The sequence below is a fragment of the Dromaius novaehollandiae genome, chromosome 7 (genome assembly GCF_036370855.1).
Source record: "Dromaius novaehollandiae isolate bDroNov1 chromosome 7, bDroNov1.hap1, whole genome shotgun sequence".
Lineage (NCBI taxonomy): Eukaryota > Metazoa > Chordata > Aves > Casuariiformes > Dromaiidae > Dromaius > Dromaius novaehollandiae.
Genome location: NC_088104.1, coordinates 16,436,769 through 16,580,947, shown reverse-complemented (window position 1 = coordinate 16,580,947; position 144,179 = coordinate 16,436,769). Strand labels below are relative to the sequence as shown.

Here is a 144,179-nt window from a genome sequence, read left to right as displayed (position 1 = left end):
GCATAGCTCCATTGAAACAAATGAGTCTCTGGAGTACAATCAGTGGTCATTATGTGCCTGGATAAGTACAGTGACACTTCTGAGAATGTCAGATAGAAATACTGGTCCTTATACGACCTGCAGAACAGACAGACATACTGAGATTCTGCATTTCTGGTGGTTAAAATCCACTAGGTTCAAACATATTTCCAATTCCCCTCACCTTTAGGACTTTTCTTTATTTTTAGCCTTTGCAAAATCACAAAACTGATTGAAACTTAAAACACCTCATGGTGAGAAGACAGATATGATTACAAATGAGAACATACCACCCCCAAGGAAACCCGAGTTTCCCCTTTCATCATGATTAAAGAATGCTACATATGAGAATATTTATGGTGGAGTTTATGTCTTCGTAAATTGCTTATGATTATGTAGTATATACTTACATTCTCTGGAGAAATACACTCTCCTCTTTGCTTCTTCTCTCCTCTTTGCTTCTTCTCTTTCTGTTCTATTATATCTTCTGTAATATGTTAGTACAAGGTGACTCTTAAGGTTTGCTTTGAACCAAGAATATCTGGGAGGTAGGGCTAACATCACTTTGGGAAAATAAACTTGCCTTTGACTTTTAAAAAGCTGAGAGGGAAAGTAATAGCAAGACTAATTAGTTCTAATTGATGTTTTTTGTTTATTGTGGGTTCATCTATCCTTCTTGGAAAGAGTACTCTGTGAGTTGGAGGCGGTACAGCTTACACGGTATTACTTTACAGATTTTGTTTTCTTACTTGAATACCATTTTGTGTGTGCTGTAATCATTCTTATTTCTGGTTATTTGTGTTGGAGGCAGAGCTGGAATCTGCAGAGACAATGTAGAACTTGCAGCATGTTTCCTTCCTGGGCTGATGAATATGTGCTAGAGAGGGATGGAAAAGTGTGATAGTTCCTATGGTTCCCAGGCCATATGTGTGCTTAGGGTGGGTATCAGACTAATGTTTGCCTTCAAGAGAGTCACAAGTGATTTAGACTGCATGGGCTGCAGGACAGCCAGACACTTACTCATAAGGCAGTCAACAGACAGAAGTTGGTGTCACTTCTCAGGGACCTAGAAGGATCTGAATATGGCACTGAACAGGAGCTGAGCAGCAACCTTAGTGAAGGGAAACCTGACTCGCTCATCACTTCCACTAAAGCAAGTGCCTTAGTGTCTTTTAGATGCTGTAATAGGTGGTAATGTGGTGTGAATAGGGCCCTTGTTCCAGGAAGCTGCTACTTCTGCTCAGTGTTTCTCCCAGCCTTGATCAAACGGGCAGCAGATGCTGTATCCAGTGCTTCCATAAAGCAGACAGAATCACCTCAACATGCCACCACTGATTTTGGTGCACCACTATGACATTTTGTGCAATGAGCAAGAAAATGATATTGAAGGACTCATTTGGATTTCTTGACAGTGACCACTTGCCATAAGCCAAGGTTAAAAATATCTTTTCATAGGTAATATATACTGACTCCTCTTTTTGGCAGTCATGGTAACTTTTATGCGTTGAGCTCTGCCCATTTTCCACCTTGCTGATTTACCCAGTTCCCAGCGAAACCCCTGGTTTGCTGAGTGTGACAGCTTTTGCAATTTGCCTGTGCAGTTTGGAGGCCAGCAGGAGAAAGGAGTGATCCTTGACAACACCTCAAGGTCCTCTGTTTCCAAGGCATAAATGCAAAGCAATCTCAGTCCAGCCCTTTCTCAGGAAGGTGCATGAACTGCAAATAAGCTCAGTCCAGTCTATTTCCAATTGCCCTTCTGAGAATACCCAGCTTTTACATTGCTCGTGTTTGAGTTAGATGTGATTGGAATAAAGGAAACAACTCTGTAATACCTATAGATTTATATTGCAGCATGTGACAGCAGCCAGGCAGGTGCACTCTGAGAGGAATATTTTATTCCACTTCCTTCTGACTGCTGGGATACCCTGACTGGGACATGGCTGAATTGTTTAAATGCAAAAGCCCAAGTTTTGTTTTTAAAAAAGTTTAGTAAAGCCTAAAGTGAATTAGTGGCCTATTTGTCATCCTGGCATGGAATGCATTTTCCATCTCTCCTCCTGAAGCTATTCCACTTAGTATAAATAATGGAATATTCAGTGAGCCACAGAAAGAGACTGGATTTATAGCCTGGGGGGCTCCACTGGGTGTGAGACAGCCCAGGTGAGTAGCTTTATCACAGGGGTATTGGCTATTCTGAGTATGGTCTGAGAAAATTGCCATAAAGCATTTTGGCTTTGATCCAGTTGGCCTTTTTCAACAGAAAAAGAAATATCATGGAAAATTTTTCATCAGCTCTATTATAGGCATGCAACACATGTGACATTTTGTAAGGAAATGGGAATTAGAAGAAACAGCATTGTGATTGCTACTGTGTTGTATAACATGCCTCTCACTGAGCTGGGCATTTCTAGAGCAAAAAGAACAAGGCTTTAGCCTGAATTGTAACAGACTCAAATCTTTGTGAATTGGAAAGGGGTCCAGGACACTCCCAAGCCTGGGAGTTGTTTATACCAGAGCAGCTTACACCAATAAGAACCAGAAAGTGAAACTAAGTAATAACAGAAACTGAGATGGACCAGTTTGATTCTACTCTTCTGAGCCACAGGACGTACAAAATAGAAGCCAACAGAGGTGATGGGAACTCTTTATTTAAAATACACATTGTATATCTAACGATTATTCATATCTAAACATCATTTTTTTAACAGATAATCAAACTTTTTTGAGAGAACAGAGTATCTACAAAATAAATAAGAGTCCTAAAACTGCATAAATCACACAAGCATCGCTGCCTGCAGAGGTGCGAGGCAGACCAATAGATATATCTTCAATTGTAATAAATATTAAATAAAAGGGATTGAGAATTCCAGAGTAAAAGAGAGGAAGGTGAATAATTTTCTGTCAGTCTGGGTTTAATATGAAATTCATCATATCTCCAAAGTTAAGGCATATGTACTTTCCTTGCAATTATCATTACAGCTAATTAACAGCAAATGCTAACATACACCAGTTGTATTTAAGAGGTGATAATGCCAAGGAGGCATGGGGAGGAAGAGAGATGTAATTTTTTAATACCCTCTTTGCCTTAAGTCCACATGGGAACCATGAATAATTGATAGTAATGATGGTTAACCCTGAGCCCATCAAAAGGGATCTTTACATGTTATCCGTTCCCCAGCGCTTCCAGGCCTCCCCCATAACAGCTTTTCCTGATATAGAAGGTGGCTTTTTGAGGCACCAGGCTGTGATGAGATTTGTTACCACCAATTAAGGATGTAGATTGACAGCTTCTCTCTAAACAGAGGCTTTTGGAAAACATTATGGCTCCCACCTCATCTCCAGCTGCTGATCATGGTGGCTGGAGGCTACTGTCCCCTCAGATTTGCCCACCTGAGCTGCTCAGGGGAACGCTGTAACCTGATGCAATCACAGCCCACCACTTTAATTAGTTTCAGTAGCAAGTTGTTGCTGACCCAGTTCATTGTAACCAAAGTGGATTAGAGCTTGGTGGCACAGGCTGCTCAGCTGGCTGATCTCAGCAGCTGGTGACCTTCTTCACAGGGATGGTGACCAGGAGATGGCTGAGGCCAGGCATTTCTTCCAATTGGACAAATACATGTGAAGGAAGACATTGTCCAGAGTCTAGTGAAACCAGCTGGATTCAAAGGCTGCATTTATACAAAAAAAAAAAAAAAAAAAAAAAAAAAAAAAAAAAAGAGAGAGAGAGAGAGAGAACAGACCTATTCTTTAGCCCTAGGGGCAAAATGCCATTGCATCATGGTCCAACCTTCTACTCTCTCCTCCTCCCCCCAAAAATAGTCTTGTTCACAGTACTTACTGGGAACAGTTTCTGGCCCCTGTTGTTTCCTGAGCTGCAGCAAGAGCTTGCTGGCATGTGCCAAAACTCTGACAGAGAACATGGTAAAAATGAAAAAGAATGGGCAATCATGAGTCCTGTTCAATCTGCTAGTATTGGCATAGTCACAGTAGAACCAGCGCTTGTTAACACCTTTCTGACAGGAGTTGTCCTGTTCATCTGTAGACTCTGTCAGAGGGGAAATGACAAGGGCTGAACTCCAGTCATGTAGCTCCATGTTTTCTGAACATCATGGGGTGTCCTGTAATTGCAAGGGAGCTCCCAGAATTTGAGATCAGAGCTAGGAGAGATTTGCTTCCTCCTCTTCCACTCACATAAATTGCTGAGCGGTGGGCCTGTGATGACCTTGCAGTCAAGGAAAGAGGAAGGCTGGAATATTGACTCTTTTGAATTGCTTTCTTAACTGGAAGTGAGGACTGCATGCTCTGTATGGTTCAAATGACTCAAGAACATGCTTGTTTTCAATGCCAGCTTGCTTTTAATAGAGGTATTAAAGATAATCTACTAAAAAGGCTCTATCCTGGTCCTGAAATTCCATAAAACTGTTTGACTATCTCCTGCTCCTAATACTCTTCAGCAACAAAAACTTGAGATCTGGATGAATCTCTCTCTCCACCTACAAAGCAATTCTTCTCTGAGGGGCTTGATATATCAGTCTGCCTCCTACACAACTGTGTGGAGAGGTGGAGAATCCTAGAGTCCACCTTTAACTGGTTTGGTTAAGTCTGTGGAGCTGGCATCTAGTGCAGTTTTCTAAAAGCTTGTGTACTAAATTATCCCATGCAGGCAAAGTACAAATTCAGGAGGTACTGAACACACATGGAACTGACTGGCTCTCTACTGCAGGCTGGTAGAAACTCGAGGTCGGACTCCACATGGCCAGCAAGGTGCCTCACCTCCTAGTCACTGTGCACAGTGAAAGGAAGGGTGGCATGTGTCCCTAGGGCAGGCCAGGAGCTGGGAGCATGCTGTCCTTTTTAGCCCAGGTACAGCCAATGCACGTTTGATTCACTCTTCTGGATAAACACTGAATTGTTCCTGTGTTTGTGCTGTATTTCAGCTGCTTGTGATTTGGGACTGATTAGGACCCTCTAGTGAAACATTTTCCCCTGAAACATTTAGTCCAGCCTGGCTTTATAGAGCAGTTTTTCTTGTCACCACAGACGAGCTGCAGGCTTATGCAACATCAATCAGCTGGATGTGGTGCCAATGAAATGGTGAGGCAGAGATTTACCCCATGGGGCTGATGAAGCATCTCTCTTCTTTACCTGCTTTTGGGGACAATAAGCACCGAAAAATGGTAGGTAAACTGCACTGCCACATTTGCTATTCTCTTTGGGAAGATGGGGAAAAGAGATATGACTCTCACTACCAGTGTTTGCTCCCAGGAAATTCTGATACATGGGTGTCTCTTGGATCAGCTAACCCCACTCAATTTTAATCCTGTCCTGGCCTTTGAAAGCTCCTAGAAGGGAGGGTTTATGCCCCAGCTCTTCATCCATGAACCTTTTGCCCTCTGAAAAACTGTCAGAGTTTGCAGTCACTGACTTGTATTCTGAAATCAATGGAAGCTGCAGCCCAGCACTCTGCAAAAGTTCAGAGCTTTTGAACTGAAGATGTGAAGGGACAGGCCTGAGCTGAAGCAGTCCATGGGATAAATCTCCTTCCTGCATCCCCCAAAGAAGTTAAGCAGCATCCCAGGGAGGTGAGCAGGCAAAGCGGGACAGACAATGACAAACTGAATTAAATCACCCACTGGTTCTGTACTCCAGCACCGAGCTGTCCTGTACAAACAGTTAATCTTTTCTTTCTGCTGCCTGGAGTTGGGAAGGGTTTTCTCAGCATGTTGCTGAGATAGTGCACAATAATCATTTCATTTTTTTTTTTTTTTAGTGTGTGTTTTTTTCCCTGCAGGGCTTTTTGCCAAGCTGCAGAAACCTATATACATATATAATACAGCAAGCCAGGAAAAAGGATGTGGAATCAAGAGTATTTGTTCAGCCCTAAATCCTGGATGCCGAAGTTCAAGTCTTCAAGGCTAATCAGGATGAAACACATTTCTTTTGCGTGAGAGCCCCTTGTCTGGATCCCCTTGTTGGGATGGCGCCGTTTCAAATCCTTCCCTACATGACAGCACTGCTCATGGCGGGGACCTGCCCCGGACGGACTGACAGTGGTGTGGGGCACAGCAGGTGGGGTGGGTGTGGGGTCTCTCTGGTGGCTCCGGGGCGCTGATTTACTTCCTTTTGTGTTTTGTGAAAAATAACCCAGCCTCCCAGAAGGAAGGCACGGGGTTGCAGAAGGGCCAGCAGGAAGGAGCAGCTCAGGAGAAACCAGCCGCTAGGCCCACACCGCCTACTAGTTTTTGTCTCATTTAATCAATTTTGCCCTGCTTTGAGTCTGTGCCTGCATCAGTGCAGCTGTCGGGGAGAGTTCAGCCAGCGGGGGAAGCGATTCCTGCCAAACGTTTTTGGGAAAGGAGGATTTACTGCATGGGAAGATAGGTGAGGCCTCTGGTGGAGATGCAGCCTCCTCACAGCATGCAGCCCCCGGCTTGGCATAGGGGCCGGAAAAGCGAGGGCCCTCCCGCCTCTTCTGGAGGCTCTGCGGTGCTGGGGGCTGCGTGAGGTCCGGCGAGGCAGGCAGAGATTCACGAGGGGCAGCAAGAGGAAGGTTTCCCCTTCTGCCCCACGCACCCGCACGGTTGTGCGGCAGGTTCATGCTGGCATGGGCCCAAATGGGGGCTTTGGCCTTGCTGTCCGTGCTGCAGCTGCACTGGAGTCTGAGAGAGATCTCCGTGTCTGGAGATGTTTCCTGGTAGACAAAACATCAAGTGGGAGAGAACAAGAGAGGCCGAAGGAAACTAATCCAGCGTTCTCCGCAGCTCGGTGACGATTAACCTTTCTTTTGCTTAGTCTCAGAGCCGCTGTGGTTGGTGGTTGCTTCCGAAGTGGCTGTTTTTTTCATTTCCCCCATGCGCCAGGAGATATGCCAGCAGTGCCCTGCTCTGGGCTTCGTCAGGTCGGGCTGGTCAGGCCCTGGGGCACGACGGGGTGAGGTGAGTTGGGGACGGGAGAGGAGAAGGCAGCAGTTGCTTTCTGCTGCCAAGCCTGGCGTGAATCCCTCCGTGTGGTTAGAAGCTTCCTCTCCCGCAGGTCACCGCTGCGGTGCTCTCCCCACTACGTCCCGCAGAGACTCGTGTGGCTGACGGCCATGGCTGCACAGCTGGGGACAGGGAAAGGCCAGCCAGGACAGGCAATGGCCCCCCGCCGTGGGGCAGACAGCAAAACACAAAACCTGACTTTATATTGTTGTCTTCTGCCTGGCCGGACGCCTCCATGGCCAGGCCACAGCTTCCACCAGGGGTGACCTGGTGCAGAGAGAGGCTTTGCAGAGGGCAGAAACGGCATCTTACAGCATATATATGTATACATATCATGTTGCCTTTCCTTTTCTTCTCTCTCTCTGCCATGCAGTCGTGCGCTGCTTATCTGCCTCAGACCCTTGAGACTTATTATATTCCTGAGAAATTCAGGTCAAGGGAACTCAGCTGAGAATATGCCACCCAAGGTTAACTTCTAGTCCAGACAAATGTGACATTCTCACATACTGCAAAAAATGATGCTGGAGAGACAGAAAAAGGGTAAAGCTTGGGGACAAGGACACAGAGATGGGGCCCAAAGAGGGTCCTTCAGCATCCCGCAAACCTTTTGGAGGCATGTCCAGAAAAGAACAAAATATTCCTAGCTTGCATGAAGGCAGTAGGGACCTATGTACTTTGATGGGGTTAGGGTGGATGTTAAACCATAAGGTCTATCTGCTGCTGGGCTGGGACCTGGATGGTCCCTGCTTTAACAGCAGAAGAGAAGAAATGGACACTGCTCCCTCCTAACAGAGTCCCAAGAGACCTTACCTTCTCCTTCTGCTAAGTCCTCCACTTAATTAGTAATGCCCTGACAAGATTGGTGTCCATGTATGCCTCGGTGTTTTTTTCATTTTTCATTTCAGCTACAGAAAATATAACTGACCTGATAAAGGGAGATCATATCAAGTTGTTAGGGTGACAGAGTGAGAGTGTGGCAAATAGCCAGAGACAGCTGCCAATCAGAAAGAGAAAGATTTGGACCAGTTGGAAGGAGGATTTACTTTGGACTGACCTGCTGACCTGGAGTTAGAGGTTGGCATATATATATGGTATATATGGATATACGCAGTGCTTGCAGTAATTTCTGCCACTACTGGTACAAATATATGCAGGAAAATAACCTCAGGGGAAGAATTAGATTTACCTAGAAATGGCCAATGACTTCAAGGGTTATCTTTTCTTAGTGGTCATGGCCATTAGAGTCAGGCTTCAAGAACTCATCAGAGGCCTTTATCAAGAAACCTAGCAGCCCTACTACCACTGCTCAAGCATCTTGGACTGAAGTTGGATGTTTTCTACCTGTCATCTCCATCTCTCTGGTAGAAGTAGCTGGCAGAAGTGGGGTTGACACTGTTCCCTTTGCAGAAAAGTCTTTGCTGGATGTTGTCTTATTTAATGGAAAGTTAACTCCATCTCTAGTGTATCTGGAACCATATGGAGAATACAGGCTGCAACTTATGGTGAGATGCCTGAGTTAGCTTTAAACTAACTTGATTGGGTGCTGCAAAAAGCTCATACTAATTATAAACTCTAGGCCTTTATCAGGCCTTTTTTCATTATCCTCTCTTCAGTGGATTAAACTACGCTAGCAGAAAGAGAGCAGACATGGAATAAGTATTAAACCCACACTGCGTCTGAATGTATTTGTCAAGTTATTATACATACAGCAATAAGAGGCAGCAGGATTCCAGTAACAGTCAGCTTAATGTGCTGTTAGTTTCAAGTGATTGTACAGCTTTTCTCTGCAGAAGAATTGTTTGTTACACAAGCACATTACATTTAAGAATAAATAAAAAACCCACTGTAAATCATAGCATTAGTGTGGTCTCATTTTCTGTCTCCTGGGACAACAGAGCTCCAGCGAATTGATTCTGGATGAATTCTGTTTCACTGGGACACTGGATGCAGTCCATGAGCATCTGTAAACCTATCCTAATGCATTAAACATAGTTAATAAAGACATATGTCCATGGTACTGTAGGTAATACTTTTTCTCCTGAAGGATGGTGAATTTCTTTCTAACTTTCCACTTCAAAACTACATTTTCTGTTTCCTGTTTCATGGCATACACTTAAATCACAGTGATCTCCTGTCTAACGGAAGTAGCTCATGTTGAGCAGAGGACCACTTGCCAAAACCTGAACTGATTTGTGTTTGTCATTTTTGAGATATGAATCCTAGGAATAAAATGAAGATGAAAGCTTTTTTTTAAAAAAAGAGGGTATTAATGTCTCTGAGCAGTTTTGGAATGCCTTGCTCACCTTCATGTTCGATCTCCAAAGTAAAATGCCCCAGAAGCTCCAAGTAAAGTTCATCATAAGATGCACTAGGTTCACTAGGAAGTGAATAGACTTTGCAAATCAGTATATGGTTTTTACTGTCCTAGCAGGGAAAAGAGCATTTGACAAGTTGTTCTCCAGTGATCTGGGTCCCCTAAGGGATGCATCATGGAGTACAGGAGATGTGTAAATGTCTCAAATAACAACCTAAAGTCTTCTTTTTATTTAAAAATAATACATTTCTAGCCCTTTTGCTTATGGCAGTTGCCTTTAAAATGTTACCGTATTGCTGGAACTGACAAAGCTGTGAGTTTTTAAAATAAATAGGTAAAATCACAGCTTGCCTGCAATCACCAGCTGTGCTGCTGCCTGACGTCTCCCTAGCTATCACAAAAGAGCTCCCAAGTCAGGTATGCTCCTGGCAGAGCTGTGTGTGCCTCCACTGGGAGCTGCCACACTTTGGGAAGTTTCTTTTTTTTTGGGGGGGGGAGGTTGCGTATTAACCTTCATGCTGAATTTCCTTTGGGTCTGATGGATGTTTTTAAAAATAACCACATGTTCTCCTTAATGATATTATTTGTAATGAAGGAAGGAAAAGGTCTACGAACTTTCTCAACTTGAACTGAGTTCTCTACCCAGGTTTGGACATTTACTTGTGTGTCTTCTTGCCTCTCCTTAGACCCATAGGCTGAAGTTGGCAGCTTCCTGAATGTTTATACACCTACTTTTCTACTATGAAATTATGTATGTTCATTATGAGAAGACACAAGGAAAGGGCTGGACATCAGTGAGTGAATAACAATGACCTTTATTAAATAGAAATAAATCTGAAATACTACATCTTTCTACTTCTGGCATTATTTAGCAGATATCGTTTTGTCTTTAAACCAGTGAGTTCCCACTAAATTGTTGACATCTGTGTTAAATATCTCAGCAAATATATATTTACCATTAAAAAAGGAAAACACAACCCTTGTCTTATTTTACAATCATGTTTCACTCTGTTTAATCATTTAGTTCCACTGATTTAGACACTTTCTTTGTTTTTCATGATTAGCCCTGCAGATGAGGAGCATGACAATTTGTGCAAAGGCTTGTTAATTATTGGTAATAATTATCAGCAGCAGAATCACAGATGCATTTAACCAAACTGTGTGGAGGTTAGGAGGAGGGAAGGGTTGGCTGATATGAATATATTGCTCTTTCCTTTTATTTCTCCCCCCACCCCCGCCCCAGTTAATTTTCTACTGGTCTTTGCTAGCTTTCTTGTGTAAAATCTCTCTCGTTCCTAAAGGTTGTTGGATCACATCTTGATTACCTTTGCATCAAAATGCCTATGACTGAATTTTGTTGCACCTGCTGATATTGTGGAAAATACCCTACCTTTCCCTGCACAGCCATGTTAGCATAATTCCTGAAAGGTAATACTCTTCTGGGTTCACTGTAAAATAATTGAAACAAAGCAATCTATAAGCCTTTTCATTTTCATAATTCTGCTTAGAACCATGTAGTAAATAATTGTTTGGTGCCCTATGATAATTCAAACTAAATGAATAATAGTTTCAGTTCAAGCAGAAAGAAGAACATTTTGGAAATTTTCAGTGTTTGGAAATTTAAAAGGCAAAAAACCCCTAAACAACTCTGATCTGGGCTAAAGAGAATGTTTTCTCTGGCCCCTCCAAAAATGGGGTTTGTTTTGTTGAAATATTGTTTATATTTTGGGCTGATTACATGCCTTTAATGAACAAGATGTAACACCTCACATCAGCTGTTGAAAAAGTTTCATTTAGAAAATATTGTGATTATTTTTCTGATTTTTTTTTAATGATTATTATTTTCTGATGCATTTTCAAGCTTTTAACAATTCAACATGTATTCCTGAAGCACTTCCATCAGCTCAGATCTGCTTCTCCTTGGGATAAACAAAAAATAATAAAACAAACCTCCCTACCATTTGCCTAGAACATCTGACTCTCTTTGCCATCTTGGCCTCTTGTAATTTAATTCATTTCTCTACTGATTATCCTGTTTTTCTTTATTAACTACAAATCCCATCATTGTCCTTTGTCTTGGCTTAGGCTTTCTGCAAATGTAATTTTCCACTGTACTTAAGAAATCTTGCTCTTCTGACCATACGTTTCATTACACTACATAGGTATTAACAACCATAGATTCTGAGTCTGTTCCTAGCCTGGCCTAAGCCTGCTACATGACATATGCACATGTCCATACCCAAATAACTTTGCATTAACTCCCTTGCAGGTGGAAATGTTCCTGGTGCCAGGACAAGCACGGACAAGCGATATCAGGGCTTACACTTTCATTCACAGTAGATTTCATCTGCTTCTCTGGTTCTTTTGTACTATTTGTTCTTGCTTGCTATTTCTCTGTATTAATATTAAGCATAGCTCAATATGGTAATTTCTAGCTTACATTACTGTTCTTCCCTTGCTCTTTCATTTTGACCTCTCCTTTTTTTTAGGTTCCACTTCTCAGTTTGATTTTTCCCTTCTTTTCCATATTTATTTGATTCAGCAGTCTTCTTGATGACATGGGCAATTCCAGTTCCTTAGACTTGGAAAGGTGGCTGGGAGGTGAAAGAGCTAATGGGAAACAGATAGTTTTCTCTCTTTGGCTATTAAAAAGAATTGCCTATGACCTGCCATATCTCAAGATCTCAAAGCCACCACTGACTTTTTGGCCAGCACTGTGGGTAGGGTGACAGCTTAGTTGAGCTGCTTTTGCTTGCCCTTGCTTTGTTGTGTGCCTGAGACATGCAGCCCAGATTTCCTATGAAATGTTAACGGCAGTGTGGCTGTGCTGGGTAAACTGAACCCAGACAGAAGGGTGACATTGCTGATTTGCATTCTCCCTCCCTGTGGCTCTCCGTGTTTTGTGGCACATGCCATGTTGCCCCTAGCCATTTGATGGCTTGCTGTAGGGGGTTTGTAGAGTCAGGAGTCTGGGCTGCTCTGCTGTGGACCTTGAAGAAATTCACCCCAAGGTGGGACTTCTCTGAACCTTAAGGACGAAATTTAACGCTTTCATTTAAATAGAAAGTGGAACTACCTTGAATTGTTTCCACAGCTATTGCTTTATCCTGATGATATCTGCAGCTGTAGCTTTTTGCCACCTGCCTTGCCCTAAAAGGCAGTCCCCTTTCCTAATTAAGTTGGAGCGCACAGTATTACTGCAAAGCTAACAAACTGTTATCTGTGCAGAGAGCAGAGCAGGAAGGTGCCAGCAGGGCAGGCAGCTCTGTTAATTGCAAACTACCAGATCTCCTAATGGCAAGACAAGCTGATCCCTTGCTCCAGAGCACTTCTATTTTCTCTCTCTCCCTTTCACAATCTGATTTATTCTGTCATCTGAGATGTTTATTGACAACTTGGTTGTTTTCACCAGAACCCTTAGCATGCTCTCCTTTAGTTTAATCTCCCACTAATCTTTAGCCAGCTGCAATCTGATACCTCCTCCTGGTATCCTAGTACTTTGCTTCCTTTCTGAGATCTTCATTTTCTCATGGCAATTTGGCCCCTCCACAAGCCTTGTTGTTCTCTCAGACTCCGTTTTTACTATTCCCTTTCCATCATGCAGAGGGCTAAAATCTTATTGTTGCCTTTTCTGAGACCAAGAACTCCAGCAAGAGACGTTTGTTTTAGTGGTAGGACAAATAGAGTCACTGATAGACCTCTCAAACAAGGGAGCAGGAGGTCAGAGGAGCCTGTACTGTCCATATAGGGAGTCATTGGGGAAGAGCTGATGTGTTCACCTGGAGAGACAGGAGGCCTGTTAAGGCTGCAGGAAGCTCTGACTCTGATCCTAATTCGTCTCCTTCATTCTCTGCTCCACACAGTTTAAGCCTCAGTGGGGTGTACAGAGTCACAGGGTAAGAAACAAGCTGTTGGCCCATCTTCTGGGCAAGATATGCCCTGTAGGTAAGCTAAGCATCTCACCTCAAATACAACATTTTTGACCCAAATTTCTTCTTGAAATAAACCTGCATTCATATTTCTGCTTAACTTTCAGTCACTTCCTCACCTATGTTAGGAATCCTCCTGGGCTTGGAGGAGTCTCTTCATGTCCATTTTATCAAAAACAATGCAAAGGGGGCAGGGAGGAGCCTTATAGCACATGTAATATAGCCCTCAGAAGTAAAGCGAATGTTCATTTCACAAGAAACACAGAACTTCATGCTTGCAGAGAAAGAAAAAAGTACTTCAGACTCCGTTTGAGATAAATGCAGTCACAGATAACATATGCTAAGAACTGAGGTAAAGAACAGCCAGAGGAAGCTGTTTGTCATGCAGAACAATGATGCCCTATTTTAATTGGTCTCACAAAACCTAGTAAGAAGGCCACATATTCTTGACAACCATCTACTGACACCTTCTTAATCAGTCAGTTATTTGCATATGTGCAGATATCTTTCTTGAACAATGGGAACTCTAAGGCCTTTTTAGAAGGTGTACCAGTAGGTGTTTTCAAGAGGGAGAAGCCACTTTCCTTTGGTGTAAAGGAGTTGCTAGAAAGGTGCCAGCTCTTTAACACAAACAGAGGCTAATTTTACAGAGAACAGTGGCAGTGAAATTAGGGACCTTGTTTAGTGTGAGGACAGGAGTGCAAGGATGGGAAAGGAAAATAATTCATATTTGTTGAAGTAATGGCTACATTTATTCTTCCATTTCCAGCCCCTCACACACATACGCACTAACATACACACATTTTCTCCTGAAAAGCTGTGATTCAGCCTTTACACAAGCGAATTCTTGTTGGTGGTGTGGTTTGTGAACTGAGGTGACACACTTTAGCCTGGGGCTACTGGAACACTTGCCACCATGTTTCTACAGCCGTGTCTCTACAGGCTTTTTATGTGTTACTCTCTTTCTGACTACTGAGAAGTTTGGGTGACATTTTTTCTCAAGGGGTTGCCATTATTTTGATTCTTGAGAGGTTCTTATTCATCGAGTTTTCCTTTCCTCTAAACATTTGGGTACAAAATGTAGCCTTAGGCTGTTATATCCCAGGAATAATGCCAAAGATCATCTCTGTATTAATTTCTTCTTAGAAAGCTTTGCTGAGAAAATAGAGTACATAAAATATCAACAGCCTTTTGACATCCCTTTAGAGGTTCATCCAGAAATAACTGTTAGTACTTACGTCTGATCACTGAAATCTACAACTATGCTGCCACGTTAGCTCCCACTGGCTATTGAAGTGAGACACTGAGGCTGAAGCAGACTGGGGAATGAGAAAGGAGGAACAGTAGCAATGGAAGTGAAGTGTTTGGAAGATGCCTGAGAAAATGCTCTATGAGCACATGGCTAGAAAGCTCTCCTGACTAGCAGTACATGGAATAAGAGTTGGGAAAGAGGATAAGAGGATGCAATGTTGACTAATCTCCTATTTAAAGAAGCTATTACAGTATGTGCCTCATTTTAAGTGTATAAATAGATCCCACAGAGATTTGAGACTGAGGTGTTCAAAGGGCAACCAGGAATTTTGGCTTTCAAAATTACAGAGATCCACTTGGTCATTTGAGGAGTAGATTTTTGAAAATATGTCTATTGGCCTCAGTAGATTAAGTCCCGCTCTTGAAGTCATATATATGCTTAATTACCTCGAAAAATCAGGGTCTCAAAATGAAATGCAGTGATAGGAATGGAAAGGACCACTGATGTTACTGTGCCCAGCTCCCCGGTACTGTAGGCAACTATTTCATATAATTTCTTTCATACACTGAGTTGTTTTTCCTCTTAACTCCAGTTAGGAATTTAGCCTTCCCTATGGCAGGCTGTTCTTTCCAGCTTCACTGCTCTGACAGACAGGAAAGATTTTCAGTTTTTCAGCCTAAATTTTTTCCTGGAGAGGCCACAACTTATACATGTTACTAAGGTCAGATTCAGAGGCTTGAAATTGCCAAGATCACTTTTTATTTCTCCTCTTAACCCTGTTTCCTCAATACAGGTATTACATTTGCTATTCTCCAAGCATATAGTCCCATTCATAAAAACTTGACAGATTTATTGAAAATCCTTGTACCAGCAATTTCAAAATGGTGGGGTGAAGACAGCCTGATTTCCTCAGCTCTGGCTCTCTCAGCTCTGAATTTTCCTTCTGTCTCCAATGTGGTCATGCTTTTTCTGCTCTCTTGTCTCCATCCTGCCTTTGTCCCCATATCTGACATCACTGCCATTACTGAAAACTGAGACAAAGTATGCAGGGCTATGCTGAGACCATCTTTCATTTCTACTCTGTCCTCCCTACTTAGTGGCCCAGTCTGTTGCCTCTCACCTGAAGGAATATCTGGGCCTTAGGATTATTGGTTGCATTTATTTTTCAGTATATGTCTGGGAGCTAGTCTACCTTAATGACACAGTTCTCACTAGTCTCTCTCTCTCTAATAACATTACAGAAATTGCTATTCATATCCAAAGCTGAACCTGGAGGGGGGAGGATCTATAACAAACTTCTAGCACTGCTCAATAGAATCTCTTATTATCCTTCCTGAAAGCAATTTTACACAGATGTAGTCTATTTTATCCATCCTACCCCTTCTTATTTCGCTCATCTTTACCTTTATTTCTGTTTCCAAAACCATTGTAACAACGGTCATTATTTCTATATGTTTCTGCTATCCCAGTGTTGTCCAATTTCACATGTGACATCAGTTGTTCCAGGTCCTATGCTTTGAGGCTTAGGTACCTTGGATGTTAATCCATGTTTAGTATATTTCAGGTGTGTCTTACTGGTCACCCTCAATTTCTTAACTAGACCAGGCACAGTCATTTTAATGTCTATATTACCATCCTGATGATGGGAAGCCTCACTATGTGCTTGTTGGGTAATAGGCCTTGGTGATTAAACACTGATGGAGTCAGTGTCTACCACTGGGCAGTGTGGACCTTTGGTTTATTCCAGTATGATCATTACAGTATGCTGATCTCAGCAATACTAGGCTTTCTTTGTCTTTACTGGCCATTTTCCTTTTCACTTCTGTTCTCTTCATTTCTATTTTCTTGTGTATTTAATTTTCCTTCTGCTCTGCAATAAATGCAGGGGTGGACACTACACACAACTCTTCTCATTATTTTTTTAAAGCTCATCTACTTGGTCTTGTCTGCCTTGACCCCATGATGCCTTGACAGAGGTCAGTAAAGTCTTGACTTGGATGGAGAATAGGAATAAAGAAATATTACATACATTTTACATGATACAGGAAATGAGGAGGCAGCTCATGAAATTGTGAGGCAGCAGATGGAAAGCAAATCCAAAGAAATGCTTTATTCCCCGCATAGTGCACAATTAAACTGTTGAACTCAGGATATATTCAAGCAGATGAGTTCAAGAAGAGATTCAACAAATTCTAGGAAGAAAAAACTGCAAATGTATTTTATGCACAAAGAGACAACCTTAGGGTCAGGAATAGTTTCTGAGCCTTGGACTGCAGGGAGCACTACCCTAGGAATATGTTGCCCTGTCCCTTTAATCCACGTTTAATCTTTGAATCATGATCACTAGCAGAGATAGGACCCTGGACTAGGTGGCATTCAGGTCATCCAGATACTCTTGTGCCAGAACCCTGGAGCATATAGAAAGCATTAATTCTACTGTGTGGCCCCAGTTTGTTGGCATTTTCCTGATTATACTAGTTTAATTCAAGGTGAATGGAAAGCATTTGAAAGCTTCTAGGTGCTCTTATATTTGCAGGCCTATTAATGGTATGGCTACTTAATGGTTAATTACAGAACTCCTTTATAGTAGTACTTTCTAATATGCCTTGCAAGGGTCACATCAGCCCCAAGACGGTTGGCTGGTTTGGCACCAGCTTTTGCTCAGATCTCTTCCCTGCTTTACTGAGGACAGTCTTGTGGCTAGAGGTTGAGCCCTTGATGCTGGAAAGCGGAGTTACATTTGCAGCTGTACTGCAGGTGCCCTTTATGATACTTTGCAGTCACTCAAGCTCTCTGCTCAGCTTCCTGAGTGCAAAATGGTAAATTCTTCACCTCCAACAGGGGCTGTGAGAATAAACAGCTGAATTTCTGAAAAGTACGGTAACACTACTGAGACAAGGGCTGGTGAGGGAACTGGGCATTCAGTGATGATAACTTGGGTTTTGTTGATTTTTTTCTCCTCTTTTGATTTTTTTTTTTTTAAATGAGGTGAACTGAGTTGAAGAATCCCATCTTGCTCTTGCTGAACATGTTGACTCTGTATTCTGCCGCCAGATCCATAGTGCTGGCATTACACAACAATATAAAATGATTTTTGAGACAGAGAGAGGTTGCATTTCCCATCTGGCCACTTCCATTTGTTTGGCTAGTTTAATGCATTCTGCAAAGAAAGAGCGACTGCTTCTGCCCTCTGAAAAGCAGAAAGCATTATGAAAAATAATGAAATACAGTAGAGCCCTGATTATCCAGATGCCATGGGGAAAGCTGAATAAGCCTGGATGACAGAGGTTTCACACATTCAAAAGAATTGTCAGTGTAATTAATAGATATCGGGGGACATGGCCATGTTTTGGATAATGGCAAGTTTCAGACAATTGAGGGGCAGATAAATCAAGGTTATATTGTAATAATGAAGCTGCATTGTACCTTCTGTAGCTCTCATTTTAAAAGTCTTTCCTAATAAAATGTCTGGTAACCATCAGAAAATACACTCTGTTTGAAACAGAGAGAGAGAGAGAGGGAAAGAGAGAAAGAAAGAGAAAGAGAGAAGTCAGCATGAGCACTGCTTATAGAATAATAGTACCAAGAATCCTGAGGTTACTGAAGAGAACAATAACTAATGTTGTTTATATTTTTTCCCCAGAAGAGATTAATTTAACCAAAGTGAAATTGCACAGTCTACTAAAGGGAGAAACTCCTGCTTGGTTTAATTCCCTAGCACTTTCCCTGTTTTATGGCATCCGTTCATGCAGCGTACATTTATCAAGTTACAGAAGCTGACATTGCACATGCCATTTTACGTACCATCCACAGACTGTTGTAGGATAACAGCTGGCAGAAGCTGATATTTACATGGAAACATTTTAATGGCAATTAGAATAATTTATTCACATTCCATTTGCAGAGCTAAGCTACATTCTACTCTAAACATAAGGCCTACAAATAGACAAATGGATAGCTGTACACTGTCAAAACTAACACTGGTTGATCACAAGGCAAGATTACATTGCTACTGTAATCTCTACCTAGAGCTTCTGATTTGCAAATATTGCTTTTCCAGTTGTATCTGAAATATTTTTTTTGACATCCTCAGTGGAATTTTCCTTAGTCTGCAAGACAATATACATAAGGATAGCTCTATTTGCCACGCGTGGGATCCGAAAATCAACCTGGGCTGCTTTTAAACTTTGAAATGGAGACACTGAGATAAAGATTCTTTTATTGTGGTTGCCCATGAAGCTGAATAGAGACCACCTCTCTCCGACAGAACAAATGGCACATTTGAAAATCAACATCCAAGTGTTATTTGAAAATGTTTACCAATTACTATATACGGAAATATATGCTTATATCTGTAAATTCCACTTTTTAACAAAAAATCCCAATTTGGAGAATGAAAACTGGTTTCTTTTTCCTCTAAAAATATGCACTCAATCAAAATGCTATTTTGACAGAAAAATTTTGACCAGATCTTTTCCACTGTTATACTCTAAGGCTAAGTATTTAATCCACTAATGAGTAATGCTGGGTTTAATGTCCCAGTTTCAAAATTGCACCCACTGAAGAAAATAAAGACCCTTGTTTTGATCTGGACAATACTGCTGTACATCAACTTTGTCTCTTTTGAAGTGGTGTAGCTCCTCTTGTGCAAGGTAACTGCAGAGAGTATGGCCTCTTATTTCCACTCTTTGGCTAAATTAGCTTTTTTATTCTCACTCAGTCACAAGAGGAGAACTACTCTGTTTTCTCCCATCCTCATAAAATCACTTTTTAGCTTTTGCGTGTCTATTAATGGAATTCATGGGGAAGCAAGTGCAGGCTAAAATTAACGTTTTTGGGGGGTGGGAGGGACCAGCTGGGAGAAAGCTGCAGGGATACTTTTTTCTGGAGGTAAGACTGAGCTTCTGCTGGCATATAGTGCTGGTGGAACCACAGCATCAAATTCATCTAGTTTGTTATTCTGGCCCGTGAGCTCCTGCAGCCATACCACATTACAGATGTCAGCCCTTGGACTTCAGAGTGCTCGTGCAATGCTTCATTGCCATCTCTTGATTAATACAATGGGAATTATAATGGGGATGTGTAATGAGGGTATTAATACTTACTTTACTCCAAGGCATGCTCTGAAGATAATTGATATATATAATCTCCTTTGAAAATCCAAAATGCTGGTGAACTACTAAGTATTTTTGTTGAGATTGTTGTTAGGTGCTTCATCAGCAGTGATTCATTATCTCTATTATTAACAAATTAGGACAAAAGCATGGAAAATACAAAGTTAACACCTCGATAGGGATCATTTTGTACAAATGTAAGATTGAGTATGCTTTGCTTTCTGTGAGAAAGGTGCAGAAGGGATAAATTAGTAGAACTACTCATATCTGTTCTTGAAATTAAAATATGAAGAAAGTGTAAGGACATACAATGCAGAGTGGGATGTTGAACATCCAGGCTTCACAAGGCAGTCATTTCAGGACCCAGAGCATTTTATTTGCTATATTAATTTTTCAAGTGATTCATGGTGAATTTCAGTGGCGAGAACTCATATTTCTCTTTTAATTTAGCTCAGCAAAGAAATTAAAGTGTTCTTACAGTAAATCAACTCAGATGATGAACATGTTTAAGTCTTTTTTTTTTCAGTCATCAGTATAATGCTTACATCAACCAGTTTGTGACACATGAACCCATGAAACCATTTCCTGCACTGCATAAAATGAAAAATTATGGGGGAAAAGCCCTAAACTGACACCTCGTCACCTAATAGACTTAGTCTACTAGAACAACCTGAACAATGAGAGAAAGAAGCTGGCCTTAATTTGAGGGTTTTACCAGACCAGGAAATACTTGCAGTGTAAGGTTTGGTAAACACGTCTTCTTGAACCGGCAGATGGCTCTGTGTGATATCTGGAGTTAGGGCCGGCTGTGGGCTCTGCTAAGCAAACAGGGCAAAACCTGGAGCTGAAATTACTTAGTGGAAACTATGCATTACACTAGTGTTTTCTTAAGAGTGAGAAAATACAGGATGCAACAAAAAAAAAATGCAACAAAAATAAATGCATCCTAGGAATATCTCTTATTACATTACCAAAAAAAAAAAAAAAAAAAAAAAAAAAAGCGATTAACTGGCTTGCCAGCCAAGGAACAGTCATGATTAATTTTGGTTCAATAAGAAAAAATTCCCACTGATTAACTCACAGACAAAAACAGACCCCCCCCCCAAATCAGTAATTATGAAAGGAACATTTTGTTTCCTTGTCTACGAAATTCAAAACAGCTGAAATTAAAAATACCTGTTCTGCAAGCAGCCATTTAAAATTTATCAAGTTGACAGAATTTTTCTGCACGTATTTTAACTGTTAACTAATATGAATGCATGACATGATGACACAAATCTTCAGGTGCCTCAAATGACACAACTGTGCTAGGTCACCCTTTCCTCCTTCAAGCACACTTGTCACTAATACCACAGGTACACACAAAACTCAGTGCTTGAAGGACATGAATATTCAGTTGTATATTTGTTCTGGAGGTCATTATACATGTTGATACATATACTATTAATAAATATTCAGAGATCCAGAACTAGGAAGGGGTTTCGTTGTCTTCTATTCCTATTTTCTGGATAACCATAACTTCACACAAAAACTACAGCTCATCTGTCATGAATATATCCAGTATTGATTTAATAACAGCAAATAACAAAGAAGTCACTACATAATAATGTTCCGACAGTTAATTAACTTGATTATTTCGAAGTATCTCTTCATTTATGAATTAAGCTTTAGAACTGAACTTTGGCCCTGTCATGCCTTTTCTTCCCAGACTAGATTATTTTCACTAGCAGAAAACTCTTCTAGCAAGCAAGGGGTTACAGTGAAGAATCTCACTTCTTGGTATTCTTTTGACTGAAACAAACTGATTCCTTCTCTCTCCTCTCCTCTCCTCTCCTCTCCTCTCCTCTCCTCTCCTCTCCTCTCCTCTCCTCCTTCTCCTTCTCCTTCTCCTTCTCCTTCTCCTTCTCCTTCTCCTTTTTTTTTCCATTTTGTCTGTCTTTCTGTCTGTTTGTCTTTCTGTCTTTCTTTCTACACTAGGGTAAAACATATTTTGCAGATCTTGTCCAGACTCTCCCATCTTGAGACTTTTTTTTTTTGTGGTGAGGATGTCAGAGCTTGACGTGGTGATTTTGTATATTATAACCTCTATCGTCTTGCTTGGTTATACATGAAAGGATCATAATCACCTTCCTAATTCTTGCATCATGTGTTCAGTTGACATTATAGACCTAAGATGGTATTTGAGGACAAAAGTCCAGTCTAAACATGTGTGGGAGAAGGCTGGTACACAACAGCCAGCTAAGAATAGTCAGAGCGGAGCAAAATGTTGATGGAGTGGGCAGACAGGTCAGATGAAGGCTGAAACGGGAGAATGAATGGGTGTGGGAGGAGGTGACCACGAGATCAGCAAGGAGACTGAAAGGGCATGGTGAGTGAGCAGGGGAAGAAAGGTAATGAGATTTCAGGATCAGAGAGTTCAGTTAAAAACTAGCTAGGCAGGTAGGTGTGAGAGAAAGTTCAACAAGGTCAATGTGCTCTTGTTGGAGAAAGTGGTGATGCACAGCAGGGGAGAAGGAATTCTTCCAGGACTCCAGTAGCCAGAGAGGCTACTCTAAGGTGGCCTCAGAAACAGATACTAAGCGGGTGAGCTTAATTGCTGAACTATTTGAGCAAATTAATTGCATAAAATGTTGCATGTTCCTCATTTAACAAATGGAAAATTAAAGAGCCCTAAATTGCAAAGCAAACAGCAATTAAACCTGCTGCATCTGCACATATGTGTATGCACCTGGATATCAAATCACTGTTACCCAGGGCCGGGACAGTCTGTTTCAGTGATAGCATCTGGGGAGTAAAAAAGAGTGAGGATCTGACACACAGATGAGAAAACCAGTAAGTGCTGCAATGCTTTTAGAGGACACACTTTTAACTAAAATATGTGTATTTTTTATTAAGTTACTTTCCATACATCTTTCTGATGTAAATGTATGCAGCAGTACACAGGAAATCAGAAGTTAAATTCTGTGATACATAAACCTCTGTCATCTCTGTTTTGGGAAATAAATTTGATCTAGAAGTGACTTGTTAAGGCTCTGTACTTTTTAATTAAAACAAAAAGTCAGAAGACTGACTGCAATACACTATACAAAAGTGAACAGAAAAAGATCAGGCAGGGTATCAGCCTTGAAATTCAGATTAAGGCAATTATTCAAACCAAAGGCACAAACAAGAAAGCCAGATGTAGTGAACACTCAAACAAATACCCCCTTCAAAGGAGAGCAAGCATGGTGAAGAGCTGTCATTCACCCCAAGTGTGAATCCCTAAGGCTGAAATTTAACAGCTGGGGAACACATTGCAAAATTTTGACTGAAATGCAGATCAGCTCGATATTGTGCTTCTGTGCATTGCTTGTGGAAATGGGTGCAGCGCTTCCTGAGAGTGGAGATAAGGCAGGATCTTCTCTTGGCAGAGCTTTCTTCCGTGCCAGGGTGTTGTTTAGGCAGGGTCAAAATGCATCGATGCACAACTACATAAACACAAAGGAAACTCAACACATACATTGATTTTATGTCTTGTGACAAATTCCTTCTCACCTTGCCCTCCGCTAACCTCTCTCTGTTTCACAGATGCTAACTGCTTGTCTCTCTGTTTAAGCTCCTGTAAATTTTTCCCCCTTGTTAATAGCCTTTCAACTCCTCTTGGGTACCAACTTCCCTTTCCTCTAAAATGCCTAATTGATTAACATAATTAGGCTAACCTAAGGGCATTGTTTCTAACCTGTGACACAGTGTGACATTGCTGCTTCTTTGTTAGGGCTGATGAAAGAACTGCATGCCTAAAGGCGCACCTGCTTTTTCTCCCCCTAAGAGATGCTTCCTGTCCCTACAGATCATGCCTTGCTAAACGCAATGGCTGCATTTTTGGCCCAAAAGAGTAACCGGGAAGCTCACCAGCATTTTAACCAGACCATAGAGAAAGAGGAAAAAAATAAGAAGAATATGTCAGTTATATACTTTCCAACCTGCTTTGCATCCTCTGCGTGACAATTCCCTCCCTTTTGACGAAGGGATTTACCAAAGCCCACACAAATATCCACTCCAATCCAGAAATGAGAGTCAGAACCATCTGCAATTCTCCTGGGTAGCAGTGATAAAGCTTTGCCGGTTGCCTTTCTGTCAGCTTCCAGGCATGAACACAACTGCCTGTATCTCACAGTGCTGAGCAGCGGCTCCACAGACAGATCCACAGTGATACCCACGAGTCAGGCATTGCCCTCTTCATCCTCCTTGGAGAGCCTGGCCCAACTGGCATCTCTCTCATACTGGTCAAAACATGGATTGTCTCTGCAGCTGATCAGTGACTGAAACACTTAATGCAGGCAAATGCTTAGGTTTTACCTCTCTTACAGTATTGGAACCCACAGATTTAGATCTGTGCAATACAGTTTTGAAAACACATCCATGCCCTTTCTAGCCACAGACTTTCCTCATTACCCTTGTAAAATGAAGTAGGAACAGTTCAAAGACTGTGGGAGGCCACAAGCTGAGGGGCTATGCCCTGGTGTAACTGCCCACGTCAGAGGTGCACCAGGAGCAGATGGGTAACTGGTCCCCAAGAGAGATGGATGAACACCTTCATAGAACGGGTCTGAGCCTCAACTCTGGAAATGGAGTCCCCAGCTCATGGCAGGGAAGTTTCTCCAAATGCTTCCAAACCCAGCTTCTGGTTCAGATCTGGACCTTGCTGATTTGATCTGGGATCTCTACTTAAGTAGTTTAAAGAACACTGAGAATCTGTCTTCCTCCTCCCACTGATATGTTTTTAGACCTTAGCCTTAGGCACAAATGCTCATCTTTGTGAGCATTTCACCCCAGGGCCTTTCTGCTCCTCAGGACAGGAGTCATCTGAAAATGTAGCTGGGCATCTGTGGAAACTACTGGGACTGCTGTCCTGTTTCTTATTTGCTATATGGCCTTACACACCTCAGATTGCTTCTGACCAAGGGTTATATGAATCTGTGCCAGTGTTGTGAGGTACTGAGTGTTATCACAAGGATGCTGTAAGCCCTCAGTTCCAAAGGAATCCAGGATCCGTCCCCACAGTGTGCTCAGAAAATGACTTTCAGTCAAAACATTAGCAGTCACAGGTGATCTGCAGTTCTCTTAAATGTAAGGACCTTAAATGTATCCTCTTCCTTTTGTTGTCTCTCAGCCTCAGGGCTTTTTATTCCATATCTGCTGCAGTTCTTCCTTTTGTTTACTCAACTGTGTAATATACTCAAAGAGTTTCCTTTTCAGAACCACAGGCAGAAAAAGTCCCAGTGTGACTGCTCAAGTGAACAGCATTCTTGCTCTGCACGAAATCAAGGGAAAGTCAAATACTTTTTCTTAACCCAAATTTGAGCTTACATGGGGTTTGTAAAGACAGTAAAATCCCTACTTCTAACAAAACCTCAAAGCACTAAGTTGATTATGGCATTCATCACAAGGTGTCCCATGAATATGCATGCCTGTTTTCTTCCAGAAGGCTATATTGCTCTCTCTGTGAGAGAGACAGAGAGAGACAGAGAGGGCATGCTAACCCAGTTAATGCATAGCAATCTGATAAAAGAAATGCTAAGGTCAGTCTTTCACAATTCCTGCTTTTCCCAGTGTGGCTATCTGTCTGAGTGAGATCTGAAAATCTGGAAAGGACAGAAATGACCTGCTATTCCTGCCTGCTGCCATTTTACCATAAGAGTGAAAAATCAGCATCTTCCTCTTAATACTAGCTTCTGGAGAAGGCAGTGCCAGAATAGGAAATTGCAGCAGTCCCCTAGGCAAAAGTTCAAGCTAGGTTGTGCCTGCTGCTTTTTGTCTCTCATGTCTGATGAAGTCATATGATGTTCAAGGTTGGGAATCAGGAAAACTGGATTCCTCTCTGATGGGTCATCATGCCTCTGTTTCCCCATATATCTTCCTGAGGAAAAAAACTGAGCTGTCTAGAGAAGCAGCTGTCTCTCTGTCTCTCTAACACCTAGCACAGAGAGTGACTTCTCTCACCTGAGGGTGCTGCTATAACATAAACAGACCTCATAAATAGACCCAGCAGACTGAGGTCTGCTTTCCACAAATCACATGGTATAAACACAATTTTTTGCAGACCGCTTTAACATTTTGCCCCAAGTCTGAACTGACAACCATCTTGCTAGATTAGAGAGAGCAGTGCCATGTTAAGGCCCACATTCTAGGAAGGTTTTACCAAAATCAGAAACAGACTCCCTCACTTTGTCCCCACTTTTAACTTAGGAGGAGTTGTAATTCACCCTAGAGCTTTTGAAAGCAAGGTCAGGGAGTTCAAGCTATGGGAGGCATGCTGTAAATGGGAAGGAAACCAAGCCTGATGAGCGAGTGTAGGTGAGCCTGAATCAAAAAGTGTAGTTCAAAACACTTCTGGGGAAGTTCAAAAGGCCATTGTGAGGATATAGATCCAAATCTTTCAGGTTGCTTTTCTTTTTCTGATAAACCCAACCAAATCCCTAGATCTAAAGTTCTCACATCTTTCAAATTCCCTAAGATCTGAATTCTGTGGTGAGAGCTGGGATCCAGCCAAAGATATATGAATATTTTGCTTCTCTACAAGGACCACATTGACTGTGCTGCCTGAACTTGGGATTGTGTCCTGTGTAACCACCGGACATGCGTATGTGAAAAGGTGCACATCATTGCCCTATGAGCTCATCTAGTGGACCATGAGCTATAAGGTCAATTCCCCTTTAAGCTTTTGAACAAGCTGACACTAACATCACTGATTGAGGATGGTGGGGAGAACAGGCTGTGAAAAATGTGTTATTCTAGTCACAGAATACCCAAGCTTAGATCCAAACACGTATTTCTGACTTAGACTGTCAAACTTGGAGCAAAGGGCTCATCCACAGCCCAGGGGAGAAATTTCACAGGCACCAGTGGCTTTAAATCACAACTTTTGCCATAGAGCTATGCAGAGTTCAAGGTATGTAGATAAAAATGCCTTACCAGTGGACACTAGCAATCTTCATAGATTTGGAAAGAGCAATACAGGTTGCAGCAAGGAATAATTAAAAGGAGCTGCCAAACCAGTCAAGAAACCAGTCAAAACACAGAGTTCAAACATCAGCTGCTGTTGAAGCATCTCAGTTAACTACTTTCTTAACTGAGAGGCAGAGTATCCTCATACTGTCACTCAAAAAAGGATACTTGAGACAAAACTGTTTTATGAATTTCCATTTGTTAAAGGAAGGGCTTCCAGTGGAAACTGTTGATTAACTTAATTTTTGTTTTTAATTTGGATGTTCTCAGAAAAGGGCATTTTTTTTCTCAGAAAAAGTATCAGAAAAAGTTCTTACGTTTTCAGTTGTCTGGAAAAAAAAAAAAAAAAAAAAGAGAGAGATGTATTTTTGAGTGAAGCTGACACCTTCTGTGTCATCCCAACCTCTTTTTAACTTTTGATGAAAAATTATGGCTTGGCTGTCAAGTACAAGAGCAGCGAAAAATTACCAGCCTCAAGTGCAGGAAAAAAAAATTAAATGACAGCAGTATGTCCAGTGATTACCTGCAATCACTTTTCTTTCTGTCTCTCTGTCTTTCTCTCTAGTAGCCAGGCCATGCTTTATTAATTTAATTACAGCTCTCTAACCTCCTTAGGTGGCCTGCAACGTCTGAGTCTGAGACTGGTGAAAGGAACAGTGTGGCAGAGAGATTCCTCCAGCCCTTCATTTTAGTGATTCAAAGCATGTCACCTTATTAAATAACATCTTAATTGCCAGCGGCTCCAGTGCTTTTGCAGATCAGAGGTTAATTTTTATTTTCTCTTCCATGCAGCAGAACTGCTGTTCTTCAGTTAAGTGTCTCCCTTTGGACACCAAGAGGTGGTGAACCTGGCTGGAGGGAAGTTGTGTCTCAGAGGTTTGGGGAATGTGTCCTCTATTTTCAATTTCAGTGGCCTGGTAATTATAAAACTCTATGCCCACCCACATTGTTCATTTTCATTAAAACCAGATAAGTGTAATCAATCCTCAAGCTTGCGTTTGGGGACCTTTTACAAAATGCCCGGACCAAAGTGCTCCAAAATGCTGCAGCTTTTATTAATATCGGAGAAACTGAGGGCCCGACTGGAAAGGTACTGAGCCTTCCTGAGTCCTCAGCACTGTACAGGAATCAGCCTTTTAATAAGAAAAGTAAAAGGCTCCCTTTTCATTCTGTCTTCCTCAAACTAAACAACTGATGTCGTATCATCCATCAGGATGCTGGAAATTATATAAGCCCATCATTTACCATCAGTAAAAACAGATTGAGGCTGGCTATGCAGCCTGAATTTGGTTCAATAGTTAATGACTCATGCATTGCATTTTATTTCATCTGCAGCAGTTTTCTGCCTCCTTATTTATTACAATCATCTTTATCCCCAGTAGTAGCACCTTGCAGTCAGACTATTCCCCGCTGCTTCAGGGGGTTAAAGAAGCCAGCTACAGAGCTAAGAATAAAGGGACAGAGGAAATGAGAAGGTGAAGGAAAGACAAGATAGACAGAGAGCCAAGGAAGGGAAAAAGTTCTGTTTGCCTACCTTTTTGTCTTAGATAATGGATCAGAGGATTTTTCAAGGTCCTTTCCAGTCCTATTTACCATGGCTCTACTTCCCGTAGCAAACTAATGTATCCAGGTCTCATAATCTTCGTTACACTTTACCTGACTGCACCTGTGAGGTAAAGAAGGACTATTATCCCTGTTGTACAGATGGGGAGTTGTGGTACTGCTCCCCATCTAAGCTGGGCGCCTCAGCAAAGAGTTTAGCCCTCTTTGGCTTCTTTCACATCTAGCAGGGGAAATCTGATGCTTCTACTGAGTCAGTCAGACTTTAGTGGGGGCCAGAGCCATGGAGAGATGTAGATTTGCTAACAGTTTAGGTGCCTGCTCCAAAAGGCAGGTCCTCAAAATCTGATGTGTAACCCCCTGAGGCAAAGCCAGGGCTTTGAATATATCCTCCAAGGGAGCATGTTCAGGCATAAAGCCCTGCCAGGTGGTACAGAAACACGCCACATGCACAACTGGGCTGGCCAGCTTCTTCTGATAAATAAGGTCTGTATCTGGTGTGCGGGGGGAAGGTATAATGTAGGCAAGCCAAAGTCGGAAAACTGAAGGAGCTGGGGGATGTACTGTTCCAGAAACCAAAGAGAGAGAATGGCCAGTGGCCAGGCCAGGGTGAGAAAGATTTGAAAAGGTTGAGCCACAAGCATGGCCAGGGTTACAAACGCAAACATACCAGAGACAAAACCAAGGCAGGGAGATGGAGGAAAACAAATTCTTTAGGACATAGGAATTCTTCAGAAAGAAATACCTAGTGTGATCCTATAAAATGTTCTCAGCATAGTCTGTGGTTATCTTGAAACAGACTATTGTTCTCATCCACTGAAAAGGGTTAATTGTCTCAGCTTCTTCAATTACACCCTAATTGCTTTCCCCATTTCTTAAGGAACAACTTCCAAAGTAGGTTAATATTAATGTACCCATTAGATAATTGATTATATTTAAATCTCTCTGTCTTAGGGGTAGGATTGAGTTTAAAAAAATCCATCTGAAATTAGAATCTTTCCCTATCAGCCTTTTCCATCCTCTCTGGAAAACTTTATGTCTTATGTCAAATGTCACTGCTCTTTTCTTCCGTCTCTTCTCAAGCTCTTTAATTAAGAGAAGCCAGATGGGGTTATTAGTAGGCACGGACAAGATATAAATGTATCTGTGTTCACGTACATGCACATGTGTGTATGAAGAGAGGCAGGAGGAAAAGGTGAAGCTAGCAAGGATTTTACAATGTAAACCTTAAATGTGCAAGTTACATTTCTTTAGAGAAGGGAGTAAGGGGATCTGTTTATAGCATCTCAAGTGTGCCCTATTTTTGGTGTTGCAGCCATGTCCAGTGCACAGGTTTGTGAGAAGAGGTGCCCTTTCAATCCTTATGGTACACTGAAGGGCAGAAGCAGGAATAAGCTGAGATGTCAGGAAAAGAGGTACCAAAGACCACTGCTGAAGGCTCAGGAGCACCGATGAAAACCAAGGGCATGTGGGACAGTTACAGCATTGGTAAAAGACCCTGGAGATACCTATCTGCAGCTGGTGACCTTATCCTGTCCTTGGTTCCAGTGGGAAATGATTACGGCAAAACGCAGGCTTGACAGAGTCTGCTCAAAACCAGGTGCAGAGCTGTAAGCGAAGGTATAAAAGCCGAGCTGCACAGGAACAGGGTGGCAGGTGAGCAGGACACAGCTGCGGAAGTTCCTGGGGTGAGCGGGCAGATCTGGTGATGCTGTGGCAGTGAGGGTGACAGGACTATGTGCAGGGGGAATGTGCTTCCAGGATCTCCAGGTCTTGTGTTTTGCCTTGTGATTTTGCTAGTCATTCAGTGAAGGTCTTTGTTGGAAGATGGGGTGGGTGGCCCCAATCTGAGCTGGTAGGAAGCAGTGCTGCCCTGTTGGCTTCAGCAGAATTACCCTGGTCTTTGGCAGGGGACAATCCTTCCCTGAATCTATTGTACTGAAAATCGAGCTCTAATTTGGAGTCTGACCTGTCATATTGTATTTTACTGCAACATTAAATAGCCTACTAAAAGAGCACAATCAATGGTAATTACCAAATTGCTTTACACACTCTGGCATAGGGATACATTGCTAATCCAACATTATGTGCCCAGGTAATGCCAAAGGGGTTAGCATATTAACTTCTGTTATTGCATATTGCATATTGTCAAGGCTGTTTGTTTGTTTGCTTTTGTTTTTTGTTTTTTTTCCTGTTATACAGCTTCACTCATCATAGGAAAGCAGTATTGTCAGAGACATGGATTAGATCTTTTAAAGAAAAAACCCTACTGTGCTATTCAGCACCAGATTAAGTCCAAGGTACAACAGAAAAAAACCGTGTAGGAAAACAGTACCACTGGATGCTGCACCCAGCACTGAGGGGAACAAAGAGGGTGACAGTTTCAGGGTATAGTTGGCCTCGGATTACAAGGTGGCTTCAAGAAAGGGTTTAAATCTTCTGCCTCCTCATATTGCTAATTTGGATCCCAATTTATTCATTACTCCATGTTGTACTTATATCAGGGATGTGCAGAGCATGTGAGGGCAGGCAGGGAGGGGAAGTTAGCATCCGGAGTTGCCACGCGCTGCCTGTCTCAAACTATTGCTACACTCAGCTGTACCTTCCACAGGACAGAGGCATCCTTCAGAAGTGTTTGAAATATTTTTAGTTACTAAGGCAAAGTGCTAGTCAAATTTAGTTAGTGTCCAGGTCTTGCAGTTAACACATTAAACCATTTAGCCAGCTTTAAAAAAGGACTCCCTTCCGCCTCAGAATGGGAGATTGGGACTGGTCTCAGAGTCTGCTAGAGTGACTCTTGATGAGAGAGGCTCATGACAGAAATAAAGCCTTCCACAATCCTGTGCAAGGTTATCAATCAAAAGTGAGGCATGATAACCCCATCCAGAGCCTGAGCCTGCCCCATCCAGCTCTGGCTTCAGCCTGGTTGCTGCTGCCTCCCAGGAGGGGGAAGGGCTGTCACACTAGCCTGGTACATAAGGAGACACAGTGCAGCAGTGGAAGGGGCAGGATATTGTGAGATAGCCAAGCGAGTCATCTCCTGTGAGGATTGGCAAGAGATCAGGAACCAGTCCTTGGGGAGCATTTGGAAAGGCTTCCTGAAGGATATTGCAAGGACTTAGAAAGTTTGTTTCATGCTGATCCAAACTGTTTTTTTTCGGGGGGGGTGGGGTGGTGGTGGTGTAAAAACAGTCAAAACTTGCTGTGACATTGATGTGCTTGTCCATGTCACCAGGGATCTTGGTTAGGAACTACTGAGATAAACAAGACTGTAGAACAGTTTTTGCTGCATTTGGAAGCTCTGTTTTCATTCTGGTTTGTTTATCTCTGTGTATTACTTGTAGTTCATCAGTGTCATAGGTTTAGCCAAGGAAAGAAAACAGTGCTAGGTAACTTAGGTGACCTGTCCGAAAACCTGGGACAGAAGATTATCATGATCTGATGTGTTACCGTACATCAGCCAAGCTATGATCAACATGCAAAGGTAGGAGGAGGCTCACATCTTGGGAAAATTGTATTAACATAAGTCTTTAATTAAGACTGCTTTTACATGCTACCCTTCCCCAATGTAATCGCTGATTACCTCATCCTTCCCCTGTCCCAGGCACACATCTCTCCCTCCTGTTATTTCTGGCTCTCCTCTGGGCTATTGCTGAGCCATTTCAACCCATTAAGCCAGCGGGAAAACAATTAACTGCTTTCACTTTTTTTGCTGGATTAGCTTTCTGCTGGTTTAGCATGCAGCTAATTCGCCTTAGGCTGCTGCAGATCTGCTGCTGGAGGCTGCGGCACCATGGATATTTCCTCTGCAGAGCTAGCTGGGGTCCCTGTGTGCGAGTTCACCAGGGGGGCCCACACGGAAGCGGCGTGGGAAGAGGCTGCCCTGGGGCTGGAGGGAGTAGAGGAGATGCTGCTGGACCCAGCTCTGTTGCTGAGAGAAACCTCCTTGGAACAGGAGGACATCGTTTACCATACATTTGACATGAGATAGCAGAACTTACCTGATCATTTACTGTAGATTAGCTGATGTGCAGTAACTCGTTACGCCTGAAAAAATGCCATGTTTTCCTTGGACCACCCAATGATAAATGCTCAATAAAGCATGGTGGAAAACGAAATGAAGGCTTCCTGTCATTTGTCCAAGTCATCCTTCCTAGGTACATGTGTCGTCACTACAAGAAGAAAATATACTACAAAATGTTTAAACAGTGATTGTTTTTCGAAAATCTGTGATCTGCTCACTGTCTAGAGAGTGGAAAATACAGAGAAATCAAGCACAAGTGAATCCTTTTAAATTGGTCACATATGATAAAGAATTTGACCACTTCTATTGCTAAATGTGAGTAGCTATGAGCCATTGATTTTATCTCTGCTGCAGACTAGAGTGATCCTAACTTCAGTGTCATATCTTGCAGTCAGGCTTGCAGAATCCTCAGTGGGTAATAGGCTGTTTTATTCAGAGAAGTGTAGCAGATATCCGGTGTCTGCATGCTCCTGGTTCTCCTAGAGACTCTTACGGGGGTGTCCCTGTATGTGTGTGTGCACACGCACATTTGTGTGACGGAGGTGATTTTTCTTTTCTTTTGCTTTTTCTGATTGACTGCATTGCCAGAGGGAAGAAGAAACACTCTGGGAAAACATGCTTCTATAACGGAGGATTAATTAATGTTAGCAGGAAGGTTATATTATTTAGATCAAGACAATTTGTATAGTCCTTAAGGGATCAGAAAATAAATATGCTGCTTTCTAACTCCCCCTCCCCCCCAAAAAAAGACCCCAAATCCAACCATCTCCTCCATCAGAAGATGGAATATTTTACTTTATTAATTTTAAAAGACCCTGCTGAGTTTCAAAGACCAGTATTAAGGAAATTCGACCTTGGGCAGGTGTGATTAAAGTAATATCACCAAGGTTTATTTTCCCCAGTGAAAAGTGGTTTGTGTGTACAGGTCTACTTCAGAAAATGATTAAATAGCTTGAAAACTAGAGATTCAGATGATATCTGATATAAATGCTTTTCAACTAGCATTAATTAGGACATGACATTACAGGAACTGTATCAGTTTGTCCTAGATGAGGGTCTGGTTTAGGGACCATATTGTTGTGTATGATTCCTGTGCAAAAAGAGAAAAGGATGAGATCAAGCAGGGACTGACCTGCCATATGTCAACACCTGCTGTTACTATTTTACCCTCATGCTGTCTGAACCTGCTTGGGAACGCCTGTCCCAGTGTAAAAAGGGTCAGCACAGAACAGCCAGACAACATCTGTGTTACCAGTGGTGCTGCGCTACAGAAGAAGCAGTGTGACCACAAGTGTGAGGCAGACCTTGAAAGTCTCTTCATTACACCTTTAACCAGTGTAATTGCAACTGGTCATGGCTGCTGTCCTGAAAAAATCAGGGCAGCCTTTGGGTCCTCTGACTTGCTGAGGTCAGTGCTGTATAGCATCATGGCACAAAGCTCTAAGTCACCCAGAGGCACCTGCACTTTGTGGCAGCAGCATAAGCTGTAGCTTTGTATTTCACAGTGCTTTCATGAAACAAGCAAACAAAAAAACATGCGACAAGACTGATGTAAGGTAAAACTCAAAACCTAACAGATTGGTTAAGTGTTGTTATGTGACACACGTTAAGCCTTCTGAATTTTTCAAAAAGAACAAGTCTTTTAACACTAGCTCTGGAATATAGAAGAGATGAAATAAAAAACATTTATGTGATGTAGAAACAAATAACCTGATGTGACTGAATGACAGCTCAGTCACCAGGACTTCAAGGTCAAGAGAACTCTACAGATCTGGACTTTTGTCTTCAGTGAAGAGTTGGCCTGGTTAAGTTATAAATATGCAGAGAGACTGACTAGGTTGTTCCCTCTGGCAGCAACAAGAGGCAGATATAGTTCTCCATTTAATACCTTTTGAAAGCTATTGGCAGCCTCCAAACTGTAGTAGAGTTAGAATGTTCCTAAGCACCCAGTGAAGATAGGATGCAATAAAAAAGCTAAATGAATTATTTATCTTGGTGTTCATTCTGGAGGAAATCAGCAGGTTCCCAAACAGGGAGTGAATCTGGAAAAAAAGGTCTAAAATTGAAGTGTCAGTGGAAGAGAAAGTTATATATATTATAGCTCTCTGAAGAAGTCAAAACACATGTTGAAAAGGATGCCTTAGGCTGATAAAATGTGCTTAGATTTTCAGGAAGTTTCCTTAGTAAATGGGCTTAAAACTTAAGTCATTGTGAGATAAGATAGAAAATCTTCTCATAAATTAACACCTGATTATTAAAACAGATAAAAGGTGGCTTTATACAATGCAGAAGGGTGACCTGTAAAGTTGAAAAAACAAAAAACAAAACTCTCCTACCCATGGGACTTAAGCTGTTAAAGATATTCACGAATGATCTGGAAAAAGTAGGGAGTAGTGAAGTGACTGAGTTTGCAGTAACACAAACTTATCTAGATTTGACAGTCCTGAAGTTGATGGTGCAGATAAATAGTTGCAGATGGATGAAACACAGTGGCTGAGTAATAAAATGGCAAATGAAATTCAATGTTGCTAGGTGCAAAGTAAGACACAAGAGGAAAAATAACTCCAGCTATCAATGCAGTATAGGCTCTAAATTAATCATTACAGATTTCCCTGACAACATTGTCCCTATACTCAGCAAGGGTCAAAAATATCGGTCCAATGAGAGTAAAAAAACATCAGTCCAATCAGAGAATCAAAAATGTTCATAAGAAATTACGAGGAAGGTAATAAGAACAAGGTAGAAAACACCATTAATGCCATTAGGGCAGATAACAACATAAGTCTGGGCTGTGCCCATATCTCCAATAAGACGTGAACAGAGAGAGCACAGTTTTGGTATGTGGATAGGAATAGGATCAGCCTGCTTGAGTACTGGGCTGGAATAACTGAGGCCTGTAGGAGATGGGCTGAAAGATGATTTCAGAAAGGTCAGGAGAGAAAGATCAGCAAGGACTACCTCTCACAAGACTAGCTTGATCCCAAAGAGAGGACGGTGAATGTCAGAGGATGGTGATGATATCTCACCACTTGCTGCTCACCTCCTAAATGGGGCCAGCTCAGTGGGGATGTTTACATGTTTTACACGTTTTCATATTCTTAGCTGCATTACTTGCATAGTAGCTTTCTGCTATGTAGCTTTGGTGGATTCTTGACTTGTGGTATTCAGATTATCCAGCCAACTGCATTGTAGACCACTAGGCCAAAACTGCTTCTCACTTCCTGTAGTTCTGCTGTAATAAATATTCATAACTTCATTACAGGCTATGGTTTCCTGACCTATGTAATAAGGGATATTTTGGGGCTTTGCTTTAATGATGCACAAAAACTGTAATAGTCCTCTCAGAGCCTTATGCAACAATATGCTTTGCTTCTTCTAAAAGCTAAATAACTCTTGTTTTGAATGATATAGTAGCAAACTCACTTAGTCTCTCTGCTGTGGTTCAATGGTCTGCAAAATTTTCTTTTTAGAAATACAAACCCATTATGTAAATACCAAAGAGTATCTTCAGGAAAACTAACTTCAATTTGTTTTCGTCTTTTTTTGCTTTTGTTTTAAACTTTGCAGGCTTGAGATGACTCACCAGACTTTTTTTCTTCAAAGTATGTAAAACAAAATTGCTTTCTGACTAAAAGCACTAGTATAAGTTTTTGCCTAGAAGCAATGTTCCTACTGAGTTGCCTCCTGAAAATCAAGGGTTGTTGAAGAGGGACTTACAGAGTACATCATTGAGAAAGACTGTTCATGTGGTTAGGAACTCTGATTTCAAAACCTAGGCAACCTGTAGTCCCTCCATCTTCTTGCACCTGAGTTTCCCACATCCTGAATGGAGTTGAACTTCCTTGCTGCTCGTTTGTAGCATAGACTAGCAGAACTACTCCAAAGCACTACCAGCTCACAGCAGATAATGGTCTAAACCTTGAGCTGTCATTTGGACTATTTTTTGTTGAAGTTATGGAAATGGATTTTTCTACAGGTCCAGCTTCTTCCACACAGGGCTCCTGATTCTCGCTAAGGCATTTATATACTTCTGGAATATAGTTCTTGGGACACAAATTTTAATTCCAGAAAAAAATTCCTCATGAAAAATCTGGACAGTTTAAAGGCTATAGAAGCTAAAGGCAAATGAATTCTGATCCCTAACAACTTCTGTCATTAGGAGGACTCTGCTAAAAAGAAGATTTTGATCTTATAGACATGCGCAGGGGAGGTATCTTCTAGCATTTGCTAAGTCCAAGACTCATATTTCTGTAAAACACAGCCCTAAATGCCAACAAAACATTTTTTAAACAGTTGGTGTGAGACTGAAAAACTAACTGAACATATTTGTCACATGGGGTGTTCATTGAGCCATTAAGTCTATACGTTATGAAAGGCAGGTCATTAGCAAAGCAGGTGCCTTGCTGATAAAAAGAAAATGTGTGAGAGGTGGCAATAGCAGGGGAAGAAAGTCACATTTTGGCGTATTTTTCTTTTTTAAACAGCACGAAAATAAAGTGTTTAATTAATTGTTTGCTCTGTGTTTAGCAACTTTCCATTAGTTCATTTGCTTAAGTGCAGCAGCAATCAAGAACACATTAGCTAATGTCACAACTCAGCAAGGAAACAGGCTAGAGGCAGGTGCTGGGGGTCAGTGTGTGCAGAATCAGGGGACTGTCAGTCCCCTCCTGCTCTAATTTGTCTGCAGGAGGCTTCCCAGAGTCACAGCAGCACATACCTGCACAGTAGGAGTCACCAATCATTTCCAGCTGGAGCTTTGAGGGTCGCTATGAATAGCTCCAGCTGGCAAAGATCTGTAGGCAAAGGAGTGAATATTGAGGACTGGCACATTGCATCACCCTTCTGCAAGTCTCTATTACCTCTGCTGGGTGCTTCATGTCCAGCCAAGCAGCATGGCAAAGAGATGAGGGCACCAGCCAGGAGCCATGGAAAATGAGTTCAATTACTTTTCCTCCCTAGACTCCCTGAACAAATCATTCACAGCCAGATTTGAAAAAGAACATGAAAGTCTGTTGGAACACAGGTCTGTCAGCTGAACTGCAAACTAAGTTTACAAGGACTCACAAGAAGGAGCCTTTATTGAGTGACCAGAAAACTTTATTTGTGAAGGGATTTTCTCAGAGATTTTCTTTTGATTTATTTTGCTTCTATCAGAATAATGAAAAAGATTTTGGATATTTTGATTGCACCTATTCAAGATACATCCACCCCAGAGAGGCCAGCTAATGGAAGAAATGAGGTCTGTCCAAGGCTTTAACATGTTGTCTTCCAGTCCACAAGTTGTGGTAAAAATTCAAACTCCTGTGTAAAAGTGATGAGACAGGATGTACTGTCTCACTACCCATAAGCTGAACAGCAGTAACCAGCCACATATATACTTTTAGTTCATTGTAAATATGAGGTAAAGCGCCTTGGCTTAAAGCACTTCAGTGGGGATTTTCCTATTAAACATCACGTTTGCTGTGGACTGGAAGCAGGCAACCAGTCAGTGTAGTAACACTAGGATGAAGTTAGATCTCTATATTTTGGTTCTGCTCTTTCCTCTCTTTCATGGAGCTTTGTGTCGAATACCAACCATCTGACTTTTTATCACTTTCCATTTAGGGACTAATTCACCCTTGGTCTGGGTCAAAAGAATCCAAGGCTCTGATGGGGAACCAGTGGGAATGCAGGAAAATGGTCTCAGACTAAACTACTGAGACATGGGAGCAGAATGATTTAGTGATACTGCTTACTCTGTTTCAATACATAAAACAGATCTCATAGGCAGAAACTGTTGTTTTGTTTTTTTTGTTTTTTTTTGTTTTTTGTTTTAATTTCTCTCCCTTCTGGGTAAGTTGTTACATTTCTATAAAAGCATGTTTAATCTCGGCCAATTAAACTGGCTAACATTCAGCACTTAACAGTCTCTCTTTTAAAAAAAGAAAGCCACTTGTTGATTATAATAGCCTTTTCAACTGAAGAAGCTCTCTTTGAATTAAAAGGGATGATAGAAGGAATCATTAAAATGAATGTGAGTTTGATTTTTGATTTTCAGATATTTTAACCTTAATTGATTTTCTTTTATTCCCTAGTGAGTTTTAAATCAATTTGCAAAAGGTATCTGCTTTTTTCACCTGCTCACAGTGGCAAGCACAAGTCACTCTGCAAGAAAAGCGAACATGAAAGATAGCCGTTCACTGATGCAGGAGAAAATAATGGATATATAGCATCTTAAGAATGTCCCCCTTTAAGGGCACAATAAGAGCCCAGGAACGCTTACTGAATTCAAACCATGATGAAATGACTACTTGTTCCTACAGACTACAGCAGAGCTGGTGGGAGATGCTGTATTTGCAATCATCTATGCCGTTCCCTGACCCTGCAGCAGGAACGGCTATTCCTGAAAGCTTAGTAGCTCTTGCCAGTTTTGCAGGAGTGCTTTTGGGTAAATCTATTGCAGATTGCTGTATACTCAGGAGCTGTAGCACCAGCCCTTAGAGGAAGCCCATGGCAAATCTTGGAGCACCAGCTGGCTGCTGCTGCCGTCTCCGAGGAAGAAGGAAGAGCATCTGAAGATACAGTGGTGGCTCACCACCTCCACGCCACTCTTTGCACCTCTTGTCCCCACTCTTTCCCCCTTGTCCCCTTCCCCTTTCCACAGCAAGAGTGGCTCAGCCATAGTTGTCCACTGGGCTGAAAATATTCAGTTTTGCTCATATTTTGGAAAAGAGGCCTTGCCCAGGCTCCACAGCAAAGGGAAACATGGGCTTCCCTCCTACCTCTCTGCTCTTAGAAAAGAGCAGCAGCAAAGTCTCATTAGTGACAACGACCCCTCCGGGGTGCCTGACTGCCCCCTGCCTGGTCCAGCTCTCTCCACGGCAAAGCAGGCAGGGCACCTTGGCAGATTTCTAACTGCATACAAATCTACCTTTTGAAAAATCTATTTTGGGAGCTGGAACTCAAGATATAAGGCTTCTGCCCCATTATTTATTTAAAAAAGTCCTACTGAAATCTTTTAAAGTGTATAAACACCTGCCATTCTCAAATCAGCAGTTAAAAAAACCCCACAATTCTTTATTAACTATACCACTGAAGAGGTGAGATTTGCAAAAGTGTGTAGACTGGTCAGTTGTGAAATTCTCTTTGATTTAAAAGGGAGCAAAAGATTTATAGAGCTTCACTCTTTAGCTGTATTGCTGATATGCTACTGTGCCAGGAAGCCTTAATATTTTTTCTAGTTTCTCACAGAGAAACTGCACCTGCAGTTTCTGCATCAAATACGACTGGGAGAGGTAAGCTGGGGTGGGATCCTGTCTCCAGTGTTGCCAATGGCTGATGCCAAGATAGGATGCTATAACATACAATGACAGAGGATGTTCTCCCAACTGCCATGGCTGCTGTTTTCATATTTAGTACCCACAGTGGCTTCTTTTCCCATTTATTGTTCAAATTCCTTTCTAAACCCATGACAACTTTTAAAATCACCAGCTAGGAAAAAATACAAACCAAAACTGTGTGTAGCAGGGCTGCCTGGTGTCATTCTCTGAGCTTAAAGTTTCTTTATTTGTTAGTTTATGATAGGTCGACACGGTTGTAAGATGCAATGCAATAGAGCCATTTGAAAGCTGCTGGGAACCTGTTGGGAAGTGCACGTTCTTGTCTTTCCCTTCAGTGCTGCTGCTGGCAAAAAAAAGCAGCTTTCCCAAAGCGACGTTGGTAAAAACAGAGCCAATAAATGCAGTGCTTACCAGCCTGGAGGGAATCTCCTGCTCACTGGCCTAAAAAGTGCATTAAGCGCTTTAACACTTTATGTAAAGTTTAGTCCTGAAGTAAGATGCATGAGTTGGCTCTGTCTGGTTCAACCTTCTACATGAGAGTTGCTGGGTATGCAGAAGATAAGTAGCCAAGGAGGGTATATCTCTCCAAAAGGACTGTACAGCCCCATTCCTGATTCAGTTCAGTGTTTAAACTGCTTTGATTCCAGCTCAGGCACCCTACTCCAGCCTGGGACTAACCAGGGGTTCACCAGGTCATCAAAATTTACCTTACTTGTCTCCAGGCTGGCAAGAACCTATCTTTATAGCAACACTCAGGATAGCAAACTAACAAAGATGGCATTTTTACAATGAAATTTAGAGCCTCAGTCAAAAATGATGGCCTTAATGTGCCAAACTGCCCATTGGTTCAAATGGAGGGTTGGCAGTAAAGATGCTTTCCACTGTCCTGTGCACATCAGACCTACACACGAATAACCCCATAAAAAAGAAACATTTAATCCTGAACATTCATAAAGTAGCTGAATAAAGGCCTTAGCCAGCTCCCAGGGAGGTCAATGGGAAAAATCCACTTGATTCAGCTTTGGACCTTCAGCTGTGTCCTGTGTTATCACGAGGATGGCACACAGTATTTGATTCCACTGATGGATGCCATTTTTAGAAAGGGTAACAGCCTTTTCTCTATTGCCTCAAAGATGCCAGACCATAAAAATAAACAACTTACATCAAAGCTGTAACACTGTTTAAAATGAAAGGACTTCTGTGTTTGAATTATGAAAAGGTGGCAAATGGATGGGTTATATCCCGCTGGAAGAGGAGGGTGTGAAAAATGAGGACTGCCAGCTTCTTCCCCTAATTGCACCTCCGTGTCTTTACATGGCTCAGAGGAAGCCAGTTACGCTCTCTGCTCCAGGTCGCCCAATGTTTAATGTCATGCACCAGGGCTGGGACAGAGGGGGTAAACAAATGCCATGTTTTAATTCCGTCCTTCAGGAATCTCTGCTGAGAAATCCTATACCTGCTCCCTATGGGCAACTCCTTGTCTGGTTTTTATTCTGTCAAAGCCTGTGATGGAGAACTGACTCTTCTGCAGTTCTTAGTACTCTGTCTACTCTATGTTATAAACTGAATAATGATGGCACAGCTTCCAAAGCTTGAGCATTTATTCTCATTTTGCAAGGATTTCAGATGACTGCGAGTAACTGCGTCATGTCATGATAACAGCAGCTGTATTCTTAATTAATGCATAAGCGTCAGGGGCTTTGACGAAGCAGACACACAGTATAGTGCCTGAAATCTGTAGGTCTGTTACAGAATATTGCTGCTTTTAGTAGTGAATAAATTGCTTGATGCAGCAGGTCTCAACAAGTGCATCAGGAAATCCTTCCAGTGTAGCTGGTGAGGACAGCACTGTGCATCATGCATCTAAAATTTCACTCTTCAGCAAGAGCTGAACCTTTCATTTCATCCATCATCAGAAGACAGAAGCAAGTCACTTCACAGCAGTACAGCTTATTGCTCTCTAATGCAAACCTCTGCAAACTCCTGGGGACATGGATTGCCTTTAACGTACTGTTACTGCCTGTGACCTGAGTTAGCCTTAGATATCCAGATCTCCTGGGGGGCACGAGGGAGAAGAAAATCCACAATGGAGCCAATTCTTTTTGTAATGGAGTTTACAGAAGATGGCAACCTGTCCAGCCCATAATGAGGGGTTATCACTGCATCCATCCGGAATGGCAGCTGGATCCTCCGTGGTGCTTCTGAGCACTTTTGCAGTCTAAATCACTGATGAAAAGGGGATTTCCCAAAGGGAATGTTCCAGGCTGTGTATCAAAGCAGAGAGTTGATACAGCATAAATGGCCTTTGCCCACTTTGCTCACACTATGCTGCCTGCTTGGGTAATGGAGAAGTCTTGCTGGAGGTTTGACAGGTCATCTAGGTCACCTGCTAAAGACACTAGAAAACTCAGGATGCCCTCCACTCCCCATGGGGCAACTGCTGGCCCTACCAGAGGCAGTAAAAATGCTTTCCAGTGTCCTGTGTACATCAGACCTACACACCGCAGTATTGCTGCCCAAGCTGGTGGTGATTCTCATCTTGAAGATGGTCCTCAGAGGTCCCTCAGAGGACACAATAGATCAGTGCCAGTAAAGCAAAAGCACTGGTCCCCAGTCTCGCATCAGAGATTTGGGTTGGCCCAGTGACAATGACAGGATACTAATTATAGCCACCAAAATTGTTCTTCATCACTCATTCAGTGGTGCCTATAAGCTCTATTCAGTGTTTGCTGCCATTTTGTTGTGCAAGACAATTCCTTCTCTATGCCTCTTTAGGTCCAGAGGGTGTAAGCCTCACATGTAGTGCAAGCTTCTCTGATATTTGTGGTGTAATCTGAGGATGAATTGTACAAGCTAAGTGCAACATTATTTTTATTGTCGTAGGGAGAACATTGCTTGGATGACATAATGCTGGTAAAGATGGTTAGATCTGAGTCTCTCGATCCTGCAAAAGCCATTTCTTTTTTCTTTCTTTTCTTTTTTATTATTTGGCTTTGAAACACCCACATGAATTTTATTCAGTGTTTCACAGAAAACAGGAGCTCTCCAGGGAGGAAAACCCCAGCATGCTTGGTATATATTTCAGACACAGATGGCAGCTTTATAGCAGAGAGTTTGTGTGTAAAAATATTGAAGAGACAATCAAAATATCCCATGAACTCAAGCACAATTAAACAAAACTAGATGAAAATCAAAGCAACAATGTCTTGGGAACATGCAGGATACTAATGAATATTATAGATCAAAGAGCCAAGGGTATAGTCTCCCTGTGTTTGACAGAGTCTGCCTGCTTGACTTAGAGGCCTTATTCATGGCAGCTGATGGAGTATCCTGAAGAAATAGCAGCACAAGTTTCAAAGTTCCCAATACTGAGTTGTGTCCATATACTGTAATTATAGGGGCTAAATAGTGCTGCATTACTAAACTTTTCTGTTTCAGCTACATTTATCTAATCCTAATGCAGAGCAAATGATGAAGGCTAAAAATAGCTTGCAAAATTCAATAGAGTAACTCTTCTGCCTGCAGAGATGTGCATCATGGGGATGGCATGAGGTGCTACCTTAGTGCAATGATGGAGATGAAATCATGCTATGACACGCTGCACTAGATGAGAGGACAGAGGCATGACACAAAAGAATTATTATCCTCCACAAGCACCACAGTTGTAATTCAAAGCCATTTTTAATGGAAAGGGAGAAAATTGGCATTTGGGATTCTTTTTTTGTCAAGACCCCCCCCAAATTTATATTTAAGAAAAAAACCTATTTTCCTTCTGAAAGATTTTTGAACGGAACATTTTCCCTGTATTGGTTATGCTTCATCCGAGATAAGAGAACTAAAATTAGTCTCCCCTTTCCTGAACCCCTACTGCTTTGATTTATAGTAAAGCTCGAAGTCCAAGAGCCAAAGAGCTATGACCAGCTCCTTGTGTGTTCCTTCTGGACTTACCTACCTGGAGCTTAGATGCTATGAGGAAAAAGAGCCACCTCTTTAGAAAATACCAAGAAGGAGGAAGTAGTTTTTTGCAGGATAGGATGAGGTACAATAGTATAGGATAGTGGTATATTTTTCTCCCTTCTCGGGTAGAGTAGGAGGGTCTCTTCAGATAGGTATTTTAGGACAGGATGGGGAGAGGCCCTGTTGTATATCTCTGCTAGCTTTTACTTTGTTAAAACTTCACCCTCTCCTAACATCTCCATTTTTGTCTGTTTTGCTGGGAAGGATAATTAGCCTTCAAATGATAATAACCCCATTACAGAAACAGCAAGCCTACTTAAGGGAGGCAAGAACAGCTCAAGCCCTGCCAGGCAGGGAAGACTAAATTTGAAGGTTTCTTTCCAGATTTCCCCTCCCACCATGTGGCATCCTGCTGCTACCTCCAACTTTATCCTCTCTGCCTTTCCCTCAAGAGGTTCAATTGCTTTCATCTCTGCATTTACGGATCTTGCAATGACCTGTCACAACATGAGCTCCCAGCAGCAGTAGGAGAGACGCTGATTTAGGCTAGGGGTGTCTGAAAGCTCACTCCTTTTATTCATCATTCCATATGCTATTGAAAAGACAGAGTAAGAGTTTTCAGGGAGAGAGGTAAGACCTCCTGGGTCTTTCCAAAACCCAGCTGTTTGCAGGTGCCTACTGCAGAGCAGAACAGTTCATCTGTATTTTACCAAGCATCCCATGCGCACCAGTGCTTTATGCAGAATAAATGGAAGGAGTGCTGCTGTCCTTGGCCAAACTTTATGATCGAATATCAGAGAACTGTATTTAACTCCCTTGCAACTATGTATGGCTTCAAATACAGATGTCCCCAAGGTCTGCAGGTCTTAAAATGGGTTAGTTTGATATACGTGGCCTATGCTTTTTCTATCACTCATTATTCATTCAGACTCTTAGTAGCCCAATATTCAGAAAACCGCACAAAGATTAATAAATTTTTTTTTCACTGTGTGGTGAGGGGGATGGCTGCAAAAATCACCCCAGACTCTGTGGCCTTCTGTTTGTATTCACAGCCAGCATTAAACAAAAGCCCCTGCATAGCTACCTAGGCGAGGTATGGAAATCCCGTTTTTCTTGACTTATGCATACTGGAGTCTCAGTATGTGGGTTCCTAGTAGCGTTACACACCTCGCAAAGAAAGTGTGCCAGAAAGCCTGCCATGTAATGCCCATTGGACTGGGCTCAGAGCGCAGCAGCTGTTAAGTTTAGGGTTGCAAAATGCTTAGTGTGCTTTGTGCCTGATGCGTTGTCCATATTTAGAACAGAGTCCCCAGTGCTGCAGTGAGTACTTCATTCAAGAAAAGGGCAGGGATTGATTGCAGTATTCCTCTAAGCAACATCGATCTAGGATGTGTAAGAAGACTGCTTTGCTAAAGGATTTAAAAATGCAGCAGTCTGCACAGACACAAACAAAATAACAGAAGGTGTCAGTGATGAGCTGCTAAGATGAAGGGTGAAAAATCAGTTTTCCTAACCCCAGCAAACTGGGCAGGGCTCAGGGAGGAAGGGATAATCTTGTCTCATTTTCAGAGCACAAATCAAGAGGGAGAGGCAAAAATCTTTAAATGTATTCATAGCAATAATTATGACAATGAGAATTGGTGTGAGCAAAAAATGTAATTATGATCATTTCAAAGTAGTTGGTGGAGATTTCAATTTTATTTATTTTGCTAACATAAATTTGCAAATCAGGAATGACGGAGTGAAAAATATAATTTTTTTCACAACACATCAAAATAGGACGTTTAAGCATTTTTTTCATTTTTTTTTACCCCAAATGCTTTTCATATAAGAGATCCAACTAGATGGACAAATTCCTGCTAAAAGTTTTGTTTCCAAAGAAAATGGTATATTTTTTTTGAAAAGGAAAAATGCTTGGTTAATAGAATTTTCAGCTCTCTTTAAAACACCAAAAAGCTTAAGGAGATAAGTGTCACGGCAGTGTTGTTAGCGGTGAAATGCAAGAGGGGAGGCAATGTACATAAAAAGTGTTACCATGTCTGTTTTATCATGACTACTTGTGCTGAGTCCATAAAAGGTGCTATGAATTAATCTTTGCAAAAGTGTCAAAATGTCAGTAAAACCACACAGTACTGACAATTTTCTGAGTTCTTGGACTTCAGCTCCAGCTCTCTAGACTTTGTGGGACACGTTCATTTCCATCAAACCACTTCCAAATTCTACACAAATGTACCTTGAGTAATTTGGCATGAAGAAAAGTCTCTAAAGACCAATGTATACAATATGTCTATTTACTTCCTTCCTACTCCAAAGCCTGCTGAAACTAATGAGAGGTTTTCCATTGACTTCAGTGGTCTCTGGAACTGGCCTGTAGAGAAGTGGCATACTTACTAAGGGTGATGCTGGAAAGACTACAAGAAGAAAAACAACTTTTGCTAGAGGTATGCATGATCGGAGGTAATTTCACTGGATAACTGAGTTATGAGGCAGCGATAGAGAAGTCTTGCTGATTTATAAAATAGATAAGTGGAATTCCAACTGTAAATCTATGTACTTTGCTGTGGGGGCCCACTCTTCTGCTGCTTATTAGCTTACATATTTCAATTTGCAAATAGAGAGACAGACATGTAACTTATTTTGGGCATGCCCCTGTCCAATTTGCATAGCAAATAGAACCAGAGATGTGCATAAATAATTCCCTTGACAACTGTATGCAAGCTTTTTAAAACTTTGGTTCTGCCTTGAGACATACAGGTGACTGAGTGTTGTCTCGAGGAATGGAGGAGATTTACGGCATTCATTTTAGAAGTGTTTTCTCAGAAAATAACCTCCTAAGCTTGCTTTGGAGCCTGCAAATCACTTCCTCACCTTTGAGAATTTATGACCCAAAATGTGTATGAGTTCAGTGCATATTTTGGGGAGAAGCACTTCAAGTCCAAGACTGTAGAAATCATCTTTTTCATCTATCCACAGAGGCTATGCAAATCTTTGCTTGTACAAAATCATTTCTTCAGTGCCCCAGATCACTTTCTTCTGGCTTTACACATTTTAGATGACCAAGCTGGGTGAATAAATGCAATCTGGATGGAAGGGTATACTTCCATGGAGGTGCTGTCCTTTGCTTGAGGGGTTCATTCAGATTTGCCTTGGTTAGTTAGTGACAGTAGGAGTGACATTCCCTACATCCTTGCTAAAATGCCCTTATTACATTTTGTCTGTCTAAATCCTTCGAAATTGGATGGGAGTCTCAGTTTTCCAAGGTGTGGACCACACCTGAGGGAGAGGAACCCCCTTCTGGTAAACTCTGAGGTGGACCATCTTCCTTCCTACTGTCAATCAAGTACTGTCCCCATGGCAGCCTGTATGGCTGCTCAACTGGAAAAAAACTCTGGGAAAATATTTATTCTTTAGGTATATTAAAGCAAAATAAGCTTCCTGCATAACAAGTCAGGCTCTCAGAACTAAGCATCCTCTGAAAATCCCAGACCTCATTTTGATAACCAGTGCTGTCCATGATAATATGCTGCGATGTGTGGCAACTTTTTGGTAGAAAAACTTCCCGCCTTCAGGCACAGGAAGCCAAATGCTGTTCCTGGAACCAAACTGGGCATGGTAAAGAACCATGTTATTCCTAGTAAATATGTCTTGTCTGTATGTCAGAGAGACAGCACAAGCAAGACAGAAGGCAAGTGCAAGTATATCACATAGTGCAGATGAGAGGACTATAATGCCAGCAGTGGTTACAGAATTTGGGGGAAAAGAAACTTATTTCAGACCCCTGTGTCACCTCCTTTTCAGAATTAACCAGGACTATCCTCTTTATTCTTCAGGTGTGAAATGAAGTCCACTCTGCTTCCTTTTGGGCATTCTACTACTTAGTACAGTGTCACACTGTAAGCAAATTGTCATTAAGAAAGCTTAAATTTTCCTTTGCTCTGCTTGATCTTAATAGCCTGTTCTGCCAGTTCCCTCTCCAACAGTTAGAATGGTCTGCACTTCTCAGTTTTACTAATCCTTCCTTACAGAGGCTTATAATAATAATAATATTCTTCCACGCATATTATTTTTCCCTATTTTAGATATATTTACCATCTGGAAATCTTGTCTAGGCAGAGTCTGAGGATTTTTGACTAGAATTTCTAGCCATTCCAGGCATATGCACATATAAAAATGGTCCAACACAGCCTGTGTGTCACAGTACCCTCCTGGTTTGCCTATTTATGGCCTGGAAATCTTTGAAATTTGGGAGTCCCTTTTATCAGGCATCATCTCCAATGTTTAATCTGCCGCTGTGTTGAACCTCTTGCTTGGATAAGCAGTCTGGCTCAGGTTAAGCAGCATTTCCTAGCAGGGAGATGGACCTCAAATGTCATCAGTAAAGGTCCTTATGGCATGGCTCTAGAAAAAGCCATTGTCTTGGCAACATGGGGATGTGGCCCTTTGCAGGGAGGAAAAAGGGATGCAAGTGATGGAGTTCATTTGGAAGGGGGAAGTGTGAAGTATATTGTTTAGGAGAGGAAAGTTTATTGACATCAACCTTTACATCTCTGCTTTTGGTGAGTTCTCAGCGATATGATTTTTTACTAACACATCTCCCACAATTAATCAGTTCCAATTTTCCTTCTCTACTGATTTGATTCAAGCAAACAGCAGCATCTGAACTGTGTGTGGGGAAAATTCACAGCATCTGTCGTGACCTGCTTTTCTTTCTAAGCAATTTCTGTACCCTATCCAGGCTTTGGAGGTTCTCTGATGGATAACGTAAAATGACACTAACTGGGCTATTTATATCACTGCAAACTAACTACATGATGGGATAATTAGCAGCACTATATCTGCTGGAGTGAGTGATAACATTGTAACACGTTTTTGTATAAAGCAACACAAACAACAATGCCTGCAGGTTAAACAGTACCTGAGCAGCTGATAGGCCTTCTGCACCATTATTTGCAGAAGGCAGAATCTGCTGGCTTTAGTCATGCGTGAGGCAGAGTTGTAATGGTGGTTTTATTACCTCTGGCAGGTAAACGATTTTTGCAAGCAAGTTTGCTTTGGGCAAATAAGGGTATTCGAGATATTTTGCAAACAAGTTGTGTAGATTTGTAGATCTGCTGGCTAAAATAAGACCCTTAGATGAAGAAGTCCAAGTTCTTGGCCATTCAGTCTCACACTGTTACTCCTGGATGAAGCCCCAAAATTTGCATTGCATTTTGGCTTAGATGTCACTTCAGAAAACACATGCAGCTTTGACCTGAAGCCATGAAAGTGTGTCCTCCATTTGGCCCACATTTAGGTAGAGAGGAAAGATTCTAGCTTTGTGGATAAGAGCCTTGGCTTCTTTTATGTATTAGTACAGATACAGCTGTGGAGAACAAGAACCTGTTATGTTGTGTTTCAGTATATTTCAATGGTTTATCACACTCATTAAAAAATGTTTAATATGAATTTGCCCAATTTCAATTTCCATTAATTGCCTGTTATGCTTTTCTCTGCAAGATTAAAGGACCATTTTGTATTGCTATTTTCTCCCCGGGAAGGTTACTAATACACTAATTGTGGCTGTTTCAGTCTTCTTTGAGATAAGATCAAATTCTCTCCCTGTAAATATTTTTCTCCATCCCTTGAGCTATGTTTGTGTCTCCTCCCTGCACACCCTGTAGCTTTTCAACATCCTCTTTAAAATATCAACACCAGAACTGGACATGCCATTCCAGTATGCAGGAAGCATTCCAGGATCAGGTGAACAGTGCCAGATGGGGAACTAAAATCCTCTCTGTCCTTCTCTGCAGTGCTTGCCTGCTGGATTATCCAAGGACTGAGTTTGTTCAGTCATCATATCACTCTGGTGAAGTGTGCTGCGTTGTTCTTTTGCTGTGAATTATAAATATGACTCACTGGTTACCAGGGTTCAATTCCTCCCTTATTATCTTTATATCAGAAATATTGCATTTCACTTAGCTAAGACACATTTTTGTGTCTTAGGATGTTTGGATGGATCAAACTTTCAAAGCAAAACCTGTGACTGTTCTTACTGATTTCTGTTCTCTGTGCCACCATCTCTGATGAGGAAAAATTCTATATTTACCTCCAGCTCACTAGTGATAACCCATAGCAAGATGGGCTAGGTACTCTACAGTTTAGGCTTGTAATTCCCTGGTTCTAATGCAGAGCTGTTTCATGTTTCAAGAAAAGACAAGCAAAGTCTTATTTAACCTTGGTAAAGGATACCATTATGACTGCAAAAGGAAACAGGAGTGACATGTAGGTGAAACATCCTGATAATGTTCCATGTTGTCAGCTAGTGTGAAATATGCTACCTCCATGACTAGAATTTATCCTGTCTCCCAGCTTGCAGCTACTTTATGTTAGCAAAGATTCCTTCCACCAGTTTATCTGGGTTCCATAAGCAAGTCCTTCTAAGATAAGACAAACTTTGGGCTCAAGTCTGTGAAGTATCCATCAGGATATCACCTTGCAAATTAGTCCTAGTCCAGTCCAATGAGTTTTGACACAACAGTTCATTATCGATAGAAGAGAATAGGTTTTTCAAAAAGTGGAAGCCAAATATATATATTTTTAATATCAAGGCTACACATGAGGGCAGTACTGAAAATCCTCTAGTGGCCTGTAATAGCATGAAGATTAAAATGCTTTCTCTCACATGAAGCAGTGGATTGCGAAGTGTTATCTTCTTGAACAAAGCTGCTGCCACAAAGGTAATGTCTTGCTGACTGTATTATGCAGAGCATAGGTGTCAAGCTTTAAAAGAGTCATTTAACAGAAGTTTGAGAGAGCAAAGAAAAATATCTAAAGGATGCCATTTTCCAGCTAATTTACTCTCACTTTATTTGAAAGTGCTGCTGCAGTTTCCCTCCTATAGGACAGGTCATATTACTTTTGCTGCCTCAAGTAGCTGCTTAGGAAATGGACCGGGCTTCCAAGTGGCATTGGGACCACCAAGGAAGTTCATCACCTGTTCTAATACAAAGACTAGCAAACTATCCCAAGAAAACATCAGGTGCAGGTTCAGAGCTAAGAAAGGGAAGTATTGGTTTATTAAGTGTGCTGCTAAGCTGTGCATCTCCTTGCTTCAGGATGTCTTAGACATGAAAAGGTTTATATGAATGCAAAACATCCTATAAATTAATGAAAGAAAAATCCTTTACAATCTGAGAACTGCAAAGACCTTCCTCTGATATAGGAAATCCCTATACCATGTGGTTGGAAAATAATCCAGGAAAATTGCATTGTAAATTTGCTCTGCTCTTGCATTCTTCTCTTATGTATTGCAATTGGTAAGAACTGGAGGCAACGTACAAGATTACATGGGCCTTTTGCTGACCCAGTAAAGTTTTTATGCTATATTTACCTTCTTACAGAGCTACATTCATTCCCTAGGATACCAGAGCCAGTCTGTAATTGCATCTGCACAGTTTACTGGGGGACCAATATGAGGAAGGTGAAAGAGAGTTGTTGGCCTGAATCAACTAGAGACAAAATAAGGTCAAAGAAAAGCTCACTACACAGGAAACCAGACTTAGTATTGGCTGGTGGGAAGCAAGTGCTGCTAGCAAAGAAATAAGGGCCGGATGCAGTCAAGATTTTGGATAGCAGAGGGGCAGCAGGAGGGCAGGGCAGAGTGGTGCTGCATGGAAGTGGTCCTCATCCCTACGATATGACAGAGAGCACAAGCTGTGCTGGGTGTAGGTCCTGAGAGGTTAGATGTAGCTCATGTCTGAATGAGAGAGTGGTGCAATTCTGGAATGACTGAGAAGCACATGCCATACCAAGTAGAAGGTAGGGAGGGGGAAAAGTGGAAATTATATACATATATATGTATATAAATTATATATAAATAAAATTATATCACCCTAAGGATCCTGCTCCCCCAGAAAATCAGCCTTAGAATAGCCACATAGCATCATATAGAAAGATAGACCTCAGAATGTCCTATTCTTGGCAGAAAAGAGAATTTCTGTATTTTTTGGTGCCTTTCACTGAAGATTGTTGCATTTTCTTACTGCAATAACAAATGCCTATTTCCCCCCTTCAAAATTTCCTCCATCTATAGCTACAAATACATTCTGAGACAACAAGCAAAAAACCCACCCTATTTTACAACCCTCTAGGCAAAAGTGGGTTGACCAAAAAACTTCCTTCTGAAAGCTTCTCCTCAGCTGTGGCTATTTACTAAATAGGAGAGTATTTGCAACTTAAGAGGCCACCAGGCAGGAAGATTAGCTTCCTAGTGGAAGCCAGCACAGAGAGTTAACTACACCCAGTTGCTCTGTTTGATTGCAAACCCTAGGTAACTGGTAGGATTCATGCTTCCTGGATAATACCAGTATTCTTAGGAATGAAACCCAGGTGTGCAGAAATTGAGTCAGTGTTAAAAAGCAAGACATGTTAGGAGTTTAGAGTCCCTGATAAAAAGCTCCTGGTTATTGAATTCCAAAATAGCTTTGGTGGAATATAGGTTTAGGCTGAAATGAGTTTGTGGCACTCAATGCTGAAGTGCTATTGTGAGGCTTAGTAGCAATGCATAAATAAAGTCTTAGTTATTGACCTTATTAGGTAGTAAATATAGACTTTCTGGCATGCCTCAGATGCATAGGTCTGCCTCTTGAAGGCACCTCTGTTCAGTTTTTTTGCTAGGTCTAAAGGATCTGACTGTGTAACTCTATTTCTTGCTATGAAGTAGTTACTGATAGGAAGACTGCTTTTGAAGATAGGGTTCAATTCTGTCTTTAAAAACCCTAATCAATCCAGGGGTCTTCAGGCTGATTCTGTTCTCAGTTATCTCTGTGGAAATTGAGTAGCTTTATCAAAACCAGCTGATAGTAGAAGTGGAATTGTAGGCAGTGTATGCTCTGTGTAACTTTGTCTTCTAAATAACCTTTCTTGTGCTGCTATTAAATCACAATATTCCTTTTCAAAGAGTATCTGAAATCACTTTCCTGCAGAACCAAAGGAGTAGCCTAATTTAGAGTACTCTTTTTCTGATTTCTATTTTATTCAGTCTTGCAAATAAGTAAAAAATGGGAAAAACAACCTAAACATTCAAAAAGAAGGAAAACTAATTTTTTCAACATCAAACCTTCTCTCACCAATTCACAGGCTGAAGGGGTGGAAGAAGAAAGTTGTTCAGACTCTTAGTTTATGTTTTAGATTTAAAAGTCATGCCTTTACTCTGCAAAGAACTTGGGTTACGGATGATGGTAGAACAAATTCTGTTTTCTATTTCTAGTCTTCTTGTCTGTGACTAACTTCACATTTTACCCTCCTTACCTGCCTGCCATAATTTCTGGCTGCCACATGAACAGGATTACAGATTCTAAACATTAAAGATCCAGCAGGATCTACTTCCTAGATATTTGGGAATTCTGAGCCAGTGAACTATTTTACATGTGGCCTTTTAACATTAAAGAAGCAAGTTTAATTTTGAGGCTTTTTAATAGTGTTTGTTTTTTGATATCAATTACTTTTCAGGAGTTTGGATTCAGAGTGAGTAGAATTCTGAAGTCTGTATTTTTCTTCGCTGTTGTTCAGGTTTCCTGCCATTGCTTTAAGCTGTTGCTGTCTGCAGAAAATGTGAGTAGAACTGCACAGCGCACCTTCTTAAGAGAGGCTTCCTAGCTCAAACCCCTGTGCTAGGTCTTGGGGCCTCTGTTGTGCAGGAGATAAGAATCAATTAGAAGTTACTACTTTAGTCCTTTAAGACATTATGTGTTTGTGATGTAGAACTTACAAATTTTTGTCCTTGATCTGAATACTCCTGTGAATTAACTAACTTTGGACAGGCTGTTAATAGTAAAACATTGTCAGTAAGTCTTCCATTTCAAATGGGCAGAAAAACTTGTCCAGAGTACCTCCTATCTTGGAAAGCATTTTCCCCTTCATAAACCCTGAAGCACTACAGCAATGCTGGAGCTGTCTGCATACAGAAGCTTTCCTGTCACTTATGTAAAACTCAGATTTCATATATCAAGGGCTTGTGTGAAAATTGCTTTGAGTGTTAATTGCCCAAATGATTCAGCTTTGTAAGAGCCTCTCTTATGTACTCAAGTATGTCTCATAGCTCTCTGCTTGCCAAGCTCCAATACAGAGCCAGCTGTGCTCTGGTCCCAGATGTTTGAAGAAGATAATTCTTGCCTATCATTTCAGTCCCCCTCCCAAAATCCTGAGAAATTTGTTTAATGAAGTCATTAACACACAATAGCAGATTTCTTCATTTTTTCTGCTAAAAAAATACTCTCCTTAGAATGCCTGCAAGTTTGCCTTGGCTCATAATTACAGTAGCACATTGTCAGATTAACTGTGCTGAGGAGATAAAACAAAAGCCATCAGTTCTGCAAAATTAAGACTCTGCCAATATAATTTAGAAAGGATCAACTCCCTCTGCTTTCAAAGATGCTGTTTGTTTGCTGTGTTTGAGGTCAATTTAATCCTCCAATTTACCTATTGCAACATGAATTGCCGTTGGAAACATAACTAAAATCATACCCAGCCATAAGTCTTGGATCCAGCTTTTTCAGAACTATCTCTTATCTGGAGCTAAATTTGCAACCAGTTCATGGATCAGATCCTTGACTGATATACATTACTCAGTTCTTTTAAAGTTGAAGTAGCTACACTGAATTCAAGGGATCTGTTAACTTATATCACCTGCCTGTGGGCTGAGCTAAAACCCTGGATCCAAACAACAAGAAACCATAGTCTTTTGCAGGGAGATCCGGCCTGGACTTGGCCTGTCAATGTGTGAGTATACACAATTTCAAGGAGAGATTTTCTTTGCTATACAGTGACAAAATATTTCTGAGCTCCACAGCTTGATCTTCATAGTGAGTGACTACAGTCAATTCCTACTCCCATCTGACTCAGCTGTCAGAATAGATTCCTCTCAGACTATGTCATAATTGAGTTTGAACAGCCACAAATAGGTGCTGGGTTAATTAAGCCTGTCTTTGTGGCTAAGCTGCTCTTGAATCAGAAATATATAGCTGTATTTTCATAGTGCAGGTGCTAGGATTTATGGGCTCACTTTCCAAAGTTCCCAAGGTACTGTGGAAGAGCTTATCTGCCTTCCTGGAGCTGCATGTTTGTGTGTTAGCCCACCAACACAGCATTTCCACCCCACAGCGTGCTCCAGTCTTACAGCATCTGATCCAGATGCTGTTCCAAGTTACGGATTTTGCTCAGCATCTGTAGCCTCTTTCAGATGCTGTTAAAGTTATTGAAAAGTCCATTTTCACTGGTGCAATCAGAGGTTATAAGACCCTCTGGAAAGTATTTTGTCTGTAGCTGATGGCCCTCACAAGCTGGTGGCAGATGTTGATGCGAAGATTATTGAGGTTGCATGCAGATCAGAGAGACCTGTGATAACAGAGCTGCTTGTAATAACCATGGAATGAAGCAGCTGTTCTGAAACAGAGCCACAGTCACAGAAATGACTTACAGCCATGTAAGTCTGAGGTGACCAGAGTGACTTGAGATGCTTTTCCTCTTTTATGAAGCTAAGCAAAGCATTTGCTTGCATCTCTGTCAAATGATCCTTCCAAAATTAGGACATACACATCTGGGGATACAAATCATTCCCTGATCTTGTTCCCAGTTGGGCTAATAGGTACAGTGGGGGGAAGTGTAACATTCATTGTACAGGTATAGCAAAAGACATTAAGAAATAGGATTTGTATTGGTATCTTGTCCTGTTAGCTGGAAGATGAAATTCTACAGTCTGCAAGGTTGTTTCAGTCAAGTGATATGCAGTCAGAGTATGTTGTTTTCAGTAAACATGTGAAATGTATTGCTGTTTTCCTGAGCATCAATAGGAACCTAGAAAAGAGGCAGAAATACAGAGGCAGAAAGACTGGCCCTCTCCCAAGATATCGAGTTCTTTTTATTTCTGCTTTTTTGCATGCAGGTCTTGCCTGTATGTAGAAAATTGTGTTGTTTGGTCTAAACTAGTTTAGTAAATTGGTCCAGCCACAGCAACCATGACATGACAATTCAATAGGCATGTAAATGCTATGCACCCAAACAGCTGCATATACCCTTCTGGATAAGAGGGTGTCACGAACACCGCTCGTGGCCATTTCCCATAATGTTATGTCTTGGATACCTTTAGGTCCAAGAGTGACATTACAAAGGTGCATTTTCTCTAATTCTGGTGGGAGTGGGATTGTATAATTGTAACATAAACAAGCCTGGCGATAAGCTGTTACTAAAGATTCAGTCCGCCATACGAAAGGTAGCAAATCATCAAAATTGGTACAATTTATTACCTTTTGACAGTGCCATAGGGGGGAATGAGGTACATCATTCTCTATAATATGTGTCTAAAGGATCCCAGGGGTGGTGTCCCTGTTGCTCTTTTAGTCCTGCCCAAAAATACAGTGACCAGACACAAGAGGCACTAACATTATATTTATATTTTTAGGTCATCCCGGGCCATGGACAGTGATTACCTGGTAATCGGGGAAATTGAAAACACCAAGTCATATTTTGTCGAATGGTATAAGGGTGATTTATGGGATTTCCCCAGTTGCTGCTGGGCCACCAATTTAAAACATCACACGGGAAAGGTGTATCCCGAGTTGAATTACCTAAATATATCCTTTCACCCTCAAAGTCCATACTCAGGTGCATGATGTCAGTCTTATTACATACTAGCCCCTTAGTGAAATTGATTATTGAAAAGGTATGGGTAACAAGTCTGGTAGTGTTAACTCCACAACAATGTTTAGCTGGACACCTAAAGCTGTCATTATATTCCCATGTTACCTTTGTCTGATTTACTGTCAAGTTAAATGTTTCATATAAACGTTTGAAATTCACATCAAATGCCCCAAATGGAAGGCCAGTTCCAGCACTATCTGGTATTTCCAGACAAATTCCTCCACCAGACATGTTAAATAGGCGATAAAATCCCTTAATCATTTCAAAGGCGAGATTTTCCTGGGGAAGATCCCGAGTGTCCCCCCTATGCTGTTCCTGTACAGATACTAACTTAGCGCTCATTATCCCAAATCCTGTCAACACTATTACAACCATACGAGAATCCATAATGATGATGCACGAATCACACGACAAAAATTAAAAGAATAAATGCTAAACTATTACAACTTAGGTTGCCAAACACACAGCCAAATCAAAAACAACATTACGCAACACACAAAAAGTAAAAGGCCATTCAGCATACGCTAATCCAAGGTTCCAGGTACAGTTGGTCATCCTGTAAGAGGGAGAAAGAAGGTTTGCTCGGTGGGCTTTTAGACCTACACCGGCTGTGGATTAAAAAGAAGGAAAAATCCATCGGGTACTGATTCGGTGAGTTTTTCCTGAATAATCTTTGGCCTCCCAAGCATACATATTCTTGGGAGAGGCTAATACCATGGGAACATTGCCTGCTTGGGGCAGCTTCACTAGTATGGGTTGTCCCAGATGGTAAGGGACAGGATACTGGCCTGGGGAAATTGATAATTTTGGTTCAATTGTGTCTGTTGATGCAATAAAAGCTTTAATTTTTGGACTTCCCCCGTTTGACCAATGGTTATTTACCAAATACACAACAGCAGATATTTGGAGGGACCAGTTTGACTGAGTTACCTTTGCATATTTCTTTATCAATCCATTGGTCCTTTCAACCATCCCATTGGCTTGGGTATAGTATGGAATATGAAATGTCCAGTGAATACCTTCTTCTTTTGCCCAGTCTTGGACTAGGCTGGCAGAAAAGCGCGAGCCATTATCGCTTTGAATTTCTTCCGGATTTGGAAGAGTACTAAACCAATTTTTAAGGCACCGTACAGTGTTACTTCCAGTAGCAGCATTAACTGCTGTGGCCATAGTTATGCCTGACACTACTTCCACCCCGACCAATATATAGCGTTTCCCTTCTGATGGGTGCAAGGGTCCCACATAATCTATCTGCCATGTATGCCATAAGGTCTTACGATCTCAAATGTGTAGTGGCGGGGCTTTGGCTGGGTGATTAGTATTCAGTCATAACCGGCATTGTGCACAAGCAGTCACAGCTTGCTCACACAAACGTTTTGTGATTGGCCAACCACGGGAAATCCCTTCCCGATATAGGTCTGCTACACCAGAGTGATCTCTTTTAACGTGTAGCCATTCAAGGAGACGTTCCCATTCAGAATCAAAAGTATTCACACTCAGAGGTGCTAGGCGAGTAAGTTCGTCCACTTGTTTATTATAGTGGGCTTGTCGGGTTTCAGAAGGATCGTGCCCCTTTACCCATCCTATGTACAGTGCTCGCTGCGTTCCTATCTGTAAGAGTTGCTTCCAGCTGTCTGTTTGCCAGACTGGAGTCCTATTTACCTGCCAATCATTTTCTGCCCAGTGACTTATCCATTCAGTGGCCCCTTTAAACACAGCATATGAGTCTGTATAGATAAAGACAGCCCCTTTCTGAGCTGCTAACACGACAGCTCGGAGTTCTCCTACTTGAGCACTACCTTCTCCTATTTCACTGACTATCTGATTAGTTTTAACTTCTAATGCCACTGCCTTATATTTCCACACTTTGTTTTCCCTATGTGAAGATGCATCTGTAAACCACACATTGCTTAAATCTGAGCCATCAGTAAGGGGAGGAGCCTCTCTTATGGGTGATGGCTTGCTGGGCTGTGCATGGTAGACCGTGGCTGAAACTATAGGTTTCTGTAACTTAGATACTTTAATAGCTCCTTCTTTTACAGGTATCATTTCCGCGATCCCCCCTAAATAAGCATACCACTTTCTTACAGTTGGCTTCTGTGCAATTCCTTCCGGTGGTGGAGTCCCAGTTTTCACTATATCTAACCCTGAAGGGCCCTCTGAGTATTATATCTTGTTCAGTGCGGAGTCATTCTGCCTGTTTAAGAGCTCTAACTACTGATAATAGTCCCTTCTCTAGATCAGAATATCGAGACTCACTGTCATTAAAGGCTTGTGAGCTGAAATCCAAAGGTCGATTGGGCCCATTAGGCCCTCTCTGCCATAAGTTACAGTGAGATCCGTGTTCGCTAAAGCCCCATTCCACATGTATAGGGTCTTGTGGATATACTGGTCCCAACTGTTGAAACAAGCGTAATTCAGACACCAAGGCTTGCAGCGCTTGCTCATGTGAGCTGCACCATTCCCACTTAGTTCCTTTCCGCGAAAGGTTATATAAGGGCCGAGCAATGATGGAAAACCCCGGAACATGTTTTCGCCAGTATCCTAATGTTCCCAGGATTTCTTGTAGCTCTTTAGGGGAGTTAGGGGCTTTGCCATTTTCAATCTTCTGCAGGGTGTCTGGTGGCATGGAGGCAGCTCCTCTAATCCACCAGACCCCCAGGAATTTTATTTCTTGTCCAGGCCCCTGCCATTTAGCAATTGGAATTTCTAAACCTGCAGAGGTGAGTTTTTGGATAATGCTCTCCATTCCCTGTTTCACAGTTTGTTGATCATCCCCTGCGATAAGGATGTCATCTATATACTGGTATACAGCTAGGCTATCCGGAAGGTTTATTTCCATTATCATTTTGGCTAATACATTGTGAGCAATAGTAGGGGAGTGTTTATATCCTTGGGGCAGCCTGTTAAAGGTATATTGCGTGCCTTTCCAGGTAAAAGCAAACTGGGCTTTATCTTCTTCTCTTAAGGGTATCATAAAGAACATATCTTTGATGTCTATTGCTGCCATCCACTGATGGTTGCGACTCTGTATTTGGGTGACTACTTCAGCGATATTTGGCACTGCTGCTGCTAGTGGTGCAGAATTGGTGTTTAGTCGCCTATAATTGACTGTAGTCTCCGATCACCGTTGGGTTTCCTTACTGGCCAGACTGGGGAATTGTAAGGAGAATGAGTGCGAACAACGATGCCTCGAGATTCTAGATCTCGCATAACATCATCCAAGCCTTGTAATGCCACTGCGGGCAAGGGATATTGTTTGACATTTGTCACCTTTGAAAGGGGTAGGGAAGGTGATGTTTCTAATAGGGCAACCTGGACTTCAGAGAGAGATTCGTTAGTTTTACCAGTGAAACTCCATACTGTCCCGTCTGGGAGACGCCAGGTTCTTCAGTTTAATAAGTCAAAACCCAGGATATTTAGATTGCCAGCGCCCACCAATACTCGGGTCCTCAGAGGACGCTTTTCTCCTGGGAGGCATATCATAATGATTACGGTGGGACAGATTTTTACTATTCCTGTAATTCCTGATACCTTAACCTTGGGTCGCCCTGGTATAACCCCTAACAATTTAGCAGTTTCAATGGTTATTGTTGACATTTGCGCCCCTGTGTCTATTAAAAACTCTATACATGTCTTCTGTGGTCCAACGGGAAGGATTATGATGGGGGAGGGGTATGAGCACCACTGTAGTGATGACACCCGGGCAGGAGACTGGCTCAGTTTCCTCCCTGGGGAGTTCCATTTTTTGGCCTCAGTTCATCAAAGCTGATAAGGTCCTTACTATTCTTGGGTGGAGATACTGGAGCAGATGGAGCAGCCCAATAGTCTGCCTGAGTTGATTTGATCAATTGCTCCTTAGCTACTAATTGTACTAGCTTCCGTAAATCGGAGGTGAAGTACGATGGAGCACTTGTTTGGGAATGCCCAATTCTATGGCTTTTTGCCATAATCTATTTCGTTCAGGATCGAACATCGGCCCCCCTCCCTTATAGTTGGGTGTAAGATTATCCCGGGGTTTTAGTGATGTTTCAGTAGTATGAGGTTGCAGGAATCGGACCTTTTGGACTGTCTCACTTAGGGGTTCGTAAGGATGCTGATGTCTATCAGCCCACCCCATGCGGCGGCCGTAGTTAATGATATCCTGTATTAACTCGTTCCAAGTGGGGATAGGTTGTAGTGGTCGGCCTGGTCGGGCAAAATCTCTTGTGTTTATTGCGGCCCTAATACGGTCTTGAATACTAGCTACATATATTTTTAGGCTGTCTGGGAAGCCTCTAAGAAGAGGGGTAAGCCTGTCTGGATCAACCGGTGCTAACATAGGGGATTCAGCAATCAGGCCTCATTCATACATGGCCTGTATGCAAGCAGCTTTCTGTACGGATTCAGTTAAATCTGGGAATCCTGCTGTTCGAATGACCAGGGGGTCCCCTCTATCCATAGGGTCTAAACCCCCTGCCCAATAAGCGGCACGGGCGGTTAATGAATGATCCCCTTGTCCAGGAAATGAATTAAGGAAAACTCCGGGTCCCCAGAATCCTCCAGCCTCCATATCACTAAGCATGATTCGGTCTCCCCCAGACAAAGAGATTCTCCAAACATACTCCGCCTCTGACTCCTGGGGCCTCCGCGAGTATTTCTCTTGTAATTTAGCTAATTCGGCCGGAGACCAGGGTATCGTCCGGGTCGTAGTAGTTACTGCCCTGGAGTGGTCATCCTCTGCATCCTCTGTTACTACTTCTGTTTTAACAATTGGTCATAACGTAGCTTCCGAAAGACTACCCTCTTTACTATCAGAGTCCCATATGTCCCCATCCCATATTTCAGGGTCAACACAGGCAATTAGCCTTTGGATTTTTGCTGTATTATGTGTGAGGGGAACCTGGGACACTAATAAATCTAGTTTTGCCTGTAGTCGTCGCTCTCAGGCTTCAGCCTCAGTGAGAGCAGTTTTATATTCCTCCTTTTCCCTTTGTAAAGCACTATTAGTAGCTTCTAAACCTATCACATATCTCCTCTGGTTATATGCTTCCTGTTGATAATCTTTACATTGCCTTTTTGCTTGGTTAAGTTCCTCAGTAATGAGGGATAACTTTTTTTGTGTCAGTTCTGCATTTATATCTTTATACACTGATTCAAAAGGTGGGTCGGGTTGTTGATCATGTTCCTTTTGTGCACATGTTAAGCATGCGCCCAAAACAGAGCAAATAATTGCTTTCCCTTTTCCTTTTTTCTGTTTTTGTTCTTTGTGTAATTGTTCTATCCTTTGAACAACTTTATCCTCATCTTCCCAATCATACTTCGCCCATTCCAGTCCTGGGACTGAAGGCTTACAATTAAACTTCTGTAAAAAATTGCTTAAGGACATGGTGTTGCTCCTAGTATAGTTGCTTCACTGGCCAAGGGTCGGGCAACTTTATAACTATCTTTTAGCAGAAGTGTGAACCCCCTTGCGTTCCAGTTGTTCCTCAGACGTTAGAGGGACTGGGGGCGGCTGGGCTCACACCTCGATTATACCCAAACACAGGGTCTGATTCGTCTGTGGTAAATTCACTGGTTATCCCAGTTTACCATGAGAATCCTGCCGACTACGCCAATAATGTCATGAACACCGCTCGTGGCCAGCGGGGTGACTTGTATTTTTTTCTTTTAACGCTTCACTGACCAAACAGCCAGGCGGTTATCAGGTTTCAGATATTTATTAAGTACGCCAGTATCCTTAAGCAAGAGAGTTTAAACAATATAGCAAGTTCCGTATTTAACAGGGTAAAAGTAACACACTACACTACATACAGAGCAAGCAGGGGTAATACAACCTGTTCCATGTCGGGCGAGGGTCCTTATCAGTAGCCAGAACCTATGTCACTCTGACACACTCCTCTGGGCTCAACCTGCTGACTGGGTTTTCAAAAGGGAAGGCAAAACAAATTAATGAAAACTTGTGACAAAGGTTTCCACCCTTCAGATTTAGAGAACTAAATAGTGGAGGCCCCCCATCATGGGTTCTCATGCCTGATCAGCATGTAGTTGTAGATATTAATTCCCCTTTTCACTTGACCTATGAGGCAGCTTTGGTGTGGGTCAGGCTCTTGACATTAGTTTAGGCCGCAAGTGGTTGGTAGCAGATAATAGCAGAGGTGGTGACAAAGGCATTGTTATCATATCCTGCACAAGCTGGGGCGTGTGTCCACGGGCAGGGAGAGACTACCCGGCCTACGCCCGGTCCCACTCCCCAGCTGTGAACAGTGATACCTTCCCCTCTTCAGCAGGCCTTTGGAGTAAACAGTGCCTTGTCTGTTCTCCACACAGGGCTATACATTTTTGGAAGGATTATTTATTTTACTCCATGAGGAATTTCACCAGCTAAGCTATACTGATGTGTATGTGTGTGGCAGGGGGGAAGTGCACTGCATTAAAGTTTCAGTGTAGATCTGGGCACAGTCAGAAACCTTGCTTGTAGAACAAATGGAGTCTCTTTTTCCTGCGTTTGCAGTTCCTCGTAAACCCTGTTACCTTCTTTGGCTGGGAATGCCAACTTGGCCAAGTCATCTGGGATCACTCACTTCATAGATTTCTTGGGCTGCCTACTTGCTTTTGTCCTGGATTTCTTTATATATAATTTCCCTCATTCCACTGTCCTTAATTGGAAGGACATGAGGATTCCTAACAATCCCACCTGGCTTAAAAGTCAGTAGATTTTACGGCCCTAAGCAGTTAACAAGTGATGCCTTTGAAAGTTGTTCACCTTGGCAAGGTTTCTTTTCTCCTTAGCTTTGCAGTACTGACAGTGCATGTCACCTACTTTTAACTAACAGTGTTTTTTTCATATGGGAAATATTTTTAATATGAGTTCTGGCTCCCTAATACTCCAGAAAACAGTAGAAAATTAACCCAAGGCTTAATTATTTCATTGTTAATTTAGTGCAGATGGATCTCTTCATGGTATTTCAAATACTCTTTGTTTTCCTTACATTTATCAGGAAATGCATCACTTTCATTCTGAAGGGCTTTAAGAGCAAATAAACTGTAAAGGGCAAAGTTAACTACTCTGCTGAGGAAGTCATTGTTTTTGTGCTCCTTAACTCATAGAAGGCTTTGGTGCCCCTGTGTTGTCTATATGATATTGTGCAGCTGAATGGAGCCTTCTCAAAAATGATTTTCTAGCTGCAGTGGAACAAAATATTTATGCTAATTTCTCGTTGGGGCAAATGGAACTAAAATTTAGCATAGGCTTTTGAAAATGAATGCTTGCTGAGTGTGTATTGTGCTTTGGTGGACAGAGACTTGCAGGAAGCCACTTGTATTTTTTACTTGCTGTCTCACTGCATTCTTATATCAATACACTTGATGTGTTAAGTGTTCCTGACCATCTACAGATGTGAGAGGGGCACCAGTCTTGCTGGAATAATTTAGTTGCTTAGCTAGATCTGGAGAAGCTTCTGCTTTTAGCTATAACAGTCAAACTCAGTTTTCATGAAGACCAATGAATTTCAAGGTACCAGCATGCATAACTGCAAAAGATGTCTTCGCCTTAGGTTGTAGTCAATAGAACACTAAATGCTATTCTTATGAATGGTTCAGCTTTGCTTGAGATACAGCAGATTTTGGTTTACTTGCAGAATCCAAAGGCTTTTCTGGTTCTCTTCAGAACAGACTTTAGCAATCTCTAGGAAATCCAAAAGGAAATCTGAACTCAGCTTTGACTATGCCAATAAAAATGATGTGAAGGTCTTACCAACATCACAGAAACCTAGTAGTAGCAATAGAATGTGTCATTACCCAAATGCATCCTCCTGCAGCGTTGCTGTGATAGATGATGGTATAACTCTCTCAGGCTGTCTGGAAGAATATCGTCTGAGAGTTTAGAATGGACTAAAGAAATTCAGTCTTAAACTTGCATTCCCAGCAACAGGATGGAGAAGCCTATGTTGAAAAATGTGTCCATTCTTTTATGAAATAAAAATCAATGATATGTTCTTGCAAATACTCTGGATAGTAACCACAAAGATATATGTAAAATGTATAATTTTAAGAAACTATATGGTATTTACTCAGAGGTTTAATTTTCCCTAATAATACTAATAAAATGAAACAGATCCCTTGGAAGGTGTGAACACCTGCCTAGACTCAGAGCTAGGCAGGGGAGGGAAATGAATGATTATATATATTTTCCCAGCTCTGCCTTAACCCATTGCATGTAGAGAGTAAAGGCAAGACCTGGGAAGGTATTGCACAGAAAAATGACTATTAGATGGAATGACACAAGCTCATTTCACAAATGTTACTGCAGAGGAAAGATGAAACAAAAATACTACTTTACCCTTTGTGCAATGTTAACAAGTTCTACTATACAGCACAGAACTATTGGAAAGAAAATAGTCTCTTAGTCATTTGTTTGGTTAAAAATGTTTTTTTTTTTCCCCTCAGACTGATTGTTTATTTACTCTTCATTGCAGGAAGGAGAGAAATGTGAGGAGTGTTAAGGGGTGAAATTCTGTCAGAAACAATTCAACTCTGGTCAGGAAATTGGTTTTTAGAAAATGTATTGTTTGGCCCCTGTTAAAAAAATATTCTGGTAATGTTTTCTTTTAAATCTTCAATGTTCCCTTGCTTTGGGTAGGGGGTTTTGTGGGAATGTGACCTTCATTTCAGGACTATACCACACTCTTCCTTACTGAAAAATCATAATTTGAGAGGTTTGACAAAACTGTTTTTTCAAGTTACCAGTTTTTTTTGGAGAACACTCCCTCCCCCCAAAGACTGGATCTATGCAAAGTTCAGTCAGAACATAGGAAGAAATTTCCCAATCTGACAAGAGGAAAGGGGAAGAACTGGACTGGGAGAGCTGGGACAAAATGAACAAATTGGAACAGGCCTTCAAAACCTGTGTAACTTACACCTTGGAGTGGGATGATGAGTAAGCTGACCTGAGCAGTCAGATAAAAAATTTAAAGTAATCTGGTACTGAAGTATTTGCTCTTCTACTTGGGCCTGTAATTCATTCTTCATTGTAGTCAATGGAGCTGCAGAGATAAGAAGTCTGGTTAAACTCAAAAGCGGCTGCCTGATGTTTTCTGGGGGGCAGAAAGGAGGAGAGGAACTGAACGGGAAGACTAAAAAAATAATTCATAGGGTGGTGGGTAGAAGTCTGTATGACTAATTCTTGTGGCTTAACTTTTGGCATATGTCCAGCACTTTGCTGTTCAGGGGCATCAGCTTGTTCCTGATTCTGTGCAGTGCCTTTTATTTTTCATTCGGGAAACTGCTTTCTGACATCTCTGTGTCAGAAGCATCACTGACGTCATGAAAGAAGAAAGACTGTGAGAGTCCTGAGCTCCCTTCATGGAACAATGGTCTTTATCCCTTTCCCAGGTAACTGAGAGATGTAATAATCTATCTGATTCTTCCACTTCTGTATTGGTAGGTAAGTTGTGCTGCTGCTGAACAGAAGGGAAAAGAGACGTGTCAGCTCAGTAGAAGAATTTCTGAGCACAAGGCTGTATTTATGCATAACGTTACAGGGATATTAGAAAAGGTATGGAGAGCCCTGAGGGTCACACATGCTTTCATGAAACAAAAATTTATGAATGGAAAGGAAAGCAGAAATTGACACTAAAGAATGGCAGAAAGTGTAATTTAATAGAAATACAATACAAAATCTTACTTGAGTTAAATACGACTTACAGCAAATTTTATTAAAATGTTATTGATCACTCTGTTAGGTGTTAGAACGGATAAAGATGATTGTTGCCAGTAACTGAGAATACGGTGTTGAGTTGTGTTTTATCAGCATATCCATACGTCAAATTGAGAAGGGCTTTCAGACCAATCTGCTAGCAATCCTCCTGGGAGATTAGATACTTTCTTTCCAAGATACTGGAAACTGAGAGACCACTCAAAACTTCCTGGTTGTTAGCCAAACATCAGGAACCAGAAAACCTCTCTGCATACAGCCCTACAAAGACTGGCTGCAGAAGATTTGGGTGTTACTCCTTTCTTTTTTTTTTGCTGAAATAAAATGTTATTCGAAAGCTTTGCTGGGAAGCTGGTTCATCATTGCAAAGTCTGGACCTTTTTCTTAACTGGTGCCATCAGAGCTTTCTGTACCGAGGCTCTCATTCCAGCACAGATGATAGAAGAGGTGTGAAGCGAATCATATATATGTGTAAGTTGTTGCTTCTGAATTAGCCATGGGCTGGTGGGAAATCCTAACGGGTGCACTTTAATTCTGTGACTTATATAATTTTCAAGGGTTGAATTATATAGCTATTTGGTGGCACATATTGTTGAACACTGTTATTTTCAGGTATTTCCCTTTTTTGGTGTTTTTTCTTTGCTCTGTCCTTTGTTTCTGCTGTAAGCTTGTTGAACTAGTGGTCATCCATAAAGGATGAATTTGATGCCAACACACTTTCATTAATTCTTGGCAAACAAACAGCAAGCCAATGACCAAGCTCCATGTAATTACATACCACGCAGTCCCATTGATATCAGTACCACTCAACACACATTTTGGCTGCTGAAGCACTTACGAGAACACAGTCCCATTAGTCAAGGCTGAATTTCCATAATGCACTAGCTAATAATGGAGGAACTAGTGGGTATTCTTCAACCATCTTACCCTACAGCTTGTCATCCCAGCAAGAACATTGCTAATGAACCATATGGCCATTGCTGGATTCACAACAGTCCTACACATCAAAGCCTTGTGGCACATGAAAGCCCCATGGCAAAAGCTGTTCTTACTGCAACTTCTCCACATGTGGATATTAAAACTTAGGTGGTCTACCACCCTCCAGGGAATGTGATGTCACCATTTTAAAGCATCATTTTGATGCAATAATATATCGCCTAAAAACCCACTGTTTTCTTCCCACTGATTGCAATAATCTTTGAAAAAGGAGCTGATGGAGGCAAGGTTACAATACATATTATACTATTACCTCTGTTTATTCTTAAATTAGGCATGTATTACGATAAAATAGAAATTGTATGGAAAGCGTAAAGAAAAAGCAGAAGTATTCATACTTGGTAGTAGCTGGGTGTAAGGCAGACCATCCATCAGTAAATATCCATTAGATGTTTTATGAGCCTGCCTGGACTTTTTCAGAATACCATGCCTCAGATAATAGACCAGTGTGCAGGTCCACACTGGCATCCACAGGATAACGTTCTTTTAGAGAGAATTATTCTTTGATTTCTTATTTGAAGTTTGACTCCTTCTTAGAGCTATCAAAAGCTTCTCTTCCCTTTTAAATACAAACACCAGCAGTATATCTATTTGGGTTTGCATGCTCTATTAATAAAAATTCCAGCCTACTACTTCCTTTTTGATCTACACTCTTAAAAAAACAACATAATTCATAATTCTAAAAGTTCAAGGTATTTTAAAAGACAACAAAAATATGAGAACAGTCTTTTAAATGCTGCAAATGACAACTTTAATTATAAAGTTATTTGCTTCTTCATATTTTAGCTTTTTTCTCAATTCAAAATATAGTAGATTTATTCCAGCAGTATATCAATAGCTTTGGTAAATAAAAACATCATAGTCAGCTTTAACATGCAACATCAGTAAGCTTTGAATGCTCTGTGTTCTCTCTTCTCGTCATAGCAGTGCTGCCATTCAAGCCATTCAACCAGACTTTAATACAGTATCTCAGATACTTCCCGTAATACATACAGTTTGAAACAGAAGAAAAGGGTGTGAAAACATGAGACTGCTGAAAGATTAGCCCTTATAAAGACTTCTACCTTGATTAGTGTGTTTCTTTCTGAAATGGGTGGGAATATAATCTTTGCAGGAAGGATAAATACCGTCAGTGAAATTCATGTCCCACTGAATTTAGTGGGGTTTTATCCCAGCTGCACAGGGAACAGTTGCGTAGAATGAGGATGCCTTATTTCCAGTCACTGACAGCATTACCATCCTGAACTAGTGAAGGACCTCTACTACTACAAAGATTTCATTTCTTTCTACTATAGTTAGAATTTTTACTCGCCATTGATCCTTCTTCTTTGATACCTTTAGCTTCCTTTATCCACTACTTGAATTTCTAGACCTCAGATGTGTGTTCACTGCTTGTTCAGGAGTCCTCTATTTTTCTGTCTTATTTACACTGCTGCTGTGATGCTTGTGCATTTTCTAAGCACACAAAGCTTTTTTATGTGCAGAAGTGAGATTTTAGAAAAATGTTATAAACAGCTCTTAATCCATTTAACATGGGTAATATTTTGGTGTGTATTTACCAGCATTTTTTGATTGGACTGGCACATGCAAGGAATTCAAACACCTCATATAATTCAAAGAAATTTGATGTCAGCAGTTACCTACACTTTGATTTCTCCAAGCAGCAATATGTTTTGCTTGATGCAAAACTCCTCTCCATCTCTATTGGCATTTAATTACCTTCTCTCCTTCTTTATCTTTTTACTGATTTACATCTTGTCTCAGCCCTTCCAGTATTCTGTGAGGAATCCTTGCAGGCTTGGCAGTCCCTAGCTAGCATTTTTTTCCCCACTTATCTTTCTATAAATGTTTCAGCACCTTTTCTGCATTCCCTGCTGAAAGTGAAGAGTCCTTTTTTTCTCCCTTCCTGCTGTTCCCCCAGTGATCCCTAGACTTGATTTAAATGAAAAATCAACATTGATGGTTCTGAGAGATCCTATGGTATTATTTTTAATAGTCCCTGAAAGTGATTTGGTCCTGTTTTTCTAAAAAGAAAATATGTACATAGTTACCTTGAGTAGTAGCTGTTTAAATCCTTCCCAGGACTACATTAATGTGCAATGGCAGATTGGCCCCCAGGAACATCTGGAATGATAGTGGCCAAGCCCTAGAAATAAATGAGTACCAGGTCCAAAAATGGGTAGTCAGATACACTGTCGGGACTGACCGCTTCTGGACAGGATTACTCTGCTGAGCTGTACTGCTGCCACAGGAGCTGGCATTGGTAAGGCACCAGTTTTTATGCGCAGAGGAAGACAGTACAAGACTCCTCCAAAAGTTAGAAGAAATACAGTTCCTGAGGTTAAGGCACAATGGTAGAATATGAAGTATTTGTAATCTGTTTTCAAGGCTTACTTAATGTTGACTAGAAGACAGTTTAAAAGCAAATTAATTTCCCTTTGCAAACAATGATTTTTTTGAGTGAGAGAATCTGAAAGCTCCAAGGCCCTACTCTTAAAGCTCACCAATATCGTCAGAAATGTTAGGTTTAACTCTCATCATTTCCACAAATATTTTTAAAAATGTCCTGTGTTCCTACAATACCATATTAATCCTCTCCCTTCCAAGCCCAGCAAATATTGGTCAATTTGATGCAAAGTCTTCCTGTACATCACTGAAAAATGACTTGGGCACAGAGACCTGTGACTTTTTATGCAAAGTGGTATTAAACAGGCTTTCACAGAGCATTAGGGCATCAAGACAAAACTGATTTGCTTGAGAGATCGTCATTGTGCTCCCTTGTTTACTGAACACCAGGGGTTTATAGCACTAAATTTAACTAACTAGAGAGCTTGCAGTACTATTTTTAGCCCTGTTTTCCGTGAAAACATGGCATATGCCATCATTCTATAAATCAGTCTCCTCTGTTCAACTCGCTGGTCAGTTTTGATGAAATCTGGCACAGGACTGAAGGTCTGAACCTCCTCTGTGAAAATTAGGTCTTGAGTGGTGGAGAGGGACAAAGTCAGTGCCTCTACTGATTCAAAAAAAAACCTGGCCAAGCTTATATTTTTTATCCTGCCTGTGCTTCACTGCAGAGATACTGGTTGACTGAATAGTCAGTGTATGCATCAGTCCAACTGCAGCATGTGTCCAGCTACCGGATGAAAAGAGTAAGGTGGCAAAGGAGGAGTGTGGGAGCAGCTGAAGACATCACGGTGGTGACAGGGAGCGTGTGTGCCGGAGGCGTGGGGGCCCTGTGAAGGAACTGCCATGGTGATGCCATGCAAAGGCAGCTGGGGAGCCTGCCCAGGTAGCAGGGCAGGTGCTGTTGGGCAGATGGGTCACCTGAGAGCTGCAGGACAACTGGGGATACAGCACTGGAGGCACTGAGGATAAAAGTCTAGTGGTGGGGGAAGGAACAGTTTCCTTAATTCTCCTGTTCAGGAAGGAAATTGTTAAAAATCAATTAATCATTGTTGATTAAAAGCTATGGCTGTCACCTGAGACATCTCAGTGTTGCACACAGTGTTTGTTTTAGCACAGCATGTGGCTTGCAGAAGGAGGTTTTGCTAATTAGCCCTAAAAGTTATAGGAAGTTTATAGTGCACTCTTTTACAGCTAAATTGAATGATTCAAGACACTAGAGTTATTGTATGAGCAAAAAATAGCAGGATCAGGCCATTAGAGCTCTGCCAGTCATTAGATGTCATGAGTTCTCTCCATTACAAAGCAAAATTTGTCCTGAAAAAGACAAATAAACAAAAAATCCTCACAAACCAACTCTACTCTCTGTTCAGTGTGCTTTAGTCATTTCTAAATTCGCAAAGTCCTGGAACCCAAAGGGACACTGGAAAAAATAAACTAACTGAAACTATCATTCTTGCCAGAGTCACTGCTCCGCAAACATTCATACTGGCTCATTACTAATTGGGAAGCTGTTGCTGTATGCTTGGACAGTTTGTTTGCCTAGGAGAATAGGGAAAATGGGATAAAGAGATTTAATTAAGCTACCAAGAAGGGAAATAGTCAAAGCCCAGTAGTTGCATTCAGTTCAGATTTAGGGGAGGCAATAACACAAAGTGTGGGGCTGACTGAACTGGTAAGAATTGGCTGAGCTCCACTGAATTCATTTTATATCACCAGAAAATCTGGCCTCTATAGTTGAGATGTCATCACTGAACATGAGTTGTTTGGCTCTGTCCACACTATAACTTAAAAAACAATCAACCCCCCCCCCCGCCCCGCAAAAAAAAAAAAGAAAAAAAAAAGAGAGAGACATAGACGCAGGTTCTTCTGCCTCTGTTTAGGTATCTCACAGTTGTCTAATTATAACCAGCAGGCTAATGTTGTAAAAAATGGAGAATTTCATGACTGGGAAAAGAGGAAGGAATTTACTGCCAGTCTCTCCCACCTTGCCCTAAGTCACCTGAGTGATCCTGACGACTTAGAAGAAAACTTGTTCCAGCCCGTCACCTGGATAGTATCAAATAAAACTCAATTAAGTAAATAGTCTTCAACAGCCAAGCCTAGATCATGTGGGTGTGGATATAAGAAAGGGGACAGAAGGTGCTGAAAAAGGCTAGCACTCCTCTGTAGATCCTGCTAGCATTCAAGGAAAGTTTCCGGGTGTTCCTGCACCTTGTGTGAGAGATGTGACAAGAGCTCGTCACCCCATTTACCCCTCTCATCAGGGGAAATATTTACTTTTTTATTCAACTGGAAGGTCAGGGATGAATCTTCAGTTTTACAGACTCAGTGTTACAGCTAAGATTAGTAAATTTCTGCCAAAACTTGTCTCAGAAAAATGAAGCCAGATTCTTTTTTCAAAAGTAGTAAAAACATTAAAATAGTAATGTATTTTAGAAGGAAATAATCAAGTGCATAATACCAAAATATATGAGCTCTGCTAGTGCTGGGTTATCATTTTATACTGTACTAGACACAAAATACAATGTGCTTGTGCAACAGCATATTATGAAAAAATATCTTAAGCATTTAGTAAATTTGGCACAATTTTGTTATTCTTTGGTTAAAATGCAAACATACAGGATTAGCCAAAATTTAAGCTATTGGGATTCTAAGGATAGTTCAGAGTCCATCTCCTGCAGGTACTCAGAAAAGACCGAGATTGTGATCGAACAGACAAAAATATCCCATTTCTTCACCAACTCCACTTGGGTCCTCAGTGTCTTTTCTTGTTAGGATCTGTCTTCTCTGTAGCATTTATGTGGCCAGCACTGAATGGGATATGCTGGAGTCCAGGAGTTTTCCGAGTTTTCCAAGTTTTCAGTGCCAAGAAGTGAGTATGCATGATCAGCAACAATGTCTTGAAAGCACAGTTGTAGGTGACTTTATATATATATATATATATATACACACATATATATATATATACACACACACACACACACACACACACACACGTATAGATCAAAACACAGGAAAAAGCCTATCAAGTTGAGCAGAGCTCATCAGTGTCCTGTTTGTTATCACGTATTCCTCCTCTTCTATTTTCAGTAGTCCAGGGCACCATCGCAGCTGCGGATGAACAGGTGCAGAGAACAATTATCCTATTTCTGGAGCTAATCATAGGCTTAAATTAGGAAGACAGCTTACTGGGGTAAAGAAACTCATCTCTGTTGATTCTTAGGCAAGGAACAAAATCTTTTCATGTGACCCACCACGACTAATTTGTTTATTTGTTTATATTAAAGCATCGGTAGTGGGTGTAATTCTCATATCTAGCACAATGCAAAGGATGTATAGAGGCCATACAGAGGGAGGTATCAATACAATCCAGTGGGATTCAGATGAACCCTTAGAGTGGCATTTTGTGGTGGAATTTGTAAAAGATTCATTGGTATCTGTGCCAGAACTGAATTCCTCCCCCTGTAAAAATCCAAAATCCTATTGGCACGTGTTCAAAAGAATTTTCCAATGCAAAATAAATAAATAAATACTCAGGCAAAAAATATCTTACTTGAAAAAAATCTAGCTGAGCTCCATTATTTCAAAATGCCTGCTCAAAACAAGATGCTTTACCTTTTAATATCTATCTATTTATGCATGCATGCAGGAAACCTAACAACTAATTGGAATCAAATTTGTACATGTACTATTGAATCCTACGCTATCAATTCCAACATTTTGCAATTTGCAAGTTGCCATGCAGAGCAAGTTAGAAATAAATCCTTCATTCTTAGATTTTCCATGTTTTTCAGCAGTTTTATTTCTTTGAAGTGTCTTTGACTTTTATATGTATAAAATTCTAAAAATGCAAAAAAAATTCCCAATCTAAATCCCTCAAAAAACAAAACAATCTCCCCTGTGCCCATAAAATTGCACATTTAAGGGGAAGGGGGAGATATCTGGACTACAGAGCTGTTTTTGTTCCAGCTACCTCAGCTTTATCTAGTTTAATGTTTGTTTTGTGACCATTTGAAACTCAATTTCAGGTAGTTCTGTATAATATCAGCATAGGATGCATCATTAACTCTAAGAGGATGTTTTCCATCGGCATCTGCTATTTTCACCAAATGTCAAGGCTTGACATTTGCTATCATTATCTGGTTTTGGTGTATCACTCATACTGAGATTTTGTTTCTTCTTATCTGATATTGATTTCAACTGAGACCAGCTGTGTTGCTAATAAAATCAGCAGGCAAGTATCTGGCATTCAGTTCTTCATGGGTGGAGGAAAAGAAACAATCCAATGTCAAAAAAAGAAAAGAGGTACTTTTCAATTAGGATGCTTGCCTCTGTCCTCATATTATCCCTCTCAGTGCTTCTGTTGATGTAGTATTTCTGACTGGTTCCCTTGGGGAAATCTCCAAGGAAATCCTTGCCTCTCAGATGAAATATTCTTTTTTGCTCTCATCCACTGCTTCCTGGAGAGCAGGGTCATTTTTCAAAGCGGCGTCTGCGCTTTCAGCAAACTCTGTTCCTTTTGCCTCGTTGGTGTGGTAAGTGCCCTTATGCCTGTACATGTATCGGAGCACCACAACCACCAGGCAAATGAGGACAAATACCACTGCAGCAATCACACCTAGAGGAAAGGAACCAGTTTAATGCCTTGTATATAACACACTGCCTGTGTTTTACAGACAGGCAGTACAACTTGAGCTACTCAATAGGTAAAAGTCCATGTACCACAAGATATTCACATGTCGTGAATTTCAGGGTCAAAACAGATTCCTGGAGAAACAGACTGATGAGTTGATGCTGCCAAAACCAAGACTGGGTATAGATACTGCAGAACTGCAGGACAAATTCTTGCAAGCTTTCTTTCAATTAATGTCTGGATTTGGTTGAACTCATTGAAGCTACAAGTTCATTCCAAAACGAGGAGAAATAAGAGGACATAAAAAAAACCTGATGTGTTTTTTGCATCCTTCTGGTAACGTATACTGAGGGGAGTCTGCAGGTGACCTGATCCTGTCCCACTGAGCACACTCAATTTCAGGAGGAGAAGAAGGCACTGAATATTTCTTAGGAGACTTTCAACAAGTAGCAGGAGCCCTGCCATCTGCCTACAGTGCTGCTCTGTATTTCCAAGCTGCCATATCATGCTGTGCTCTAATTAAGAAAGCCTAATTGTAATGAATGTGGAAGTGACACCTGGGAGGAGGGATTCTGGGCAGATCTTCTCTGTCTCCCAGCCTAAGCTAATTACTAGCAATGTGTTGACTGGACAAAAATTTTTGTAGGTAACCCAAATGTGCATATGACCAAACTGTGAATGGCAGCACTCCTACCGAAGGAATGTAAAGCCAAGCTCTGGGGAAGGCAGCAAACACTGTGTAGGAGTCCTCACTTCTCAGAGCCTGTTTCTTTCTTTCCTTTTCTGTGGAATTCCACAGTGGAATGTGGAATTAGAAAAAAGACAGCTTATCACTGACAAGTCCATATTTCAAAAATTAAGAGCTGTATCCCCTTTCTCTCAAATCAAATAGTTCATTTAGGAACCCTGAAAATAAAGGAAGTATTTTGAATTTTAGTTATTCAACTTGTGTGATTTTTTTTACACTTTTTTACTTTTTTATACAATGTGCTTATAAGTTTTCCTCTTTAGCTGTGATTCAGTGCATGTACATGAAACTGAGTTGCCTATATATTCACATGACTCCAGGAGCTAGGGGTTAAGGGAGTAAACCAAACATTAAGAAAAATACACAATAAGAGGCACCAGAACAGCCAACACTGGGAAAGAGGACCTTCCTGGGAAAATCCCATATGTGGAGTGTGAAGGTGCTGTGAAGATGCAATAGGTAGAAATTCATTTGACTAACTGTAGGCTTGTACCATACAGAGGGCTCCATCAGAGTTAGTTGCCTTGGGTTACCTCAATATTCAGTGGGCTGGAGAGGGTGATTCCTCTTCTCCTGGAACTGAATGACTACATCTGGTCAGATGAATTGCTCCCTTGAAACACCTACTGTTCTGCAGTGACAATGAGGGGAGTGTAAAGAATATTTTTCTTCTATTCAAGATGTGGGGCAGGAGTGGGTATCTCCAAAACTTTAGATTTATCAGCATCAGTAAACTGAGTGGGGGTAAAGTACTGGCATGAAAACAGGGACTTGGACCGTTAGTAGGGTTAATAGAAATTATAACTCTATCTTGTAATGCTATCCCACAGATTTTATGGTGCCTGATTCTGGAAAGTGAAGTTACTGCTAGCAGAAATAAAATTGCTTATATAAGGAACTTGAGGTTTACAATAATAACACAGCTGTGATGGGGGCTTCATCAATTTTTAGGACCTCACTGGCATCCCTTGACACAAGAGGCTTTAATAGGCTTTAGATGTAGCACAATATTAATAAGCCTAAGGGACTAAGTACAAATCAATTTACCTGCTACTTGCTCATAGAAAGCTGAAATTAAAGTTACTGGAGATGGGACCTCAGGGAAATATAGTAGAACCTCACCAATTTGCACTAATGATTGGTATACCCCCTTGTGAATGACTGAAATTAGTGCGTTAGTATGGAAATGAACAAACACAATAAAAATAAAAAGACAGGGTTCTCTCCATGAACATAGCTTTGCTCATTTATTCTGACAACTGTATTTAGTTTAAATGCATGAGAGAACTTTAATAGAACACCAGGAAATGCACTGTGGTATATTTGGTAAAAATAAAGGGCCAGCTGGTGTGAGCTAGCATGGTTTAAAACAATAAAGTTTTGCATTAGATGACAATATTGGCCTAGTGAATGATGAGGAATATAAGAGGTTGACTTTGGTGTTGGGCCCTTAGATATTCTGCCCTAAAAAGGGGAATAAATAGGGGTGGTACTGCTCACTATATGGTTTATGCTCACTACCTCATCTTGTTATCTTGGCAATAGCCCCTCTGGGAGCATATTTCCCGCTGGCCTAATTAACTCTAATTGTGCCACTCCTGTTGTCTTGTCAGCAAAGTAGGGGTTTTGTAAAATGCAAGCAACCAACCTGCTGTTTTAATTCTAATGGTGCATCTAAGTATGGTCTGCTACTTACCTCCAGTAACAGCCACACCTGTTTCAACCCGAGAGTTCTTGGTATCTCCATCTATAAATAGATCAGAACATACAAAAGTTAATTAAACAAAAAGGAGTTGGATCATATGTAGCAGCAGTGACTGTACTGATGGTGCTGTATTATTTTAACCTCTGAAACTCAGAACTTAAACAAGATCTCTCCTTAGCAAAAGACATTTACAAAACATCTCATTAGAACTGGCTGTACTGTAGCAGTTTTCTGTCACCATAACATTGGAAAATAAATAGCTAGCACATTATGCAAACTATCTTGGCCCTCAGGGAAACACCTACTGTTTATTATGAGCACTTACCTGTAACATCCTCCAGTGAATGATTAAATTAAGAGCGTTTGGGTAGTGTGATTATTCTCAGAAAGGTAGTTTTGGGAAAAAAAATATTGGTGCCCATTTACATTCCTGTTTATGGCTCTTCAGACTACTTCGGATCATGATTTGATGCAAATTAATCTGGCTCCATTGATTTCAATTAGTATTTATTTATCTGCAATATCCTTTTTTTAATCTTAGTATTTATTTTCTTTTAAACCCACATTTGGAATCAAGACAAGCCTGTTATGTGTGTGGTGTAAAATACAGTCCTTGCTAAGAGCAAGTCTGAATTTGCCCCGATAAGTCAAATGACATTCTCTGCTGGATTACAACTTCTAAAAAAAGATAATTTTGCAATTTAAAAGCAAAAGAGACCTACATGACCAAGACCTCGTAAGAGATAAGAAATTGGTCTGAAAAGTTATGAGCTGCTGTAAGAGCAGTTAGAAATAAATTATATTTTGACATTAATTATAGCACTTAAAAATATCCCAAACAACTTATGATAGCCAGAGCATTTTAGAGGTGGGGAGGAAAGAAAAACCCCCCAAACAGTGAGGATTTTTCTCTTCTTATTATCTGATATAGACCCTAAGTGAAAGTAAATTTATATAGACCAACTTTCTTTACTAGCTTCTCTGTAGTTTATCAGGATACAGTTCTGATCTGGTTTCCAGCTCTGCATCTAATGCCATTGGCATCAGCCCACTTACTCCTGAATTATGTGGATGTCCGAAAAGGTGATGAACTCTTGAAGTTTTCCATATCGGGTTTATGACAGGAGATTCTCCTCACCTTGTTTATTATTGCACTGTTTATACAATTATAAGACCTACTGGTATCCTAACAAGGCAAATAGTTTTACATGAGGTATTTTTTTCTGTTGATAAATACAGTGGATAGAAAAATTATCTGGAAAAGGTAAAAGGCTAATTCCAAATCCTCCTATAAATTCTATGGTGGCACTATGGCTGATATCTGGCTCATCACATACTAAAGCAGTGATGGACGATGCAAGGGCAAGACACTATCAGAAGCTTTCTCCTTACTCATGGCTGGTCTCTTATATCAAACTGCAATAACTTGAGGAGAGCTGAGATTCAAAGGACCCCTCTCTTCCTGATCATGGGCGATACTTTTACTGAAGAGCAGAATTCCTTCCCCTCTCCCCCAGAGATCCTTCCTGCATCTTCTTCCAGCTATACGCTGATGGAAAGATTGAGCACGCCCTGTGCAATTTAAAAAATCTAATTATGTCTAGGTCCATTCAAAACCCATGTGCCTCAGAAGAGATTAATTCCTTCAAGGTCAAACTGTTCTGTATTTCTTTATACACCAAATATACACTGCATGCCAAAAAAGAAAGCTCCTATACAGCAATCAAAAACTTAAAGGTGTGAATTCTAAAGTGCTTCCCTAGCCACACAGCTTGCTTCCAAATATTAATTCCAGATCAAATCATCATCCCTGTAATTATAAAAAGGTATGTGAGTATCTCTCTATTATTTTCTGTCACTCCCAGGTGCCTTTTGGATTCAGATAACAAGCAGGTGCTTTATCTCTAGTACTTGCCACAGAAACGCTTTTTGATAGTGGATTACAGTATCATCACTTTGCAGAAAAGTTTAATTTCAATACTGTACTTCCTAAATTTTCAGAAAAATGACAGCCCAATCTTGAGCTATCCTGTAGTTGGCACTCCCTGTTAAGCTGATAATGCTCTGCCATTCAGCAACCAGTTAGCACCATAATGTGGCATCAGTCACCACAGTTCTCATCTTACTGCAAGCAGGAGAGTCCAACTTCTCCTTTGTGTCCACGCTTACCGCAGAATGGGCCTATTATCTCTCCAGCTGGGGGTTGTTTCCTTTTGTTGTGTCCTCTGAAGGTAACTAGTAATGAACTAGAATTCAGCAGGGAATTAGAAACTGGAGTTGCACAGCTCTGCTCCTGCTTTACTCCTTGCACACGCAGGGGTATGTCAAGATGAAGTCCAGTAAATTTGCAGTGTGTTGAGAAAACAGCTTGAGAAGTGACTGAAGCAGTGTGTACAGGGATCACACGGTGTGCTCTTTTGACAGAAGAGACACTGCGTGATGGTATAGGGATCAATGAGAGGTAATATCATTGCTCTAAGGGTACATTATTCTAATTAATATTTGAAATGATCAAGTGTTGGGGCTCCTGCAATATAACAGCATTGCACAGCTTTCTGTGCTGTCTGACATGGGCTGGCCCAACCCCACTCACAGAAACTTTTTGCCCTGTTTTGCACCTCTGCAGGTCCCAGTCCTAAAAGCAGATGCGGTGCTGCTGGCCTGGCCTCTCTACTCCAGCCCTGGCAAGGAAGAAGAGCGTAAGAAAGACTGCTTTCCAGCTGGTGGTGCTCCTCCCTCTTTCAAGCTGAGCAGGGCTGGTGCCTGCAGCAGGGGGATTGGTGGGGCCGAGGAGTGCTGGTGGGGCCAATGAAGGAAGCGGATCTGCTGGGAGAACATGCACATTTGGGGTTAGAGATGGAGAGAGTGGAGAAGGTGGAGAGTGCCGGGACAGGGCAGCTACTGCCAATGGCCAGAATTTCCCAATGATGTACTGCCCATATCAGCTAAGGAGCAAGGATGATGGAAAGGAGAGAGAGACCCTCACCGTCTGTCTCCCACAGTCCTTGAAATTTCACTTTGTCTGAAAATAGCTGTGTGATACATAGAATATCATGATATTTTGAGGTGGGGGGGAAGGTATCAGTGTCATTCAAAGTTCAAGCAGTAAAACCCTTCATTAAATATGACTGAGGAAAATGTAAGGCATGTACTCATGAAATGAGGCCATCTTCCCTGAATATGGATGAGAGGTAACAGCCACCATCCAGACAGGAACATGCTTGGCCAGGAACCCCAGCATCTAGTCTCAAAACTTCATCCGAGTCTGCATGAGAAATGCACTGCATTATCAAAGGACAGAATTGTAACATTCCCAGCTAGAAAAAGGCATCCATCATATTGGAGGAATTTTTAGTTGAGCAATAGCTGTAAGCTTTGACCCTTTTATACCTTCTTAATTCTGTTCATCTTAGTATGTGGAGCGCTCAAAGGACTGCGTTTCATTAATTGTTGTTGCACCTGTTTTGGTTGTTTTCCTTTGTTTCAAGGACATCTTTTGTATTAATGGCTGCTAAATTATCCCAGCAAAACTTCCCCTCGCTGTTAAACTTGCCCTTGTCCATAGCCACAATCTGGTCCTGAATGTGTTTAGGCAGTGTTGTTATTTAGTGCCATTGATTACTATGACGTACAGAAATCAAAAGATTGTGGGAACACTCTTGTTTTTCATAAAATCCCTGGCCATCCAAATGGGTTGGCTAAATCAAGAATAGAAAAAACAAATCAAATCACCTGGCATTGAAAATTATGTTTCTAAAAGCCACAGTTAAGCAGGGGGGGAAGCACCTTTGTGTCATGACCTGAAATTCATCACATTCTGGCTCTACCCATCAACTTACAGATAAGGGATTTTGCAATAGAACAATTGCTCTCTGTCTCATTCCCATCAACCAAACAATGCAGAGAAGATATTAGGCTCTGAAAGTTCCAGGAATGTTCCTGACTCTTAAATACTGCAAGCAGATCTCTTGCGTAGTTTTTCAAAGGTGAAAAGCCAGTACAACTAGCTTCCATGTTAATGTAGACAGTGGGGAGTTTTTCCTGCTTAATCTGTCAGTAAATTTTGTTCAGCTGTCTCCTCCAGGCATTGACTTTTCCTTATTTTGATACTTTTTCTTTTTTAAACTGATCCCTTTCCATTTTGGCTGAGAAACATTTGTTTGAAGAAGGAAGATCCAGCAATGACATGTTCATTTGCGGTTCAGAGATCTTGTTTTGCTATACACTTGCCAGGTGAGTTGTGACAGTTTCATTTGTTCATCTTTTAAATTTTGAATATAAACTGCTGAAACCCAAGAGTCACTTCCCCTGAAAATCATAACACTGGCTTTACAGTAATTAATAATAAACTTTTTTAATTTGCCATTTCTCTCACCCTTTAGATGCACTCAAGTCTTACTTTCCAGCTCTTCTCTACAGTACCAAAGAGAAAAAGGTGCTTTGTAAATGAAAACTGAGGTTTTGGCCTAATTTTATGACTCTAGGAAACACGCTTTTAAGGAAAATGCAAAGTATTATGAGAATCTTCATAAAGCTGCAAGACTTATCCGTGATCTACTTTAGAAGCACAACCATATTAAGACATCCAAGTTCATGAACCATTCAACTTATATGCTGATGGGAAGGGGCATGTTCATTTTTGGGATATGTAGGTAGTCTCTCCCACCCAGCATAGAAAGCACAGATTTATGTTCCTGCTGTTTCTGGAAAACAATAACTCAATTTGCTTCTGAGGCTACTGTCAGTGAGACAGGATAAATTTACAGAAAGGCTGAAGCTTGACCTCCTAATTTTCCAGGCATTATTTTCACCTGGTAATTGAGTTTCCAGCACAAATTCAGTGCTTGCACCCTTTGCAGTTTTGCAGTGGACACTATAATTCGCAATGTAAGTACCTACATGTTTGCTTATTATGGATTTGCCTATGGAAAAGATATGAAAGGAAAGCTGTACCTTCCAAGGGGTCACCATCTGGAACATTTGATGAGGAACACATGAAAATCATCCTACAAGATAGATCTAACCTATTTGTCTGAACTACCAGATCTCTGCTGTGGACATCTATGGGGAGAACCTGATGGGATAATATAGACCTTACCTCAAGACTTCTCAGTGTATCTCTCTCATTTCTTAAGATAAAGCCCCAAACTAAAGTTGGAAAAGTGTTTACTGATAAGCAGTGTCGAATATAGAAATAAAAGACTGAGCTTACAGCTTATATAGTCCTCAATCTCTTGCAGTTGTGGACGATACTGCTGTTTTGGAGTGGGTGAGTCAAGCTGAGTGAGCATACAGATAACTATGTGTGATAAGCAGCTTTGACTACATAATTTGCAAGCCACTCAACACCAGTCAGGCAGTGCTGCTCCTGCTCCTGCCTTCCAGGATACTCCTACCCACAAGTTTGCACTTTCATTCATAGCAACCTAAGCTAACCCTTACCATGATGCTCCATTGCCGCCTGCTTGTGGTTAGGATCTCAGAAGCCTTGGCTGCTAAATTAAACTCAAGTGTGTCTCTAAGTGCTTTCTTGGGCAACCCATTTTCTCTCTTCATATGTCTGTTCATTGCATAAGTGCTGGAAATTTGTGGATTATCCATCTGCATGATGAGCTGAGCTCCTTAGAAGAGTCCTTTCCTTATTATGGCTTTCCTAAGCATGCAAACTAGGAAACATACTGCAAGGTTTCATCTTTAATCAGCTCACCTAACCACCTTATGAAAAACAATGCCGCTGGTGGCAGTTCTCCAGGTGAGGAACTACCCAACTTGAGTTAGGTGTCCACCAACACTCTCTGCTGAGCCACGACAAATACTGACTACGTTATTGCAGCAAGTGGTGTGTAAGCAGTCCTCAGGCTGAAATGTGTCCTTAGAATGCATCTATTGCATGTTTTACTACCATGTATCTGTGGGCCTCCTGTGGACATGGGACATATTCAAACTGAATTACATCCAGTTCATAATTCAGGCCAGATGCAAATGCAATTCAGAGAGGGAGTGTGTCTTTTTATTTATTTTGCTTTCACACATTCATAGGCTTGAAAGAGAGTTTTAAGTGTAACTTGAAGACTAATGATATACACTTCACTTAGCAATACTTCCAAAAAGTCTAGTAGATTATTGTCTATTTTTTTGGCTGTATCAATTGACCTAATACAAGCTATTTTACAAACTTGGCTTTATTTAATAATGTCTTAATTTTAAAAGAAGACTCCCTCTTGATGTAAAGGATTTGAATAGGGTTTCAAAAACATTCATCATTGATCTAATTGCTTCTGCTGAAGACAATAGTAAGGTATTTGACTGAGTTCAGTGCAACACTATAGATTTCTGAAAATATTGAGAAATATTCGGAGTCCTTTAGGAAGTTTATGCCCTTGTTAAAACCCCTTACTATAGTTTGTACATTTTTAATTTTTTTAATATTATATATACACTTTAATAAAATTATATATAATTATAATATATTATAATTGTTCCTTTCCCAGGGGCTCTCTTTGTTCTTTATATGCTTTTCTGCAGTCAGAAATTCAACATTCCTCTTCACTCCTAAAGCAGGTCTTAATGTGTCCCTGTTGCTGACACTGATGCAAGACTTTTCTTACCACATATTTAGTACTGAAGGACTAATGAAGTCTCAACATCTCCATTGTTTATGCAACTGTGGTATGTCCTGCTTGCCCTTTCGTTTATGTTTGTGCCTTGCCAACACATCGTATTCATGAGAAAATCGTTAATCTATTAACCTTAGCATACTGATTTAATTTACAAGCTATAGTTAGAACTGATTCACTGCAGCTGCATGTGTAAAAATGAGTTGAACAAACTTGAAAACTTCATGTTAAAAATATGTTAATTGTTCAAGCTGCTCTCTGGCCAGTGGTAGTGTATCTGCTGCATTGCACTGAGGCCTTTCTGGAGTTAAAAAAAAGTCATAATCTATTTTAATATTTGGCAGTAAGTGGTAGTGCCCCACCACAGCTGGCATCTCTTATCTTGAAGGGTCATCAGCCTGAACCCATCAATCTGACACATTCTGCTGAAAACCCATCACTATCTCCCATTAGATACTGAAACACATCAAGGTTGCTCTTCCAAAATTAAGGGACAGTTTCTCATCTGTCAATCTGGACAAGAGACAGAATAATTTGGCTTCCATTTATATACTAAATTATCATAATGACAATAATGGCAGGATACAGCACCTAACCACACGATCTTTTGGGTAAGTAAATGGCCTGTACTCCAAATGTAAGGTAAATCATGTAAGTTAAAAATATCTACAAAATTAAAATACACTGGGCCCAATCCTCTTGCTGTGCTAGCTAGCAAATACTTTGTCATTAATTCTGAGAAGACAAAATCCTCTCTGATGCAATTAAAATAAAGGTCTATGGAAGAGTTTTGACACTTCTGTAATATAATAAGGATAACGGGGCATTATCAAATTAGTTTAATTAGATCAGGGTTGCCACATAATTTCAGCAATTTACTTTTCATTCTGGTTCATGCTGTCAGACTCTTACCCCTTTTGGACCGTTCTGGAATGTTATAAAAGAAATAAGACAAAATAAAATTTGCCAACATTTCAGGGAGTAATGACATCATCTACATGGCTTCTCTTTCTTTTGTGAAGCTGAAATGCACTTGGTTCTTCATGAATATCAGAGATTGAGAGATATGCTAAAAGTCAGTTTCCCCCAAAATAATGATATGCAGCTCCAAGGGGAAGAAAGGGGAAAATGTTCATGAAATTTGGGAAATTATTTTAGGTGAAAACTACTAAGGATTTTTTAAAACTGCACAGATATTCTGCATTTTGAAATAAAAATTTCAACCGGCATAAATTATAAAAGACAAGACTTTGTTTTAAAGGGTTATATAACCCAAACAAAAACATTTGAGTTAAATCAAACATTTCTGTTTATCCCCCAAAAGAATGCACCCCCCCATTCCTCTTTCAATTTGAACCAAATATTCTTTTTTTTCCACTTGCATTTACTAGAGACACACATCAAAATAATTTAGCTCTTTAGTTTAGGTTGGCTGCATGCGAACCACCGATTCTGATGGCAATTAAACAATGTGCATCCTGTAAGAACATTAAAATGGCACTCTCTCCTTAGAAATACCGCGTATGCTATAACCTTAAAGTGCCCATACAGCAAAGTACTTGAGACAGCATTAACTCTAGGCAGGCATGTCCCCTGCAGTGAAACATATTTAATGATGTGGCACATGTATGTGAATATGTACACTAAAAAATTAACAGAGAAATTCAGACGGGGCTCTCTGCTGCTTACAATACTGGGAAGGATGAGAAGATTTCAGGCCAGATATAAGAAGCCCAGAGCAGTGGAGAAGCTGTGAAAGTAGCTGCCTCCAATGGCACTGGACCTCCTTCATGAGCGGGCAATGAAGCTCAAAAAAGGATGCTATGGAAAACCTGTCTTTAGAGATGGAATGTAGGAAGCCACCAAGGTCCACCCAGTGGTTGTCTGGTTGCCCATGTATTGTGGTAGGGTTTTCCTGTGTGCTCCTATGGGAAAGCTGCTTGAGGTCTGCAGAGCAAACACTACCTTCTTACCACGCAGAGGGTGTGTAAGACATGTGGAACTGGAAGAGGGTCTAATCTCTTTCAAAAAATGCTGCACGTGGCAACCTGCTAGTTGCACCCTGTTTTGTCTGCCTGATGTTTAAACTCATATCTGTGCAAAGAGAGTTTCTGACATTTCCATGGAGATATGTTAATGTAACCAGGCCATCATTTACATCTTTTCCCACTGTCAAAGTCGGCTCACACTCCAAATGTACAACATCTTGCTGGGGAAGATAAATTGACCTGTTATTGCTTCATTAAGGCAGGAGTGACAAATGGGGTATGAATCAATCCAGAAGGTACAGTCCATCATCAGGCAGTCTTCCTGCATATGTCCTTTCTCCTCCCACCTTTTCCCTCTTCATCAGAAACAGAGCATTCCTTTTGAAGCCTTTTTAATATGGAGGGTTTTGAAAGAAATACTAAATACCCAGAAAATCTGCCAAATAATTTCTACCTGACTTTCCTCCAAAGGCAACAATTTGAACCTCTTGTTATTCTTGCTGAGTCTTGCTGAGTCAAATCAGGATCAAAACAGACATTTGCGTATTCATGGAGATCAAAGCAATCCACGGAATGGAAGAGTCACTGACTTAATTGATTAACCACTGCAAATGTTGCAAATGATCATAGGTAATCAAAGTAGCTGACTACAGAAGTAGAAAAAGCCCATCTGACAATCTGTAACAGTACTTACTTAACTTGTAAAATTCTTGAGAAACAATCCATGAAAAAGCATACCTAAGTGACCTAAACTTCACATGTGAGAAACATAAGGATAAAAATTTGAGCCAGAACCTTTCAGTGGAAAGTCAGAGGCCAAGACGTCTTAGACGACATGTGGTGTATTGATAACTCCTTCCCAAACCATGTCTAAAGGGTTACATGCTCTAGCGAGATAATTTAACTGTTTAACTGCTTGTAGTTATTTAACATGTTCTTTCAGTTTGTACCTAACAGTCCACAACAGACCACACCATCAGAAGATAAGATGATCTCTGCATTTTTTAATGTTGCTGTGCTTGATTTTATAACGTAACAGCTTCTTAACATTCGGATTTTAGTTTTTGTTTGAAATACACCCCTTTCTGGATGTGGCATGATTCAAGACAAACACTGGTTAAAATTAGTTCCTCTGACTAAGACAGATTGAATTGTTTGTTAATATCTCAAATATTCCCATCAAATACATTTGACAGCATTTTTAGGCTGATTTTCTATAGGAAGTGTAGGTGTTCCTGCTGTGTGCCTGACTGTCTATCCTTCTAACCTTTATAAGTTTTGACTCCATTATTCAGCTCCAACTGTGTTTAAAGGCAGAACAGTCAAAGATAAGCACTTTGCCTCAATTTTCATGGAAACTGTAGCCTGAAGAGAAAAGGGAGACCAGATTAGTTCAGCAGTGAAGAAAAGGCAGCAAGAACTCAGCAATTATATGCTGTGTTCAGCAGCAGCCAGATCTCCAGTCACCATGTGCTTTCCAGTTGTCATGCACATAGATCCAGAGGAGCTGCAGCAACGCACTGTTCCTTGCCCAGTGGAGCTGCTGTGCGAGGGAGCCGGTGTTTGTTGGTGGCAAGATTTACAGACATAAGTCCAAAAGAGTGTTTCATTGGTTCTGTTGCTCGCAGACAATTTGTTTTAATGAACATTGCCATGCAAGGAAAGAAACATGGCAGTTTTTTTTATTAAAGCTGAAAAATGTCTGTTTATAGTTCTGAGATGGAAAGGCTTGACCTTGTGCTTAAATTATAGGTGATGCAACCTAGAAATCCCCTGGAACCTAGTGAAAGCAAGTAGTTATGTACAAGGATATTTTCCTGACAGTTTGAAGAATTTAGTGCCCGGCTGCTCTCCTTAGAAAATTGTAACAACTTTTTTAACATAGGCAGGTTTCTTCCTTTTTCTCTTTTCCCCAACAGTGACATTTAGCAAAGCAGTCCTACAGATGATAACTCTTGGAAACAGGAGCTTTCTCTTCTCCATCCCCTTCCTTATTTGATAGGAACTGTACCCAGCTACACCCAGCTCATATATCGGTGCTTGCCTAAGGCCCTGTCTACTAAGCATTGCAAGTGGAAATGTCAGGATGTTTAGCATATGCTCTTTAGGGACACAGAGTTCTGTCCCGGAGCACTGATGAGGTTAATATTGTTAATGGAGATATCTATAGTGGAAGCAATCTTCCAAATGTTTTAAATATCAAGCATATTAAACAAAGAAAATAAGACGCATTGAAACACATTAGAAACTTCCAAGGCAAACAATAGCTTAGAGTAACAACATTTCTTATTTTCCAAGAATTTCTTATTTTCTGCAATAAATATGTGATTTCTTTTATATATCTTCTCCATTTAAAAATACAGAACAGAGCTTGCTTTATCATCTGAAAAGCATTCACATATCACTCCAAGCTGTCTGAATTGAGTTGAGTAATTTTAGCAAAACTTCTTTACCATCTGTCATTCATCTGAACAATTCTCGTCAGATTGTGCAATAATTGCTAAAGAAAAAAAAGTCTTGCTTGTCTGTTATTTTTGGACAGTTGTCTGGCATTATTTGATAAATAGCATATTGAACACATTAACAAAGCTGAACATAAAAATGGCATTGATGCCCTATACTGAATGTTTTTTAGTGAGGTACTTTTATTGTTATGAGATTCATTAATAAGTCATTAGTAATACTACTCTCTCATAATGAAAAGTGAACAGTACCATGTTGTTGGGGAGCTAACAACCAGCTTGGTGAGATGTCTGACCACTAGAAAGGAACCTAAGTGATCTACACTGCCTCTGCAGATGCTTCAGAGAGGACACCCTTATGTGAAAGGAGATCCATTCACCTCCATGAAGGTGTGATGGATCTTGGGGAAAGGGCTGGGAATTTCTTTTCCCATCAACCAGACAGTAAACCTAGACTAGCTTAGATTAAAGGCCTAGGCTTTAGGAGTCTATAATTCAGAAAAATGAACACCAGCCATAACTGTTGGCATTATCCAACCATCCTCTTTCAAAGACTGTGCTGAGGGCTTACCCTTTCTAAAAGGTAGTCAGAGCCTTTTCACAGAGATCAACATGCACTCATCAGTAGGGCTAGATCTCTCCAGCAGGTGCTAAAACTGTTTTACTTCTCTGCATTTGGTCTATGAAGTTACAGTCATGTTCACGGAAACAGCAATCTTATCTTGCCAAAATTAGATACTAGTATATTCCTAACTAGAAAAGAACTCCCCTTAGTTTATTCTCTTAATAATGAGTCCTTTTTGTGCTACCGCTCACATGCATATTTGCAGGTCTTGTACACTGGGGTGAACCAGTGGATACATATGCACTGCAGTGAAGAACAATGAACTAATTGTTTAAGACTAGTATCCTTAAGGATTTGTGTCCTTTGTCATTTAGCAACCCCAATCTACCTATGCAACAATAACCCCAGCTTGGATCAACAGTCCATGATACCTGAGCTTTACATGATGCTCCAAGCATTGTGGCTATTCTAGAGCTTGGCATGTGTGCAATGCTGCTGCCAGACAGGAGAGGCTCCAGGTGCCCTTCCTTGAATGCCTCTGCATCCAGATACTCACTTTCACACAACCTGCAGGACCACAATCACCTCTGAGGCTTCTGCTTCTCTTTCAGATTTGGCTGACATCGGTCAGTGGATCCAAAAGTTATTGATGGGAACTGACAGATGGATGAACAGATGATGAAGCAGGCATATAGACACAAGGAATGTATAAGCCTCATTTCATTAGAAAACTGGTCTGAAAACAGAAGGAGCAGTGGGTGGAAATACTTAGATAATATTCATATTTTGGTCACTAATTAAAAATGCCAGTGTTGGGGACCATATCAAAACACGTAGAGCATGTCTTTAGTGGTTTAAACAGCAAAACAAAAGCCAAAAGGACATTGTTGAGATATTTTTTGCTCCTTTTTGGTCAAAATGCTACATTTTAATAGTTTGGACTATATTTTAAACCTTTAAAGCCAGATTCAGCTTGGACAGCCCTGGCAACTTCAACGGAGGATTAATCTGTGTCATTAAGCAAAGAAATATGGTCTAATACTTTTCAATAGCAACAAACGCTTGCTCAGGCACTTCTCTGATCAGCATATTTTTGGCTTACTGTATTTAAAGCCTTTAGGTTGCTTCTTTCCTAAATGCATGAAACATACATGCAGGAAAGCTGAGAGTGAATCGTTGTGATTTGACCTGGCTGCCACATCACAGCTGAAAAGGGAAGTCTTGTTCCCAGCCCTTTTCCACTTAAGCTGATCCAGTAGAAAACCAGCCCATCAAAAAAAAAGGGGGGGGGGGAGGATATTTATTTATTGGCAGACTGATCCAAGTCACCATATGGTTTCACTGTTGGTCGACCAGTTAATGGGAAGGGAGCTGGCAAGGTGCAAACAGAGAGGGCAAAAAGCAGGAATGCTCTTTCTGGAGGGGATGGAGTGTATTATAAATCTGCACCCAGAATAAACAGGTTTCCACAAAGAGAAACGTAAGGGGGAAAACAGCTGCATAATTCCTCACTAGGTCTCTCTGAACAGAATGGAAAACTATAGCTTTTCATATCCAACTGACTCCTTTGAAATACAGAGGCTCCAGAAGGCCAGGGCAAAAGTTGAGAGCATGGTATTCTCTGCAGAAGCATATACATTGTAATGCACTAAGAAGAGCTTTCTCTCAGCTGTCTAAATAGGGACCCTAGGGCAGAGCTGTTACTCTGCGCCTCCCTCCCTGCTTGGAGGACTGTTGCTCTTCCACAGCTGAATCCGCCGTAATCATGCTCTGCAGCTGAATAGCTGCAATAATCATTGCTGTCCGATTTATACTAATATCAAAGCAGAGCATCGTTCCAACAAAGTGAACTAGCAAGGGGTATACATGCAAGGTGGGATTTGTAAAAGCACTCTTTGTTGCTGCTTCTTTTCCCTTTGAAGTCGGTGGCAAATCTCCCACGGATTCCAAGTACACAGTTGGGCCAGTGGTGAAAGCTTTCAAATTCCCGCTTTTACGAATACTAGAAACAGGACAGAACCAAGGATTCATTTTCAAGATCATCAGATACAGCCTCTGTCTGCCCTCTCTGTCTTAGCACTTCTCAGATTAATTCACCAGTTGATGCTGCCTAACAGGACCGCAAAAATCTGCCTTCTCAAACAGTCATGAAAGAGCTTGCATATTTCTCAAAGCCCTTTCATAACATTCGCAAACTATTTACCACTGCCTGCAAAGAAGTCAGCTTTGGAACAGTATCATGAGGTCAAGTTATCCCACTGAAACACCTATTAGAAAAAAGAGAACAAGGGAAAAAAAAAGAACAAACCAACTGCACCAGCACAGCCCTGGAAAATATGAAGTCATAAGCAGAGTTCAGCCAGCGCAGACTCCTGTTAAACCTTGTTTAAGAGCCAAGTTCCACCCTGAGATATGTGTGAACCGCAGTTTATTTCAGAGGGAGCTGGGCTGTACTTCATGTTAGGGCAAGGTTCGGACACAAGTATGTGTCTGTTACAAGTCAGAGAGGAGTAAAGCCCACATCCCTTTTACATTTTTTGGTTCCCTCTGCGTAGAAAGAACAGAAACCTGAAGGAAGTGGATAAAATAGCCTGTTCTTTCACAGGGCTTCTCTGTCAACTTAAATTCCCTCCTCCATCAGACCTCAATGCCTGTGTTTCTAAATCCACTAAACTACTTTCATGATATTCAGTAGCCTTTCCCTGTCCCCCAACACCACCCCATGAGAGTTAAGCACACAGACAGACGCTAATAAGGTTTTTCTTTCTAGTTTCTTTGCTCTTGGGAGTCCCTTTATGAGAGAGTTAGCAAGAACCGGGGATATGTGCATGCTTTGTAAAGCAAGGGACATATGCAATAATCTGGCCTTACTGCCCTGAAGCCTTCCACCAAACATTTTTTGGTGACAGGTAGGAGCTCCACTGAATGACGAAGGAAGAAGGAGTGGCAGAGATTTTCCCCATTCTTCTCACCCCCTCGCGTTCCCAGACAGGGGCTAGGCAGGATGGCAACCCTTGTGCTCTGCTGAAGTGCATGGATTGCTTCAGGCGACAGCCGTTTGCGTTGCTGGGGCTGGCTACTGCTGCGCAGCTGGCTGTAAGACAGGATGAGCAGATAAAGTAATGGCTACAATTCTGTATGGCTCCTGGAGGCACTGTGGTTACCTGAGGGAACAAGGCAGAGGGATTCCTTTGCTCCCTGACACAAGCTCCCTGTCACAGGCTGTTCGCTCTCGAGGCTGAATTTCTTCAATTTTAAGTTAAAAAAAATCATTCAAGAGAAGGGCAGAGGGGGAAATAAGGCTCAGTCCCACCAAGTATTGAGTTGGGATGTGAGCAGGAGCTTAACTTATATCATATAAGGAATTCTGGTAAATGCAAAGGACTTTATATCTGAAGGAACCCCTTAGGCACTAACTACTACTAAAATACTAACTCTGGCTCAAGTAGTTCCTGTGCCTCAAATTCCCAGATGCTTGCCCTGTGCTTCTCCTCTCCCTTAGGCATCTACTTCTGGCTCTAATGTTGAAGATGGACCTATGGCTCCATGCTTATGTTCTAACACCACTTCCATGGGTAGAGCTGAACAAATATTTAAGTCCTGGTCAGGTAAGAATGCCCAGGACCATCAGGATCAAACCTGCCTTGGAAAGCGCTTTTCACAGATATTGTAGCAGACCTGAAGAAGTGGCAGTGTCCCTGAGAAAGAGAGTCTCTTTTCCTCAATGCTGGTGTGACCTAACAGTCAGCTGGTGAGGGCCAAGACAAATACAAGTGCAGGTCTGGTAATGCCACAGCATGGCTTGATGGGGAATGGCAGTGAAACAAAGGAGCTGGACAGGAAAAATAGATGTCAAATCACATTAGGTAGAAGACAGATTGGAAACAACCCAGAAAGGATGAGGAATGTGAAAGAGAGGGAATTCTTTTCCCTGATTTCCTGAGGTCTGTAGTGAGGCTGAGTAGAGGCTGAGGGACCTATTGTTTCTCCCCTTGTTGCCTTAAGATAGCGGGTGATTCCATCTCTCACAGGCCGCAGGCCCCAAAGGGAGTCGATCCAGCAAGACCTTTGAGGGCTGCATGATGTTGTATCAAGGATGAAGTCATTTGCTCCTTTGGAAGGCATCTCCACAGCCCAGACAGACCAGCGCCAACCTACGTACAGAAAGAGGATGTGGATAAGCTGCCCTCCCTGTCTTTCACTGTGGATGCTTTGGAGAGCTGTATTCATCCTGATTCTTTTGAGATATTCTGCTTGGTACCAGGAAGAGACCTCAGACACAGCCAAGCGGAGCACCTGGGCAAGGGGCTGGGGGGGCAGCTGGACACAACAGAGAGATGGGGACATCCAGTCAGGGACAAGAGGATACGCAGACAGCCTTCCCTCTCATCCCTGTTCTGCAAGGCACCCCAGCATGTATAATCATCTGTGATTGCGGAACTGTTATGTCCCATGGCAACTATTGCAGCCCTGAGGCCTCCTACATCTCTTGTTAGAGGAACTGATCAAAAGCCTTTCCTTCAACAGCAGTGGGATGAATGCTGTGGGTGCTCAGAGAGATGATGCACCCTTGGCCACAGCTGGAGTGCCATGGCTCTGTGCCTGTCATGGGACTAATTTTGCATCCCTCTTTGTATCTCTCCCCAAAAGGATTATGCTCTGTGAGGAAGAGAAGATGTGTATGTCCTCTTAAGAATACAGATGCTTGTACCTACAGACAGCAAGCTGTTAACTTAACATGCCAAATAATGGCAAATGAAACCAATTGTTAAGCTGGACACCAGCATTCATCAGTACCTGCTCAGCAGACTTCCATCGGCCACCCACAAGCCCTGTTCCTGGCTGTTTGCTGCTGAGCATAGCATGTGTTAGATCTGCTGTCACTTCTGGTGAAATGCCCTCTGCTTTGGAAGACCTAGATTAGAATTTATTATAATAAATCTGTGCTGAGGTGCACTTCTTAAAAATCAAGTGGGTTGAGTGCGAGATGCAGTGTGTACTGAAGGGACTCTGCACTTAGCAAATATATTCCTCTAAACCTCAAGAAGTTATGCATCTAAGCTGATCTTTCCACAGCTGTGTGATCTGGGAAGTTATTTTTCCACTCAAGCACGTGAAAAGATACTCAAAGCTCTGCAGCAGCTTTGAGCAACTTAGCACTGATGCACAGGCACCTGATCCAAAGCTCACTGACATGACACCTACGCTGGTGCCTCTTGTGGTATCCGTGAATTTCTTGGGTGGGTGGCTGATGCTTTGCTCACCCTGTCAGGTTTACACCACTCACCACATCTGAGGTTGGGAAGGTTTCTCATCCCATCTCCCTGCTTCCCTCCAAGTCTCAGTAGCAGGATCTATTTGAATTTATGCTAGTCTTTAGTATGAGTTACAGTCTTCTTTCTATGATCACCTTATCATTTTTATGAAAGAAATTCCTTGCTGTTGCAGGACATGGGGGCATTACAGACAGCCTTGATCTCTCTTGCTTTCTTCCAGTGGCACACAGTTGCTTCTGCTACTTTTGTTTTCTTGTGCTAAAAGTGTTGGAGGTAGGGAAGGCAAAGAGAGAAGGGAGGCCAGCGTATTGTCGATAACAGCACTTTCTTCTAGCAAACGGACACTGGCTCGCAGCATGTGAAGACAAAACCTGAGCTTTGGCTACTGTTAATGATGCACCCACGACAACGTAGTTTCATTTCTTGATCACACAGCAGACATCTTCAAAGTAGACAAATGGGATGAGAAAAGATGTCACAGCAGTGAGGTCTCAGCCTCTGCTGAATCTGGGAGTTTCTCCTTTCCCATTTCATTGCTACAAGTTCTTATTCCCTAAGGTCTCATGGCCTTGAAGGGTATCCCTAAATATGATTGCCTCCTCTTTATGCTTTGCTGTTCCAGTTTCCAAGTTTTATCTGATGAGGAAAATATGTCCTTCTCCTCTGCAATGAATAACAGAGGTGATTTTAATTACAGGACATGTACTCCTCCCTCCCAGTTATTGCTGCAATTTTGTATCTGACAAAAATAGGTACCCAGTCCTTCAAAAGGCAGCAGCTCGCATTTCCCCTGTGTGCCTTTACAATTGGTCACCTCCAGCAGCTGCTGGCCTCTGCAAGGTCCCAGGGCTCAGCTGCACCACATTTGAAAAGAAGGGAGACCTACTCAGTGATGCAGTACACAGATCACTTAAAAACGGCACAGTGGAAGCAGGAATGTGGAATTCATGCTCCCATCTGCTTTGCTACTGGCCTCTGGAGAAAACAGGACACAGGATGCACTTCCCGCCTAGAGAGCACTCTTAACAACCCGGGACAGAAGGCATGACCTTTTCCTTAAAGGAAATGGAAGTCATGAAGAGGAGTAGGGGGAAAATGTCCACCGCCTTAGGCTGCATTTTATCTTAAAAGCAGTGTCATGCAGTGGTACTTCCTCTTGCTTTCTCACCCAGTGTTTAAAGCTGTTGTTTACTTTCTTAGGAAAGACACTTTTAAAATGAGCAGCTTCATGTATCTCTACCACCCTGTTCTTGCTCCAGTCAGTCAGTCACCTTCTGACGCAAGTCAGATGTTATTGAAACGAAAGGTTTCATTCATCCCAAGCAAAGGCAATCAGCAGAGGTAACCCAAGAGGAGAAGGACTTGGCTCATGCTGTTTCCAGCTCACAACCAGTTATGTCCTCACGATGCAGAGATTAAGCATCTCACAAGGAGCGTAGGAGGCGGAAGAGGAGTCTTTGTCTGAGATTCACAGATTTTAATGGATTCCAGAAGGGGAAATCTTTTACCAAGGAGTGATAGCAAAGTTCAGGAGAAATGCAAAAGCATTTATCTCCGTAGTCGCATTCCTGCCTGCCAAAGGTAGGAGGGGTGATTTACTCCTCCTTAGTACATGGAGTCCCTTACGGATCATTAATCCACAGGGAAAATAAGCTCAGGAGCCACAGACATCTTTTCTTAATGTGAAAGCACCTTGAATATGCTGGAAGTACTCTTCTTCGGGAGCATACAGAATCAGTTTATCTTTGTTTGCTCCCCTTCTTCCTCTCTTCCCCCCTGCCTTCAGTGCTGGCTCCCACAAGAGCTCTAGTTACCACTGATAAATCATTTCACCTTCATTAAAATCTGTGCTGGTAGAAGATGAGCCTGCCTCAAGATAAATCAAGGCATTGGAAATAGACTAATATTAAAAAGTGAAGATCTGCAAGCAGCAAATTCTGATCCAAAGTCCAATGAAATCAATACGAGTAAGCTCAGATTTCAGGGTACAATTATCTCAATGCCATTGGTTTCGGCAATGCAATGATAACTTGTGAGTAAGGTTGTGAGAATCTCTGCACAAACCTGAAGGAGACAGAAACAGACAAATATTTATTTACATGCCAGGCCCTCAGGTGATGAAATTGTATGTTTTCAGCAAGAGCTGCTCAGAGAACATGTACCAAAAGTTACAGCAGGAAACAGGGCACATGTGGTGGACACCTCTTCTTATTATCTTCTCATTTCTTGACAGGTAAGAAAAAGAAAAATGGGTCATCCAGTTTTTTATACATGCACTGGTCAAAATGGGACTTCTGAAATATCATTAAGAACTTGTACAAGTAAAGGAAATCTCCCAAGAACTCCTCACTCTATACCCAGGTTTACGAGGTTCCACATAAGTCTGGTAAAGCCACATCCTCATTGCTGAAAATGACTTACAAGATATGAAATGTGGCTTAGAAAAAAATCTGAAGCTGAGTGGTTTCCTTGGGTTTTATGTTCCCTTATGTGAGTGTGTGCATGTGTGCACAGCATCCCTTATTTTTGCTTTTTGTCACACATTGTGTCACAGAGCTAGGTTTTGGCAAGTTGAAAAGTGTGAAGATTAGAACAATCATGTTTCCATGTATTACCACCTGCTACTTCATTTCTTCCATGGTGCTTAAGTGTTCAGACACGTGGCTTTGAAACATGCTACCTTTAATGCACTTAAAAACTCCGCTGGATATCCAGTCTGCTTTGTTCTCCACAGTCTAGAGACTATCTCATAGAATACAAATGAGTATGTTTAGGGGAAAAATATTTTCAAGGAGAAAACCCTAAAATGCTTCCAGCTCAATATGCTCTGCCAGATGATGTCATACTGAAGGTTGTTTTTACATTTTATCTTTATACTTCAGGAGGCCTCAGTCTCTATCTAGAATGAGCAACTTGATGAGGTAACTTGTGAAGATGAAAGTGGTCAGTGCTGCCTATGATGAGCACCGAACTGGTAAGCAACTTTTTGGTGATTTTTGTTTAGAGAGGAGATAGAAGAAGAGATGATTTCTGTCCTGAAGAATTTACAGAATAATCACAGCAAAACAAAAAAGATACATTTCTACAATGGAGAAGATTGGATTTTGTCGAGAGGGAATGGGAAGGATGGCAGTGGAAGAATGGTGAGAGCATGTAATTAATGAGGGGGAAGGAGAGATTCAGTGGAGAGCTCAAAACACAGAAAGATAGAGTGAGCCCAGGCTATGAGCAAACCAGCTCCCTTCAGGGCAAGCCTATCTGTGCCATCTCTCACTACAGGAAGTCACCATAGATCACTGGCTTTGTGGTTATGGCTTGGGGTACAGGGTCAGGAGACTTTTATCTCATGGTGTGTCTATATCATTGAAAGCCCACTTTCTTAAAGGGTGAAATAACTTCAAATTCTCCCATTCACTCCACTGTTCTTCATTACTGGGGCAGGGATAGGACGAGTAATGGGAGAAAGCAACTCAGTGCTCAGAGCACAGTGAGTGATTATGAAAAGGAAAGTGAAAAACATGACTTCCTCTTTTCCCAAAGCAAAGGGGAAATTGGAAGGGAAGTATGGCTCTGAATGAAAGTTTTTTTTCCCTCGGTCTGCTCTGCTCAACTCCTTATGCAGGTTTTCCTGTAAAGTTCCTGTGCATCCTCCCTGTTACCACCAAGGGCTGAATTACTACTAGGAACTGATAGACCAGGCTTGGTTTGTTTTTTAAAATAAAAAAATCCTGATGAGTTCACTGAAGGGAAAATTGGCTTTGTGTGCAACAGAGATTCCAAAAAAGCAAACTCCACTGACGTAACTAAGGAAATTCAAGGGAGATGGACAATAATAAACTCTCCTAATCATGGGATCCAGAATGTAAAAAAAGTGTCTCAGGTTGTAAATAAAAATTCCTATGTGATGACAGGAAAGATCTGGAGAGGGGGAGGTGGTGTTTCACAGCAGTCTGCAAAGATGAGAAACCAATGGAGAACAGAACAGGGATGGAGACGGAAGAGGGGGCAACTCCCAGAGGAAACACAGCTCCAACCTAGAGGCTGACAAGGGAAGATTTATGTCTTCCTAGCCTCTGGTTACAGCTTCTTTTCCTTCCCACTGCCAGGACTTGTGGAATGACCTTGAAAGAAGGGAGGAAATGGCATTCAACAACTGGGACCTGCCCGTCTTTCCTTTGCTGAGATATGAGCACTTATCTGCAGGCTGAGAAAGGGACAGGCATGAAGGAATAAGAGCTGCAGAGGATATCTGTTAGCTGAGCTGACCAGACAACCTGAGAGGGCAGGTGTGCCAAAGGAATAACGATCAGAGACTAGTCCACTCTGTGACAGCATCTTTGCATCAGGGATACATCAAGAAATTCATGCTCAATGGCACTTGAATGAGCTATCTTCTAGTTAGAAGAAAAACTCTGCTAGCTAGTGAGCTCTAGTTTGTAAAGTGCCTCCTTAATGCCTCAGGAAGTAACAGAAACCCTTGAAAATGTTTAGATTTCATTAGAAATTGCTAAATTTCTAAGCCTAATAGATGTGAAGAAAACCTTGAAAGTGGAATTCAATGATATACACATACAGACCCCAGAAGATAGAAATAAAACATAAAAATCTAGAATGTATCATTTCAAAGCTGCTTCAGTATTTTCAAAAAATTACACATGATGCCTGAATTCTTGGATGACATAACTTTCATGCTAACACTTCACAATTCACTAGAAATATTTTTTCTCTACTTATTCATACACATACCTTTTTAATCACCTGTTACAAAGCAATTCGTGGGCTATTTGCTTTAAATGAGGAGTATTTGCTTTAGCTGAAGTTGGTCACAAGGGGCTGCATTTTCATCCCATCTTAAATGACTGAAATTTTTGAAATATCCAATTAGCAGATGAGGAATCTCTCATTTTCATGTAAATAAGGATGCTTCTTCAGAGAAAACAAACTTACTTGTGTTGGGTAAAGAAAATAAATCTTGCTTACATAGAAGGATCCTATAGTAACAATTCTGCGAAAGCTGCTCCAATATAAATTCTTTTTTCCAATATCTCTTTGAGGGGGACATAGAACTACAGAATAAAACTGAACTCATTTTTCAGTGAGTATTCCACTTCCAAAGTAGGGTAGTTATTTTGTAAAGAAGCTCCTTTTATTTTGGCATGAGCATGTTAAAACGATCAGTTTTTCTAGAAAACTGTCCAGGAAGGAGTATTCTGAAGAGATACACCTGTCAAATTCTCCCAGCACAACAAGGCTCCTGAAGGAACACACTCCTGACTCAAACACCTGTCTGCCTGAGGTTTAAACCTGCACCATTCACACCCCCAAGAACAGTAGAGACTTGGCCTTTTCTAACCCATGGTTCTCCCCTTTTAAATAGCTTGGTCCATACGGAACATGTATTTCCTCCTCATCTCTTAAATCATTTTCATTGCTTTTCTCTGAATCTTTGCCTACTGGGACGTGGGTCCTATAATAGTGTCCAAGATGGATTAAGACGCTGTTGTGATGGCTAAATTAAAAACAGGGAGTGATTCAGTGTCTATACCATCTGGAGCTGCCAGGCCCTGGCCCTAACTACAGTCAGTGGAGAGAAACCTGAATTTGGTGTCTGCAAGAGATAGTTTGAAGATAGGCCCTCTAGCTGACGTTTTACTGTATCATATAAAAAGGATATTTTGTAATATTTTCCAGCTCTTTATATATAGCCCAAGCTATCTTCTCACTTTCTTTCTTGTTACTGAATTTATGCCTCTGCTAAGCCTTCAAAAACTTGGTCATTTTGTGCTATTTTTGAAGGCATCCATAATATAAAAGCGGAAAGATGAGTTTATGGGTATTGGTCTCTGAACAGAGATGCAGTCAGGGTAATAACATTCTCCACCAACAGAAGTCTTAGTAGTGAAGAAGTATAAGCATAGTGAAAAGGGATGTGTGTGTACATATATACCTGTGTGTATATATGTATCCATATAGATATACTCTCTATATATGCATATTATATTTATAAGTAATCAAATCTATCTGGTAGGTTTGCTGTTACAAAAACTCCCTCTGTTTGCAAATCTAAACACCCACACATATGTATAGACTTTGTGTCTGATTCCGCATTGCTATGAGGTTGTCGCATATGCTCCTCATAATGTGAACTGCCTCAGAAAACAAGACATTTTAAACATGCAGTCCCTGGTAAAACAGTCATTTATCACTCACGATGACATGCAGCTGTCTCAGGGTATGTTCAAAAGCCCCCCTGCAACTTAGTGATAAAAAGCTTAACTCCATTTCAGGGCTTATCTGAAGAAGAAAGAGGTATGCCCTGATGAAATAACTGTGTTTATTTTTTTCTCCTAAAATTAAAAAAAAAAAGAGGGAGAGAGAAGGGAAAAAATCACTTTAAAACTTAAATGCAGCAGAACAAGTTTAACCCGTTGAGATTTTAAGTGAAGTTTTCTGCTTCATCAGGAAGAACCCTGTGGTGAAACATATGTCAGAAGAGAAGAAGGTATGAGAAGCTGGCCTCCTCTGCAGATGAGAAGATTAATTAAGAGGAAAATCGCTTAGCCAGATGTCTCATTGGTGAAACTACACGTGCAAGGTACATAGGCAGTAAGAGATCAGCATAGCATAGATAGTGCGCTTGATTTCCATGCCAACATTGGAGAGAGAGGAATCTGAAGTGAATTAGATCATGCTGACTCTTGGAGAAACTGAGGAGTACAGATCTTATTTCAGCTAGGAATTATGAGCTGCTTGCCTGTTGTTATTATGTTCCAGTATCGTTACTGCATGTAGTTGAGTTATGGGTTAGAAATAAATTATCCAGAAGAGACAGTTCTTTTTTCTTTTCCTGTTCATAAATTGTTGGCAAACCAAACCTGATTTTTCCAAGTGCCACTTTTATTCATTCGCCAAGTAGTTTTTCAGAACGCTTAGCAGTTGGTGGATTTTTCATGAGCTCATTACTGAGCTCAACACTGTCAAATTCATTTGACTTAGGAACTTAAGTCTTTCAAAAGTGAGTAGAACACAGTCAGTCTGCTGTCCAAATACCTGCCCAACTAAGGTGCTTATGTATTCTTACTGCTGCAGCATCTGTACGTCTCTCAATTTTTCATGCATTTCCTGTCACAACTCAGATACAAAGCAAAAAATCTAAACCAAGATCCTACTCGTGCCAAACACCATACTTAAAAGTTTGCTGATCTTTCTGTGAGAAACAAGTAAGCCAGCTGCTAAATGACTTCTGAGCTACATTTTTACAAAGCATACATTAAAAAATTAAAGAGTGGGAGGCAATGAGCCATTGTCTCACTGGATCTACTGGAATCAATACTAATTCCTGCCTCCTGGCTTATATAAGCAACTTCCTATAGCCAAAAGCTGTCTCTCCAGCTGGGGCCCCGGAAATCAGTCATTTCTCTCCTACCTGTAATCTGTCCTCTCTATGTAGTCTATTAGCCTTTTGAAGAAAGGGTATCTGTACAGCACCTAGCACAATCAGATCCCTACGTTGGCTTGAATTTCTCTATGCTCTAGGAATACTAATCCCTCACTAACAATAGAGACAGGCACTCCACAGAGCAGACACACAAACAGACTTTCATTAGAGAATGCAGTCCCGAAAGCCTGTTTTTCAAAAGGCTTTGCTGATTGGACTCAGTCATTTGAACAGTGATGGATACACGGTATATTCCACAAGAGCCTAGAAAGAAAGGTGCAGCAGCAGCAGCAATGAGATGCAGGCACTGAACAATTCAGTAATACTAGTAGGCTTAAGCATGTAACCAGCTATAACCTGAATCTTTAACATCTGCTATGTAAATTGTTTGCTTTTTTGGGAGAAGCAGTCCCTGGAAATGCTGAGAACAGTGTATTTTAAAAAAGCAGACTCCTATTTGGACAGACACTCTGCCCTCTCCCCCTAGCTTAGCAGTTAGCCAAAATTTCTGCTGCTAATTACTGAAATTTCAGGTGTATTCTTAGCCTTTCAATTTGCAAACTTTCACATCCACATCGCAGGCAATCAGGGTGTCTGGGAGAAGCCCCTGGGGTAAAAAGCTGAATTTTCCAATTCATATGCACAGTGGTGGAAGATATATATACAAGCCAAGGTATTCAGTTTACATAAATGCTTGTGAGACATATTTAAAGCTTTCTGTGCTAAAAATGAGAGGTTATTAAAATCCACAGAATTCCTCACTTATAAATGCTCACAGACTTCACAGTGAAGACCAACATTTGCATAATCAGTAGCCCCCATTTTTGTTTATTAGTTACTGTCACGGACAAGCGCTTCCATTGATTAAAGGCAGTAAAATGAAATCTATTTCCAAGGGAGCGAATAATATGGTTAAAAGTCTGTGGGGATCATTTGTGGCTTTTCACAGGCTTTGAGTGAATGGTAGTGGTATCGCTCCAGGAACATGCAAAGGACATGCAATATATCTTGTTACAAATGAAAGATAGGGCTAAGCCTGCTCTCAGAACCAGACTCTTGCCATTCACAGCTATAGGTCATTTCGCCCTCATGCAGGACCACCTTTTCCAAGCTCTCAACCTGTCTGCAAGGGACAGCCCACACCTACTTTGCTCATTTTGGCAGAAGTCCTAGCTGTCGTTCCTGCAGGCTGGAGAAGCTGGGCAGCGGTGGCATTGAGACCTGCTGCCCCTGGGCACAGGCAGTGTGGGAGCTTTGCTCTCCCTCAGCAGCACAGTGCAGGGGCTTTGCTCCTGGGCTGCTGCTGAGCTACAGCTAGCAATGCAGAGGGAAACCATGCAGGTCACAAGGCTTACTTTGCTCCACTGTATTCTTGTCCCTCCTTCTCTCTTTGCAGCTGAGACATGGCCTGAGATTCATTCTGGCCTCCTGTCCTCTTTTTAGTCCAATTCCTCTATGCAGCACAAGACTACACTGCTTCCTTATCAACCCAGAAGGAAGACTGTATCTGCCACTAGGTGACGGGGAATAGCAGGGTCTAGAAACTGCTCTTCTCATCCCCGAATTCCTTTGACAGCTGGCACATAGAGCACAAGAGGCCCCAGATAAAATGGTCCCAGCATGCCTCATAAAGATTAATTCCTGTGGGGTGCAGAGCACCTTCTCCAAAAGGATGAACACCTTTGACCCCCAAAGATGGCTTTGCATAGCTCAGTGCATCCCCAGACTGAACCTTTGCTCTGGTGATGTTTATTTGGGTGTGTTATTCACCTCACTTGAGCTGTCCCATTGCCTTGGAACTGGGTTCTGAAATGACTCAGAAACCAAGACCACCACAATCAAAAAGTAAGGGGGCAAAAACTGCCATCCAAATACAGTCTGTCAGATTTGCGGAATTCCTCAGATTTTTTAATAATACAGGTAGCTACTGCCTGTGCATCCTGGCAGATAGGAGCGGAATAACACCAGCACGAGATGCATTTAAAAGTAGCACTCCGGGAAGTTCCCATTCCTGCAATGAGGATAGGTCCCTTTTGTATCATCATCATAATAATAATACAAAGTGAAAGTGGAGGGTTATTCACAACACAATATTGTACTGAATCCCAGCCAGTGAAACAGAAGCCCAAATTCCATTTTTGGCTTTGGTAGCAGACTTCTTACTTAGGTAGTCCCTTTTATTCCAGCCACATACAAATGTCCAGTAACAATGAATGATGGAATAAATATACCACACACGGCCTGACACAGGCAGGCTGAATTACTGACTAGCCTGCCTCTGTTCTGAGTATATTGAGAGCCCATTGACTGAGACAGGATATCTGAGCTGGGCATGGAAACTGTCTGAGGTTAGGTGGTGTAGCACCCCCATAGAGGCAGAATACATTTGCAGAGTTCACAGATGTGAACACTTCAAATCTGAAATGGTAGTCTTTCTACTCTGCTCTCACCTGAATTGTCAGGATCATACTGTATTTATAGAATGAATAAAAATCCCTTATCAGCTGTGAGTGAATACAAGAAGATAAGCAAAGAACATGAGCAATTAGGTAACTTAACACTGTTCTGTTTACATCAGTAGGCAGCTGCTCTGTGGTCTCACCCGCAGGTACCCAGCAAAGAATTAATAAGTTCAATATAGTCAAAGGCTTTGCTGACACTTCATGCATTTTCACACCCATTTCAAAGATTTTCACTATGGTTATGAACAAATTTGTCTTCCCAAACACTCTCCTTCTCTGCCAAACATCTGCTGTCCATGCTGTGCAGTGCCTGTCAATACACTGATCTTTCAGTATCTTCTAACTCACCAAAACTGCTGGAATTTTACAACAAAAATGAGACTTTTCCCAAAACCCTACCCCCCCAAAACCTTTACCATTACAAAAACAATGCATCAAATCTGCATTATATAGGCATACAGTACTATCAAACTTGCCTTAAATTAATTTTTTTTCTTGATCTGTAAATATGATGTGTGATTTAAAAAACAAAGAGATGCAGACTGAAAAAAGATACAGGAACATCCTGTCTGAAACAGTAAGGGAAATTATGACGGCAAGCAGAGAATAGATAGTGACTTTACTTCAATCAGAATTCTAGCTAGACTGCAAACCACTTATTTTTACTGGCAATCATATGCTCTTGAAATGGTTCAAGCTCAAAATTCCTGCCCAGATTTTGGAAATTATAAGAAAGCTTGACTCATCAGCTGTTCTGCATTCTGAACGAAGACAAAAACTACAGTGATATTCTCCCATGAGAAGTAACACTTCACCTAGATACACCTCAGGGCCTTCTTTAGGGTTGTCTGACAACCTGAGTCTATCTGAGAGGTGTAATATACTCAGGACTATTGAGCCAGACCTGAACTCTTCAGCTGGCCAAACCTGTCACTAAAGGATGCAAGCCCAGATCTTGCTAATATTGCCCAATGAGCAAAATGTACCCCGATGAGTCTCTACCACCCTCCTGCACACACATTTTCAGAGGACCAATGGCAGTAATTTACACATCTAAACCCAAAGTCTCAGAATCCTGAACTACCCTGGATGTTTCTTTTCTGCTAATAATAGAAAACAAGCTTTAATCTGTTAAACTGCTGAATAAAACAAAACAAAATAAGAGATAAAGCTAGCATCTAATCCTTCAGGTTTATTTGAACTTGCAAAAAAGACCGAAGGGAAAATAGAAATTGCTGGCAAGAATTGCAGAGATCTTGTTCACTGTACCATTTCTGCTGGATCAGCCTGCCTCATTCACAGCTTGGAAGACATCGTCAGTGTCAACATCCATACAGACCAAATATTCTTACAGCAATCATTGGATCAAACCCTGAACCGCAGGCAGCTCCCAGCAATCCTGCCTGTACTTTCTGCCTTCATTACTGATACCATGGTATGATAAATAATTCTGCTATTGGCAGTTTGTTTACTAAAACTACTGCCTTTGAATTAAAACAGGAAAAATTATATACCCAAGTCTTATAATAGATATGGAGCCACATCCTGCTACTGCAGCACTGAAAACCCAGAGTTTTTCCATTGACTTTTCTCAGTTTATCGAATCAGAATCCATTCCCTTCTCCCCTACCCCCCCCCCCCCATCTTTTTATGACTATACCAAAATGAATGCTACTGTGGCACAGCAAAGTGTCTGTGATCACTTGAACTGTTCAGGCCAAATTCTCTCTTCCCAAATTTATCGAAATACGCAGTTACGCCAACAGAGGACTTGCCCTCCTCTATCCTCTCTTGCTGAGAAACTAATTTGCTTGTCCTTAAGCCCATGTTTCTAAATTTCCAGGAGCAGAAACGTATTGTGACTTTAAATATAGACTGTCAGTTTGTGGCTTGCATCTCGTATTACACACAGACAGCTTGAGACTCTAAACACAAGCTGGGCAGCACCATTAATAACTTAGAAAAGAGGCAGTAAGCTTTTGAAACGCTCTATATTTTCATTCCTGAAGGCAGGGGGGAGGGAAAAACATTTAAATGAAAATTCTTCTAAGCCAGGATTTAGGCAGAAATGTTACCGACTTTGCTCTGTTCCAGAGTTTGCACAGTCTGTTTCAGTTCTGCACACACGCGCGCACACACACAGAAGAATAAAAGAGGAAAACAGTTTCATCATAACTGTTTTTCTTTAGGATAGGTCTCAATCCTTTTTTTCTTTTTTCCCCCACCACACACGAAACGCATTAGACAATCTTTTGCTTAAGCGACAGCCTTGTAAATCCACTTTTACTGTAAGGGGGGGGGGTAAGGGTACTCACGTGGTAGAGATGTCGCATTGTTTTGGTAACTCATAATTTACGCCTTTGAAAAATGCCTTGTGTTGACAGTCTCTCTTCCCTGCTCAGAAGGGACGGCGGGATTGAACAGAACAGCTGGAAGAGCACGGGAAAATGCTGCTCTTGTTCAGACTCTCCTTGCTGGGCTCCTGACCCCTTTACAACTGGAAAAGGAAACAGCACATGTGTCACTCTCTTTTGCCTGTGCAGCTCACATGAGCGGGGAGGGGCACCCATTTGCAGATAGCACTAACTGTATTCAAGTTTTGCGAGTTGGACGTATTCCACCCCTTTGCTTTTATTAGCCAGCAACCAGTGGAAAGAAAATACTCTTTTCACTCTTAGCCAAATCCAGACGCACCTCTTAGATTCGCCTCCCAAGCCAGGGCTCAGGACTGTTGATATTACTTCTTTTCAGTGCAAAACTCAACGCTGAATAAGTCCCTTCCAAAAATGCCTGGCATCAGCAAAGAATGGATGAGCTGAAAAGTAGCGCTTTCAGTTTTCACTGACTAGAAGCATCTGCACGGTCAGTCTAACCGATTCTGTCCTTTAATGGGTGTAAACTGAGAATGACATTTACTGGGTCAGAGCAGTTATGCCAGCGTATAGCACGAAGCTGAACAGCATTTGGAGAAAGGAAGCACTTGTGGCTGAGGCACTGGCTGAAGTGCAGGTAACTGCAGTCCTGGCTCCCACACAGGCTTCCTGTGGTATCTTGGGCAAGGCATTTAATCTTTTTCTACCTCAGCTTGCCATCTGCAAAATAAAGATGATACAACTTCTTTCCTCCTAGCCTTGGTATTTTTTTTTTTTTAATCTGCAAGCAGGCATTGTTTATAGATAGGATATATTTATCTGGAGCTCAGCATGGGATAATTTATTCATGTTCTTGGGAAAGCTTTCCAGCGTGGACCGGGCTCCCAGCTCCGTTTGCACTGCTGTCGGTTGCTGTTTAATGTTACCCTGCCACGAGCAGAGCGTAGCTGGAAGCGCGCCCACACGGTCTCGCTGCGGTTGCCATGCGTTAGGACTTGTAGGTCCTACCAAAATACAAGTAATTTGCAACAAGCCCATCTCAGGAACTACGAAGAGTGGCCAAAGTTTTCATTTTCCTGGTCTGGGGCGGGGGGGGTCGGGATGAATTAACTGCCTGCAAAAACACTGCAGCTGTCGGAATCGGAGCGGAAAAAAACAGAGCCATGAAATTCGGGCTGAGGCTCATCCTGTTTTCAAAACCATCACAGGATATTTCTGCGAGATCATCCGAGTGACCTCCCGCCAGAAATCAATGCCGTGGACTGGGTTCACAGTGTTTATTTAGGACGGGAAGAGCGGCGGGTGGCTTGTTTACCTGCGCAGGCCGAGCGGCAGCGCGCGGCGTACGCAAACGCAGCGAGCGACCCGGCTCAGCACTTTCCACACTCCGGACTAGTCAGTGGCAGGGCAAAGCGAGGCACCAAACAAAGAGGAAAAAAATAACAATAAAAGCTCCTGACATTGCTCCGCTGGCTTCAGCTCCGCAGGGGAACGCCGATCTGCGGCAGACAGATTCGCTGTGGTGATACTGACTGGGATGTTCCCTGCCGCTTCGTGTGTTTGAAGCATGGTGCGCTTAGGTAGGGCTGGGACTTTCTGCCCCGGGCGGTGAGAGATGGCTGTCGTCACGCAGCGTTACCGCCTTTAAGTCTTTCAGCATCGTCCTCACTGGGGAATTTCAGAGCTGTGGGGGAGAGAAGACCTCCTGGCCGCGTGGGCTGCCTCCATGTGAGCTCCCGGTCGTAGCGCCCGTCTCCCTGTGCGACGTGCAGGCAGGCCGTCTCCCGCGTTTCATAACCAACGAACGAAACGTGACGGTCAGGAGCCCACAGGTATGAGCATGAAAGACAAAGAAACCCCCCCACTGGAATAATGTAGTTACTTCTGAGTAGGGGAGTGCTCACACGAAGTCTTGCCTAATGACAAAACCTGTGGTGTGGCCACGGGCATGCAAATGTTAAGGCGAGGATATGTTCCTTTGCCTAAAGTCCTGCTTCTGTGCAGGCCCAGAGGAGCTGCCTTCCTGGCTGAGGTGGGCAGCTTGGGTACCTGAGGCTGCGTGAACTAGACAGCCTCAGTCTTAGGTTTTTTCAGTGGCTTTATCTGGCAAGGATGCTCTGAGCACATGTAACAGAGCTATAGGCATCCTAAGGTCAGAAACAAACCTAGGGTGAAAACAAACAGTTTATTTAAGAAATGGCTGTTGCGTGAAATGTCTCCTGCCTACTTGCTAGGACACTTACTGTGGTTGCGAGGCTTCCTAAACTGAGAAGCTTCAAATCCATGCTCAGGTGAGGATCTGCCATGCCACAGAAAGTGCTGGGAGGGCAGTCAACAGTCCTTCTGTGAAGCTGGGTCACCAGACAGCAAATATCCTCTGCTGCCAGACTTACAGAGCCACGGAGGCTTAGCAAGAGGGAATATGGTCCTGCAACCGGCAAGTAGGGCAGTCCTAAGCACCCTGGCTGTTAAAACTCCCCTTGTTTTGGGGGAGGGTGAAACACCAAAGTTTGTCTTGACAACATTCAGCATCTAAATAATTTTTAATGTTTCTGCACCTGTCTTCTTTGTTCTTCTGTAGGCCACTTTCCTAGTACTAACATTAATGGGAGTGATATACCAAGGTTACACAGGAGGTTTAATGTTCTGGCAGAACAGAGCACACACTGCAAACCCTCCTTTAACATCTTGATATCTTCACTTTTCTTAAGACTTTTCTCCTCGCTTATTCAATAGTCTGGAAACCCCAAGAAATCGGAGAGCCTGGGACCTATTTCACAAGGTTTTTGCTTGCCCTCAAGCAGACCATAAGAGACCCTCACTGACCTTTCCCACTCATCATTAATGGGAAATATGTGGTTTGAAAGGAAAGAGAGCATGTCTAGCTCCACACAGTCCAGAATGCTTCCTGAAGAGCCTGAGATGAGGGCACTAAACAAAGAGCAGCACAGTGCTCTGTGCCTCCCCTTGACCCCTCATCCCACCACCCGGAGGGGAGAAGAGGCAGCAAAGGAACTGGGAGTGAAAGATGGGAGCAGGAAGGAACAAAAAATGTGATTAATCATTGATTTCCAGCTTGTGTGAACTCTCTCCTAACCTCTAGATACAGCATTTTCTTCTGTCAAAAACAAAAAAAAACCAAAAAAGGCCAAATGGTGTAGGCAACAAGAGAGTAACTGAAAGTATTTTTTATCTATAGCATGTGGTATTTAAACAGGTTCCTCCAGATTTGTGGGATAATGCAGGTATGCTGGGAAGTCTGTGTGTCAGCCTTGTGGCTTTCATCGGCCAATTACTTGGTCTTCTGGGGCCACCATGTCCCCATTAACCTACAGAAGAAGTATCAGTTTCCTGCCCTGGTGAATACTTTTGTATCTGCAACCTTTGAAAGCTCAGAGTACTTTTCTGAGCAAGGAAATCAGATTTCCCTTTTTGTCTCACTAATGCTTTCAGATGTGACAGTCCTTTCAGGTCCAAAAGTGTTATCTTAAAAGTGGGACCTCTTTTGCCTCTGATACTGCAACTTATCCTCCTGCTCTTAAGCACAGCTATGTAATGAATTCGTAGTCAGGCCCACACGGTTGTTCTTTTTGATACCATCTTGCTCCACGGTAAATGATATTTCACAGTCCCTTGGGCTTGGCAAGCTGATGCTGTATGCTGCAGCTGTTGTTCCCAACAGGAAGGGAGGGTTTAGGCTGCACTTGAAGGAAAATAAATAAATAAGCTGAAGTAAAAAGTCTCTATCCAGGAAGTTTTGCCTGACAACAATAGGAAATAGGACTAGAAATCTCTGCTGGCTTTTCATGACAAGACATAATGCTAAATCTGTAATCTCAGCCTGCAAAAATCATGACGAGACTGAGACAGGCTGAGGGGAAAGTTCTCAGGAATATCTCATTGTCCGCCCAACCCAGCCTCTGCTGTCCTCAGAGAGGATGTTTGAATCCACCACACGTACCTTTGAGGAGGAAGAGATACTGCTTCAGCATTGCTTTGCCTGAGTTGCTGCTCAGGGTGTAACAGTTCTTGAAGTGGTTGAGATGGTTCTTCCCCAGCCATGAATTCAAGATGCACTTCATGCCTCTATCAAAGGCTGTGCTTCTCTGAACCAGCTGTGTGTCCCACCTGGTCCATGTGGGGGGCGGTCTCCAAGGGTTGCTGGTAAGAGTGATGGTGTCAACTTTCTCCAGTCCCCTGTTGGCTACACACTTTAGGGTGTCTTAAACACTCGAGGCTGGTGAGCGTTGGGCAGCTGAGGTGGTTCCCAAATGTCAAAGACTTGCTGCAGGTCAAGGAGAGCTACAGCTGTGGTGCAGTGGGAGCTATGCTGAATCATGAATGAAAGATACTTCATATGAGAGATGCTTCAGGAAAGCACTTGGTTCTGCATACCCTGAAGCACCCTCTCCTACTGATTACCTTCCCCCATCTCTGGGAGGAACAGTAGTCTATTTATTCATTAACTCATATTGTAGGGTCTTCCCCTTGACTTCAGAGGTTTTGTTTCCTTCCTGTTTCCAACTCATTTTTGTGCGAGGAGGGTGGGGAGTATTGGCCATAGACTCCTGATCCCCTAAGTAGGCCAAACTCAGGTCTGATGTAATGTCACAGAGAATGAAGCCTCTGTGACCATGCAAAAGGATCAAAGTGGATCTATTTCCCAGGATGGACTAGGGTGCCAAAATAAGCCATTTTATGTGGTGCCTAAGCTCCCAGTGATTGTAAGTGCAATTAGGCTGTGAAATCCTTGGGGCACAGAACAGGATTTTCCCTCTGCAGTCATAACAGTAATTATTACTGAACAAGCTCTTGACCCTCACATAAGGCCAATATGTAAGGATTTACTCTGGAGATAGGAAATCAACTGTCCTTCCTATTTTGCATCTCTGGCATACAGCTTTCTTTTTACCACCCTCTGACTTCTACTTGAACCTTCAGGATTTATTCATATCCTTTGAGCACAGCATATCCCCTGCTTTCTAATTATTTTGCCATTAAAGGATTTAGTGTTTAATGCACCCCCACTTAGGCTGTAAAGCTTATTTGGGGCAAATTCTTTTATAGTGTCTGTAAAGCATCTGTTTTTTGAGTAAGCTTTCCGGTATGACTACAATATGTATCCTTCTGAACACATGCCATCACTCTGTGTAAGACATAATCAGTGAAATGGGTATGTAAGTAGACCCTGTCTTCTGTATAGCATTGTGCTTTGCTTTCCATGAAGAGTAGTTCATTTAATGACACCACGGAGGGAAAATAAGTAGGGTCATGAGCTCAATGGACAAAGTATCACAGATTCTTTGTGATCATCTATTACGTCCGAAGATCAGAAACAGCGCTTCAAAGCCACTGAATTCCTGCCTCTATTCCCCTCTTATGCCCAGCACCACTAGAAAGCCCATCATCTGCTTGTACTACATGAACAGGATGTTGACAGGTTGTTTGATAGTGCATAGTACAGCAGGGCAAGTTGGGTATATGTGGAGGTGGTACATCATTATATCAGCATTTACTGATTTCAAAATATCTGAGAGCAAATTTTGGTACGTGGATTTCTCATAACAAGAGAACTGAAAGGTAAATAACATAAAGATATCGCACTGTACTTTAAAGCAAACAAAAGGGAGGACTTTCTCACACAATACAGAATAAAACAGTGAAAGCCATTGTTCCTAGAGGTTCTGAATGCCAAAAGGATAAATGGATTCCAAAGACAAATATATAATAGAAATCTCTATCAGGAGCATTCCTGCCTCTTTGGTATGAAGACACACAGTCTCTGAGAAAAGAGATTAAGCTTCAGTAGCTGGAAGCATGTACCAGAAGTTTCACTATAAAATTTTCTGGGCCTTGTAAACTTTACTTAAGCATCTAACCCCTGGAAAAAGACAAGATACTGGCTTGGTTAGACCTTCAGTTTGACAGAATACTGCTATTCCTATTTACATAGTTTGAACTGTATTATCAGTATGATAATATCAACAAGTTGTTTCTTTCGAGGTCATTGCACAACTAAAAAATGGCTGAAAGAGTGAAAGTCTGGAGTCCTGACACTCGTGGAATCTGACATGTTTTGTTACCCAAGTCTTACACTTTCACTGCTAGTTAAATCCAGTTAGATGGCAGATATTTCCTGAAGTACACTAGCACTGAGGCATTTGCAGTCATTTTCAGCTAGCCAGCTAAATTTTTGCCATTTTTTTTTCTGGAGAAAAGGACACCAAATTATGACTCCTTTCTTCTGTAAGTGCAAGAGCAAAAGGCTCTAGCTTCCCTTCCCTCTCTTGTGTATCTCAGGTAAATTCCAGAAGCGAGTGTGTCTATGCAGGATTCCAGGCTGAATTTACTCAAAGATAATTATGTTACCAAATTAATGCTGTCCTTATAATTTCTGAAAGTACACATTATAATAACTATGCTTGATATAATCCTTATCATACTGATGTTGAAATTCTCTGACTTTGTGTTGTCATCGGACTGCTTTCCATAGCTTTGGATTAATTATAAAAGCAGAGATACTTCAGTGTCTCAACCCACTATCTGAGCATAAGGCTGGCATGTGATAAAGACATAGTTACACTGAATGAAAATACAGCACCATGAGGATGTATGTGATGACCCCAAGACCCTGTTGCTGAGCACTGCTCCTATCACTTTTAAAAATAGCTTCACAGAATTCCTAGAACAAGGGAGGCTTGAACTTTTTTCTCATGACTCATGTGATTTTAGCTGTTGTTTTAGAACAGCCTTAAACTTGGATAGTTTTTTTCCTTCATTCTGCTACTTGCCTGAGCAATCATGAAGATTTTGGGGTTTACGGACTTTGGTCAAGTCGCTTCCTTTGTTAAGTGATTAATTAAGTAACTAGGAGATGTATTCAGCAATCCTAATGGAGTTCATTAGAATTGCACCAATAACTCAGCATTGTAGTGGGGAGAAAAGGCTTATAAACTATTAGCACAAATCTGGGTCTTCTCAGGCTTCCTCAAGCTGCATTCCCCTGTGATCACTGGCTATAATGTTCGTGAATGCACAGACTCTCCGAGACCACCAAAGGGGTAAGTGGTTACCATACCCTGCAGGCAGAGCAATCCTTTAGGACCACAAACATGAAGTTTGGGAGCTCCCAAAGCAATAAACACTTCTATGCTGATACTGTTTTTTGTTTTTTTTAATCTTGTTTTGAACAAGTGCTAAATCAATAGACATAGGATTGTGAGAGCCCTGGTGAAAATCTTGGTGTAAACTTAAAGTTACAGCACAGAAATACTTTTTCCTAATCTGGTCCTGGTATGCTCAGGAAAAAAACAAATATGTTTTTTGACCATCGCCAAATGAACACCCATGTCTTCCCATCTCAGTCATGTGACTAGACTTCCTAACATCCTGCAAATAGTTGATCCCATTGCTTTCAAAAGACTATTCACATGAACAAAATGCAAGCAAATGAGAAAGCAACTGTAAAGCCAGAGCTTTGGGGGGACCTTAAATGCCAAAACCAAGCATTAGACATGTGATCCCCACTGCCTTTTATAGACAAGTGGGTGCCTTATTGTCCTTTGAATTTTAAAAGCCCCTCACCCACCTCTGCTTAACTGATTACTGTAGTTTTGCTCAAATAATAAAGTGTTCATCTTACTTAAGTGAGGTTGCTAAGTCACTGATGATAAACTGGTTCTACAAATTTTGTATAGGGAGATAGAAAGAGTTCACAGAAGCATGACTGAATGCACTGGATGTCGCTCTCCTTGGGTCCAGCTAAAGGAGTACATGGCTTTAAAACCAGCTAATCTGCTGGTCTTGTGCCTTTTACTTGTGCAAGAGTTAAATAAGTTTTATATAAAAAATGGGTATAGCTCTGCTGTGATGTAAAGATTTAGAATGGTCTATTCTAATAATAAATTGCACGCTGATCATTTTTTTTACTGCTGCAAAGGCAGTTCAGCTGTATCAGATTGGCTCTACTTCAAGATTTTTGATGTTCAGCAGGAGAATATACAGCTGCAAAAACCAAAACAAAGTGAAAAACTCTCAAAACACACATGCTAGAACTGCAACAAGACCAACTGCAACAACTTACCAGACTCAATCACAACTAATCAGGCTCTGGGAAACACAGTGAATGCTTTTGCTGACCAAATTATGCTCTGAGTTTTGTTTTGTTTTTAATGCAGAGTCCAAATGTTTCACTCTCTATATAATGTCACGGGCTTCCTTGAAACTCATTTAAATGACATGTGTGAATGGGGTTGCAAATTTTAGTGATTGTTTCTGCATCATGTTCATATTAAACTCCCACAGATCTATTTTTACTATCTCTACATTCCTATTGGATGTGGAAGGCATTAAACTTCAAGGAAAATGGGAGATGCTGAAAGAGAGTGTGATGTAGAGATTACTTCTGCTGGCACAGTGAGACTCTGCCAGCTTCCTTTCTTCTTGTGAGTTACAGCAAGCTCTACTCATACATACATGCTTCACTGTAAAATCTGCAATGCTTCATGTAGAAATAGCTTTCCTCCTTATTAAATCAAAAAGCTGCCCAGGAATTTATAAGTCAAGTCAGGTCAATAAACATAACTGCAGGAAAAAAATATCTGAATAATCTAAACATATCTTTTCTCTACCAAGAAGATTAATATGAATTTCTGCTTGTGAAGTCAGGCTGAAAAATGATCTGGCTGTGACAGGGAGGGTTTAGGAGTGGAATTGGTTTAGATTGGGAAATTTTGGGAAAGATCTTAGTTCAGAAATCTCTTAGCTCCTGTCAGTTTTTTTCAAACACTCAGATGAAAGCTAGAGAAATTCTATGTAGCACCAGAGCTTCACAGCTGGTTTGTCTTTGGTAGTTCAAACCAGTATGAGGAAAGCATTTAAGTGTGTCCTTATGGCTACCTTGATTTAAAAAAACACAAAGCACATTGTTAATTTTAAGCACGTGCTTAGATCTCTTTCCAAATTGAAAGCATGCTTAAGGATTTTCCTGATTATTTAATGTTTCATATAAATATTCATATATGAGCATTTCCTCAACCACATCACCCAAATTAAATTTCCTGATTATGGTCAGACTCTGCGAGAGTTGTTGAAGAAGCTGTTTTAAAGGTAAGGGGTTAGTCTCATCTTACGTAACTTCAGTCACTGAAATACTAGTCATGTAGTCTATTCTAGTCCTCTGCATTCCCTCTAGAGTTAAAGGGGAAGATAGAGATTTCCAGAAGATGATTCATTCTATAGCTAAAATTAGATATGAGGAACTACATCACATCCAACAATTTTGTCTTCCCCCAAGGAAAAAAATTCTTTGCTGAGATCCAGACATAAAGGGTGCTGCTGCATTTCTAGTAATATTTAAATTTTCTGTGTGTATTCTGATAACTTTTCAAACTCCTCACAGGGGATATCCCTCTTGAACTTAGCAAATACAAATAGAGTTCCTGCCTTTACCATGTAAGAATGCTGATTTGCTCTGGAATACTGGATAGTCAAATCCTTATTTATTAACATTAATGAATTATATGCACCATGTAGAATGAATAAACACTCTATACTAAGGGACACTTAATTATTCCATCATTTGAAATTTCACCTGCCATCATCTTCAGTTGTTCATTTTGATGTCAGAGATTGTCAGAAATCATCTGAAATGTCCTGCCTGTAGTTTAATTGAAGTGGTGTTATTGCATATTATAAATAATGACTTAAAGTTTTAATTACTTGAAGACTATAGTGATTACAGCTGAATATATTTTGACTTATTTTATTTCTTTTACTGCTTCTTACATTTTTGACATTAATTTAAATCCTGACCTTTCTCTGAAAACATCTACTGATTTCTAGTCACTGTAGACCTTGTTAATATTCTCATGAGTGAGATTGGTTGCTTTCAGCTGTAATGTGTTCAGAAATTTACTCAGCAATATTTTACTAGTATTGCCTTAGTAGAGTACTTAGAGTATGACTTTAGATATGCTTTTTGATAGTGAAATGAAGATATATAAGTTTTAGTCTAAAGACTAGAAATATTTCAAATGAAGTAGTTAACTAAAGAAGGCTAATTGCAAATACTTAATAAGTTATCCCTCTGTTTATCATGTATCAGATAACAGACCATCTTCTTTCAAGCTTAGAACTGGGAATAAACCCTAGGTAACTGAATTTCACTAGATGCCATTAAATAATACTTTTTTTTCTGTAGTATCTTCAAAGTTGCAGGATTTTGCTGTACCTAACCTAAAATAATTAATCTTTGGGCTGTGAAATTGCACATTTGATATCTGAGCAAATATTGCTGTATACTTTTTGCAAATGCAGAAACAAAGGGGAGAAGAAAGTGCTCAAACATAGCTAGGGATCTGAACACAATTCCCATGTAAATGATCTAGCTTAGAATATCTCAGTTAAAATTTAAAAAGGAAAAGAAAATGGTAGCATCCTGCTGATATCTGATCTTCCTGAATAAAGTACCTGGATATTGTCTATTCATAAAATCATTCTTCTTTGCACTTGTTATAGGGGCTGATGTTTGGTCCTCCTAAGACATTCAAACCCCACAACTCGCACCTGAAAATATTGGAAACATCTCCACCAACTAATATTATCCTTTGTCTTTCCTATGTTACCAGTACTTCTTTTGCTGCTAGCCCAAGCTCAGTATTACCTGACCTCTTAATGTTCCTATTCAGTTTCTCTTAAATCTCTGAGTACCCAGCACAACTGTCGTGCTGTCACTCTGGCTTAGAAATTGAGTGTGTTAACAGCTGCATCCAGTTAGCTGTACCTCATAACAAATTAGCTGTGCATTTATACAACCAACTAACCCCATTGTTATCAATTAACATGTATGTATTGTCCACTAAATTCACGATTGACTAGGTTCTAGTGAATTCAATGGTGAATTCAATGGACAATATATACGTTAACTCCACACACATCCGTTACAAAAAAATACGCATTTATGTGCAACTTTGTAACAGGGTCAGGTCAGTGTCTTTCAAATTTTGGGAGGTTTGTGGGGAGACTCAGTAATTCCATTCATGGGCTTGTCCTAATAGCAGAAGAAAGACCGAATATTTCAAGCAATTTTCCATATTCTGCTAGTGAGCTGATACTGCAGAATTGCATAATTTCCTGGCAGAGAGCTAACAATTATTTGAATTCTGCAGAGGAATAGAAGAACACCTACAGTGTACTGACAGAGAAGGTTGGAGATTTTGAGATTTTTGTTCACTAGGGAAAAAAAAAGATGTAAAAGCATCCTGCCTTGTAAATATTATATAGAAACTTAACACATAATATTGAGACATGAAGGGCTTTTCTCCATACAGCAGTTGCACTAGTTTAACCTAAATTAACTAAAAATCTGATGTCATTAAATTTCTGAAAGTAAAAGTGTGCATACAACTATATTAGACTAAAAACAATATCAGCATAGTCTTCCTGTAAAATTTGTGCAAGCATAATTAGATGTCACTGCATGTCTTCTTAATTCTTTACTGATATCTTTGCCACAGATAGACGTTGATAAGCCTTTAGTTTTTAACCTTCAGCTCTTCATAGTGCTCTTCTATTTGGGTTATGGCATAGTGTGGTAGTTAGACCTCTCTGCCAGACCAGATGATCTCCAGAGGTCCCTTCCAACCCCAACTACGCTGTGATAACTGAGATTACTGACTGCACACTCCCAAGGTGAAAAAAAGGGCCTAGAAGCACTCCAGCTTTCTGGGTAGGTGCCCTGGCCACTAAATGATTATGCCTCTTCCTTGCTCTTTCACCATCGAGTGCCTGTTTTCAAAAGAGGATTTGGCATTGTGAATTCAGAACGCTTGCTATATGGGCCTTATTCAGGTTTCTGTTTGGATTTCCCCCTGTGTCTGCTGTTTCTATTATGTGAACTCAGCGTGGGATCCCATGCAGTGTGGAGACAGTCTGACCACCCTACAGATGAGTGTAGATTATCTGTTGACAGAGGGAGGCGAAGTGCCTCTCTTTGGCATGCAGAGTTGCCTTTTGGTGTCATTTAATTTTCCTTGATTGACTGTATAGGGATTTTTGCCACCTTACTTAAACTGTCTGAAATCCCTGAGAAGGCCAGATGACTACTTAAAAGTAAATGTGTCCATTTGCTTAAAAAAAAAAAAGAAATCTCATCAACTACAGATCTTTGCAAAAAGTCTGAGATGAACCCCCAATGGCCGAACTCCCCTCTCCTGAGAATTGTGGTGGCTTGAGCTAATTCTGTCAACATTTCAAAGAAAGCAAACTCCATTGACCTTTTTTTTGCATTTTCCCATTTCCTCTGGGAAAAGAAGTATGCACTTTGTTTCCTCTATGCCCCACAAGACAGTATATCTTCTTTTGCTCTGTGATAAGAGTGCGAGGAGAGAAATCTGCTGCCTGTATTTACCTCCCTACAGAGAAAGCTTAATGCTTCACAGAATGGGACCACCAAATCTAAAGTGATGGCTTTGATGATTACTGTCTTCTCTACCATGTGCCACACCATCGTAACTAAAATTCAGTCTTTCTGGCATTGCTCATCCCTAATGGAGACTGCAGCAAAAACAAAGACACCACACTGACTAAAATTGAACTTTACATTACACCACATGTAACGGGTGGGCCATTCGCTGTTACAGATCTTTGTAACTAAATTATGCGTCTTGACTGACCTGAAGGACAGCCTCAGAGAATGCTGTGAATCGGGGAAATTTCAGCTGTTGATTCAAGAAACATCATCATGAAGGAGCTTTTTCTTTTCCATTTTGATAACATGGAGGGTAGATATTTTTGAATATATTGGGTTTATGATTCATACAAGGCCAAGGCCTTGCTGAAGAAATACATGTTTAGCTTATTAAAAAGAAAATCAAAAGGTACTATGATTATTGCTTGTAAATATCTCCATGGGGAGAGAAAAACAAGTGCTAGAAAGGGTTTTGAATCTAGTGGAGTAAAATGTAATGAGAATTAACAACTGTGCATTTAAGCACGAACAGTGCAAATGAGAAGTAAGGCACAATTTCTTAACAATCAAGATTTGCAACAGAGCACTGAGAAGAAGTATGAATTTTCTATTTCATGAAATCTTTCAACCAAAAGTAGACACCTTGCTGGAAGATTTATGAGTCAAACATGAGTTATTAATTCAATATCATTCTGTGACCTGAGTGGCCTCAAAGATATTAATCCATGAATCACCAGATGAAAATCTATGGCCTGTATAGTGCAGAGTATCAAACTACATGATCATGTATATCTCTTCTGTCCCTATAGGCCATGGGCCGATGAAACCATCTATATTAGCTCACTCCAGAGTTCTGTGCTGTAGCACTGCCCAGGAAATAGCTGCTGGTCCAATAGTCACTGTAAAGTACCTTTTTGGTTTTGCCTCTATATGTATATAAGTAGAGTTGAGACTTTAAATTAAGTTCACAAGCACAGAGGGTGGGGAGTGTCACAAGACGAACTATCAAAGTGACAATTTTAAAGCTGGTGGCTGACTCCAGAGTGATATGCTAGCGTGTACACAAAACATATGGGGAGGTAGGGGGCATATATCAGAGACAGCAGCTGGTATAACAGGTCTGGGACAGCTTCTACTGGGAGAGGAAAATAGATTGCAGTTCCAGGCAGAGTGTCTTAACTCTTCTCTCCTTGCCTACAGAGATTTTTATTTCCCATATTTGTTCAGTTCCAGTAATTCATTTACAAGATTAGTCCTTTTGCTGTATGTTAGTTTTGGGCCTTAAGTCCTGAGATGCAGCCTGCTTTCTCTTATCTCCCTGTAAAACTAAGATAAATCTATTGGATTTGCATTCAGTACTTTCAGCTCAAAAGAACAGAGTAACTTCATATTTATCACTGGCACAACTGAGAGTCACATGTGGTGTTGCTAAGAGAGAAGGCCAAATTCTCTGCTGATGTAAACTGGTAAGAGCTCTGTTGGAAATAGAAGTGATTTTGACCTGGGGTTCATAATACTTAAAAACTACCCAGAGAGAACAATTGAGTAGGAGAATATATTGTTTTCTATTTTATTCCATGACTTCAGCACAACTACTTTTCTCAGCATGAGCCCAAGTCATCAAAGTTTTTTGCTGTAGAGTCATTCACTACAGGCTTTCTCTAATATCCTGCTGTGGATGTTAGTGTGATGCCACAAGCTCTCTCACACCTGCAGTTATGACTTCTAAACAGATTGGTGTACCCTGGAAATCATGACACATTTGTCCTTGCGATGTAACCTCTTCTTCCCTGGTGTGACAAAATATGCACCTTGTTCTTACTTTCCCAACGTGTTCTCAGAAGGATATGGCATTTCCAATAAAGCAATGCTGACAAAACATATGGCAAACAAAGTGGTCAAGGATGGTTTCCTGTATGAAAGTGAGAAGTAGGAGGTAATCATATGATCTGGTAAAAGATAACAAGATAACAAATAATAGTAATACTAGTTGTAGTAACAATAGGAATCACAAGAGGAGTAGTGATCAGTGATAAGATCAGGTAACACTGCAGTGCCGTTCGCTGAACAAAGATGTAGCAAGGAAGAACTCCCAAAAAAGGAGTGGGAGAGGAATTCTCACAATCCGTTGTTTCAGAAACAGGTAATGGAAAAGCAGAGAAAGACTATGACTGTTTTTTCCAGATTGGGAATATGATAAAATAATCCAAGCTGCCTCTGAATGAGATGGTCTGTCTGTCTGTGTCATTCAGGGTGTCAGCAAGCAGAGTAGCTGTGTTAACATTGTGTTGAGCTGTGGCAAAGCACTGTAATTCCACAGATGTATTGCTTCTGGACATAATGTTACTACATAAACTAGCTTTGCATGGCACATCCTCAAACGGTGTTGGCATTTTCTATGTCACTGTTAAAAGGTCACCCATGAGGTTCAAAATGGTCAATCCTGAGCACTATTCAAGTAGCTGCACCACAAACGTAGTTATCCTCTTGTTTGCTGTAATCAGAAAGCCCGTTTTGGCTTGGGTTCCCTGGAGCAAAACTTTACGGGTGTTCATGAGCTGAACTGACTGCCCGCTATTTCAAATACATCTCAGCAGTGAGAATTGGGATCCTGCTTCTTTGGTCCAGCTCCAAGGAGTACAAAATATACACATTTTCTCTCCTCCCTTTTATTTGTAACTTGTGCTGTTCACACTCTGTGTCTGGTCTGTCTTGCAAATAGTCATCACCTCAAGTTTCACCCTTGTCAGAAATGTTTATCTCATTAGAAGGGGTGGGCAAGCAGCGCAATAAAGTAAAATTACATTACTATGGTAGCTTGGGTACTAGCGATAATGTAGGAAAGTTATAGCAATGAGAATGGCTGAGGAAGTTTTATAGCTCCCCAATGCCTAACATTGTAGCAATTATTCAAAAAAACCCTGTTATTTCTTTTTGACATTTCCTTTTAATATCTCCTCTTTTTTTGGCATTGGATTCCTCCCAATCCTATATTAATGTTCCTTCCTTTTATACTTCATGAAGTCCTCAGGTTTTCTAATGCCTGAATGCTATTTATGAGGCCACTGTTTTGAAAGCCGAAAGCACCTGTTTCTAAATTCACTCCGTCTGGTTTATACGATCTGCAATTCTACTAAGTTTCTGGAAGGAGCTTGTATCAAAGCAATGCCACATGCCCAAGAACTGGGCTACAGACTCTGGAACAAAACTGCTCTTAGAAAACTCTTCTTTCTAGTTTACTGCAGGTGCTGTTTTGGCAGTAGGCTTCAAAAGTCTGAGCTCTATATGGAATAACTTAACTTCGTAGGATAAACCCTGAAAACAAATGAGGTAACCAAGTAGACCTGTTGGCAGAGCCTTTGAAAAGAAGATAACTCCATGAGCCAGCAAGCATGTCAAAAGCAATAAACAGGTTTATGGAAGATGGAATAGGTTAGAGAAATAGTCTGGAAGACCAAGAGCACAGCTTCTCATCATTGCTCTGACATGGCTACTATCTTAGATGCCTAAGGACACAGGCAAATACTAAAACCATTTTTCTTCATGCCACCAAGCAGTTAAATATATCTTTGGGAGGCAGTGAAGAAAATTGAGAGGGTTCTGACAGAAAGGAGGCAACTAAGGCCAATACCAGTGATGAAGCCGGGTAGTAGTTCTCCAGACACAGCTGCTGGTGGATGCCTTCCTTAGAGAAAGGTTCCTTTGTCGAGGTCAGGGCAGATATTTTATTCTTCCTTTATGCAGATGATCTTGTTATATTTCTTCATATATAGTTATGCCATTGCTTATCTAAATCCACCAATAAAAGCTGTCCTGGTAACATATAACCCTTTGTACTGTATATATGGTAACATATAACTTGTCTTTTGAAATGTCATTGATTCCTCCTTTTTTCATGATAGACAAGTATTTTTAATGTTTTTAAAATGCTTGGGCCTCGATTATTCTATACCAGACAGTCAGAAATTCCTGGCAGTGCACAAATATCTGAAATAAATAGCAAGACCCAAAATCACTGAAAACAAAATATGGCAAAAAATGGCAAAATATGCAAATACTGCATATTCAATATTGCATATATATGGCAAAAATCACTATCTGATCTATGAGATTTTCTGATAAATTAGTCAACTAGAATGCAACTCATGCCCAGATGAAGTAACTGGAATTACACACTTTATGCAAGCAAAAGAGTAATTCTATATGCAAATTAGTCACCCAACTGTTCCTCCTTTTTTTCTGCAAATGTAGGTCCAGCATTTATTATTTCATTCACTGTAAGACCAAGTTCCATTTCTGGAAAACTTGTTCTTTCTTGTGATATTATAGTCTAGAGGCTAGAAGGGCAGCCAGCGTCTCTTGGGATGTATTACGCGCTTCAGTTCCCCTAAGTGCTCCTCTCTGGTGAAGATTGACATGAATTCTATCCGCTTATATCTCAGCTGATTAGCTGCAAATCAGTCAGATCCACAGTCATAGTTTCACTGTGGTAGCTTAGCACCATGCTAATAGAAAGCCGTTAAGATTTACAAAAGCTGAAGGCTCTGCTTAGTGCCTTTTGATAAAGTGGAGTATGCTGCCACTGCGTATGGAACAACTTAAGTGTCTGGTCAGAAAGATACGCAAAGGAAATGTCCCCAAACAAAAGGAGTGCTGAAGCTTTTTTGGTGCTTCTCCTGGATATGTTAACCATTTGGTGGAGCAAGATACATGCTTGCTGCCTGCTTTCAAGGTGTCCTTGGAAATGAGAGACTAACTTGTTGTTTTTTCCTGTTGAAGTAGACAAACTTTAAAAAAGCAGATCTTTGCTTCCGGTGCTTTTTTGGAGAAGATCTGTTGAAGGAAGGAGCAATATTCAAGTGGATTCCCAGAGAGAAAATAGCTGGGTCAATCTGAAGAGCTGCACTTTTCCCTTAAGGTATCTGAAAATGGCAGTGAGGTCACCCAGCAGTTTCCTTCCGAAGTCCAAGATGTTTATGCTCCTGAGTTTTTTGAAACCCTTCCCCCTCTCCGACCATAAGCCAGTTCTTCCTCTGAAACTTCAGCACTCATCGGTCACTGTCTGTTAGTTATTGAGGTCTGGCTCTGTGTTGGGTGCTGTTAATGGTTTTGCGTATATATGACACAAAATATCCAGTAGGATGTAGTCATGATACTGCTTGTTCACAGCCTCACCAGTTCCCTTTGCTCTCCCCCCCCCCCCCCCGGCCCTTGTCAAACTTAAATTCATTTTAAAGGAAGTTGAGAGGTTTTTGTTTGTATGTTTATTTGTTTGTTTGCTGTTTTACTATGTCTTGCTTCTGATGTATTGCTGTATGTGTTCTGAAACTCTGGAAATCTGTTTGTTTGTCATCCGGTCTGACAGCTAGCCAGTACCCTTTGTAATTATCTGCTGTTTTAATTATTTCAACTAATCCTTTTACAGTTTGGCCCCTTCAGCCTGAGGGTCTGATTCAGCATATCCTGACCAAATCCTGTCTTTTCCGAACAGCTCTCGTTAATTGCACTGGTTCAGAATCAAGCCTAAGAAAACCATGGATGCATGAATGACAGGCCCCTTGCTTTTGGTAGACCCTATGCTTTGTTTACCAGCACTGATTTTTGCGTAACTGCAGTACTTTGTGTTTAGTATTTTGTATTTTTACTTTTATAGCAAGACATACTTTTCCAGGCTCCAGGAAAAATGAGGTGATGCTTTGAGCCCTTTGTATCAGCCTAACAGGAAAGTAAAGAGACAGAAGAAATTCGGCCTAACAGGCTTGTGGGCAGGCATTGAAGAACACTGAAAAGTGGGACCTGGTAGGGCTTTTCCTAATCCTGCTCTTCCATCCTCAGTTGTGAAGGGACTACACTAGTGGGGAAGGAATACATGGGGATTTCCTGAGAGAGCAAAGGAAAATAGAGGGAGGGAGGGAGGGAAGATGATAAGATGAAACTATCCAGTAGGTACCAAGTCAGTGAAGAAATAGTTATCAGTGGTTTATTCTCCAAGCAGAAAAATATATTGCATGTAATTATGCAAGGCTGTAGCTTGAATCTCATTCTTTGCATCTTTTTCATTAATAATTGCCTTAGAATTAATTAAGAAATAATGTTTATTAAAAGTGTCGAGTGCAATCTGGGAGGGATTTGAAAGGACATTGGACTAATCCTGGTATGTTGGAGGTATGGCTGGAAAAAATCTAGGATGACATATAAAATAGGAACTATGAGACACCAGAGTGAGAAAGCAAAAATCAAGTGAACAAACAGAGGATGGGGAATAGGTGGTAGTTCTTCAGACAGTTGGAGAGTTACAACAGATTGCAAGCTGGACATGTCAAGTCATGGTCATGCTGTCATAGCAAAAGCAAACATACAAGCAGGAGTATCACCTAAAATATATAGCAAGCTATCTGAGCATTGATAAGGCCTTAGATGAACCACTGTGTACAGCTCTCTACACTGCAGAAAAGATGTGAAGCAGTTGAAGAAAGTTCAGGGAAGATCAAGCAAGTGACCTGTGTTCTAGAAAACATAAAAGGTTGAGAGAAAGGAATGGAGGTTATTCATTTAGCCTAAAGAGAAGATGAATGGAGAAAAGATAACAAATATGCATATATGCATATAAAGCTGCTGTTTTCCATGGCTGTGGTGCCAAGACAAGAGGTTACAGGACCAAAATATGGTTTCAGAACCAAATACAGGGGTACATAGTCACTTGATAATGGCAATACTATGTGATATGAGATCCCACATCACCCCAGCCAGTGTTAATGGGGAAGAAAGGGACTCCTTAATCCCCCAGGAAATATATACCTTGTTCCTATGCTAAATATTTTATTGCCTTGGCCCAGTTTGGGCCTGAACTAATGATCATGTTCTGTCTTAAGATCCTGAATGCTACAGAGAAAAGCTAGTAGCAATAGGAAAAATGACAAACTGAGGAGGAAGCCTAAATAATCTTAGATCAAGATAGAAAAATTCTTTTTCTATGTGAACATTTTTCCATTTGCGTACTTGTTTGAAAGAAATCATTTCTCCGTGCTGCCAGTCTGAAGGTTAAAAGTAAAACAACTCAGTTCTCAAACTGGTCAAAGGAATTAATTAATTCCAATTAATTTGAAATTTCCAGGGTTTGGTGGACTTCAACATTGCAAGGCAGGGTAGCATATTGTATCAGATTCCCTGGGAATCTGTTAAATAATAATAATGGTAATTTAAAAAAAAAAAGGTAGTGTTTCTTTTTAACTGCTTGTAGAGAGTAATTTTACAGCCTTAATTTAGGAATGGGTGTTTCTCCTTCCAGCCTGTAACTTCATTAGTTATTTCTGGGGTTAGGAGGGTGAAACTGGGCTCTCTCCTAGTTTGGCTCTGTCAAAATCTTTGAAACAAAACAAAAACCTGTCCTTGGGAGGTAAAGTAGATCACATTAACATTTGTTTTGAATATTCTCTTCATGTCAGCAACTCTGGATTTGGGATTTGCATTGAGAGGCTTTTAAGAAAAATACAGTGCAACCAAAATAGAAGGATGGCAAAAGACCTTGGGAAAAGGCCTGGCTAGCTTTGGCCTTGATATTTAAAAGAACATCAGAATATTTTCCTTCCTTTTCTCCATCTCCAGCTTTCTTCTTTCTGACTCACTCTGTGGCATATTAAACATCTTCCAGACTTTTTATCACTTTTTTTTTGCCCTTTTTCTTTTCTCTAAACTTGAACTTGAAGCCCTAACTTTTGTCTTAGTGAGGCCCAAATACAAGGAGCCTGAAATTAAAATGGAATAAAAACAGCAGCTGGAATCATCTCCATGGGAAACGGAAGGAGGGGGAGACTGAAGATGTCCTGTCCGGATGTCCTGGCTGCTCTGCCGCTTGGACTAGCTTCTTTCTCTCACACTCCTCTGAGAGGGGCTTTGCAATTGCAGACGCAGAAAGGAGGACTCAGCATCTGCGTGGCTCCTTCTGCCTGCTCCTCTGATTTCCAGGAAGACTGCAAGGAAGGAGGCAGCAGCCACTGAGCAACCAGATAGATGGAGAGCCAGAAATGCCCTTGGCACTTTGTCATTGCCTATCATACCTGGTTCCCCCTTTCCTTTTCACCCAGTTCTTCCCCTCTCTGTTCCCATCTTCTTATCCTCACCTGTGTGAGCACTTTCTTCCCATTCCTTCTGGCCTCATCATTTCTCTTTTCAATTGTTTTAGTCCCTCCCAAAGCCTAGATTTTTCTTCACAAGAGAAAACAAAAGGTTGAGCATCCTTTTCCCCATCTCTAAGCTAAGGCATCCTCAAAGAGGCAGGCTCAGATAAACATGCATTCATCTCCAGCACTCCCAGATGCTTCTCAGACATCCTCCTTTCCGTGAGCAAGATAAGACAGTTCTGTGCAAAAGATGAATATCTCTAAGTGGCATTAAGAACAAGAGCGCTGGTCACCAGCAGGGAAAAAGAGATTGCTTAAGCCCTCAGCTTCTGTTGCAAAGGCTGTTGTCTCATGAATCAGAAGTGCTCTGGGAGAAGTATGTCTCTCTGACACTGTATTGTAGCACAAGATACATTTCATGAGCAAAAAGGCCAGGGACAGAAAGATAAAGTAGCCTTTGTTTTATCTAGGGGACTTTTGGGTAGCCTGCAATGCACGTCTTAGCTCTAGGTGGGTAGATGGCTTGCTGCAAAGGATTGCAGAAGGAGATTTTAGTTTACTTATCTACGCTGGCTGAGTGAGCGCTGCATAAACACAGTGCAGGAAGAGCATGCCACACTTGTCGCACACCCACAAACCCTGGTCTCGGGGACTGTGCTACAGGAAGGAAAACACATCCCAGCAAGGGCCCGATCCTGACAACTTCACACTCTCCCTTGCTTGGGAGCATTTACTATCACAGGTAATCAAGGCCACAGCACTCCTGCTCCGATAATGCTGCTTCAGCAAAGGCTGAAATCTTCAGGGCTGCTTCAGGGCTGAAAATCCCTATTTTGTAACAGAAAGTAGTGGTTGTGGCTAAAAGGAGGCAGCAGAGGTGTAGGAGAAGGAAGTCCAGGGAGGAATGCGAGCATAAATGTCTCAGTGGGTCACAAAAGCAGAGGTCCTGGGGTCTGAATGCGATTCAGCTACTTGCAAGTGGCCACTTGGTCTGAAAGACTGTTACCAAAATCATGTTTTCTTTTCTTATGGGGGGAAAAAATAAAGTAAATTTAACTCTTGTGAAAAATAGCAGAAATCCATACAAAATCTCCAGGGCTCAAGCATGCCTAGGAAGGGTGAGGAGAATGTTTTTCTGAGGGCAGAGAGAAGTAAATAAAGTGGGTTTTGTGGTATGATTTGAACAGCAAAATTTCAGCAGTGAATTCCCTTTTCAGAAGGTTCAGGCTGTTTACTTTCATGTAAGGCTACCTCTCCTCTCACGTAATCATTGTCAGAGGTCAAATCTTGAGCAGTGAAAAATAATGTTTTTTTTTTAAGCTATTTATATTTCTGAGAAGGATTGTGAGGCAGGACTGGCTAGCTCACAGAAGAATCAGTGAAGTGCAAACTCTTTCATATCTAGGAAATGAGACTGGTCAGGTAGGCATCAAGCATTGTTAGTGCCTGGCAGCTGATGGCCTGTCTATGTGTAATGATTTCCTTGCTCCAATTGCTCTCTCATGTGAATTAATTTTGGCAGTTTCAGCCAAGAGAAGGAACGAATAGGTCAAGTTACCTGAGCTGTGTTGTCTGTGACTCTCTGACACTTACCTGAGGGACTGGCCCCTGGTCCCAATACATTTGTGCTGCTGTTCCCATGATTCAAAAAAGACAATGTATCTTATGGATCATAGTGGCTGCTCTTACTGAGGTTGTGCTCTGTCTCTCCTTCTGGATGATTTTGACCTGTGATTTATTGCCCCATTCTTATTTGCCTGTGGTTTGTGCTAGGTAATGAGTTGATTTCCAGATCCCGTGGCCCCACATTTCTTTGGTAGGCTGGCATGGGAGGGAGGAAACAAGCAGGCTCTTTCTGCTCTGGTCGATTCTTCCCGGGAATCCTAATCATCAGGTAGTCCTGCATCTCTCATCTCCTGTGAGAGCAGGGTTTGTCTCTGGATCTGTCTCCCTACCAGGGACACACTTGGTTACTTCACTTCCATTTTCTTTTGTTTTCTTCTTGTTTCTCAGCATTTAGTTGAATGCTGAGTTTTTGCTGGTGCCTCAGTTCCACTCAGGTGGACCCTTCTAGTTAAAAAGGCTTTCCTTATGCCCAAGCTGGACCACCCCAGCTAGAATCTGTGGCTATTACTCCTTGTTTTACCGTCTGCCACTACCAACAAGCCTCTTAGCCTCCTCTTTGCTAGGCTAAACAAACCCACATCCTTCAACTGCTCTTTGCAAGTCATGTGCCACTGACAGTTCTGGTAGCCAAGAAGGGCTTGCTTTTAGATACCACCTCAAAAAGTACAAGAGATCACTTCTGATAGGTAGCTTGATGCTAAAAGGCTTTGATTTTGAAGATAAACCTCAGCCATGGGAAGTACTGCAGAAAGTTATCGTGGAATTTCACTGTTCTGGACTCTTTGGAACATCAGCTGAGGATGGATGGACTTTTAACTGAGTCAGTGATCTTCAGGTTCTCTAAGTGAACAAAGATGCTGCAACATTTATATTATAAGCATGTTATTCTACATGATATTCAGGTTTTCAGATATAACAAGGAAGGAACTGAGCATAATATTTTTCCTTTAAACTGTGAAGGTCCTGTTGCTTACAATTGCTTACAATTCATTCATTATGCCATTTAAAGTCAATTTACTTCAACAGCTTAGTTGTGAAACAGTTTATTCAGGGCAAAACCATAACACAAAGCACTGAGGACAAGGCAACTGAAAGGATCCTCCCACTCTCTCAGCAAGGTTATTGGCTTCTCATACATGCTACAGGCTTGGATTCTTTGTGGACAGTGTTAGTATTCTGGCTCTTGCAGTGAAAAATTGATTATTTTTAAAGACTTTTATTAAATTTCTTTGATTTTTTCTGCTTTAGAAATGCCACGAATCAGACCACTTCAAAATGTTGTTTTGTGTGGGTTTTTTTACACCAAGGTCGAATCTTAGATTCCTTTCTGAATGCATCAGTTACAATTTGTTTGGCTTTTCTAACAAATATGTGTCTTCATTATTTTCCTCTTTTCCTAAATAACTGCCAAGTCATCTTATGAACTCATTACTTGATCATGTGTGTGTCCATTGAGAAATGAGGGAAATGGGAGAAGGAAAAACAATCTTCCCCACTAACATCCAACATCAAATATTTATTTTTCTGTAAAGTAACTCATAAAAAGACATAAGTGATTTTAAAATGATGCCCCAAAAGTCTTTTAAAAATATATGCTTTCCATTTTAAACTCTCCAAAACCCGAAAAGTGTCCAGCAATGTGTTACAGTGTATAGCATTGGTTGAATGCATGAAACTAAAATAAAGCACACTCCTCATCAACAGCAAAGCTGATTTCAGTAAATTCCCTATCCACAGAGTTATGCCATTCTTTCTGTTGGTGTTGTGGATACTCTGAGAGAAATTACTCAATAAATTATTATTTGAGGAAGGGAGAAAAAAAGGCAAGAGAGAGTAAAACAAGCAAATAACCTGCATGAGCAAACAAAAAAGTACCCTAATGGGAGAACAAAATATGTTATTTGACTGACCAAATTTGGCTTCTTTGTGAGGTAGCAGCTCTGGGCTCCTGCTGACTTTACAACTGAAGTATCATCTTGAGTCACAGAAAGCAGCAAGTCTGCCTCTGGTGACACCTTGGAAGGATCCAGGAGCTTGTGGCTCTCTCAGAGGTGCACATCAAGCCACCTTGCAGTGCTGGAGTCACCTGAAGATTTTGTTTCCTCACAGAATTACTGCCATCAGTCAACTTTGGGAAAAAATATATGATATTTTGACAAGTATGGTGTCATTCAGGCTGTTGCATCACCTTCCACCACCTCATTTTGAGCACTCTTTCTGAGGATCTGATTCATGTTCATGTTAATGCTGCTTCTGGTCTGAGCCCTTTCATTTCACAAGGGAGAGCTGGCAGCAGTGCAATGGTTAATGGGTAGGGGTTTCATGAAATAAGAGAATGGGGGCTTTGAACTCCTGTTTTCAGGAGTAGCCTGCACTTCCTGATGAAGCAAATATGCTTGTTCCTGATAACACTTTTCTAACCAGCCCTCCCTCAGTGCTTGTATAGGAAGGAAAAAACAAACATCCAGGGAGTCACCATCTCCTGAAAAAAGAATCACTTCAGTGCTAATTAAGCTCACAAATCAAGGGGAGATGTTCAGATGGAGGCCTGTTTAGAGTGCATGCTTCAATGCCTGATGAGATCAGAGAAGAAACAGAACTGCTATGAGGCAGACGAAAGGATAAAAAATAGTCATCACCAAAAAAACCCAGCTCCCAAACCCATTTTCAAGGACTCCCAGTGGAAATATTCCAATAGATTTTGATGGACCTGCATAGTTAATATTTATGAAGCCAGGCAAGACCTCCAGATGGAAGTTGCTCTGTAAGTGCAAAGCTTTACTATTAATATTTATTAATCTGAAAGTGCTTATTTAGATTTTAGGCAATTTTTGCTCCATCTTTTTCCCAAGCAAACTAACATTAAATCTATGGCATCTGTGAATTCTCAGCCTCCCGCTGCTGCCTGCGATAAATTGCACTTCAAAGAAGAATGAAGGGAAAGAGAAGAAAGGTCAGATAGTCACAATGTGAAGACTCAAGAACTGTTTGCAGAGAACATTCCTGGCAAGCCCTGAACATTTGGACTACACATAAAGTGACATAAAGTTTTCAGACCTGATCCTGTGGCCTCTATGAAGTGTAAAGTCAGCGGGAAAGGATCGTGCCCACAGGAACATCTTCCCAAGATCATGGCTATTTAGGGCACATTCAAACTGATGGATGTTAATAGACATCGTTTCATGACAGCAGGGATGTACACCACCTTCTTGCCCAGAGCCAGAGAACGATACTTGAATGGTGCTAGGACTTAGCTAATATAAAAAAGGACAGTTATGTGGGCACTGTAGCTATTTATATACTGCAGCTCAGGTAATCCTGATTGCCTGATCATGCAGACTAGCCTGCCATGGTTCCCTCTATGCTCATGCCAGGATTTCCGTCCAAAGGAATTCAGGGAATGAAACACATCATTTTTTTCCATCACATGCAGCCAGGATACAGCCAAGCTATGCATCCAGCAACCAGGACCACAATGTAATCAGCACAGCATAATGTGTCTTGGTTGCCCTAACTCAGAAACCTAACTTGTGGTTGCAGAGTTTAAAAAAATGATGAAAGCCTTGTTGTGATCAGAAAAAGGAATGAACAAAACCAGAAGTTCTTGCAAAGCCTATGCAGGCAAGTAAAAGTTGCCTTTGCACTCATTTTAATCAGCTTTGGATCAGGCCCTAAACCAGATGCCTGTAAGGAATCAATGAAGTTTGCTGCCCATACTCTCTCTGATTTGAAAGAAATCACCCTTAAGTATGACTGAGGAATGGCTCATTTTTAAATGAAGATTAACAAAAGAAAACAGAAACTCTACTCTTATCAAAAAATTGTTCTATAAATGGCCAACCTCATTTTAGCCAACGGGTTCACATCAATTTTTTATTCCTTTTGGAGAAAAAGAAACAGAACATTGTTAGTTCCTTTTCATCTGTCAGTCATACATCTTATAGTGAAATGTTGGCTCTGGAAAAAATAATTACATGATTACAGTGAAATGTAAGCTGATAGCTTTTTCCCCCTTGACATGAATATGCTTCCTATTATAGTTCTATATGCAAATATTTTGAATAATTGCACTTGCTTATTCCAGAACTAAGATTCTGGGCTTTTTGCAAATACAATTAAAGTCCAATTTTCCTATGAAAATGGCAAATCATTTATTTTCCCTCTAATGAAATATAAAAATTAAAATAAATCATTCTCAAAGCAAAACTAATAAACAAAAATCCCCTCCCCAGCCTTAGAGTCTGCATATTGGCATAATTATTAATAGAGAGATGAAAAAGCTACTAGCAGTGTATGTCTCCTAACCTAGTTTGCCTTTTGTGGTTAGATGTCTAAATGTTCTAATATGGGGTGAAGGGAACTCATTTTTCTCAGACTCTTGGTGGGATATGAGCTGGCTCAAATCCACTCTCACATTATGGCATACTATTAGCATTGTTATTATTATCACACCAGACCGAAGCTAATACAGTAAACCACTCAGCCAAGAGCACTCCTTGGGCTTGGCAATAATAGAGCTAGAGGCCACTGGTTGACTCAAATGGATCTTTGTGAGATTTCTAGTCTAGTCAAATCAGAACTTCAGCCTATGCTCCATCCTACAATTCTTTCCAAGTCTTCTGACAATTTGGAAAAATGTAACAAGCTAGACTGAGGTTTATGTTCTCAGCCAACACTGTAGCCACTTCTGTCTCCTAAAATCAGACTTCCAGGAGGTTTGTATTCCAATTTTAGTGTTGTCCCAAACTTTTGTATGGCAAGTCTGAAGGGATTGGGAAGGAATGGGCAGAGCTGTATGTGCTATACCCCAGTCCTCCAGCTGGCACTCAGCTCTTCCCAGGGTAGCAGCAATACTCTACACATGAGCTATGCACACATTCGGATGGCAAATGCTAGAGTGCAGGAGGACTTGCTGTGCTTATGCCTGCGGTTGAGCCTGTGCCTCACCTCCCAGGATAGATGGCCCTTCAGGTGACTACTCCCTCTCCAGCCTGAATGGTATTTAAGTACAGAGCTGCCAAGTACTCTCTTTTCCCTGCTGCATATCAACACTTTATTTGAAATAGGCCTTCCTGGATATATCTTAACTCTTATGGGGTGTCTAATATTGAATGGCAGCTGTGGTACTATCCTTCCCCTCCCAGTCGGTTTGGCTTTTACTGTACATCTTAAAGATGTCTGTATGAATAAACCTTGAAGCTTTCCTCGTTTTGAGAACACACATCTGCTGTTTCTAGTAGCAGTGCACCTGCAGTGTATTCCTCTGCTCCCATTTTTATCAGAAAAGTAGAGAATGAGTGGAACTTAACATCCAGTGGTTATTTCTCCCCTCTGTTTTATCAGGTATTGTTTTTGTTTTATTCTTCTCACCTTCTCGCCCTTTGCCTTGTATTTTTATAAATGTGGCTTCTCACATGTGCATCTTTACATCAAAAATAATAGGAACAGGCAACAGCACAGGAGGAAGAAAATCGCTCTCTGCTGAAGTTGTTGCTCATAACTGAATCCTCAGAGCTCCTCAGTGTTCTCTGCTCCCTCAAGGCAAAGCTGTTCTCAGTGTAAGCTTTGCTGAGTTTACAGAGACATAGCCTGAGTATAATAGAGTCTGGCTTTTGAAATCTTTTTTCTCCCCTCCTTCGTGTAAGACATCATGCTCCTTGAAGTGTGTGTTCCTTGTGAGATGAGGACAAACACCCTCACATACATGTACACAGAAACACAATTCATAAGATTTTGTCATAGATTCTCTCCACACTGCTTCCAAGGTTTAACTTCAGAACTGTCAGTTCAGGGGAACTGTTGCCCTTCCAGTGTGGCATTGTCTGCAAATGTATATGTTTGCAAATAAGTGTATTCTTTATTCCATCATTCAAGCTCATAATAACTCAGGGTATGAGACTCCTGGGGAACCCCACTTAATATATTCTTCTCTTTTAGCAAGAAAACATTGATATTTGCTTTATCGTACAGTTTTGTCACATTTTCATTGATTTCAAAGTCCAAGTTTCCCTAAATTGTTAGTGAGAATTTTACAGTAGACATTATCAAAACCATTAGTAATGTTAAGCTATTGGAGACATACTGCTTCTGTCCTATCTGAAAGTCATGTGTCTTATGTATTCTGTGCAGAATACATTACCCAGTTTATGGGAATTCAGTCTTAGTCTCTGAGTACTTAATGGTGGAGTTCAATAACCCTACTACTAACTCCAAGACTTTCTGCTTCCTCAGCACAGTGTACTCACTGCCATGTTTAGCAACTTTTGAAATTATGATAGCCTACAAAGGACAAAATGGTTTTCATGTTACAGCCTCAGGTACCCACGGAGTTAGAGGGTTAATGACTCACAATTACTACTGTGTTGATCACTACAGTCTTTTGAGTTCTGGTTCTTTAGTTTGTCTGTTCCTATTAACTGCTTCCCCCTGCCACCCAAAGTGTCTGATATTGTTGTGAGTCCTTAAAGTGACTCCCGTGTCAGGTGCAGATAAGTTCTAGTTCAAGCCGAAGAGATATCTCCTCTCCTTTACACTAAAAGAGTCTATAACCCTCATGACAAAGATCCCTGCACTTCAACCCCTGCCTATCTCTCTAATTTCCACTTCTATTTTCCCAGGCATGTTTCTTCTAGCCATGACTTTCTCCTGACCCAATTGCATGCTTCACATTTCAATTTTTTATGAGGTGACTCCCCATGCAAACAAAACTTTTCCAGAGACGCTGGACCTGAGGTTTCTCTAACCTCACTGTGTGTGTGCATTTTGGTCCTTGTTATCTAAGCTTTTCAAGGTGGGAAATGGTCATTCTGATTCCCTGGAAATACAGTTTACTGTCCTGATAATAAATACTGCTTGGGGAAAAACATTCAATGAATTTAGTGATGATTTCACTTTTATTCCACCAATCTCTTTAGATGTTGGGAAAATTCATAGACACCCTGGGATCACCAAAAGCAATTCTTCCAGCACTAATGTAGTTATGGCTAAGACCTAGCTTGACCTGAAATGATTTCTTTCTCTACTTATTTGCTGGAATTCAAACCGTAGAAGCACTCAAACAGACAGCAAAGGAGGCCCCCAACCACTTTCAGCTTACGGTCAACTGATGGAGACCTGTTGCGACCCAGTAACAAATCAATGAAGCCAGAAAATATATCTTCATTCTTTCTTCTTCTCACACCTTCCCCTGCCCACTCACTGTATCCACTTACTGCACAAACCCTTTGCAGTGTGACTGGATGTTTGTTTTACCACACACATAGATGAGAAGGAAATTTCAGATCTTGTCCCTTCTGCAAAGAATGCCCTTCTTAGGGTGGTCACCCTCCTTTTATATCAAGGGGAAACCAGAAGGTCCCTGAAACTATGGCACTGAGAGAGGTGGACATCTCAGGCAGATAGGTGACTTCTACATCTGGATTGTTGCATTTTTAAATCTTTTCATTTTCTTTAAGACTAGGCCCCCTCTGTTCCCCTCCTCTGCAAACTACACATATACACACACTCTTCCCTCCCTCCCTCCCTCCCTTTCTTCCTTCCTTCCACCACTTGATTTCATCATCCCATGGCTTAGATGTGGTTATTTTTGTGCTGCTGTGATGGTCTTGGAAGGTACTGGCTCAATTAAACAAAACTAAAATACAGTGGAGGAACGAAAGGAGCTGTGAAGGTACTGGCATGGAACGCTGATTGTTTCCAAAGGCTTGTTTCCATGAATAAAAAAGGGTCGGCTATGTGAACTTCAAGAATGAGACATCTGTGTCTTGCAGAGAAACCGATTCATGCCCTTTGCTATAGGGACATTTCTTTCATATTTTTAAGAAAGTGAAATGAGGAGGTGGGGAAGTTTCTGCCTGAAGTGCACTTTCACAGGACATATGGTTTTGCCTGTGCAAAATGCCCAAACATTGCAACATTGCAACAGCATTTTGCAATGCCCAAACATTGTCAATGTCAAGCAGTCCAGTCAGCTTTGGGGCTCTTTCCGGTCAGATCTTTATAAAAGGTGCCATAAGGGCAAATGGTGTGTAGGGGACCTGGAGCTTAAATTGGTTTGAATACAGACAGGATGTACTGCCTTGTATCTCACGTGCAGAGCTGGATCAAGGCTTACATCAGAATTGCTTCTTGGCCTGTTACCAAGGCCTGATGTGTGCATGGGCAGTGAGTTTGCTCTATGACAGTGATAAATCAGTCTGCAAAGTGTGAATCTCCTTCCAGTACAGGATTCCCTTTCCCATATTCTAAGGATATTCAACTCAGGAGTTAGGATTCAGGTCTGTCTCTCTCATTTAACTCAAGTATTTCGAAAGCTTCTGCTTCTGAATGGGAATGAAGACTGTTGTCCTTGCTGCCCAAACACCCAGTCCTGCAGTTAACATAATCATTTGGTCTGCCTGTGTGAAGGAGTGACACACTGTGCCATGCATGCTACATAATCCTTCTTGCAAAGTTTTTTGGAGGTTTCAGTACCTTACACGCTACCACAGTGATATACACTATCACAGATGAGTTTGTTGCCAGCTTTTACTGAGGTTATGAAAATGAATACAAGTCTGCCCATTCCAGGAGACAAATGCTAATATCTTTACTATTCTGAAAGGCTATCCTTCAGGCATAGACCTACACAGAGGGACAGAGATGCTCTTTCCTCCTCCCTTGCACCCAGAAGCAGGAAAACATTTGGCTGAAAAGAAGCTGGTTTCAATTGTTGCTTCTTTTACAACAATGGGTCTTTAACATCTGTTAAATCAGGTCAGTCCATTGAACAACACTCTATTCTGTTTAAAAAGAAGAGTCCCTGTGTTTAAAAAGAAGAGTCCCTGTGTTCTCAGGGAATATGTAAGGGCTGCATCTGAAAAAGGTGCAGGCCTGTAGAAGGGACCATTGTGTAATATGACCTCTGCTATAACACAGGCCATTGAAATGCCTGGAATTAAGTCCTGTTTAGATATTGAGAAGAACAACCTCCCTTGATTTTAGAAAGGCAAGTTGTTGGAAGTCTGTCTCAGTTCCCCATAGAGTGTTGCAAGGGTCAATTACTCTCAGGAGGACCTCTACTTTGCCAAATAGAGGACATTATCTTTCTCTAACTCTATTCCCTTTACTGTTACTAAAATACACATCAATAATTCTGAACTGGTATCAATGTATATGTGATAATAATCTTTGAATTTGATATTTAGACTGATCAGATTCTTAGAGGCTCGAAATAATTACAATATGGGAGATTCCTCTGATGGATCAGTTCTGGAAATAACCATCATTTTGAGGTAGTTCTTTAAGGTCTTTTGTTCTTTTTGATTCTTTCTAACCTCAAGTTTAAGAGGTGTTCATTTCCTTCAACACTCTTGCCAAAGAATGCTGCAGATACAAAAAGTTTGTATGAGTTCAAGTGAGACTGAAAAAGAGTTTTGATGAGAGAACCTTTGGGGAAGCTGGAATGCCACAGCAGGCTCAGCAGATTCCCTGAGCTAAAATAACTGGAGCTTGAGGGAGTATTAGGCAAGAAGTGTCATATATGCTTGCCTTGTTCTTGTTCTTATACTCGCTTGCAGCTTCTGCTATATTCTGGACTATGGAGATCCTGGAGCTGAACTAGTATGACTGTTCTTACATCTCTTCTACAGCAAGTGTTCATCCTAGGGACAAGAATCTCTCTGATACGTTTTTTTGAGGAGGACATGCAGATGTGGCCATACTCTCTTGAATGAGTAAGGTGCCCATTTTCTTCTGATCTCTTTTGCTCTATTCAATACAAGATGAAGCGTACAATGATCTTCATATTATCACATCTTGTTATAACCAGATCTCTGGGTAGATGTTTTTGGTTATGCTAGTTCCAATAAAGAGACTGATGGCTCTATATTTCTCTTACACACCTTTTACCAATGAACAAGTGGTGTTAGAGTCTAGTCTGTTACATGTAATGTTACATCTTCTGCATTTGTCTGGTTTCACCAACTGATAAACCTGATATTTTAGTAAACTAGTGTGAAGAAATAGTTAAACAAGTGGGACTGGGAAGACAGTGATATAATTAATTACCTTTGCTGAATTATCTGTGCTGAAATCACTTGCCAAAATTCATGACACAGTCAGTGATAGAATTTGGAATTTTGCCTGATTGGAGGTGAATGTCTCTGACCCAAGATAGCTCCTGCCCTTTGTATAATGACTTGATTAAAAGTCCTGTGACAGTAGAATGTTTTCACTTCAATAGATTTGCAAGGTTTCACTAAGTGTGATTATTGTACTCATCAGATACTAAAATGTATTCCATACAGAATATTTCATTTTTATTTCTAGCATGTGTGTGCCTATGCCCAGAGCAGGGCTGTAGCACAGTCTCTCCATTTGGCTTGCATTCTTGCATGACTTGTTTACATTACCTTAAAAACTTCAGTGCCGTCTTGGCACACACACAGTTATTAGAAAGATGATACAATGGGAGATGGATAGTTAAATGATGCATAGAGGCAAGAACAGACAGAAAAAGGATACGTGGTTTGTTGGTTAGCTGATGCACAAATAAGTGTGCATATGATTATTTGCTAAGTGTAGGTAGGTCACAGATATCTACTGCTATTAAAACAGTTTTTTTTCTTGAACAGATCAGTTTATCAGTTATTGAGAAGCTCTTTTTTCTTGTACTGAACAAGTGACTGGCAAAGGTGATTATCACAAACCAAAAAACCACTGAGAATAGGCTGTGTGAAGCTGGTGTCTCTGGGAGGAAATGAAAAACCTAGATATTAGTTGAGAAAACAGCAAGCACTGCCAGTCCTATCACTTTGGAGACGTAGCCAAGTACAAATACTGAATGCTGTGAGGACTGCAGACTTGTTTAGAAGCTTGGCTTGACTTGCTTTTTTTTTCTTTTTTTCTTTTTCTTTTTTTCTTTTTTCTTTTTTTCATAAACACATGAAATGTAAGAAAATACAGAAATGTTTAAATGAAGCGTGTTACAAATGTCTTTCATGGCATCACCAGATCAAATGAGAAAAAGCACATGAAGAATTATTTCTTTACATTCCCTTTCTAAGGAAGAGTAGACTGGCAGTGACAGGTCTTTAGAATTCGCTTGCTGTGGTAAATGACTAAAAATATTTAAAACCACTATATTTTTTCCTTTTTACAAAACACCTGTTTCTGAACCAATCATGGAGAAAAGGGTCTCCACGGAAAACATCAGCAGGTAATCTGTGTCTTAACAATGCCAAGAAGTGCCAAAAATCATGGAGACCTCTTTGTGCTATGTGCCTTACCAAAAACAAAGTAAAAGATAGCTCTAGGCTCAAGATGCATAGTCACTGGAATGGTAGAATGGAAAATATGAATTATTGCTATATCCATTTTACAGAGGTAGGAACATTAGCACAAAGTAGTCATGTAATTTCCCTGGGTTACAGAGGGAAACTGAGAGACAGTCAGGAAGTAAACCCAAACTGTTAAGATCTCATCTTGACATCCCTCAGCTTCAGGAAGATCTTGAACATCTTGACAGGGTCATGACTGGACTCATCACTTCCAGAGCGTGGCATGGGATGCCCATGGGTTACCTCACTTGAAAAAGGTTTCTAGTGACAACTCTCTTATGCCACTGCATTTCCAGATTACTTTTTTCTTTATTTTCTTTAAAAATATTTTTTTCCTCCAGTTGCAAGAGCTAGTCAATGACTCTTTTATTGGAAGCATAAGCTTATGGCAGAAGCTTTGGCACGAACTATTGCCAAGACTGTTAGCCAAAAGTTTTAATCAACAGAGATTTTCCTGTAGAAACATAGCTGCTTCCAGGATAATCAACTTGCAGTAATGATTGAACCTACTAATCATCTACAGAAGTATTAGACTAGAAATTTTGGCCAACAGTAACTTTTTAACTATTTAATACCAATATTTATCTGGATTGTGTTTACTGAAAAAGCAGTGAAATGACAGATAAGATTTTACTGGAGGAGATGATTACTGCCTGAATATCCTCACAGTTTGCCAAGACAAAGTAAATAGGTGACACATAAACATATTCTCAGCAGAGAAAGGATTTTTTTTAAAGAAAACCAGATGGTAACTAAATCTGAACTCTTCAAACTCGGTTTTTAATTCAAAAGAGTTTCTTTGCCAAAGACCAGTTATGAATATGTTATTTGCATGTTCTTGAATAGTATAGTTTGCATGAGAAAATAGTATAGAATTATGAAAATCATGGCTTCATAACACTGAGCTGTACATGTATAGAGAGGATAAAGGGTTTCCTTCAGCTCTGACAACTAAGCAACTGCTGCCTCTTTTCAGTCATCTGCTCAGAACCTCGAGGTCTGCAAAATGCAGTCACTCAGAATTGAATTCTCACATATGGAGTATCTGATAATGTATGGTGGGAAGCCTATTTGTTAGTCACCAAAAGCAAAGTGATCATTTATTCATTTATCACATGCAATTCTTGATGAGAAAGACTATTATTTCTAAAGAAGAAGGGAAGAGCCAGGAGTCAATGTCTTTGTAGCAGATCAAGAATTTTCCATGAATGCACTGTAGATCAGAACTTCATTTACGCTGTGTTTTAAATGGTCACTATGAGGAAACTGGAATTTCAGTGTTGCAGGAAACTGTGATTTAGAAATTCTACTTTTGCTACAAATGAAACACTCAGATGCTGAAATTTCTCATAGATGAAAATGTTATTTCAGGATCAACTAAAACTTTTCAAACCCATATATAGCTCCATGCAGCATTTTATGTACATTAGGTTTTGGGAGGGATTTTGTTTGTTTTAGCTTTGTTTTGCTTTGGGTTGTTCAGTTTTTTTGGAAGAAATTCCTGTCAACATGGATGCATGCCCACCTAATGTTTCTATTTGGATAAATTAACATTCCTGAAGGAAAACACATTATGCAAGATTTTTTTTTGATTGGTTCTGTTTTTGAAGCTTGTTGTGTTTCTTCCTTCATCTATAAAAGATGAACTAATGTGGCTTGTGAATGTGCTCTGAATAAAGGGCAGCAAGTAGCTGTCATATCTCAGATGAAGAAAAAGGAAAAAAAAATCTCAGAAAGTCACTGTCCCTCTCCTGGTTATGACTGGCACCATTTGCTGAAGTTCTTTCCAGACACCCAGTCTGAAGTGTCATGGAGTAAGTCAGTTGTACGATCTTTCTCACAGTGTGAATCATATGAGTAATCCCACTCTCCAGAAGAGTGTGTCCCATGTTCTTCTCTACTGCTAGTACAAAAATATGTAACATATTGGAAGGTGAAAATGTGGGACCAGATAAAATGAATAGCATTGAAACAAACAATGCAGAAAAGAGGAGACTGGGCTGCACTATTTATTTTCTTTTGAGTTAATTAAAAACTTCCAAAGTAGAACTTTGTGGACCATGGGTTAGATTTTCACACAATTTAAGGAGACCATGGACATATTTAGGTCTAGTTTGTCACAGAATACACGAGCCGTAGATCTCATACAAACTTGTTTGTTTCTTGGTTCAGAGAACCCTTTTGCTGACTCCTGTGGAAGTTTTCTGCCTCTTAATGCATTATATTAACCAAAAGTGATATTCAGTGTTCAGTAGATGATCCAGTTTTCCAAATACCTAGACTGAATTACTCGCTGAACCACTGTAGTGTTAATAACTAAGCAAGCCCCATAGTAATGCAATTCTATTCATTATTTCTTTAACAGAAACACAAGACATGGGACTGGAAAAGACATCCTCCATCACTGAACCCAGCCTATGCTACCATAGACAGCAGTGTCATGTTACTCTTTTAACAAATATATTAGGGTCTATCTTAAAACTGTTTACCTACTGATACTCTTGGAAGCCCATTCTACAATCTTACTAAGCTAGTGGATAGAAGATATCTCTTAATTTACAATTTTAATTTGTTCAAGGAAAGTCTATGTCAATATATTAATTGCCCCAAAATATTGCTTAATTTAAATAGCTCTTTTAACTCTTCTGTCTCCCTGGAGACTACCCATGATATATTTATATGGAACAATGCTATAATCTCACAGATTGTTTTATGTTAGAACAAAAAGGACAAACTTTTTTATTCACATATGATAAGATAAGCTCTCCATGCCTGCAGGCAACCCATCAGTGTCCTCCACAACTGCTTCCATTAGGTTTTATCTTTCTTGAATGCGGGTGACCAGAACTGTACACAGTGTTCTAAATTAAGTCCCCCATACAATGCTGTTAATATCTCTCTGTCCATAATAGAAATATTTTGCCTGATTACCAGTCAGGATTGTGTCTGAAGTTTTCATGTCTTCATTGCAGTTCAAAGTGTTGTCCACTACACCTAAGTCTGTCTCATTCCCTCTCATTTCCAGTTTCTAAGTTCATGGCCTATATATAGCCTGTTAATAGCCTCTAAGGCTGTGGCTTTGCGGTTTATACAATTGAGTTTCATCCCATTTCTGCTAGCGTTTTCAAGGTCATCCATTTCATCCTGTCTGGTATTCTGATCATGCTCTATTAATGATGCTTTTCAACTTAATTAGAGCACTCCTACTTTTGTGTCATGTTTCTTAATGAAAATAACTAACGCTGGAGGAATTCCACTAGTAATGTTTCTAGAACAATAGTTCTCATTCTAAGACAATCTGTTGTTGTATTGCCTTTGGGTAGCTACTTGCTCACATCAATTAACTGAAAAAAGTCCAATTTTTTCTGTATAAAGAAAGCTTCCTGATGAAACCGGCTTTTAGATGATGTCAATAGATTATGAGGGCCAGTAGTAGAAGGATATTTTCTTTCAACCTGTAAAGCTAAGCTTGAAAAATGTGAACCACTGTCAATATACAATACAGAAGAATCTTGCAATGTTAGTGGGCTACACTTCATGGCCTAGCAAATCAAAATTTCCACCTTTTATTGCTGCCTAAGGGAAAAAAAAAAGAATTTTTAATAGAGTTTGCAACCAAAATAAATGTCTGCAGCCTCTGTAATGCAACACATCAGTCGATATCAATATAACTATCAGACAAAAGAATGTTCTACTGTGTCTTGTTATCCTGTCAAGCTAATCCATGCAAATAGTCTTTATGCATAACTGTCTTATTCAGATACTTGGCTGTAATCCATCAAACACTTCTCATCCATTAAATATAATTATATGCTTTGTTGGAATAACCAGATGTTTAGTGCTGAGCTGAGCAGATGTCTGTGCTTCATACTGGAAGGTTATAAACCTATTTACACCAGCAATAAACTACAAGCATTAAAATGATGGAGGAAGTGAGTAGTTCTCACTTGATTTTGGCAAATTGCCAGGAATTCATTCTCTTTGGATCAGCTTAAAAAAGATACTAAGTTTGCTACAGGGTAAATTTGACATAAGAGTTCGTAAAACTTGGCTGACCTTTTGTAATGAGTGTAATGATGAACACTTTGGGTCCCTTGAATAGACTTAATTTGTCTTGCAGTGAGTTTGTTTTCAAAGACTTTGGGCCAGATTTTAGACAGGGATAAAGAAAAAAGCATTGTTAGAATGGTTCCCTTTTACACCAGAGAGGGTCTTGAGGGTGAAGATTACAGCCCATGTTCTCAGAATGGTCCTTTGAAATACAAGACTGGGCTTACAGAAACTTTTTGCTTTGTTTGATGTACTTCTCTTCCCTGAAATTTGAGTTCCAGATGCAAAGCTTTCAGGGAAAAGTCATCTGAAAGGTCCAAAATGTATTTACTTTGAGAGAAAAAATAGGTGATGGCCTAGATTTCTTCGGTTTTCATCCATATAATACATCCCTCAACCTTTGCCTGAAGTTTGATCTTGTTCCACTGTTTTATTGGACAGAAGGGTTGTAGCCTGAATTTAAGTCCAAAATTTCAAAGTAGAACTTTGCTGAGAACATTCAGATTGGTATTTTTTAAGGTCTTAAATAGATCTGCAGGGTCGATTTGCCACAAGAGTGCATCTGCTGTGTTATGCCCTCAGTCCAGTAAAGCACTTAAGCACTTAGGCACATAAATACTTTTATAGAATCCACTTCACAGAAATTTCTGAGGGGCATACAATACAAATGTTTTCTCCAGAATTTTGATGATTTAGAGATTTTTCTTCCTTTTCTGTTTGTGGGATTCCTGTAATTTCTTAGGATTTCAGCAATATCAGATATTCCTGAAATATATATATGTCTTTAACTAAAAAAGTTAACTAGAACATTTAAATAATTAGTGCATCTGGTTGCTTGAGTCAAGCCAATTTAGGATAAACTGTAGAAGGAAGGGTGGCTCATAAAGGAAGGATTTGAGAGCAGGAAGAAGGTCTGGAAGCTCAAAGAGGAATGGCTGGCTTGGGAATCTTTTTCTGCAGAAGAGCAAGAAGAGATCCTCAGGAAAAGCTAACAAATGGGGGAGACACAGGGGAGCCAATAATTCTGGTGTCTTTTAGAAGAAAAGTTTCAGGTAAACTGTGCCAGCATGTTGAATAAGGAACCGGTAATGTGAGGTGGAAA

General features: G+C 41.0%; 1 protein-coding gene and 1 long non-coding RNA gene across 2 annotated transcripts; one reads left to right on the top strand and one right to left on the bottom strand.

The window, feature by feature from the left end:
- Nucleotides 1-65,747: 65,747 nt before the first annotated feature.
- GYPC (glycophorin C (Gerbich blood group)) lies at nt 65,748-105,870 on the bottom strand. The gene is made up of 3 exons (XM_026118440.2): nt 105,438-105,870; nt 76,306-76,356; nt 65,748-73,846 (listed from the first exon to the last, which is right to left on the bottom strand). Exons 1-3 carry the CDS (start codon nt 105,469-105,471, stop codon nt 73,650-73,652), a joined length of 282 nt encoding a protein of 93 aa, XP_025974225.1. The 5' UTR covers nt 105,472-105,870; the 3' UTR covers nt 65,748-73,649.
- Nucleotides 96,065-104,742, top strand: LOC112994231 (uncharacterized). Its single transcript, XR_003261889.2, has 3 exons — nt 96,065-96,196; nt 99,685-99,817; nt 104,313-104,742. It is a non-coding gene; the product is annotated as an uncharacterized LOC112994231 (long non-coding RNA).
- Nucleotides 105,871-144,179: the final 38,309 nt, after the last annotated feature.

Bases quoted from the DNA above. Each gene is read 5' to 3' on its own strand.
- GYPC (XM_026118440.2), bottom strand. From the start codon at position 105,471: ATGAGTTACCAAAACAATGCGACATCTCTACCAC. The intron at 76,357-105,437 runs GTGAGTACCCTT...ATCTATTTATAG, and splicing joins CAATGCGACATCTCTACCAC to ATGGAGATACCAAGAACTCT. The intron at 73,847-76,305 runs GTAAGTAGCAGA...CCTTTCCTCTAG, and splicing joins AGGTGTGGCTGTTACTGGAG to GTGTGATTGCTGCAGTGGTA.